Source organism: Gobio gobio (assembly GCF_949357685.1).
Source record: "Gobio gobio genome assembly, chromosome: 6".
NCBI classification, from domain to species: domain Eukaryota; kingdom Metazoa; phylum Chordata; class Actinopteri; order Cypriniformes; family Gobionidae; genus Gobio; species Gobio gobio.
The window spans coordinates 42248599-42392226 of NC_137102.1; the positions used below are offsets into that span (position 1 = coordinate 42248599).

The window sequence follows — 143628 nt, forward strand, 5'->3', positions numbered from 1 at the left end:
CTTAGATCTATGTTACACACTACATGAAAGGTACATTTAAAAATTCCATGATAGGTGCTCTTTAACACTTTCCACACATGATGACGAAAATTAGTGTATTTACTATTTGCCATTTCAACATTAGGCCTATTTAGAGAAAAAAATATGTGGAATATATCACTGAACATTCATTTAAACATAGCAAAAGTAAATTTCTTACTTAAGTTAATTTTTCACCTCGGTTTTTTGTGTTTATTTAAAATAAGACAAATCTGATATAATTTTAATTAATTTAACAGTTGAGATCGTTTTTTTAATGTTGATCTAACCAGCAGAAGACACGAGCAGCGGTTTACATCCCAGTTGAGCAGATAGGGCATGTATGGTGTGGGAGTGGCGTGGGAGTGACGTGGGAGGTAAGTTGTCACAAGGAGCGCAAAAGATTTACATGGAGCACGACATCTAGAAGAACCTAGTGGAATCACCCATTTTGAGAAAACGCTGAACAGGTGGCGTTTTGTTTAGCCTACTCAACAGGTGAGTAAGGTTGGCTATTATATTGAACAGATAAATAGCGATTGGATCAGAGTTCATTGTAAAGCATTATCTGTTGCAAAGGGTCATTTAATTATGGTTGTGGGCTGGAATTTATTTTCAAGGGAGCACCGTCCGTTAAACTTTAGTTTACAGTAATGTCTTCAGTCAGCTTGAGATCCTATACATTTAAAGTCGTGAATGTTTTATGAGCAGGAGGATAAACTTCGGCACAGGAGCCAAAGCACAACCAAAACAGTGTTCTTCCACAAAAAACAAACAAACACAAAAACACAATTTGGTTTTTTTAACCGCTAGAGGGCCAAAAGTTAGACATTTTAATAGGCTTATGAATCAAACAAAACATGTTTTTATCTAAATCTGAGTGTTAGAAAATATTATTAACCTGATATAAAATCAATGGAAGTCTATAGCTGCTGTCCGTAACTTTTTTTGTGTTCAAGATTTACAATAATTATATAATGAGAATGTACAACATGAATCCATTTTCCAAACCGTGTTTTTGTCTTACGGTACACTTATAATAAGGGTTTATATTGGGACTGTTTCAGACCAGTCTGGTAGGAACCGCTGCGGAGGAGCACAGTCCCTGCGTGACTCGCCATAGAGAGAAGTAGCTCCGGCTGCAATTTTCTTCCGCAAGACGCATGCAGTTCTGTTTATTAACCGCTAGAGCGCAAAAAGTTACGGAATGCAGCTTTAAACTTTAATAATGACTCAGGAACAAACAGAAAGGCAGGGATATACACTCCAACATAACTTAACGTGCAACTTAAGTAGTGAACAGAAACAAGATGATTAACTAGACACAGCCATAGATATACATAATAATTATTATGTATATCTATGGACACAGCTGGGACAAATTAACTTACAAGGGTAACCATGGGAACAAAGGAATGGGGGGAACTACATTTAGTCATTTAGCAGACGCTTTTATCCAAAGCGACTTACAAATGAGAGCAATAGAAGCAACTAGAACAGTCAAGGGCAACAATATGCAAGTGCTGTAACAAGTCTCAGTTAATACTGAGACTAAACAAGGAACAAGTCAAAATATAAACTGAAAGTCCCAAAACTCGGGGGTGGCAGGCACCCTGGAGTCCTTGAGGACAAAGCAGTCACGGGACTAAGGACGGGGACTGAACACATCACAGGTGCCAACCAAAAGTCTAATAACCAGTTTTCCTCTGCTGGTTTCACATCTGGTGACGTTGCCACAGGCATGGCAGCGGCAATCTTGGCTGGAGTGGAGTGAGGCAACTGAGGCTGAGTGGTCGTCTCAATGGACGGTTATGTGGAGGGTGCAAGTTTAGGCTGAGTTGGAGCAAGCACCTTTGAGGTGGGACTGGAGGAGGGATGTTATGTTCTTAAATTTCTTCAACAACAAAATCGGAACCATTAAGCCAGAGGATGAAATTAATTGACTCGACCAAGGACAAACAATGCTCAGGAGATATACTTCCTCATCCAGTCCCATCTGAATTTAAGCATTGAGCGTAGAATCGCTCCAACTCACCAGATGTGAAAACTTTACAAACTCCTCCACATACTGCTCCAGAGGATGACCCTGCTGGAGGGAGAGGAGAAATTATTCAGCCAGTTTTTGTGTTGGTCTAGTCATCTCTAATGGTTCGGTGCACCAGGAAACTGAACAGAGGAACAAATCACAATACAAACTGAAAGTCCCAAAACACTAACAGAACCTATGCACTAAGATTTGTACAAAGATTCTCAACTATGGTATGAAAGATATTAGAGAATTATTTGATATACTATTTTACTTTACGCAATATGTGTGTAAACATGGCCAGAAATGGATTTTCTTGTATTGCAAAATTAAGAAAATCCAATTTTCTTATGGTCACTCATGATTTCTTTGACTAATAAGCAGGTAAATTGACTAAAATAGCACCAATCTGCTTAATTAAAACGTAATAATAATGTAATAATAGACATGAGACATATAGGAGATCTGACAGTCACAGTCTTAAAAAAAATTCACACACCCCGATTTATCCTTGTATATGGAAAATATACCAATACATTTTGTGATTTGCAGACTAGTTCTGCAGCAAGCATATCAATATATATGTGGAATATAAATGACCTTTGAATAAGAGCTCTCTGTGCATATCAGCATTCTTGTCTTTAATCTGTATCATATTATTTTTACCACTAGATGGTGCCATAATTGAAAAATATTATAGTTTTACTCAATCGCTTTGGCTCAATTCTCGCATGAGACTTTTTTTTCTCTCAAAACAATACGTTCAGATCTCTGAACAATTCGTTTCTTGTTCACATCAGATTATAATTTCTTATTGATTTATGCAAATTGCATTTGTTTTTGCACATGTGACTAAATGCACATGGCTTGTTGATCAAAACTGAGTTGATTCTCAGTGAAACTGTCAAACTCTTCACAACTTTTAAACATTCTTTCATTGTGTGAGCCATCACATGCAAAATGATCCATTCAGTGATCAAAATCAGACATGTTATATTCTATAAATATTTATGTTTGTTAAATTGCAACACACACACATACTATACACCAATCAGGCATAACATTATGAATATCCTAATATTGTGTTGGGCCCCCTTTTGCTGCCAAAACAGCCCTGACCCGTCGAGGCATGGACTCCACTAAACCCATGAAGGTGTGCTCTGTGGTATCTGGCACCAAGATCCTTTAATAATAATAATAATAATAATAATAATTGATTTGTTACATTTATATAGCGCTTTTCTAGGCACTCAAAGCGCTTTACATATAGAAGGGGGGAATCTCCTCAACCACCACCAATGTGCAGCATCCACCTGGATGATGCGACGGCAGCCAAATTGTGCCAGAACGCTCACCACACACCAGCTTATTGGTGGAGAGGAGACAGAGTGATGAAACCATGTATATGGGGATGAATAGGAGGCCATGATGGACAGGGACCAAAGGGCAAATTTGGCCAGGATGCCGGGGTTACACCCCTACTCTTTATCGAAGGACATCCTGGGATTTTTAATGACCACAGAGACTCATCCGAAGGATGGTGCTTGTTACAGTATAGTGTCCCCATCACTATACTGGGGCGTTAGGACCCACACAGACCACAGGGTGAGCACCCCCTGCTGGCCTCACACCTCTCCCAGCAGCAACCTAGTTTTCCCAGTTGGTCTCCCATCCAGGTCCTAAACAGGCACAGCCCTGCTTAGCTTCAGTGGGAAACCAGTCTTGGGCTGCTGTACTGTAATTTGCAAGGTGGGGCCTCCATGGATTGGACTTGTTTGTTCATCACATCCCACAGATGCTCGATTGGATTGAGATAAATGCTGTGATGTTATTTCCATCAAGAGGTGCATACATTTTTAGTCCAGATCTTGTATTACCAATGCGATTAAGGAGTTTACATATGCATTTGAATATTCATAGTTATTATACAAACTAGAGTATTTATGAATTGTTATGGCAATAACTGTTACATTTGTATATTATATTTTATGAATATGTAAACAAATTAAAAGTGTTGAGAAGCACCTGAGGGCTGTCATGTTTTATATTTTACTTTATTTACCTCAGGAATGTTTACTGTGCAGCTGCACTTGGGAAAGAAAGCGCACGAGATGAGACCGCTAAAGCCCATTAAGAATAGCCTACAAACATAGTTAACCAAATCAAAGTATTTTCATATTGAATGACAGGTGGAGCTTCAAATCTGTTCATAGTCAATACAGGTTATAAGTAAACTAATAAAACTAATGGACAATGTTTTGATTAGCCTATATGTTTTAGCCTACTGTGTGTTTTGTAAATGTATGCTTATTATATGGTTTTCAATTTGAAAGTAAAGTAAATTACAATATTAATTTATGTCATAATCTGCACCCGTCGTTGCCTTTCTTTGATGACGTTGCAGGGCGTTCCAAATGAGCGATTATTGTCTGCGAAGTCCACTTCAACTGATATACCGTGCTCAGGGAGTAGGGAGCAGTGCAGTGCGTAGGGACCCTGTCGAATGGAATGCACCCTTGGTGTTTCCACAGTCCAGTGCTTGATCGTTGTCTTTTGTCGTCGGTATGTTTTCCTGTTCTCTGGCTCCCTGTTCCCGCAGAGGGGAAGATATTTGCAAAATTATGGAGCAAGATATGGAGCATTGCAAAATTATGGAGGTTAGGATTGTTTAATTTGTGCTGAATTAGTGAGGACATGATTTGAGTAAAGATATCGAATATTCTAAATGTTGTTTGGATCTCTAAGATTTGTTTCCAACTATAGCGATACACTGACACGTTTTTTTTTTTTGTTCCTCCCAGGTTAAAAGCCAGGGAGGAGATAATGAAGAAGAGGGTGAGCATGTGGAAGGGGAAGATGATGGTGACAGCGTTAATGGCGATGACTCATAGGCTGTTTTAAACACCATGGATACACTCAAAATTCAGCCCTTTCAGTTCTTTTGAAAGGTTGAAGCCAGTCTTTAAAAGATTTGTCTATAGATGCCTGCACTCTTATAATAACTGACACTACAATTACATCAGTTTCACTGATGTCAGTTTATTTTTTTAATGTAAGCATGACAGCTTTTCAGGCTTTTGAGTTCCCTTAACCTTGAAGACAAACATTTGTTTTCAAACAACAGAAACCATGACATTCTCCAGTTATTCTTAAGTCTGTTTTTATTTTTCACTGTCAGAATATGTCCATTATGTGTTCTCCGAGTGAAACTGTTCCCTGTTTGCCCTGTGTCTTTCATGGGAATTTTCTTTCTGTGATCAAAGGTAAAATTTGTATTTTTAAGGGCAGAAACTTGAGTGGCTCCTGTACAGAGCGCCAACAAGCTTCCATGAAACATCTATGTTTGTATTTACCTGTCTTTTTTTATTACCCTGTTTCAGAATAATTCTACAGGAAATTTTCAATAAAATATTAAATTAAATGGTGTGTTTTGGCAACCCAGTTTGGCAACCATGATACTCATGCAGGCTTTTTAAAACAATGTTAACCTTGGCAAATATTTTGATCATATGACAATGCTGTCAGTGATTTTAAGGATCAGTAGTTATGATTGTCTTTAATTTTTTTTTAAATATTATATATACATTTTACATTACATTTCATATCACTTTTTGATGTGAAGTATGATTCATATTTTACTGTTTAACTGCACACAATGAGCTTTAAAAGTCTAAATTTGACTGTTTATCATTGATTTTTCAGTTTCTTTTGACCATATGTGGGTAAGAATGCAAGTGGATCGTAATTCAGTGAAATTTGGTTTATTTAATGAAATGTTCAGCATTTGACATGGGAAGTGGCCTACTATCATTCTTAGACGGATCATATGAGCTTAACTCATTTACACTTCAGACTTGAGAAAGACATAGGAAGAAGTCCAGACATAAACATATCGTAACTAAGAAGCATACACAATGTTCTCCCTTTCCTTGTCCCTATTTGCTTTAATTTACTCGGATATAGTTCACTTGCACAGGAACAATTAAGTTTAATAAAATTGCAAAAAAAATTTGCATCACATACTGCACTGGATTTCTACAAATGCAGGTGTTCACAAGGGGAAAATCAGAAAGCCACTGAAACTAGTGTAACTTGCTGTATCATCATAAACCCAGGTTTGCTTCCAAAGTTGTGTGGAAATCTGATCACCGATCTCCAGCGTGAGAACAACACCATTGCTGCCATTACCATTGCTAACTGGCTTCCAGGAAAACACAGAGCACTGGGTTACACCGTTCTTCAAGAGACTGACTGCCATTGTGGCTCCACCATGACAATGAGCATAAAATCTGAAGTAATAGGCTCCTTTTATTGGTGCTGTGAAAATACCTGCAAGACACGTGTACAAAGTAGCCATAGAAAATGTCATGTGAACTGGTTTAAGAGCTGCTGCATGCCATTACAGTACTGGTAATGGTATTCTCTTTACAGTACTTACCAGTATTTGAGTCATAGGCACTTCCAACATTACTAAATACTTTTTTGTATTCCAGAATTTTCAGAGCATCAAATGGCCCAGTTGATCCGTCTCCAGATCCCAAAAGTCCAGCTGAGAAAGCAACCTTTTTGGCTGAAATAAGTGAATAGACTAATGTAAAATGTGTAATCAAATATAATGTGTAATTTAAAACAGGTTTATGGGAATAAAATGTGCCTTATACTTGCCTTCATTTTCTTTTTGGACAGTTTCAAGCTTATGTTTCAAAACTGTATATACGGAATACACATTGATATGATAATGTTACAATACTACTAAACAATGCATTTAAAAAGATGTGTAAGTTGTAATTTCCTTAAAAGAGTTCATAAATTGTTTTTTCCTCAATGACATGTTCAGTACAAATCTACCTTCATTCTCGCTCAATACGTTGGTCAGTGCTTCTTCTAATTTTTGTATCCTTACATCCATGTTTTTTAGCTTCTCGATCTCAGCAATAATGTCTACACTTGGTGAGAATACATCTTGTGCAATTGAGCTCTCAGCACAGAGCAGCAGTACCAGCAGCAGTACTGCCATTGTCTCGCTTTTCATTTATTCGCTTTTCTCCTGCGATTATTCCAGAATTCAGCTTTGAATGGCAAATGCTGTTCTTCAATACTTTGTTTTATGGTTGTGAAAGTTTGTAAACATTTGTACTTTAGACTGATGCTGGGAGGGTTTTATTTATTTTAGTAGTCCATTAGGGCGAATTACATGTAGAATTGGGTACACTGAAAGTACATTTTCAGCATAATATTTGCATTAATGGATTATGTATGTGTGGTTATGTGGTATACAGTCTATGTCCAATGTCCCCACAAAGATGGCAATATCCGAAATCTTTGTCCTTGTCCATGAGAAGTGATGCTTAAAACAAAAAAAAATCTCAAAGTTTTCTGTGATTGGTAGGTTTATGAGATAGAATATACAGTTTGCACAATATGAAAATCATTTGTCGGAAAAAACATGAAAACCCAACATGAGTGTGATTGTGTAGTGCACGTTTGGCTATAGGTCTACTTGTGAGGGCCAAATGTGCTCACTTATATAGTCAAATATTATGACAATATGTAACATATGTAACTTGGTAAAATTGGTATAGTCTGTGCAGATATTTTTGGAAACGGAACGCCCATCAAAGTCTTAGAGGCTGCGTCCCAATTCGCATACTATCCGTACTAAATAGTATTCGAAAAAAGAATTAGTATGTCCCAAATCTTAGTATGTTGAAAAAAGTATTCCAAAGATTCCCGGATGGTTTACTATTTCCGGTCAGAATCCGAAGTGCAGATTGATGCGCACTCTAACGGCTGATATTGCCCACAACCCATTGCGAGATGGACGAGCATTCGATTAGAACTACAAACGCGGATAAAAAGTGTTAAAAAACTAACATGACGGTTACGTGAGTCTGACGGTTAAGTGGAGAGGATTAGATAAAGTGGTTTGAGTGAGCAATTATCAGTATTTAACCTGACGAAAAGATATTTATTCAATATTATCCACATTATATTTCTCCTTCAGCAGCATTGAGAACTTTTGTAATGATACGTTTGGCCATTAACTTTCCAAACACATGAGAGGAGTCTCTGCATTAAAGACCCACGAAAGGCAGATCATCGAGCGACTACATTTCTCTCCGATACGGTAGGAAATTAAATTGAAAGTGGGGGATTTGAACTGTCACGATGATTGACAGGGCAGTTTAAACGGTGACAGGACGCACGTAACAGAGTCCGTTAAAGATGACGAAGTAGTATGTCCCAAAGCTTGCATACTCTTCTGCTACATACTTTTAGGACGTAGTATAAGTAGGCGAATTGGGACGCAGCCATAGTGACAGTAATCTGTTAATATGTGTCAGGAGTTATGAATATGAAAACCGCGTCGGTACCGTTTGATTGTAATATGAGCCTCAGCTGATCTCATTCATTAAAAAAACTCCTCTATTCTCCTCACGAAGACTCGCGACAAATCAACATCCCTCAGGGCTTTTAGTTCAAAAGTGTGCAGATGAGGAGACATATTGATAGATTCTCATATCTGTGTCAAATTTCTAAACAGAGGAGTATTTTTTTATTCAATACTTCCTCAAAATGCGCAGATATAGCCTAATCATGAGCGATTGAGTCTCTTATGTGTTGTTTTCAATTCATACTGGCAGCCGGAGGGCGCTCTGTGCACATGTAGTCCATGTACAGACAGACGAAGAAGATACCATGTGCCATAATAGAAGTCCATAATAAAAGCTTCCTGAGATCGCGAAACATACATTTGACGACTAATAAACACTCAATCGCGACGATGTTTGTCTTCAAGCCACTTAGTCTTCAAATGCTCATCCTTGGGCAGATGAAAAAAGTTTGCTTTTGAGTCGCACTTCAGAACACAGCGTCTCGTCGCCATGATGTTTTCTAGTTTTCACTGGCGTCTTGGAGTGCAATAAGTGGGCGTATCGTATTCAAATAACTTGACAAGTTGACGTCATCTAGTCAGAGAAAAAGCTTCGGTCTTCTAACGATTCTTAAAAATGACTCAGAGTCGACTCTTACTTTTGAAAGAAAATAACTATATATACGGTGCACTGTCATATTTCAAACTATGCAGGATGTTTTTGTTCATTTAGATCTATGTTACACACTACATGAAAGGTACATTTAAAAATTCCATGATAGGTGCTCTTTAACACTTTCCACACATGATGACGAAAATTAGTGTATTTACTATTTGCCATATCAACATTAGGCCTATTTAGAGAAAAAAATATGTGGAAGATATCACTGAACATTCATTTAAACATAGCAAAAGTAAATTTCTTACTTAAGTTAATTTTTCACCTCGGTTTTTTGTGTTTATTTAAAATAAGACAAATCTGATATAATTTTAATTAATTTAACAGTTGAGATCGTTTTTTTAATGTTGATCTAACCAGCAGAAGACACGAGCAGCGGTTTACATCCCAGTTGAGCAGATAGGGCATGTATGGTGTGGGAGTGGCGTGGGAGTGACGTGGGAGGTAAGTTGTCACAAGGAGCGCAAAAGATTTACATGGAGCACGACATCTAGAAGAACCTAGTGGAATCACCCATTTTGAGAAAACGCTGAACAGGTGGCGTTTTGTTTAGCCTACTCAACAGGTGAGTAAGGTTGGCTATTATATTGAACAGATAAATAGCGATTGGATCAGAGTTCATTGTAAAGCATTATCTGTTGCAAAGGGTCATTTAATTATGGTTGTGGGCTGGAATTTATTTTCAAGGGAGCACCGTCCGTTAAACTTTAGTTTACAGTAATGTCTTCAGTCAGCTTGAGATCCTATACATTTAAAGTCGTGAATGTTTTATGAGCAGGAGGATAAACTTCGGCACAGGAGCCAAAGCACAACCAAAACAGTGTTCTTCCGCAAAAAAACAAACAAACAAAAAAACACAATTTGGTTTTTTTAACCGCTAGAGGGCCAAAAGTTAGACATTTTAAAAGGCTTATAAATCAAACAAAACATGTTTTTATCTAAATCTGAGTGTTAGAAAATATTATTAACCCGATATAAAATCAATGGAAGTCTATAGCTGCTGTCCGTAACTTTTTTTGTGTTCAAGATTTACAATAATTATATAATGAGAATGTACAACATGAATCCATTTTCCAAACCGTGTTTTTGTCTTACGGTACACTTATAATAAGGGTTTATATTGGGACTGTTTCAGACCAGTCTGGTAGGAACCGCTGCGGAGGAGCACAGTCCCTGCGTGACTCGCCATAGAGAGAAGTAGCTCCGGCTGCAATTTTCTTCCGCAAGACGCATGCAGTTCTGTTTATTAACCGCTAGAGCGCAAAAAGTTACGGAATGCAGCTTTAAACTTTAATAATGACTCAGGAACAAACAGAAAGGCAGGGATATACACTCCAACATAACTTAACGTGCAACTTAAGTAGTGAACAGAAACAAGATGATTAACTAGACACAGCCATAGATATACATAATAATTATTATGTATATCTATGGACACAGCTGGGACAAATTAACTTACAAGGGTAACCATGGGAACAAAGGAATGGGGGGAACTACATTTAGTCATTTAGCAGACGCTTTTATCCAAAGCGACTTACAAATGAGAGCAATAGAAGCAACTAGAACAGTCAAGGGCAACAATATGCAAGTGCTGTAACAAGTCTCAGTTAATACTGAGACTAAACAAGGAACAAATCAAAATATAAACTGAAAGTCCCAAAACTCGGGGGTGGCAGGCACCCTGGAGTCCTTGAGGACAAAGCAGTCACGGGACTAAGGACGGGGACTGAACACATCACAGGTGCCAACCAAAAGTCTAATAACCAGTTTTCCTCTGCTGGTTTCACATCTGGTGACGTTGCCACAGGCATGGCAGCGGCAATCTTGGCTGGAGTGGAGTGAGGCAACTGAGGCTGAGTGGTCGTCTCAATGGACGGTTATGTGGAGGGTGCAAGTTTAGGCTGAGTTGGAGCAAGCACCTTTGAGGTGGGACTGGAGGAGGGATGTTATGTTCTTAAATTTCTTCAACAACAAAATCGGAACCATTAAGCCAGAGGATGAAATTAATTGACTCGACCAAGGACAAACAATGCTCAGGAGATATACTTCCTCATCCAGTCCCATCTGAATTTAAGCATTGAGCGTAGAATCGCTCCAACTCACCAGATGTGAAAACTTTACAAACTCCTCCACATACTGCTCCAGAGGATGACCCTGCTGGAGGGAGAGGAGAAATTATTCAGCCAGTTTTGGTGTTGGTCTAGTCATCTCTAATGGTTCGTGCACCAGGAAACTGAACAGAGGAACAAATCACAATACAAACTGAAAGTCCCAAAACACTAACAGAACCTATGCACTAAGATTTGTACAAAGATTCTCAACTATGGTATGAAAGATATTAGAGAATGATTTGATATACTATTTTACTTTACGCAATATGTGTGTAAACATGGCCAGAAATGGATTTTCTTGTATTGCAAAATTAAGAAAATCCAATTTTCTTATGGTCACTCATGATTTCTTTGACTAATAAGCAGGTAAATTGACTAAAATAGCACCAATCTGCTTAATTAAAACGTAATAATAATGTAATAATAGACATGAGACATATAGGAGATCTGACAGTCACAGTCTTAAAAAAAATTCACACACCCCGATTTATCCTTGTATATGGAAAATATACCAATACATTTTGTGATTTGCAGACTAGTTCTGCAGCCAGCATATCAATATATATGTGGAATATAAATGACCTTTGAATAAGAGCTCTCTGTGCATATCAGCATTCTTGTCTTTAATCTGTATCATATTATTTTTACCGCTAGATGGTGCCATAATTGAAAAATATTATAGTTTTACTCAATCGCTTTGGCTCAATTCTCGCATGAGACTTTTTTTTCTCTCAAAACAATACGTTCAGATCTCTGAACAATTCGTTTCTTGTTCACATCAGATTAGAATTTCTTATTGATTTATGCAAATTGCATTTGTTTTTGCACATGTGACTAAATGCACATGGCTTGTTGATCAAAACTGAGTTGATTCTCAGTGAAACTGTCAAACTCTTCACAACTTTTAAACATTCTTTCATTGTGTGAGCCATCACATGCAAAATGATCCATTCAGTGATCAAAATCAGACATGTTATATTCTATAAATATTTATGTTTGTTAAATTGCAACACACACACATACTATACACCAATCAGGCATAACATTATGAATATCCTAATATTGTGTTGGTCCCCCTTTTGCTGCCAAAACAGCCCTGACCCGTCGAGGCATGGACTCCACTAAACCCATGAAGGTGTGCTCTGTGGTATCTGGCACCAAGATCCTTTAATAATAATAATAATAATAATAATAATAATAATAATTGAATTGTTACATTTATATAGCGCTTTTCTAGGCACTCAAAGCGCTTTACATATAGAAGGGGGGAATCTCCTCAACCACCACCAATGTGCAGCATCCACCTGGATGATGCGACGGCAGCCATATTGTGCCAGAACGCTCACCACACACCAGCTTATTGGTGGAGAGGAGACAGAGTGATGAAACCATGTATATGGGGATGAATAGGAGGCCATGATGGACAGGGACCAAAGGGCAAATTTGGCCAGGATGCCGGGGTTACACCCCTACTCTTTATCGAAGGACATCCTGGGATTTTTAATGACCACAGAGACTCATCCGAAGGATGGTGCTTGTTACAGTATAGTGTCCCCATCACTATACTGGGGGCGTTAGGACCCACACAGACCACAGGGTGAGCACCCCCTGCTGGCCTCACACCTCTCCCAGCAGCAACCTAGTTTTCCCAGTTGGTCTCCCATCCAGGTCCTAAACAGGCACAGCCCTGCTTAGCTACAGTGGGAAACCAGTCTTGGGCTGCTGTACTGTAATTTGCAAGGTGGGGCCTCCATGGATTGGACTTGTTTGTTCATCACATCCCACAGATGCTCGATTGGATTGAGATAAATGCTGTGATGTTATTTCCATCAAGAGGTGCATACATTTTTAGTCCAGATCTTGTATTACCAATGCAAGAGTCAAGCACTCCGTAAAGTATCCTCTAGCACATTCCAAAGACTTTCAATGAATTTAAGGTCTGGACAATTCATGTGTGAAAATGATTCTTCATGCTCACTCCCAACCATTCTTTCACAATTTGATCCAGATGAATCTTGACATTGTCATCCTGGAATATGGCCATGATGTGTCTTCCTACATGGTTGCTTAAGAAATGAAAAGCTACACACCATCAATTAGGGTTGGAAGAACTGTTGCCAAACATGATATAACATGCTAGAAACATAAAAAATCACTGCAATAATGATCCAATCATAGACTCTTAAGCATTTGCCAATTTAAATCCAAACAACAACTTTTTTTTTTTTGTGGCAGTGTATTTCATAGTCGAATCAATTTATGATGCATAAAATTCCCATCCCACATTTTTTTCTCAGTAAATATCATTTGGAAATACATCCCATCAAAGAAGTAAAATAGATTGCGAACAGGATTTCATATCGACTCCAAGTGTTCTGATGTCATATCAAACAAACGGCATCACCATTTAATTAAGGATTATGCTAAATGTGCTGATGCTTTCGACACAGTCAACACCGGATATGCAGTGACATCCAAGCACTCGCCTTTTACTTACGCCCTCCTTTTCATCACATCATCTCTCTCTCAAACACACTGCTTTGCTTCATCATTAACCACCAGCTGATGACTAAATAGGCATTGACTCCACAGGCCACTACATAAAGAGGCTGAAGGGAAGAGAACATGCAAGATCATGTTACATGATTTTTATTAATAACTCGCCTCTCGTCTTTCAATTTGTAAAGTAATCTTGAGCTATTTAGCTACCATGCGCACACATATAATATTGCGCATACACTTACTGTAGTGTCCCTCACAGAGTTTAGGCACGTAGGCCATTAAAAAAATATTCTCAGTGCTGATAAACACACTGAGCATGAATGCAGTAGGGCCACATATCATATGCACCTTCATGGGTCAGAGAGAAGTGCAAGCCAGAATTTATAGCCCAAAAAGTAAACTGACATCTGTGAAACCCAAGGAGGTGCACCAGCCTTGTCTCTCCATCTCGTCCTGAAGTGACCTAGTGCCACATTCTAGCACCACAAATGAGCCAAGTGCGGCAAACAAGACACCCCTCACCCCCTACCCTCGCCACAAGTCTGTCTCCATGCTACATCTTGTATTTTTAGCCAAGATCTAAGCTCTGTATAGCTTAATATGGCAGAGAAAGCCTTCATTCTCCATCTCATTCTTTGTGTCACGCTTCAGTTTTTGTTGTCCCGTGTAGACAAACTCTGTTTCCTTAACATTTTATGGTTATACTAAAGAGGTCGTATGGTAACTAACTCTACTTTGCCTTGCTGTGATCTCCAGTCTGGCTAACTGCATGAAGAAATGTGTCTCTCTCTTTTTTAGCAGCCCCCTCTCTCTCATATCAATCTCTCTCTCTCTCTCTCTCTCTCTCTCTCTCTCTCTCTCTCTCTCTCTCTCTCTCTCTCTCTCTCGCTCATGCACTCACCTCATCCCACCCCCTAAAATGCTCTCGACCCTGTTACTCGTCTCTTTTACTCGTGTGTAGGGGTTTCATACAGGGGGCCTCAGGACTTGGTCTTGTCTGTTCTGGGTGGCGGGGATCACAGGTCCTTTCTAATTTAATTTTATGAAGTTTTAAGTCGATTTGTTTTCAATTCAGTGGAACTACAGTTTTCCCTACTTAAGTATTGAATCATGAAGTGGAACCTAGTGTTCCTTGGGCTCCTTCTGACCTTCGGGCAGCTGTCATGGGGCCAGAAAGGTATGGACATCCCTGAGTACGATGGAAAGGACCGCGTTCACGAGCTTAGTGCCAAGAATTACAAGTCTGTGATGAAGAAATATGACGTGATGGTGGTGTACTACCATGAGCATGTAGGATCCAACAGAGTCGCCCAGAAACAGTTTCAGATTGAGGAGCTGGCCCTTGAGGTGGGTTTGACTAAGAAATTGGCCAAAAGGGAGGGGTTGTTATTGGGAGCAGCTGGATCCAGTGTAACTTTGGGCAGTTGTGAAGCACAGATGCTAATGAAGATCCATTCATGAAGAAAATCACAGGATTTGTCTGTTAGAAAAGGATTGTCGGATTTGTTGTTGCTTACCGAAATAGGAATTTAAATGCACACTTGAAATATATTTGCTAAGTCACTAACTATCATGCATGGCTAACCGGTTCTTTTAAAGTCTGCGCTCTAGCGCACATATTATTTGTGGGTTTCACATTGTGCAGAGTTTTAATAAGAGCAGAACATATGTGCACATAACTGCTTGTGAATCAATGTCAAAATGTTATGCTAATTATAAAGCTGTTATAAGATGTGTTTATTAGATAAAAATATGACATTTAAACAACTTAAACATAGGCTAAAGTTAATACATTTAAGTTGAAGTACTAGATTTACAAAAACGAATAAATTGTAAAAGAAAATATCTAATTAAAAACTAATGTTGAAATGAAAAACTAAAAACGGATCATAAAAAATCTGTACTCATTTTAGTATACTAAAATAACACTAAAACCCTTTGTTGTATGAAGTCTTATTTTAACTCTTGTTTAGTACATTTTAAAGATATAGCCGATAGAAGAATTAATGTGCTGCTATTTATAGCATGTAGTATTTTACTTCCGGTACTTTATGGTTCTGCTTTTGGAAAGTACATTTACAGTAAACAGAGCTGCATGGCACTTTGTGTTTGCACTGATGTGTCGATTTTAATCTGTGGATGTTTGAAACAATAATTGCTCTCTCTGATGCTTCCAGCCTTTATTAGTAGCCATAGTTTTTGATTGTTCCACCATGATATGGACAATTACAAACTCAATTAATTAACGATATAGATCTTTCTGTGGCCTTGTTTGCTCAGAAGGAAAAGTACTCCACCAGAGCGTGGGGAATGTGGTGCTGCTTACACCAGCCATGAGAACAATCTTGACTATGGCATCTATGATCAGAAAAGAGCTGATGCACCACACAATAAATTTGCACCCTGAGCATGAGCTCGGATGGGTCATTTTTCAAAAGAATTTGCTTTTCTGGTTTCATAGCAGTAAATTTTCACGTTGGGCTTGTCGACAGGCCCATATGCGGACACCAAAACTAATTCTAAAAATGGATATGTAATGCAAGATAGCATTTGTAGCATGTTGAAGCATCAGTGCTGATATTTTCATTCTGTCTTGTTGGTTCAAACATCAAATGCATGCAATGAGTCACATGTTGTTACAGTGTCATGTATTGTACAGTGTATTATGCTATATATAGCACATGGTATACATCACCAAATTGTCAGCTGCTGGCCTCTGCCGATAATAATAGTACTGTATCATATGTATAGGGCCTGAATGACAGAGCATGGGTAACACTATATTAGATTACATAAGAAGTTGGAGATTAGCCAGCTATTGACAACAGTGTTGTTACTGTTAACTATAACTAGGCTATTACTAAACTGTTAAACTAATTGTTTAAATGACAAGAGATGTTGCCTTGGCATCTAACTAAAATAAAATAAGTTTAAGTAGGCCTACTAAAATTACTAAAACTGAAAAAATCATTAAATCATTCAAATTAAAAAACAACAAAATTACTAATATGGCTAAAAACTACAATTAAAAGGAAACTTTATTTTAAATATTAATAAATACTCTAATCGAATATAAATAATACTAAAATAACACTTAAAGTATAAGAAAAATTTACAAACTTCTCTTTAATTTCAAACCAATCTTTCAGATAAACACCAATTGGGATGTGGACAATACCACAACCAATCCTAATCAAGCTCACTAGAAAACATTATCATCTCCTCAGCAGGCAGAACCCACCCCATGTGGTCAAAAGGTTACACCATCATTTAGCCGTGCTGTCACCTCCTGGACTCAACAGTGGTCTGTTGTTATCAAGAACATTGTGTGCAGGTCAATCCTCAAGCGACAACAGACATTGATGTGTTGTGTTTGTTGGGATTAGTAGTTTAAATGAGCTAATGTAAGTAATTGTAAATCTAAATCTCAGTTTAAATGCTGATGGGATTTCTGTTGGACATTGTGTTTGGGAGAAGGGCAGGAACAGACTGCCCCCTGACCTTTTAATTTTCACCATAAAATGGTGTTTATACTTTTTTTGTGCCAAAACATACAGTATGTATAAAAGTAGTCTTGGTTTCTTAGTTTAACAGTTGTGTTAACATTGTTCATTATACTATCAGTGCATTATGCACTACCTTTTTCTTGATAGACCTATGATGTGAGGGTAATGTGTGCCTATTTAAAAAAAACATTGCCTATTTAGAGGCCCGATGGCTGTGGTATATCGTGTACATGAATTTGGCCACTGGTAAGGAGAGTACGGACCCAGGCTCACTACACATAATTTTTTTATTCTAACTTATAACAACTTGAGTGCTGTGTGAGCTCAGGAGTTTCGAGCATGAAATCTGCAGTGTCGGTTGAGAGTACTAAGTGTTGGGCACAATACTGTACCTGTCAGCGGATCCCAGGAACCTGAACGTCACCACCACCTTGCCAAAATAGTCCTGGTTGGTCTCTGCAGCAGCGCTAATTATAGACGCCTCTGCTGTCATAGCTGTTTGTGTGGCACAGGCCGCTGTGATGCTCCATAACCGAAGATCTGCTTTCTGCCCTTATAGAAATGCTTGTATGCTCTCATTTACACCAACCCGACCTAGGGTGTTTTTTTTGGGTATATTTCCTTAATTAAACAACATATTTATGTTGGCTAATAAATACTCATTAGGCCTATGAGAGAACTCAGTTATAGAGAGGATACAGTGTACCGATTTGTTTTATTGCATTTATGAATTGTTGATTATATATACAGAATTGAAAAGTTATGAAGATATGATTGAAAGAGATGGAGGGATGTAAAGAATAAGGAGAAGGGCATGTTTTCCATGGCTGTGTGTTGGATTAAACGTCTCCTACTCCTTCCTCTATCCTATCATAAGCAAACTCTCTCTCTGCTTCATTGCAAAAATCTTCTCTTGTTGACTCATGGCTTTTTGTGGGTCACCTTATATAGCCGTGGCCTATTTGACCTTTAGCTGAGTTTAGCCTAAGGTTAGTTTAACAGACATACTGTATATGACCCCATTTGATGCTAATATGTTGTACTGATGTATAGGAATAAACTGATAAGAAAACCTTGAGATCATTCTAAAGACTGAGAAGAAAAGATCAGTGAGACATTATCCTATTATCGAGCACATTAACAAAGAGAAGAATTATCACAGAAATGTTGCTGCTAATATTACAGAGACAAAATGGAATAACTTGCATAAAATTCTCAAACAATCTTTCAAACACTTGGATAAACCTTTAACTTAAAAAAAAAAATCCTTGGTAGAACTGTAACTTTCACAAAAACATTTCAGAATTTAGACAGAACATTTTTTTTTTTTAACTGGATTTATAGGCCTGCAACATTAGGACATATAGATAGAAATTAAAATTAAAAATTATTTTATTTACTCACCCACAAGTTGTTCCAAATCTGTGTGAATTCCCTTTTTTGTGTGGAACACAAAATGAAAGTTTTCTGTGCAGGTCTTTTTACTGTGCAATTACAAAGAATGAGGACTAAAGCATTAAAATTTATTTTAAAAAGTCCTACAAATATCATAAATGCTGTCCATAAACTTGCACTAAATTTCAAGTCTCAGATTGAAAATGTAATTTATTATTCAAAAAACGTTCTCCATGGCATGTTAATGAGAGAAATACCAATTTATGATTCATGAATCATTCTTATGAGAAATAAGAATCACCTTCAGTGATTCCGTTGGTCTGGATGGTCGGAAGGATTTGTTCTGATTAACTTACTGACTTGATTTGGTCACAGCAGTTAACTCATACACTATATTGCCAAAAGTTTTGGGATGCCTGCCTTTACACACACCTGAACTTTAATGACATCCCATTCTTAATCTGTAGGGTTTAATATGGAGTTGGCCCACCCTTTGCAGCTATAACAGCTTCAACTTTACTGGGAAGGCTTAGGTTTAGGAGTGTGTTTATGGGATTTTTTGACCATTCTTTTAGAATGCAGTGCAAATTCATCATTTGTGATGTCAGGCACTGATGTTGGACGAGAAGGCCTGGCTTGCAGTCTGTGCTCCAATTCATCCCAAAGGTTCTCTATCTCTTTGAGGTGCTGGCCAGTCAAGTTCCTCCACACCAAACTCACTCATCCATGTCTTTATGGACCTTGCTTTGTGCACTGGTGCGCAGTCATTTTGGAACAGGAAGGGGCCATCCCCAAACTGTTCCCACAAAGTTGGGAGCATGAAGCATTAAGAGTTCCTTTCACTGGAACAAGGGCCCAAGCCCAACCCCTGAAAAACAACCCCACACCATAATATACCAAACTTTACACTAGGCACAATGCAGTCAGGCAAGTACCATTCTCCTGGCAACCGCCAAAACCCTGAATCATCCATCGAATTTCCAGACAGAGAAGTGTGATTCGTCACTCCAGAGAACACGTCTCCACTGCTCTAGAGTCCAGTGGCGGCATACTTTACACCACTACATCTGACGCTTCGCATTTGGTGATGTAATGCTTGGAGGATGCAGCTGCTCGGCCATGGAAACCCATTCAATGAAGCTCTCTACGCACTGTTCTTGAGCTAATCTGAAGGCCACATGAAGTTTGGAGGTCTGTAGCTATTGACCCTGCAAATTTCATAAACTGACTTATTGCACAGGTGGCAAAATTTCATGGTACCATGTTTGAATTTACCGAGCTCCTGAAAGCAACCCATTCTTTGAAAAATGTTTTTAGAAGCGTCTGCATGCCTAGGTGCTTAATTTTATACACCATTGGCAATGGAAGTGATTGGAACACCTGAATTCAATGATTTAGAGGGGTGTCCCAATACTTTTGGCAAAATAGTTTATCTATATAGATATCGCATAAGGTGCATTGCTCTCCACCATATTGGAACGCTTTGACTTTCCATCTTCAATCTAGGTATTCACACATAAGAATATCTGCAACAGTAGTCTTTAGCAGATGATTTTCACAGGATTTAGTTTATCATTAATGTTAGATAACTTTGCATTTGGTAAATAAAAAGAATAGTGGTTATATTGTTTGTGTGAGTGTTGAGCATCTGAAATATTGACTTTTTGGTAAAAATGGCGGATGTGTTGACATATCTGAAGTAGTTGAAGGAGTTATCTATGTTTAGATATCTACCCAGCTAACAGGTTCTCTCAAAGTCATGAGCAAAAATTCTCCCAGTAACATTAATAAAACGTTAGGTAAGTGTTATCTGGTTTTTAAAAATGTTCTCAAAATGTTAGCACAAAAAACGTTATTTATACATTCCTCATAAAGCACTTTTTTTTGTCTAATGTTTTTTAAATGTTTCAGAATTTTCAGAGAACATTAAAAAGTAGCATTCCCATAATGTTTGCAAAATGATAAATGATGTTCCCTTAACGCTTGCACAAAATTAAAAAAAAATAAAATAAACATTTGAACATTTGAAAAACTAGACGTTTTGAATGTGCAGAGAACTTTTAGAAATAATAATTTCATAACCTAATTGGAACGTTAACAAAATGTTATTAGAACATATATTTGTTAGCTAGGTATGCGTTTTTTTTTTAAAGTTCATGCAGAGCTATGAAAAAGCAATGCATTCAAAAAACCTTATACAGTGTGCATATCACATGTTTATGCCACTTTTGCATCCTTTTTTAAGTTTAAAAGCTTCGGTCCCAGTGTGTAATTGCACAGAGAAGAGCTACCAACACAGAGAAATAAAGAAATAAATTTGAGAAATAAAGTCAAACAAGTTTGGAAGTTACTGATATCCTATTCTACATACACTGCTGAATTATTTAAATATATTTAGAGTGACGTATGGATAAAAAATACTGGTAAAATGAAGATTGTGTGTCTGTATGTATAGGAATGCAAGGGCATTTGTTTCAGTTTGGTTCCTCATAATGTTTGGAGAAATGGTTTTGGTGCACCTGTCACCACCCCAGCACCCTGTTACTCCGGCTCAGCAGGCACATGTAGCACTGCTATTGGTGGAGACAGCTGTCCATCATACGGGTCAAGTTTCACACCGATTTAGAAAGTGCAAGAGCAGCGCTCCTGATGATGGCTTTTATGGATGTAAGACTGTGGAAGAAACTAACTACAGTTCTTACAGCAGAGCCTGAAATATCTGGGCAGGCAGAAAACAAATGTGCCCTCCTTGTCCCACACAGTTTGTTTGTACACAGTGTGTTAGCTACCAAAACCAGTTATCATGTTGTTAATAAATACATAATATTTGTGCTGATAGGATGCAAACCCTACTAATATTAAGACATGAAGTATCCTTACCTTAGTGTTTCCTTCTAAGAATGCCCTCTCAACACAGTTATTTTGTGTGAACAGCTTACTTTTTAGGGCACCACTAACATGTTTTTAACCATCTCGACCAAATCACACATGCTGTTCGAAGAAGCTGAAGGACATTAAACATTTTATTTTTTGTTACACAGCTTGCTGCACAAGTCCTGGAGGATCTTGACGACGAGGACATCGGGATTGGCCTACTCGATGAGAAGACAGACAGAGCTGTTGCCAAGAAACTAGGTAAGTATATTCCAAAAACACTCAAATATGACCATACTGGTGTGCGACATGCTGTACTATATAATACATAATATTTGTACTAGTGCTGTCAAATCGATTAATTGCAATGAATTCCATCTAATATAAAATATAATATATAAATATAATAATTTATACACATATTATATAAACACAATTTTTATGTTACACTCACCAAAAGGATTATTAGGGACACCTGTTCAATTTCTCATTAATGCAATTATCTAATCAACCAATCACATGGCAGTTGCTTCAATGCATTTAGGGGTGTGGTCCTGGTCAAGATAATCTCCTGAACTCCATACTGAATGTCAGAATGAGAAAGAAAGGTGATTTAAGCAATTTTGAGCGTGGCATGGTTGTTGGTGCCAGACGGGCCGGTCTGAGTATTTCACAATCTGCTCAGTTACTGGGATTTTCACGCACAACCATTTCTAGGGTTTACAAATAATGGTGTGAAAAGGGAAAAACTTCCAGTATGCGGCAGTTCTGTGGGCGAAAATGCCTTGTTGATGCTAGAGGTCAGAGGAGAATGGGCCGACTGATTCAAGCTGATAGAAGAGCAACTTTGACTGAAATAACCACTCGTTACAACCGAGGTATGCAGCAAAGCATTTGTGAAGCCACAACACGCACAACCTTGAGGCGGATGGGCTACAACAGCAGAAGACCCCACCGGGTACCACTCATCTCCACTACAAATAGGTAAAAGAGGCTACAATTTGCACAAGCTCACCAAAATTGGACAATTGAAGACTGGAAAAATGTTACCTGGTCTGCTGAGTCTCGATTTCTGTTGAGACATTCAGATGGTAGAGTCAGAATTTGGCGTAAACAGAATGAGAACATGGATCCATCATGCCTTGTTACCACTGTGCAGGCTGCTGCTGGTGGTGTAATGGTGTGGGGGATGTTTTATTGGCACACTTTAGGCCCCTTAGTGCCAATTGGGCATCGTTTAAATGCCACGGCCTACCTGAGCATTGTTTCTGACCATGTCCATCCCTTTATGACCACCATGTACCCATCCTCTGATGGCTACTTCCAGCAGGATAATGCACCATGTCACAAAGCTCGAATCATTTCAAATTGGTTTCTTGAACATGACAATGAGTTCACTGTACTAAAATGGCCCCCACAGTCACCAGATCTCAACCCAATAGAGCATCTTTGGGATGTGGTGGAACGGGAGCTTCGTGCCCTGGATGTGCATCCCACAAATCTTCATCAACTGCAAGATGTTATCCTGTCAATATGGGCCAACATTTCTAAAAAATGCTTTCAGCACCTTGTTGAATCAATGCCACTTAGAATTAAGGCAGTTCTGAAGGCATATGAAGGTCAAACACAGTATTAGTGTATGGTGTTCCTAATAATCCTTTAGGTGAGTGTATATGCGATTAATCACAATTATGTTAGATGCGATTAATCACAATCAATAGATTTGACAGCACTAATTTGTAGATTTTTCTTTTATAAAAAAATTTTTTCACACAACAAAAGAGACATGGTGATCAGTCACAGCACCTAGAACAAGGGTGTCCAATCCTGATCCTGGAGGGCCACTGTCCAGCAAAGTTTAGCTCCAACCCCAATTAAACACACCTGAACTAGCTAATCAAGGTCTTACTAAGAATACTAGAAACGTATAGGCAGGTGTGTTGAAGCAAGTTGGAGCTAAACTCTGCAGGGCAGTGGCTCTCCAGGACCGAGTTTGGACACCCCTGACCTAGAATATACTTTTTATACAGTGCATCCGGAAAGTATTCACAGCGCTTCACTTTTTCCACATTTTGTTATGTTACAGCCTTATTCCTTATTGTAGAATTTTCCTCAATTCTACAAGCAATACCCCATAATGACAACGTGAAAGAAGTTTGTTTGAAATCTTTGCAAATGTATTAAAAATAAAAAACAAAAAAAATCACGTATATAAGTATTCACAGCCTTTGCCATGACACTCAAAATTGAGCTCAGGTGCATCCACTGATCATCCTTGAGGTGTTTCTACAACTTGATTGGAGCCCACCTGTGGTAAATTCAGTTGATTGGACATGATTTGGAAAGGCACACACCTGTCTATATAAGGTCCCACAGTTAACAATGCATGTCAGAGCACAAATCAAGCCATGAAGTCCAAGGAATTGCCTGTAGACCTCCGAGACAGGATTTTATCGAGGCACAGATCGAGGGTACAGAAAAATTTCAGCATTGCAGCATTGAAGGTCCCAATGAGCACAGTGGTCTCCATCATCTGTAAATGGAAGAAGTTTGGAACCACCAGGACTTTTCCTAGAGCTGGCCGCCCGGCCAAACTGAGCATTCGGGGGAGAAGGGCCTTAGTCAGGGAGGTGACCAAGAACCCGATGGTCACTCTGACAGAGCTCCAGAGTTTCTCTGTGGAGAGAGGAGAACCTTCCAGAAGAACAACCATCTCTGCAGCACTCCACCAGTCAGGCCTTTATGGTAGAATGGCCAGACGAAAGCCACTCCTCAGAAAAAGGTACATGAACTCTTGGCCTGAATGGCAAGCGTCATGTCTGGAGGTAACCAGGCACTACTCATCACCTGGCTAATACCATCCCTACAGTGAAGCATGGTGGTGGCAGCATCATGCTGTGGGGATGTTTTTCAGTGGCAGGAACTGGGTGACTAGTCAGGATCGAGGGTAAGATGAATGCAGCAATGTACAGAGACATCCTTGATGAAAACCTGCTCCAGAGTGCTCTGGACCTCAGACTGGGGCGAAGGTTCATCTTCCAAAAGGACAACAACCCCTACAGACAAAATAACAAAGGAGTGGCTATGGGACAACTCTGTGAATGTCCTTGAGTGGCCCAGCCAGAGCCGAGACTTGAACCCGATTGAACATCTCTGGAGAGATCTAAGAATGGCTGTGCACACCGACGCTCCCCATCCAACCTGATGGAGCTAAAAAAGACTTGTAATTGGTGCCAAAGATGCTTCAACAAAGTATCGAGCAAAGGCTGTAAATACTTATGTACATTTCATTTTTAATAAATTTGCAAAGATTTTAAACAAACTTCTTTCACATTGTCATTATGGGGTATTGTTTGTAGAAGTGAGGAAAAAAATAATGAATTAATCCATTTTGGAATAAGGCTGTAACATAACAAAATGTGGAAAAAGTGAAGTGCTGTGAATACTTTCTGGATGCACTGTATATAAATGTTAACCTATATAAATTAGTCATCAGTCACTCAGTAGGAGAGGATACTGTTTGTGTGTTTTAGTGCACATTTATATTTATTGAAAAAATAAGTCCATGCATGTTATAGGGTTGTTTGGATGATATATGTCATCAAATAGGACGTTAAAGTAATTTTTTGACCTGTCATGAAAGTGTAATTGGATCTGATTGTGTGTTTTCTGGTGGAAATCCTCAAAATTAGTTCTGCTGTTTAAAGGGGCTATATGCGTTTTTCTGAAATTTAAACTCGCGACTGACACCTGTGGCCAAAAAACAGAACTGCTCTTATTTTCTGCTCGCTCTCGCAGCGGTGGTGACGTCACATCCGCAGACAGCGCGGGGAAAAATCCGACCCGACAGAAAATAGGAAAAATAGGATACAGGCTTATAGGTGCACCCACTGTGAGTGGACAAGGTGTCAGTATGCTCATCAGGAGATGTTTGAGTCATTAATGGTAAAATAAAAAGGCTATTGTTACGTTTATTTTAAGGAAAAAGTTGCATATAGCCCCTTTAAGGCTTTATTTTGTGTTTTATTGATGCCTTTTGTATAGATTTCTTGTCAGACTTTAGGACTTATGCAGAAGAACAACTATGACCTCTGGTGGACATTTCTCAAACCCCGGTTCTCGCAGGTTCATTTCCTTCTTTGTGCTCCTCAGGTCTGGAAGAGGTTGACAGTATCTATATCTTCTTTGAGGATGAGGTCATTGAGTACGATGGAGAGCTTGCTGCGGACACTCTGGTGGAGTTCCTCTATGATGTGCGTGAATAATAATTTAGTCTTCTCTCACATTTTTAATTTACTTCTTGCTCTTCCATTTTCCCATTGCTCTCCTTCTTGAACAATGCACACTTGGCCCTCAGTTTCAGCAGTCTGTCATACTGTCATCACTTCCTTTTCTGATTTAATCTTTTCTCAGGTCATTGAGGATCCAGTTGAGATCATTAGCAATGTGCGTGAGTTGAAAGGTTTCCATAATATTGAGGAGGATATCAAGTTGGTGGGCTTCTTCAAGAGTGAAAAATCTGACCGTATGTATCCAAATGGGAATTGTTTTACAATTTTCCACAAAATTTAAGCCAGTCAATGTTTTGAGAAGTTCACCAGTGATCTTATGATTTTAGACTACGATGAATATGAGGACGCAGCAGAGGAGTTCCATCCACACATCAAGTTCTTTGCCACCTTTAGTCCAAAGGTAACTAATGTAATCATAATTTACACAACCCTGTACTTACAGAAATCTAGTTTGAACAACTGGACTGGACTTTCTGCTGATATTTAGTTTTTATATATTTTTACGAAATAAGTGAAAATGTCAAATAATTTTAACTGGCAAAAAGAGTTTTCTAGCATTTAGATCTTTATTTATGCTAAAAGGACTTTATGAATGTTTAAAATGATGGTAACACTTTACAATAAGGTTCATTAGTTAACATTAGTTAATGTATTATTAACTAACATGAACAAACAATGAACTAAACATTTGTTACTGTATTTGTTCATCTTTGTTAACGTGAGTTAATAAAATACAGTCGTTCATTGTTTGTTCATGTTAGTTCACAGTGAATTAACTAATGTTAACAAACACAACTTTTGATTTTTATGATGTATTAGTAAATGCTGACTAATGAAACCTTATTGTAAGGTGTTACCAATAGTTTTAATAAACAAAATCACTTTTTGCTTTCTACTTTTCTAAAACTTTATTGACCTGAATAGTAATATTTTATGGCCGTCCACAGTGCTTTAAGATGATTGTAGCTCCACAATCAGCTGTAGTGTATAACAATATTTATATAAATCTGCATGATTCATTTTAAAAGCAGCACCTTTAATTTACCTTGGAGTTTAATAACCCTGAAATTGACAGTCGATCAAAGCCATTGCGATGCCTGTTTTTTAGGTTGCTACAAAACTAGGCTTGAAGTTGAATGAGGTGGACTTCTATGAGCCCTTCATGGATGAACCCGTCGTCATCCCTGGTAAACCCTACAGTGAGAAAGAACTTGTTGAATTCATTGAGGACAATGACAGGTGTGTCGATTGATGTGAAAAATGTTTCGAATTGGGAGAAATGAAATCAACAGTGAACATTAATGGAAATGTCTCCGCAGGCCAACACTGAGGAAAATGCAGCCACACAACATGTATGAGATCTGGGTAAGCTGATGCTGTGTCAGTGAAACAATCGTTTTTTACGGTGCTTGCAAGGCAACACTGCATTGATATTGCTGAAACATTCTATTTTTCTTCTTTTTTGACAGTTTGCTACAATAAATTCAGCTCGAACCACTTCACATACAGACTCTTTTCAAAGTTCATCTTGTAGATAATTTCACTCTGCCATTGAGATGAATGGGAATGCTAATGGATAGCTCTCTCCAGGTATTACAGACCTCCTTGATTTAGGCATCTAAAGTATATAATGAAAAGTATAGTGCTATAAATGTACACGAACATGTACACAAATGTAAATCTAACTCTTTAAAGCTAGACTGTGTACCTTTTTTATTTAAATTACAAAATTGTATTAATGCAAGAGTGCAAAAAATAATTCTTCCTAACCATTTCTTTAACCAAATTGACCATGGATCATTCTAAACTGCACACCTCATAGGAATCACCAGTTGTAAAAACAACAACAAAAAAGTTGTATTTATTTGTCCATCCGTTCTGATAAGATGCTCTTTATCCACTGGTGAACACCAGTGCTTTGAACAGCAACAAAACAAAATCTTCCGCGAGACAAATTCTGCAAAAAAAACTAAAAAACATTAACTGCTAGAGGGCCAAGTTACACTGTGTAGCTTAAAAAAAAAAAAAAAGATACACATATATAAAAAATAGGTAATTAATGCAGAAATGCATCATTTCAAAAAGGGTCCATATCATTCAGCAAAGCCTAAACCTTAAAATGCTTTTTTTTTTTGCTGCCTTGCAAGCACTGCTATTTAATATAATCACAGGATTATCTTTTAGAAAATGTTTCTAGACATGATGAAACTAATGTACAGTAAATCATATTATAAATCAAATTATATTGTGTTAATAAAATAACAAGGAAATTGATAAGGTATTCCAAGATGTGACCTTATGATTTGTAGTAGTTTGTACACTATTGTGATACTAACAGAAAAGCACAAGATCTTTCCCTTCATGTACTGTAACCATCATTTTCTGACAGGCGGATGCTCTTGATGGCGAGCATATAATTGCCTTTGCTGAAGAGGGTGACCCAGGTATTAGATATATTTATTATGCTGCTTAAATTGGTCGTTTTAAAATGTAATACAACTTTATTCCTCTCTTGAATGGGTCTGACATTTCCTTGGGCTTCTTTCAGATGGCTTTGAATTCCTTGAAATTGTGAAGGAAGTGGCAGAGGATAACACAGACAATCCTGACCTGAGCATCATCTGGATCGACCCTGATGACTTCCCACTGGTAACCCTATGGCTGTTATTGCACTATGAAATGCACAGTCATTGGATATTCCAAATATAATCCTTGTTGTGAAAGTAGATACCAGAGCTTAAGCATTTCTCTGTGGCTTGCAGCTCGTCCCCTATTGGGAGAAGACCTTCGACATTGACCTGTCCTCACCTCAGATTGGTGTAGTGGAGGTTGATGATGTAAGTTTCTCACCGTAGGATTTCAGTGCTGTTTGTTGTGTCTTTTGAGACCCAAACTGAGTTGTTGTGTCTTCTGCAGGCTGAAAGTATCTGGTTTGATATGGATGATGATGATGACATGCCAACAGTTGATGAGCTGGAGGATTGGCTGGAGGATGTGCTAGAGAACAAAATTGATCCAGACGATGATGACGATGATGATGATGACAACGACGATGATGATGATGACGATGACGATGATGACGACGACGATGATGATGACGACGATGATGACGACGACGATGATGACGACGATGATGACGACGACGATGATGACGACGACGATGATGACGACGACGACGATGACGACGATGATGACGACGATGATGATGACGACGATGATGACGACGATGATGACGACGATGATGATGATGACGACGACGATGATGACGACGACGATGATGACGATGATGATGACGACGATGATGATGACGACGACGACGACGACGATGATGACGATGATGACGACGATGACGACGATGATGATGACGACGATGATGACGACGATGATGATGACGATTAAACTTTTACCATTTTACATGCTATGTATTGTCCAACTAAAGTCTGTTTAATTGCAACTGTCTGAATCATCAACGTTAAAAAAATTCCTTTAATATTTTTTGTCGGAAATCACAAGGTTAAAAATGTTATCATTTAACTGTCACCATGTTCCACACATATCTAGGATTGTATTCATCATTCGATCTCCCATTGACCCAATGTTTAATTCAAAGACCATGCCCTCTCTTCAGATATTCACTTCCAAATGTTGAACTCATTAGCAATAGATGCGTATTGCTTTCAGTTCATTGCCATCAATTTCTTTCGTTCATATGACATACTGTAATTAATTGGTAGGTAAATACACCAATGCGTAATACATTTGGAAAAGGACCTGACTTTCAAGCATTAAAAATGTAACCTAAAATATGTAAGATCATCAGAGGGAGCAGCAACATTATTTTAAGTGTACATCCATCTGTTGAATTTGTTGTTACTGTCTCAATGTTTATTTGTACTAATATGTGGATGGATTGTTTGTTCCTCTGTGATAGGACCTAAAGGTGCTAAGCAGGATTTTCCTCAAGGTCGTTAGTCATACCTTCTTTCTTTGTTAAGACAGGATGTGACCTTAAGTGACATTAGCTGGAGAAGGGATTGTCCAGCCTTCCTTCTGTGTCTAAAAAGTGTAGTAAATCACAAACATTTTCTACTGAAAAAGAAACATTGATATTTTATTTTTTTTAATGAAGACATCTTTGTTTTACTCTTAAGTCTTAAAATAAAAACAAATTGGAATAAAGTGATGTACATTTTTAGATGATTTTAAGAAGCATTTGAGAATTTTGATCTGGAGGTAGTTTATAGTTTTATGGCATTTACATATTCAGCAGGGCACTGCATTTGTCTTCTCTGTACCATAGTGTCATGTGACATGATGTGAGGATACAGATGTTTATGCCAAATTATACTTTTGGTACAAAAGATGTTTTGCCTGCAAGGTTTTTCTCTTGCGGTCACAAGGGTTTACTATCTCACATAGAAATCGCAAATGTGATGTGCTTGAGTGTTTTGGGTTTTTTCCCCTTTATATTCTGTGGCACTTTCCACAAATAGATTTTTTTCCCTTTTTAACAAAAGGTCAGTAAAACAAGTCATCTTTTGGAGGTAATTTTTATATTAGCCGTCTTATTTTGGATTCATTTTCTATGGGTTGAATTCGATTTTCTCTTTGATTTTTACTTGGTTTAAGTCAACATGGAATGAAAATTCACTCTATTTTCTAAATGCATGTCATAGATTTTACTGTGAATTTTGACCTCGTAATGTTTAATCAAAATGTCACAACTGGATATTTGGGTGCAAACTTTACTCTGGTGACACATGCAGGACTTCCCCAATCATTTAGTCCGCTTAAACTCCACCTCTGCAAACTTGCCTCCATTTTTAGGTGCAATGCCCACATCACAAGTTCCAAAGAACCAAGTCCCTAACCTGCATTTTTTCCTTTTTCAATAATCCATTACAGTTTTATTTACATCACAATACGGAAGAAAATATGTGCTATATATTTGCTATAGAAAATACATTTGCTACTTCTGTTTCATCACGACTTCAAGTCCCTGATTTGTGTAATTATGTCATTTTTATATAAACATTATAAAAAACAATATACAGTGCATCCGGAAAGTATTCACAGCACTTCACTTTTTCCACATTTTGTTGTTACAGCCTTAATCAGAAATGGATTAAATTCATTAGTTTTTCCCTCAATTCTACAAACAATACCCAATAAAAAACAATACCATTGTTTGAAATCTTTGCAAATTTATTAAAAACAAAACACACAAAAAAATCACATGTATGTAAATATTCACAACCTTTGCCAGGACACTCAAAATTGAGCTCAAGTGTATCCTGTTTCAGGAAAAGGCACCTGAAAACTCTCAGACCATGAGAAACAAAATGTACTGGTCTGATGAAACAAAGATTTAACTCTTTGGCCTGAGTGGCAAGCGTCATGTCTGGAAGAAACCAGGCACCGCTCATCACCTGGCCAATACCATCTCTACAGTGAAGCAAGGTGGTGGCAGCATCATGCTGTGGGGATGTTTTTCAGCGGCAGGAACTTGGAGACTAGTCAGGATCGAGGTAAAGATGAATGCAGCAATGTACAGAGACATCCTTGATGAAAACCTGCTTCAGAGTGCTCTGGATCTCAGACTGAGGTGAAGGTTCCTCTTCCAAAAGGACAACGGCCCTAAGCACACAGCCAAGATAACAAAGGAGTGGCTACGGGACAACTCTGTGAATGTCATATTGTCATTATGGGGTATTGTTTGTAGAATTGAGGAAAACAATGAATTTAACCCATTTTTAAATAAGTTTGTAACATAACAAAATGTCGAAAAAGTGAAGTGCTTCTGGATGCACTGTATGCGTTTTAAAATGTACATTTTTGTAATTAAGTTAATTATTTAGCCTAGTTATTTTACTAAAATGCACTGAATATCAAATCAACAGATTAGTACGATGCATATTTATTATTAGGCTATTATTAATTATGTGTTTTATATATAAAATAATTATGTTGCCAGATGACTTTAATTGATGGATACAGTCTGGAAGAACCACAGCTCCGACATGGGGTACAGGTACACACATTATTTATTAAATTAAATATACATGTATTTGTTTATCATCAATATCAAATAGGTCTTACAACAAAAACATATGTGGCTCGACTTCTTTTTAAATCATAGGACTTCAAAAGGTTCGTGAAATGTCCCATTTATTAAAAACCATCTACAATTAACCTAAACTAATTATAGAGGCTTAATTAATTGGCTTTAGTTTATTGTCCCTGGTCACATACTATTCAGTGGAGCAAAATGCGGGTTCAACGTGTATTTCAACAAAATACAAACTTTTAACAATGGATATTGTAGAATAAATAACCAAATAACCCATACCATATACGACAACATTTTTGCATTCAATATTCCCTTAAAAACGACGTCTGGATTTGGCGCCACCCGTGTTAATACGTGCATACGTCATTGTGGAATGTCAGCAGACACGCCTATTACTTCCATCTTAGCCATGTGGCTATGACCACAAACGACTGCACGACCGATCCGTTTGTTTATGCCTCGTAACTAATATTGTGCATGTTCAGACCGAGCGCAAAATGTCCCAGTCCGTGTCCAGGTTTCAAGCAGAGGTGGCGGCCGTTATGGAGGTGTTACTGAAGGTGGCCGTCGTGGAGATAACGAAAGTTTTCGAAGGACGCGCATTGGAATCCCATGGCTGCACGGTCGACAGAGAAGCTCAGATCAAAGAAGATCTGGTGCGTGTCCCTGACATCAGGGCTCATATGGAAAGTGCATTGACTAATCTATCGGACAAGATGGTTTGTAGCGTCGGTGTGCAAGTGGGAGAGACACTGCTGTCCAACCATCAGGGTATGTTTTTGCGTAAACAACAGCCACTTCTCTAGCTGTGCATGTAGCCTGGCTTTACTTCCACATTTGTTGAATTCAACAGGAGTAAACCGGAAGAAGGCTACCGTATATGGCAAGCCGTTTTAATATACGTTGCTTAAAACGAACTGTTATCTGTTTTATGTTACCGGTATTAAAATACAAAAAACGTATTGTTTTCTGTTCATTCGATTTTAGTATACTTTCATCTTCCTTTGTTATTAGACTAGTCCAGTAGTTTTGTATAGTTAAATTTTACTGTATTGTACTGACCAAATAATAAATGACTACTAGTTTACACCAAACATATGACCTACTGAACGTTATAGTGTTATGTTAATATTGGTAACATACAGCAATGACAATAGAAAAATGCATATTGATTTGTCATTGTGTTAATTCAAGCGTATATCTCTTGCAGTTTTTCTGTGTATCTTTTTTAAGTGAGTGAAGTCTGTTTATGAAGTCTGTTTTATGATCTGATGGTGCACTATAAAACGGAAAGACATGACTCATGAGTAAATAGAGACTAAATCAATAGATACAAGTCACTGTTGGAATAAGTACTACTATCTAATTAATAGTTACTTAATTATTGAAACTGAAAAGGTAAAATGTATTATTGGATTGTTTAAAAATACCAAGTAAGAAAGGGAGCTAATTATAATTTTTAACCACTAATAATAATAATGTGGTTGAGCACCCTCATTGAACTCTTTTGCCCATTAGTTGTGCACACTTTGTGTTGAGTTTTTGTAAAAGAAAAGCAAGTAACATAAAAATAAATACTAAGTAAATGTTCAAATGGTTTGCCACACTTTGAGAAGTATCAGTCAGCACTACTGCTGCATTTGTCAGGGTTGAAAGTCCGATTTGCAGTAGTTTGTTTTAGCAGACCATTGCTTAGTTTTCATGCAAACATTGCAGTTTGTTGTGCCTGTGACTTATACAATTTTTATGAATGTTGTTTATTCACCTGCACATGCAAATTTGAGCTGGTTCTCAGACTTCTACATTTTTCTAACTTAAAAGTTCAAAGGACAACAATGTGCTCATAAGATCCCAAATAATGTGCGTTAAGAGAACTATCAGCACTGTAAAAGACACAGACCAGGTTTCTCATGTTTCTAAATTGTAATATATTGTGTTCTCTCCCACCCTGAAATCCCCATTCAGATCTGTGTGTGTCCACTGAGAACGACAGGATTTATCTGCAGGAATCCAAAGGAGTGGAGGGACTTTCTCCCTCTGAAAGTCTCTGCAAGGAGTCTTCAGAAGCAGTGGATTTGCAATGCATGGTTGACCTTCCATGCACAATCTTCAAAGAAACTGTAGGTGGTGCTGATTTTTAACTTTCTCTAGTTAACAATAACTAGAATAGATAGTTTGATGAAATAATGTTCATTACGCATTTTAAAGATATTAGATTTCTTTTTAGTAAGTGTTTTATTTAACTTGACACAAACCTATTTGTCAGTTGTGATAGTCTCAGTCCACATTCACACTAGTGTTTTGGGGAACCCAATCAAATTTAATATTATTGTTATTTTAATTATAGTTATAAAAATGAAGACCGAAATGTATTACTGCTGAAAATTGCAATTGTACTGTGAAATAAATTTTTTTTTTCTAATTATAATTTATTTTACACTGTTATCATAGTAATATTGATGTCTTATCATAAATCAAAATGATAAATACATAAATTAAAAAAAGTGATATTTATGTCTTGTCTTATAATATTTTTATAAATAAAAAAGTTATATATGTATTCTCTTTCGAAGTTCAAACCCTCAAGCCATTTAACATTTAGAATCCTCAAACTTTTATTTTGGTGGTATACTGGTGAAATGCTGTGTAGACGTCTGTCCACAAAAATGCTGGAAATTATGCAACTCTGTATGAGCTGCCCGTGTTTCAATCTGAAGTACGCAGCACATGAGACCTATCGTTATTTAATTAAATCACAGCTATATTGCAATTATTTTGCAACCCCATTTATTTATTTTACTTTTATATTGGGTATTATTAACTATTAGCTTTTCATCAACTCACAAACCCCCTGCAGTTCCCTTACTAACCTAGCCTGGTCCTACCAGACTCTCGTACATTTCATTTGAACAGAGAGTCTGGCCACTCTCCATTGACAAGCATTAAGTCCCTCGAAGGCGGGTACTCTGTTGAAGTTTAAAACTATTGGATCTGCCCAGAGCCACTCTGGATCTTCCATAACCAATCGCTAATGTTTGGTCGTGACGTATGTCATCTCAAACTAGCGCACGACATCAACGTCATCGTTCTCAGCCACTCCCTCTATTTGCTGATTGGAGCGGTTAAAATTTGACTGGAGAACACCAGAGAATATCCCAGATGGAGTACTGAAGGAAAATGAAAATTGAGCGGAAGTACGTAGGAGGGCAGAGCCAGGCTATTACTAACCCCCATTTGGGAAACTCTGACCGAGAGAACAAATAGTTATTAATAATTTATTTAATTAATTAATTAATTAATAATACCAAAAATTCTACAATTCTTTTCTTTTCCCTTAATGACCAAATCATTGACCAAGTTGTTTTTCTGTTTTTTTAGGAGATTGGAGTGGGGAGAGGAGACAGCATAATTCATGAACCCCCATGGACAGGTGACATGAAGAAACCAGAGACAATTCAGGAAAATGGTATAAAGAAACTTAATTCTTAATCCTTTATATTTTACTGTACAGATTTGACCAACTATACGGAAATGCATAAGCTGAATATAAAAAATGCAATTTTTCTTCCTAATCCATCCAGAAATAAACTCTGATTCTCAAAAAAAGTAAATGTTTTATTTACACAATTTGTTTTACAAAAAAATCTGAAATTACTAAAGAACAGTGTTGGGCACGTTATTTAAAAAAAGTTATGAATTATAGTTACTAGTTACTTATTACAAATAGTAACTGAGTTACATCATTATAAAAGTAAGTAATTTTAAGCCAATATTAAATATGTTAAATGAATGAATTGGACACTAAATAGAATAAATTATTATTATTAAACATTGTACATTAATGTACACTATTGTAATGTTGCTGTGGGACAATGTGAGAGACGCCTATCAAATTCAGTAGAAGACCTGCTTAGTGTAGGGATGGGCAACAGTGGTCGAGTAATCGAGTACTCGAATGTGACAGCGACCATCGATCATGAGAACGATGATCGCCCTGACTTTTAAAAAAAAAATTCTCTTTTTTTATTGGTTATTGCGTCGTTTTGCGCAGTATCGGAGGTCTGATTGGTTAGCGTTATACAGCCTCCAGACCGCGGCGAAATAAAGTGAAACTGAGGCGTGCACTGCAGCGATGTCTGGAATCACTGATCATTAAATGGTTAGTGCAAGATGTGCAGCGCCAATCTGTCACAGCCTACATAGCATTATAATGAGAACACGGTGGAAATTAGAATGCTGTAAATGATCTGTGCTTAGTTCCCCGTGTATCAGCTGATCCACAGAGAAACTAGCGAGAACACTCAGACTAGCGCGTGAAGTTCACGTGCGCATTCGCGTCCTTTTCTGCAGATGCACATTGTAAGATTACTTTTATGTTTTCTATATCTGATTAATCTAATATAAGACGCGTTTGGTTGAGCTTAATAAGCTAGCAAAGCGCTGCCGTTATACCGGCTGTTGTTCATTCTCTTCAGTTTCAGCTCAAATGCATTAATGCTCTTATGGTTTAGAGACCGTCATATTCTTTTCAGATATTTCTTTCTCAGAATCATTGATATTAGTAATGCAGCAGTGCTATACTGTTCTCGTATTTTTTAACAGTAGGCTAGACCTAGTTTATTTAAAGCTGTTTTTCGTTATGAGTTCGAAAACGCGCAGTGATGTCTGTAAACACTGCGATCATGAATAATAAAATTAAGTGCATGATGTGCAGAGTCAATCTGTCATAGCATTATAATGAGAACACGTTTTTAATAAAATGTTGTTTCTGTGTGAATTCGTTGTCCGTCTATCAGCGTTGTTAAGGGAAGAGCGCATTCAAAATGTTCAGTTTCAAACCAGCTTGTAAAATCTAGCACGCTGAAGTTCACGTGCGCATTCACGTCCGTTTGTGTTGATTTAAGTTGTAATAGGTTAATATTAATCTGATATAGGGTGCGTTTGGTTGAGTTTATTAACCAGCTAGCAAGCTCTGCAGGGTGGTGTTATTTCACAGTTTCAGCTCAAAGGCAATGCTCGATATTACTGACTTGGTTATTTGAGACGGTCATTTTATAAAGATGTTTCTTTTTCAAAGACATTTATGCATCATAATCTAGCAGTTATTTTTTGTTTTATATGTTCATATTTTCATATACCTGTTTTCATGTCACGTTTGTATGTCAACAACCATTTTCATAACAGTATTTTCATTATCTCAATGACGGACATGCCCCGCCCCCTGCACATGCCCCGCCCCGAGTACTCGTTTTTGAGACCTATAGATGATCGAAATGAGAAATTGACAAAAATGCCCATCCCTACTTAGTAGACCTACTATAGTGTAAATATTGTGTAAATATTATCAGTACTAAACCACTCCTTTGGTAGTGGAGCTCACGTAATCACCTGGGTTTTTAGCCACTAATTTTGTGGCGGCATGTGATGTGAGGTGCTTCATTATATTAGAATTACTTGCCACCGACGTGGAGAGACTCTTTCTTCCTGGGCATAAGTTGCACGTTACATAAACATTCTTACCTTTCACCTCAACTAGGGAAAAGTAGTGCTTATACTTCCAGTTTGCGAAAGCTACCTTTGAAGTCGTTGGACTTGCCATCGCTCTGACTCCTCCTGGTCGTTGGTGTGTGTGACTGTGCATATGCGTGTGCGTCATAGGTGTGTGTGTGACTTGTCTCCCACCCACCAATCATCATCAGTTATGTGTACCATACACGCATGGCATGCATGCACGCCCGCACACACACACACACCAACCAACCAGAGAAAAAAAAAAACATTGCAGGTCCGACTGACAGAGAGTCGGTTCGGATGAAAACCGCTTTTATAGTAACGCGCATTTTATTTTCAGTAGCGCTTACGGCGTTGTAATGGGAGAAACAGTAATTCGTTTGATTACTCGTTACTGAAAAAAATTATTCCCTTAGTAACGCCGTTTCTCTATAACGCCGTTATTCCCATCACTGCTAAAGAATGAAAACAAATTTCTCCTTTTTTGTGGTCTTTTAGGTCTTCAAGGACTTGATGCTCTTGAGGAACCTTCTTCGCACTCTATAATAGATCCAGAGTCTCATCCATTCAGCTCTGTTCTAGGTAACATTCCCAGTGCTGACCTTTCCACTGACAGTATGAACCAGTGGGACCTCGGCCTTATGGAAGTAAATTCTTCGCTGTCTGTTGAAAACTCACCTCACATAGAACCTCCTCAATCCAGCAAAACCCCAGCGGAGGCCACTGAACTCAGCCAGGCATCAGGTACTAGTGCTGAGAATGCGAAGAAGGTGCGTTTCCAGATGAGCAAAACGCCTTTCGATTGCAAACTATTGCGGCCTTGTTCTGTGCAACTTGTGAACCTACTGATGCTGTCGAGTGCGCCATGGGTGAATGGATCCAGCAAAAAATGCTATTCTACACCAAAAGATCTGCGAGCCCATCAGCGTGTCCATACGGGACGTCGGCTGTGCTGCTTTAAAGAGTGCGGGAACGGCATTTGGCGCTTGCAGGGAGTCCTCTCACAAGGGCATGCTCATGCCTGCAAGATCTGTGGCAAAAAGTTCAAACGCAAGAAGATCCTAAAGCGTCACGAGCGCTTTCATACAGGCGAAAAGCCCTATTCGTGCAGAAAGTGTAAAAAGACATTCGCCCTGCGGAAAAGCTTGCGAAGGCACGAGCGCTTCCACACTGGAGAGAGACCTCACGTCTGCCCACACTGCAGGAAAAGCTTCCGTCTCAAAAACAATCTCAAGGCTCACCTGCGCTTTCACACTGGTGAAAAGCCCTTCATTTGCAACCTGTGCTCGAAAGGTTTTAGGATCCTCAAGAACCTTGAGAAACACAGACTTGCTCACTCTGCGCCAGTTAGCTTCCGAACTCTTCAGTAACGGAACAAACGTTTTGTGTGACCTAAACCAAACGCCATATTTCTACCTCGCATCAGAACCACTGGATCCAGCCGGTAAATATAGCACCCGATGTTGACGCACAATAGCAAGCAGGATATAAGAACATTTGGGGTGACTCATTTTGCGTGTTCAAGTTTCAGTTCATGTTGTAAATTTTTTTTTTTTCATGTTGATTAGGATTGTTTGTGGACAGATTTCTTCTGTTGTTTACCTTTGACTGCATCTGTACTAATCATATACACGTTTGGAAAAACAAGATTTTTTCCCCCCAGTAGTTTCATGCCACTAAATGTAAAATGGGCATTAGAAGGTTCATTCATGCAGTCCAACACTAACAGACTTGACTAATTATTGCTTGCTGTAAATACTGAAGTCACTGATGCTTTTAAACTCTTATATTTGTAAAAATGACTTTTAACAATCTGGACAATTGAACACTGGAGATTATTGGATGCTGCAGGATTTACAGGGCTTTATATATCCTTGTAATAATTTTAAAAAACGACATGCTTTACAGAGTCTCGTTGTTCACTACTTGTTTAGCACGCTTTGTTCACTTTAAGCTTCTTTTTAAAAAGCTAAAAAAAAATGCTGTTAGTAACACACTTGCTCCCTTTTTCACATTGTTTTTACATGTACTTTCTAACATTTTCATGTGATCTCTTTGTATGGACCAAGCAAACATTTCTCAGAAGGATTGTTTCTTTTATTTTATTTTTTAAGATAAAACAAATGTATGCTGTCAATTTCAGTTTGAAAAAACATGTAGAAACATTTGTAGTAAGATTTGTGAGTTTATAGCAAACAAAAGAAATGGTTTCAGCTTCAGTTTTTGTACTGTGATGAAAACTTTTTATAACCGTTCCTCATAGCTGTTATGACAAACCTATATAGTTTGTTTTTGAATAAACAATAATCTCATATCTTTGTTATTGGGCTCTGTTTTTATTAAAAGGGTTAAGCATGTATAAATTTCTTGCTGTTGGAGAATCTTAACTCAATAGAAATATTAGTATGAACAAAATGACCTAGAGCTGCAGTCAATTGAGATTAGTAAAGTATTTCATACGTCAAATAATAAAAGTTTGAGCAATTCAATTTAAAAACATGCCAGTGAATTTGAAAAGGATTCCAACCAAACCTTGTTTTTCTTATGGACAAAACCACTAGTAGGCAGATGCCCATTTCTCCTGGGATGTTGCAGTAATCTTTGAGAGTATTTTATAGAAATTACAAAATGGGGTCTTTGAAGGGATTTCTGAAAATTGCCATATTTTTTTCCCAATCGGGCTTCATTCAGTCACCTTGAACTAGAAGAACTGATCTAGACTTCCCAAACTGGGGTTGCTGGGGGGACATGAGGGGTTGGGAGTTTTAATTTAAAATATTCAAAATAATACTTACTAAAAAATAAATATTTGTTTACTTGCAAATCATGTGACCATTAACTAACATCAGAGAACCATGAACGTGTGAATGTGTTGAAATCTCAGGTGGTACTTTAAGTCAAGGGGACAAAAAGTTTGTAAATCTTATTTAATGCGTGCTTAGAAATGCCATATTTTGTGACTGCATTTTTTTTTAAAGCTGAAAAGAGGGCACGTTATTCAGATTCAAAATACTTGGCTACACACTGGGGGGTATTTCAGAAAGCAAGGTTAACTTACCGTCACATATACCTTGAACTCTCGGTTGATTAACCCAAACCTTGCTTACTCGAGGTATGCTGGTTCCAACAACGGAACGACATCGGGAGTAAGTTCAGACAACTCAGAGTATGTTCCCGGTTAACACACAAGACATTCTCAACAGAGCAACGAATCGATCAGTCACCTTGGACACAGACGCTAAAAAAAGAAGAGCGCGCCATTCTACTTCCTCCTCCTCTTTTGTTTAATGGTGATTATTTTACATACCCTACTTAGTGCACATCGCCACCTATTTGGTAGTTGAGCAATCATTTTTTCAATATTTTAGTTTGAAAAGTAATCTTTATTCACAGATTCTGAGAATAAGGATTATATTGTTTGTTTGATGCTAATTAACTAAATGCAGATCCATCTGTGAGATATATTTTAATTTAATTAACATTTAAGCATAACCTTGTTATAATAGTGTGTTAGAATTAACTAATAAAACTATATTAACTAACTATATAACTAATTGAGTTATATTAATATAATTATGTTAATTAAAGGCCTATAAAACGCACCAGACCCTTACAAAAATAACCTACAGGAATCCTGCAGGATTTTCATTTTTTTTTTTTTTTTTTTGCAGGTATCCAGCAGGAATTATAAAATCCTGCAGGGTTTTTCACTTGTACTGCACAGCAGTCCTGCAGGAATTTTACAATCCTGCAGGATTTTTCACTTGTGTTGAATGTTCCTGCATGTTTCTGTTGTACTGAAGGGTTCATTCTAAAACATGTAGGAATGTCCTTCACATAGTGCTGCACATACTGCGCTGTACAGTTTAAAAAAAAAAAAAAAATCCTGCAGGACTGCCATGCACCTCAGACAGAAACAATGTTTGCTTACAGGAGTTTTCCCTGTAAATGAAAAATAAATATAAAAATACCTACAGGTTTTGGATTCAGGATAGACTATATAATGTCTAGACTGAAGAAAAAAACTGATATAGTTGCTGTAGTTTTATTCATACAATTTTTTATTTAATTAGATTCAAGTACATTTCATGAAACCATTGTTGATAATATCATGTTGGCAGCAATGAGAAAAAACAATGAGTCTTAACAAGTAAATGAATAAAATTAAGCGTTAAAATAGATAGGAAATTATAATATTAATTTCTCTAAATAATTTCTAAATATCCAAGACATGTCAACATTCAAGAGATATGAGTCTGTATAATGTACACTTTTACCTTTTATAACATGAAGATGCAAATCCAGCTATTTTGTTTTTCATCCAACTCCCATCTATTTGGTTGGATGCAAAAAAAGATTATTTGCAAGACCTGGTAGGTCCTTGAGGTAGACACAGGTTGAATGTATATCTGTGCATTTGATAAGTTCAACTGAGTCAATCCCTCTTTCTTTTAAAATGCCTGTTGCTGTTATCCCTGATTCTCTGTCTTTGCTGGTGTCATTACCTGTTGTTTTCATAACATCAATATAATTCGAATACCTCTAATACCAAAGAAAACCAAACTAACCCAGGAACATAATCTGCTCTGGTTTTTGGAACAGAAAGTTATCCGCTTACCTTAAACATACCCAGGTATGTCACATAACCTGCTTTCTGGAATACCCCCCTGCTCAGACATCTATAATAAAATATATGTTGCTGAAAAAAAAGAAATGGGAGTTTAGGGTAAGAGTAGCCTCCAAGATTTGACATCATACATTGCACTCATACTGCCAAGGAAATTGTAACCATTATCATTCACACACATAAAGTAACTTCCATACATCAGAGTAAAAAGAAAATGTATACAGCATAATATACTGTAATATAACACAAACAAAAAAAAACAATGAAAATTACCGTCCTCACCCTCCTGGCCATCCACACGCTACTGTAAACACTTGTAAAATTTCTACTTTTCTAATGATATAATCTGGGTTTGATTTTTTTCAGAGATATTGTTAGAGTAAAGAATATTAATATATATTGACCAAACAGCACACACAAGACCAGTACTGCATATTGATGAAAATATTTATTTCTCTCCACATTTGTAAAATCATTTGATTAATTCATGCATTTTCAAAGGTTTGTTTTTTATATCTGCTGAGGTTGGGCTGAAGTCTCTGTCCAGCCTCTCTCAATGTCAACCCATGGGTACTCAGTAGAATCGCATCTGATAAATTTGGTCCCTGTCTTCTTTGGCCACATCCTATTCCAGGTCTACCTCTTCCTACCCCCCTCTTCCCCTTCCCCTTCCCCTTCCCCCTCCCCCTCCCCCTCCCCTCTCCCTCGCTTCCCCTCTCTACCCCTCTTCCTCCAAGGGCTCACCCTCTCATCCTCATTCTTCCTCTTCCTCAAGCAGGCAGATGCCCTTGTTCATTTACTTGGCCAGGTGCCTCCATGTTCAGAAATTGTACTGGTCCTGCATGGTCAAGCTCTTTACATATATACGTTTGGCAGCATTCACAGTCATGGACATCACCTGTCAGGTAACTAAACATACTGAGACTGTTTGATTGGTCATCTGAGATGTGTGAAAGTCCTCCTTCATTAGTCAATTGCTGTAATAAATTATTCAAATGTTCCAAGGGATTCATATATGGTATTCATGGTATTATGTTCTTGACTAATTTTGACAATTGAACAGACTATTGTGCATGTGATGACTTATACAATGAAATGACGCTGATACGTTTTGGAGCGAACGACCATTAGACTGAGAATCAAACAATCCGTTTAGATCAACAAGATCTATTCACTTGGAAATTGTGCTAAATGTAGGCTACCTGTACTTAATCATTTGCAAAGATTTACTGAGACATTGAGACATGTACTTAGACATTTGCAATTTGATGAAATTAATGAGAAATGCTATTCTGTTGTGACCAATTGCCAAGTGGTTAGCAGATTTGTCCATGATGAGCCAAACCAATGGAGAAAAACTGTAATATAATTATGTTAATTATAAGCCTATAAGACGCATCAGAATACCTCTTAAGCAAACGAACCCAGGAACATAACCTGCTCTGGTTTTTGGAATAGAAAGTTATCCGCTTACCCTTAAACATTCCCAGGTATGTCACATAACCTGCTTTCTGGAATACCCCCCTGCTCAGACATCTATAATAAAATATATGTTGCTGGCAGTTTCTAACTGCAGGGCAAAGCAGGGACTGTTGTGGAGAAATGCCATCTCTTTCTTGCAAATGAAGCTCAAGAGGCGGAGTTCCAGAAGTCAAAATAAGACTTTATTGAACAAAGCAACAAAGCCGAGATGCCTACTGGACATCTGAATCTTTCTTTGGCCAAGGCATAATTCTTATACCTTTTTCATGTGTCATTTCGCAATAACCAAGAGTCAAAAATCTCTGGTAATATTCACCTCTCCTGTTTTCCCACAATTAAGTTCTACATCTTTTGCCTTTCTAATTGTGGCATTCTGCCAATTGATGGTCCTTTCTTTTAGGCAAACATTCTCCAAAGACAATCAACACTTCCCAGAGGCAAGAAACCTCCATGTGACACCTCTTAGCAATGGTCTTATCCTTTCACCTTCAGCAAAATCTGTGCAGTGGCCACACAAACTTCTCAGATACCCTTGACCTTTGTAATCACAGGTCACGAGGCCTCCAAAACACATCTGGCTTTCAAACTATTTCTACAATTGTTTTCTATAGGATAAATCAAATATTTCATCAGGACCTCTGCAGTTTTTGTAGTGCACTGACACCCATTTGAGTGTCGCATTAAAATGGGTATGTTTGCAATGAATTCTGAAACTTAGTCCATTTTGGCTGCCTTTTATTAATACTTGAGTAATTTCTGTAACACAATCTAAAAAAAAGTCGGCCAAACCCTATAACTAAGGCAAAAAGATTTTACACAAGAGCACTTGTGAACACTGATCTAAGACACTGTCAGTACAACATAAGAAAACTGAAAATATAATAGAATTGTAGACTGATTGCATTACTGTTTGAGGTTCACGAATACTCTTAAATTTGTCATCATAATCAAAACTACTGCATTTGAAAATAACACAAGGGTTCAGATTGGTCTCATTTTAACACAATAACAAGAAACATATATATATAAAAAATTATAAGATAAACCACTGGCCAAAAACTGGAAATAATGTGGAAACAATACAAGGTCCAACAAATAACACACTATTCACTGTAGGTCCTTTTCAATTGGGAAAACATGTCAAAATGTGATGTCGCAGTATTTTCATCAACAGTTGTAACAAAGTCATCCTTTGTCCTTTAATATCAAAGAGATTTTTCCACTGATTTTTTTCATGCCTTAGATGTTCACAACAAATACACAAAACCTTCACTAGTAATTCCAGTAAAATTCTGTTGTGCTATTATAAAAAGACACATCCAGCCATGCCAAAACCCAGAATCAGGAGGATTTTGTTTCATTTATTTGACAGCGGCTGAGTTCTGGCTCTTGATTGAACACCAGGCCATGAAAATATCCCTGGTAGGAAAGTGAAAATAGGGATGGTTAGTAAATGGAATCTGACTGTACAAAAAATTACACATGCACATTAACAAAAACACACCTGCAGTGTGTGGCCACACATTCATTGCTGCAATACTCCTTATCCCAGTCTCGACTCTCCACAGCCAGGTTTGTGCATCCAGCACGGACACAGAGAGTCGCAGAAGGAGCGGAAGAGGAGACCGCAGAAGCAACACTTACCTCCATCTCCATCTGTAAAAGCAGGAAAAAACATCTCTGAATAACTCTTTGCTGTATGCTTAACTTGTGTTTGATCTCTTAAGGCCCAGATATAATCAGAGCATTGTCTCTATTCCTTTCTTTTTACCATTAAGCAAAGAACGGAAAAGAACTGAGCGACAAGCCTCATAATCTGAAGACCGGGGGAAAAACAATCCAACTGTCTCCGTTGATTTTGAATTGCGTGAAGCGGCCTCCTTGTCACTTTTTACTTATAACAAAAAACAGAACAATGTATATAAGCTGATATGTGACAAGGTGTACAGCAAACAAGCTAAAAAACAGAAATAAGTTTTTATAAGCTGTCGACCCAAAAAAACAAACTAACATCAGCTTTTAGTCATTGTTCTGTTTTTTGTTATAAGTCTGACATGACAAGGAGGCAGCCTCACGCAATGCAAAGTCAATGGAGATCGTTGTACTGTGGATATGTTTGCAAAAGCTCTGCAATTCCACACTCTAGTCAAGTAAAGTGTTAAATTATATAGCACTTAGTTCATACAAAAGATTGCTTTAAAGCCAGCAGATTTACAGTAAAAAAAAACAAAAAAAAACAGACTTCATTTAGAAGATAACTTAATTTCTACCAGGGCTACACAATATATCAAAATTATCGCAAATGTACATATCGCGATATGCATATTGCAACAGCTCGCAATATCTGAATGATTTTAATAGGCTACTTCAACATTGTGAAAAGTGTACGTTTTAGGTCGACGCATATAGCAGAGAATAGACTGGGCACACGACTGTTACTTATGTGACTTGCTTGACGGTAAACAGAGTTATTAAACACAATAACTTTGAAAAACAACTCCTTGCAGTCTAGTTTGATTATTCAGTTTTCGAATTGTTTCTTACTTGAATAGATCTAATGTAGACATACCTGCAAAACTTAAAGCACTGTTTATTTCATTTATACATTTGTTTTATTGTATTTGTCCTACTGTTTTTAGTTCTTATTTTTTAAACAAAGAAATAAAAATAACAGTTCAGGTGTCTTTGTTTACCTGGATGTTCTTGATGATCAGTGTTGGGGGTAACGCATTACAAGTAACTTGAGTTACGTATTCAGATTACTTTTTCAAGTAGCTAGTAAAGTAACAAATTACTTTTCAAATTTACAACAAAATATAAATTATATATTTTGACTGAATGCAAGACATTGGTTAATAAAGGTAGATTAAATGCCTAAAAATATTTGTTTTATTTAACATTTAAATAATAATAAATTAATTAAATGTTAAATAAAACAAATATTTTAGGCATTTTTTGTTATAAAACTTTTTTGTTATAAAAAAACCAACAACAAAAAACAAGCCCAAACCAGGTGAGAAAAAGTAACGCAAAAGTAACATAACGCATTACTTTTCTTAAAAATAACTAAGCAACTAGATTAGTTACTTTTTAAGGGAGTAACGCAATATTGTAATGCATTATTTTTCAAAGTAACTTTCCCCAACACTGCTGATGATAAGTTTTACGTTGATGTAACTATATATTACCAAGTCAAGCAAAGAGTTTTTGGTATTTAAATATTGGCATTAAATTTTTTGTTTGTTTACATTGATGTGAAAATTATATTGTCAGATTAATTTTTGCTAAAACACTGCTGGTCACTTTCAGAAGTTGTAGCGATGCTTTCTTTTCCCAGAAAGAATGTGAAACCCAAATGGTTTCAGTCTCCATTTTTATTTATTTATTTCAATATAATTTAAATAGATTTTACACACTTAAAGCAATAGCGTATCGCATATCGAATATCGCATTATTTAACAAGATATTGCATATCGCATTTTTCTTCAATATCACACAGCCCTAACTATAAAGCAGCTCTCCAGTATGTTATGTTTTTACTTGTGTTTTGACCTCAACAGACTGAACAGAAGAAATGAACTGGAGAAGATTTCCACATCAAAGCAGCGGAGCCTTAGAGACACACCTACCTATTACGCAATTGCCAGACTAAATCTGAAGTGTTTACAAGCGCAAGCAAAATTTTAAAGAAAGTTCACTTTGTTTCAGGAGTTTGAAACAGCTTGCCAAACTTAATTTTGGCTGAATGACATCACAGCAGTTCAATTTTTCCAGTTCAAAAGTTTGATTTCTTCCTGTATGACTGTTACTAACAAAATCAGAATCATTAGAAAAGAGTAGCGGTAAAGCTTTATTTTACAGTTTCCTTGTTACATGGCTTATCATGTACTTACTATTGCAATAGCTACATTTTGTAAAGCCCTAGCAACAAACCCTACTAAACCCTAATCCTATTCCTATTCCTAACTAGTATGTACATGTTGTTAATATTACTCGGTACTTAAATTGTATAATTACACTGTATCAGGGACACCTTAAAATAAAGTGTAACCACAGTAACTCTGTTGATGTTAATTATGGGGGGAAAAAAACAAACCTCCTCGGGTTCCTCTGTCAGAGCCTCATCCGTCCCAGAGGCCAACTCCTCTTTGGGCTCTTCCACTTTCACCTCGACAGGGGCGGGATGTGCTAAGGCTGAGATGGTGGATGCGGAAATAACAGGATTGGCACCTGTTGCTGTAGTAACAATAATGGGTGTGGACAGGTCAGAGTGTATTGAAGCGGGCACAATCTTTATCTGAAGAGGCGGTGGAGGTGTAGCCGTGACGGCCACAGAAATTCCTACCCCTCCACGGGGCTTGGCCTGAAGAGGAGGCGGAGCTTGGGTTTGCACCATCTGCTGTAGTCGCGGCGGAGGTGGAGTGCCCTGCATCTGCTGCAGCGGTGGAGGCTGTCGTCCAGCAGAAGCCGGGTGCAAGGCTCGTACTCCGGCCGGAATCACCGTCACCATAGACGTGGGGATCTGGTGGAGCTGAGAACCTCCCTGGAGCATCTGCTTTGAGATGATGATTTTTGTGACAGTGGGTGTCGGGCTGGGGTTAGGGGTAGGGGGCTGGCCGATGGCCAAGGGTAGAGAACCCGTGCGGGAACGGGTGGTGACTTGAGGCAGGTCCAGGATAATATTGGATGCACAGATGTTGGTGATGGTGTTCTGCTCAGGGATGGGAGTCAAGCGTGGACGGACAGGGGCCGCAGGTGCAGTGGTGACGGGTACAGGACATGGGACAGAGGGAGGAGTGGGAGGAGCGTTATCCTCAACCTCAGTAGATGGCTGGACGAGGAACAGAAAGTTGGGATTAGACAGTAAATAAAAATAATAAATTGAACTAATAAAGAAAGAACTAGAAACAATTCACTCACTTTTGTGAGTTGATTTGCTCTGTAGGCTGCTAAAGCTTTCAGATACTCTTTCTTAGCTGCCTCCGTTTTCCTCTTGTAAACCTGCAAAAGTTCATAATTCAAAATTACACAAAATGCATGCGAGTGTGTGCAATATTTACGGATGGAAATAGTAAAGGTACCATTTCCGGATCCAAATCCTTAACAGTTCAATTCATTCTTTTAAATACTTTTAAAGAATATTTGAAAAAATAAAATGCAATTCCATTATCAAATTATGAAATAATAAATTCCTGCACAAGGTGTGTTTGCAATTCCAAAAATTGGCCTTAACTATATATAAGCCAGTGGTGTGATTTGGAGTGGGACAATCTTGTTTATCCAACCAGTGGAACGTTGAAAACAGTTGTACTGCTAAATATGTTTGTAGAAACTGCAACACCTTTTTAATTCGTTAATGAATAGAAAGTTCAAAAGAACAGCAAATATATGCTGTATATATAAATAGCCAAAAATATGCTGTATATATAAATAGCCAAAAAAATGTATAATGTTACAAAAGTTCTGTCAAGTTTGATGAAAGTACTGCATATTAGTTGGGGGAAAAAAGACCCCATATCTTTGAATAGTTGAACACTTTTTGTATATTTTGCAAACACTGTCAGTCTTTAAAGAACTATACTCCACCTGTTTTTGCTCTTCTCCAAGGCTGTCCCACATGGATGCCACTATCTTAGACACCTCTCCGAATGTGGCATTGGGGTTTTGGCCTTTAATAGCTGCCTGGGTGTCTCTGAAGAACAGAGCATAAGCTGACACTGGCTTCTGTGGTTCATTGGGATCTTTTTTCTTCTTTCCTTTTTTGCCTCCGAACGTTGCTCCCATGTCCATTGTGGTCACAGGCACCATGGCCGGCTTGCCACCCACCCGTCTCACCACAGCTGGAGGAGCAGAAGTGAGCAGGGTGGAACCTGTCAAGTTGGAGATGTGCGGTATGATCGTCGCAGAGGCTGAGAAGGAGTCGACCAGCATGGTTTTCTGTAATGGAAAAAGGGGATAGGTTGTAAGATGTAAAAAGAAAGAAAATGTGCAACAAATCAAACCCATCACTGAAAGACTCACTTGTCTGAAGTCTTCCATGTCTTCATCCTGCAATGAGCCAGAAGGAGATGGTGTGGTTGACAGTGGGTGGTCAGGTGACTTGGCTCCACCACCAAGGCTGAGCCCTAACTGAGCACTTAGATCTGAATGGTCTATGGTGGTGAGCTGATTGTGTCCCAAGAGACTGTGGTTCATGTCATTTATTGGAACATCAATAGTCATGGAGGAGGAACTATTAAAATGGGAGCCAACAGAATGGCCAAGATCCTATTAAAAAAAAAGAAAACAGGTCAAGAAGAAAACAAATCATTATCTGATATGCCAATCTACACTTTACTCAAGATCTTATTCCATTAACAGCAATTCAAGTGCCCATTCTTACAAGCTGAAAGCATGAAAATAAATTATCACTGACACAAAAAAAAACAAAGCTTACCACACCCAGAGTTGAGCTCAATAGTGCACTTCCCCCCGGCTGGTTAATCACACCCAAACTCAGGTGATCTAAGCCCTGAGAAGATGGATTCATGAAAGCAGAGGCAAACGAGGGATCATTCCCCCCTACTACAGTATTATTGGCAAGATTATTTCCAACTCCAGGACCCCTTGAGCTCTCAGCCTGTTCGGCCAACTCTCCGAAATGGGCCTCCACATCCTCAATGGTGAGCGCAGAATCTGGATCCAAGGAGATTGGGATTTCAAACTCTTCATCACCCAGACAGGGAGTATGGAATGTTTTCTACAATCAAAAGTAAATGCATAAATAAAAATGACAATAAAAAATATTAATACAAATACAAACATACATGCATATATACAATTTAGTTAACTATTAACCAAGTTAATTGTGACCAAAAGTATAACCACCTCAAGAAAATGATGACCGGGTCCACTGATGGTGAGGTACGACTCATTGGCACCTGCAAACTAATAAACAGAGGTTTAAAGGTGTGTTATTTACCAGACATCAAAAGGAACACTACATGACATGCTGCAATTTCAAATATACATACACGTTTTATATTAAACTAAAGATGTTTACTACACAAAGCAGTCTGATTTACCTTGTTCACGGAATCATATCCATTGTAAGACGAGTTTTCCATAAACTCAGAATCAACATGTTGACCAGTCCCGTCAGAGAGATCCGAGTAAAAATTTAGATCCATGAGGATAATTTTAAGACTAAATAAATAGATAAATTAAGTCTTTTGGGTTTCTTGATATCAGAGAAGCGGTTGACCTTGTAAGCCAAGCGCAACAAATAAAGAAAAAAATCAAAGGGCAAAGTCATCTAAGAAAAACAAAAATTATATTCACTAAAAGAAAAGAAGCAAGAAACACAACATCTTGTTCTCGGTATTGTCCAGCATATGGTACGTGTTGCCCAGCTGAATAATGCCAATACACCTCATTACACGATCCCACACGCAGCGCGAGAATTACCAGATTTGTTCAAATCTTACCAATTCAGCCAGCTAGCAGCAGCTAACGTTAACTGGCTAAGTGCTGCTAGTTCACAAAGATGTTGCTGTTAAACCCAACGTGAGGTTTCATTCATATCACAGGCCTCGCGGAGAGAGACTCCGGGTATTTGATATATGTTATATCCAAAGTCTCATTAAATATTACTATAAACGGTATATTCTTAATATATATTCAAATTTAATTAACAAAGTTTGTATTAGAGCACTAGCAAAGACAGTTGCTGCCAGTGCTAAAAATGGAACGATTCGATCGGTGCTCTGTTACGTTTGTCTGTTTGCTTTCACATCACAAGTCACATTAATCGCACTCCGATCATAGATATTCGTAGCCCATAAAATGAAACCCTTTTCCTGAAAATACTTAACGCAACTCACTTCGTTTCTGGTTAATACACCTTAATTTTAAATAACAGTTCTTCTGTTTTGACCATTCACTCTCTATTACTATTTCGATAACCACCACAAAATTATTTTTCCATATCGCTGCTGATTGTCACATGGCAGCCGTTATGTTTTTTCAGCGACGGACAAGGTGGACCAATCACAGTCATGATTTTTAACAGGGGACGGAATCTTATAGAGACTAAAGCAATGGAATTCAGTTTTTAGATCAATTATCAAGAGTCAATTCTCTCAAGCGTACTAATGTTTTCGAAATGACAAAATGGCCTTGTTATTTGAAGGCATCTCAAGACAAGAGAATGTCACATGTGCCCCCTAGAGGAAAATCACTTTTGCTTAACCCCGTCATGAATTACATTTTCAGGTCCCTTTCATATAAAAAAAGTGGGTCCTAATATTTAAATAGTTACTTTTCGGTTGGTAAAGATAACATATGAACGGATTTCCACATTATTTTACTACTCTGGTTTAAACCGAGGTTTCCATTTTGCCATTTCCCTTGGTTGCAATGCGTTTATTTTCTCTATCTTTATCTCTTTTTTTAAAAAAATATCCCACTGGAAGTGACATTTTCTAGACAGTAAACGTGGCTCAAACATAACCAAATATTAGCAATGGATTTGATTTATTTAATCCTCCTCCTCATCTCTTTAATAGATATTTCCTAAAATATCAACAGGCATATTTACTTTTTAAGTTACAGAGCTCAAAAGGCACCACATAACAGCAATCTATTTGTCTCATACTACAGTAATACTGATCACCCAATGGTTAAACCACATGCTAGACAGAGAAGGCAGTTTGCACAAGTTCAGTGGTTCTAAATTGTAAAAAGCTACATTACATATGCAGTTTTTAGGAAGATGTCTGTGAGCTGTACCAAGAAAAACATTAAATGTGTTGAACCTTTATAAAACATGACTTACCTCCAGCAGGTGTCAAAAATGTTAACTCTGCCGTATTCTCAATTTCTGTGATTTTTATTATTTTTTAATGTGTTCGTTTGGTTTCAATCTTAGTTGAATCGTTCAAACTAAATGTGTCTAAATTTGTTATTTAAATGATACTGATGTCAATTAAAGCTACATAAAAATTTTAACTACTTATTCATTCAAACACAAGAGTTAATGACTGATATTTTTCCACATCAAAGTATGAAGTATGAGAGAGAGAACTTGCTTTTCTACTCAGCATGTATTTCAGCCAGTCAATAAAAAGAGCCTTGAGTGGTCATTATTCAAATAAATACCAACACTTGATGAAATGAATTCGACAGACATCAGTTTCCACTGTAGACTGCTATTCATATTTATATCACAGAGACAGTTGGAGTCAGTTATTGAAACGGGAATAAACGCATAATTTTTGCATCATTGCAGGCATAGGACCAACTCTACTTTGTACAATACAGCCATCATCTGTCTAACATAGTTTCAGTAACTAACCCTAAACCCCAAATCCTACCCCACCCCCCAACACGCACAAAAAAAATGATATACATCCAACAAAAACTCCATGTTCTTCACCAGACCGAGGCGCCACGATGGCTCAGCTCAGTGCACGACTACGGATCCTCCAGCACACTGTTTAACAGTTCAGCCTGAGGGTGAGAGACAAACAGCTCCTTTCCCAGCCAATAAAGGATGAAAGGGGCTTACTGTGGGTATGTGAGACAAATTCATATTTCATCTGGAATTAAGCACAACGTGCTGATGAGGTGTAAAGAAAAAAAAACTGAACAAAAAAACGGCACCTGTATCATTCCTCAATCTACGCAAAACAGTCAAGTACAAATCCAACCCAAGAAAAAAATCTGTTACTCCATATTTTAAGCAATAACATCAACAATAATTATAAAAATAATGAAGGCAGAATATAATAAAATAAAAGACTGTCATGATCTCGGTCTACTACATCTAACATGAGATTTGGTCAATCCTCTGAGCTTGAGGAAGAGTCTGAATTTTTCGGCGCCATGATGACATCATCCAAAATGGCCTCTCTGTCTGAACTATCATATCCACCTTGTGACAAACTGTCACCTCCGTCCATATCAAGAGCGCTTGGCTCCATCTTCACATCGTAGGCTGGAGTAAGGAAGTGGTGAGATGAAGTGAGGTGACCACCGTCGTCCAGGTCCTCATCGTCCATCATGTATGCACCATCGGAAACTAACGTCTCGCCTTCGCCGCCTCCGAGGAGAGGGTCATCAGTCTGGATCGAAGGGGTGGAGAGGTAATGACGATTCTTTTTGGGGATTGAAGCGTGGGGACTCAACAGTCTGTGGAATAAACTCTCAGGCAAGAAGCCCTGAGATTGAATAGAAGGATCATATTAGTTTCCATAAAATTGACCACTGACTATGATTGGCCTAAAATACACGATACAACCAGGGTAGATGAGGATGTTAACCAGACACACTGAGCTAATATAGGAGACACCAACCGAATTGCGAACAGTCTCAGACCATTCCGATGCTACAGCGTGGTCAGGATTCTCCTCCAGGTGCTCTCTCAGGTCCTGTAGTGCAGGCCCATATATTCCACCAAACTGAAAAGCAGGGGAGAATAAATCATTAAGACCAACTGAACTGCACCAAATACATCAAAAACAATAACTGTCCCAGAGAAACCACACTGTGGATTGGTGTATTTGTAGATTTTAAATGAATACATAAACTATGTACACTACAGCTCTAAAGTTTGGGATGGATTCGATTTTTAAATGTTTTTGAAAGAAGAGTCTTATGCTCACCAAGGGTGCATTTATTTGTTAAAAAATACAGTAAGAACATGAATATTGTGAAATATTACAAATCAAAATAACCGTTTTCTATTTTAGTATTTCTATTTTCTGCTTTTCTGATAAAACCCAAGAAATCCAATTGTGTTATTTGTCAACTAGGGCAGAACCGCCAAATGTCTTTCCTTACCTTCTTGCCCGTCCTTATGTCTATGACCTTAACTCTCTCACTGCCAGTAAGTGCTGCTCCTTTCTCTACCCTCTTCCTCCTCCTCTTTCTTTTGGTCCGGTTCACCAGTAACTGCACCAACGAGAGGAAAATTATCAGGTGTGTCAGTCAAAAAAGAAGAGCTCAACCTGAGTTTTGCACTTACCTCTAGCATATCTCCCTCCACTTCATAATCTGGGTTTTCTTTGAGCCAGTTGGGAAGGTCCCTCCTGCGGGGAGCATGGAGAACCCCTTCGGAATCTACCAGCTAAAGGCCAAAAAAAAAAGCACATTATACATAATGCATTTCATGCAAATTTAAATGTTACTTATTCCCCAAACTTAGGTAAGTTTAATGAGGCTGCATTTCCATACCTCGTGGTCCTTTCGCTTTTTGCGTGCACTTCCTTCACCGTTTGGCATCAGAGCCTGCTTAGAGAATGTCAGCTTCAGCCCCTCCTCCTGAAGAAAATAAAACAACCGTTAAAGCAGAAGAAAAAGACACCACTGAGGTTCATAACGCTTCCTAAATGTCTGAACACAACCTCACCTTCAGGAGTTTTACTGTGAACTCTGATTCTTGGCCTTCAAGAACTTCTGCAGAAAGGCCACTGTTGCTTTTGCGTGGCATCCGAGGGTAACCCAGTTCATCGTTGAGGTCACGCTCCTCAGATGCAGCGCTGAGCTGAATGTCAGAGACGTAGCGGCGACCTGACGGCCAGTGCCCCATTACAACCAGCGAACAGAGGTTGTCTATTCGGTTTATCAACACACGGTCTTTGGGCCAATCAACTCTTAGAGGGTCAGTGAGGGACTCGGGTGCGGTGCCTTCTTGAGATGGTGTGAGTGAGAGGAGGCTGTTTTCTTCATCACCATCACACATCTTAAGAGCTGTTGCTGAGAGATCAGTCATTATAGTTACAAATCTCATACAAAATTAACTCATTAACCATTACAACTGGGCAAAGAAGAAAAGTAAATCTAACATTTAGCAAACATATACATTTTTTCTAAATTTCAAATAGTCTCTTTTTTATGTTCCATTGAAGACAAAAAGTAAATTTGAGGGATTTATTTTTGAAAATGCAGATTTTGGTGAACTATTCCTTTAAGCTTAAATAACAAACAATGTGTGAGGCTCTGTCAAGTTTGATTCATTTCAATGAATCGGTTAAAAGTCAAGGAATCCTGTAATGGAATGGATTAAAAAATTATTAATCAATTTGAGTCAATCAGAAAGCCCACAAAATGGCTTTTTTCATGAATCAGTAAGATTTCCTTAAGATTTTTTAGATATGTTGAAAGAAATCACTTGTACTCACAAAGGCTGCATTAATTTGATCAAATACAGTAAAAACAGTAATATTGTGAAATATTGTTACAATGTAAATAACAGGTATCTATTTTAATATTTCTTGTGTTGGCAAATCTGAATGCTAAATATTTTTGTGGAAATTGTGCTTTTTTTTCAGGGTTATTTGAGGAATAAAGAGATCCAACGAACATTATTTTAAATAAAAATCTTTTCTAACAATATGTGTCACTTTTGATCAACTTAATGCATCCTTGCTTAATAAAAGTATTAATTTATTTCAGAATAACAATACTATGTATTGTAATTTTAGTACCAATAAACAAAAATCATAATTCTTTCTGGTATTCATACAATGAAAAAAGTGGAAAAATCACCTTGACTGAACTGATTTGACTGTATTTTTACTTCTTGTATAGAACATTTTGACTAATTTTGCCTACAATTTTTTAATTGATAATGATTCCGCTGGATTACAGAAAAGGGCACTTCAGAACAAATAGTGAATTTCGAGATGCATAATGAACATTGTCAAAAGGCTAAAACACTAAGAAATAATATTTTAAGCTATACTGCTGCAGGTTACCACAAACCTGATTTAAATGCAGTAGTGTCCCCTCACCTTGTTCTCTCTCTGCATCACTTTCTCCGCTATCATCCGAGCTGCCCGAATGACGGGAGGAGGAAGACGAGCCCGAGTCTGAATCGGAATCAGAGTCTGAAGGCCCTTCACCTCTCTCTCCTCCACCTTTTCTCTCACCCGGCCCATTGTTTTTGCTCTTCTTCCAGCCCCATCCAGCCTGAACTCCAACTTTCCCCTCAGGATGGGAGAGCAGCATGGCTGGGGAGTCTGACGGACAGAGGGTCTCCACCCCTAGCAGCCGAGAATCATCATCTAGGCTTTCCTCTTTGATACTGGTCGAATCCTGTGACTGACTTAACACGTGAATCTGTGAAGCTGCTTGGGCTTGCTGGTTCTGGAGGTAGTCGAGACGGGCCTGACTGAATGAGTACTGTGGGTCAGAGAAGATCGAGAGTTCAGTGCGGCTGACGCCATGTCTAGCGGCAGCTAAGAGCAGCTCATGGTCGTGCTGAGGGATGTTCCACCAGTTGGGCAGGTCAGAGCTAGGGGGTGCCAGACTGAGACGTTCCTCTAACGAGGGGTGGGGAAGAACACGTTCACGTAGCCGACACAGCAAGCTGACCCTGTAGAGTGTGCGCGAGGCTCGTTCTTCTGTGATGGGGGCCAGGGATTGGGAAAGATCTTGAGATTCTTATAGAGGAAGAGATTGCAGTAGAAAATGTGTTATTTAAATAAAAAAAAACTTGTTGTAAACCACACACAAAAAAAATTGTTTTGGGAGCCTCACAATTATATTAATGTTATGGTCGATACACAATCAATAGCCAAAATTAAAATGCTATACTATTTTGTCTAAATAAATGTAAACGATCATTTTAATCATTTTCAAAATCATCTTAAATTATACAAGAGAATTTAAGCATCATAATGTATTTAATGTTATTTTAGTATTATTTGTATATTATTTTATTATTTATCATCAATAATTTAATAGCTTTTATATTTTCATTTCATTTCAATTTTAAGTTTTAGAACTTATGAGCCTTATTTTTTATTTCAGTTTTAGTATTTTTTTGTACTTAAACTTCTTTCAGCCAATTGCCAAGGCAACATTCCTAAATTTAATCTAAGTTTTTCATCTGATATTTACATTTCTTTTTAGCTTTGATTCAGCTACCAAAAATGATTTTTAAAAGTTTTAGTTTACAATAACAACACTAATGTATAGTATTAAAAATAGGACTTGCTAAAGATGTATGGTGGTGGTGGTGTTAAGTGTTTTTAAAGATTAACTTTAAGTGATTGTTAGATGATGGAAAAAAATATTTAAATGTTAAAATAGGAGAAATTAGTATTCACAATTAAATTTACAACAAATAAATATTGTTAAGATTAAAATATGCATAATATTGGCTGATATGGTACAAATATATTCTGCAGCCCTAATCCAAACAAATTCCCCATTGAATTAAATCAACTTAAAGCCAAACAGGTTCTCATTCAATACCTTCTCCACGTGCAGGCCGAAGGTGACACACTTTCCGACACATGGACATGAAGCACTTGAAGTAACGTGTCAAGCTTTCATCTGTTTTTTTATCAAGCCGAGCAAATGAACGAAAACGATTCCAGTCCATATAATGCTCATCCCCTTCTAGAGCCTCAACTTCTTTCTTTATCCTTTCGACGCCAAAGGTCGATACCACCCTGTAAAAATCACACTCCTCCCTACGAGTCCACCTGAAACAGAGAAGCTTATGAGAATGCTGGATAGCAAGAGTGAAGAGGAAGCTTCAGTAACGGGTTTCTTGAGGAACATACCTTTGTTGTCGTTCTTGTCGGGCTATCTCTTTGAGTTTAGTAGCTTGTTCACACCGCCTACGTCTACGATCGCCCTTCTCTGCTGCCTCCATCTTCAGCTGTTCTCGCCTATAGCTGCGTTGGTAGGCTGTGATAAGACGCCGTAGTCTGGCTGTAAGCGATGAGCTAGTCGGCCAATAACACAAATCTGATGATCCTGAAGATGGCCCCTCGACCTGCATAGGAGCAGAGCGATCCTCCACACAAATCTCACCATCTGCATTCACCGAATCAGCCTGTGGAGCACAGTATCCACATTTAAAATCCTAATAATAACACCACAAGATAAATGTGCCAGAATGACACAAAAAAAATTAAGTGATTCAAAATGCATACCTCCTCATAAACCTCCTTAGCATGTCTTGTTGCAGGTTTAAATTCTGGATCTTCAGAGTACTTGTCATAGTCTCCTCTAAGACACAAACACAAAATGGCAAGAAAATAAACAATCCTCATCTAGAAGCTTAAATATACCAGTCAAACATACAAGCTGTAATATAATGCACGTGTAGAAATCAGCTCTATTTGAAACTGACCCCTCCCCAAGCTCTGGGTCTGCTGCTTGCTGCTCCGCATTAATGTCCTGCTCATTTGGACGGCCACATCGCTCAACAAAACACAGGCAGGGGTCAGCACGCATGGTGGTGTACATTTCATATCCTGAAATGGCAATATACAGTGAGAAAAACACATCAGGGATCTGCAAAAACTAAAGAAAATTTGTCTTTGGTGGGTATCAGAATGACTTGTCTGCCTTAAATCTAAATAAAATATCCAATATACCTCACTAAGACAAAACGATTTGTTAGCTGTTAGATGACTAAAAACATCAGTTTTAAAATAGCAACATGGGAGCAAAACTATTAAGAAGTTCTTATATAACTAGACACCCTTGAAGAGCACAAGGTTAATAAAGCCTACACATACCATGCTTATAGACTCCAATAAGCAAACAACGGTCAGCTTCTGCATCCCACCAGCCAGACGGAACATCTTGCTGCTCCATTTCAGGCAACCAGATATCAATATCCCTGCAAGGAAACACACTTTCTAATTTAAAGTTGAAAAACTATGATCAATGCATCAAAGAAAACCTAACATTTAAGCTGGATAGGCATTCAAAAACATCTAAGAATGAATGATTTAGAGTTTGGTGACAAGACCAGTTCATGAAATTTACTTCTATCCAAAGCAATGATCATTTTTGCATTCAGATGAACATTAATGCATTTAGCAGAGACTTTTAAACAAAGTGACAGTTTTTATCAAAGCAATGAAGTCAGATGATGACTATACCTTGCATCAGCTCCTCTTAATACAGAATCAGCATGCTCTCCAATGACCTCCTGCTTCAGGTAATACAGCATACGTACTCTCAGCAACACTCTGAAAAAGAAGGAGAGTGAAATTAAGACACTTAAGGTAATAATTAGTTCAGCATAATCAAACAGTGTCCCTGATAGGTCTAACATACTTGTTGCACTGGTGTTTGAGGTGTTTTCTGTAACTGTCATCAAGCAGGAGACTGTCAGGATTGTACTTGCGGATCCACTCAACTTTCTGCACATCAAAAGAGCTCTGAGCCTTTACCCTTTTTCCCTTCCTGCCACGAGGGACAGGGATGGACAGACCTGAAGGAAAGAAAAGTCATTATGCACCTCTATAAAAGTGTATAGCCTGCTTAGCATGAAACTATTATCTAATAATAAAAGAAAACTATTATCTGTGTTTCAAAACCTGCATAAGCTGTTGCATTCTAAAGTTCCTTTTCATTATCTGAGCGATCCTTTATTTTCAATAGAGAATAGTACGGTAGAATAGTCAATTTGAGCTTTGGATGCTTTGAAATATTTTAACTTTTGCAGCTAGATTATGCCTGACTGACTGGACGTGATGCATGTTATTCAAAACTGAGTGTGAGGAGAAAAAATATATATTTTTGCACCAAGACAATTTTTAAATCACAACAATTTCTGTAAAATGAGCGGTTAGGAATAATCTGATAATTTTGGATATTTTCACAAATTCATTGTTTATTCATTTTACCATGGTAAATTAATGGAGGGTAATAGCTGCTTCACCACCAATTTGAAAGTGAGAAATGCAACAAAAGGCAAATGTCGGTGATAGTGGAAAGGCAGCTTAAGGGAAAATGTTGACTCAGGAAAATCGGAAGACCGCTACTGCTACCTGAGGGTCTTTGCTGGTAGTATCAAAAAATGTTCATTAAAGATTATAATGAGAGAAGTCACACCAGAGTGATTAAGCAGAGCCTGTGGTTCTCGTCCATTCTCTGGAGGGGTAATTAGCTCCCAGATGAAGCTCTTGATGTTCTCATCTCCACGGTAATGTATCAGACAGAAAACCAGGATGACGCGGCAAATGGTTTCCACATCGCGTTCACTGAGACGCCGTTTACAGCGAGCATGAGACAGGATATCCCGCCAGCGGCCCCATCTGTAAAGAGAAATACATGTTAAAATGTATGAAATAAAAATTCCATGAAGTTTCAAACATGAACAATTTCTTAACAACAACTACGTTTGATAATGAAGAACAAGTTCACAAACCCATAAACAAGTAGGTGTTTCTCCACTCGGAAGCAATCTGTACGCCCGTAACCTCCACTAGAATGCCGGTCTGAGCGTCGAGAGGCCCGAGATTGACGGGAATTATGGGGTGGGTAGTCGTCATCGCTGTCCATGTCAGACAGATCCCCACCCTCTCCACGCAGGGTGGAATATTGACGCGTTTGCTTTCTTACTCTTGGTGTGTCAATCACGAGAGTGTTCTGCACAGAGTTTACAAAAAACAAATCGAGAAATTATGAAAGGGAAACCTGGCTGAGAATAAAGGATACATTAAACACATTTTAAAAGCACTACACTGTACCTTCCTGTTGAGAGTGTCCATGTCTATGTCGGCTTTCTTGGCCCACTTCTGCCAGAACTCGGGATCATCCAAAGCAATATCTGTGCGGTTCTCAGATGCCACGAAGCTGGCCTTGGAGAAGGTGGATCCTTTGCCTTCACTCTCTATAGTGATGGTAGTTGCTCGTCTCTGAAGTATCTGATCAATGTCCTCCTCACAGAAACGACTGCCCTCATCATTCTCATCCATTATGGCTGCATAAGCACCTTTACGAAGCAAATCCTCTATCTCCTTTTTAGAGAACTGCTGGATCTGAGGAAAGTTTACAGCACCATTGAGTAATAATCCACCACAAATTAACTTTTTCTGCCTCGAACTTGCATGTTTTGGTCAACAATTTAAAGTAATAACTCAAGTTTTGAACAACGATTTCGATCATTGGGCAAACTATCCTCTAATACAGCAATATAAAACACTGATTTCTTGTAGTCTTACCCCGTTAACACTGTTGTCCTTGTTTCCACTCATGCTTTGCAGAACGGCTCGATCAAGCCCCAGTTTAAGACTTGCTTTGTCCAACATCTCCCTCTCATAGGAGTTTCTGGTAATGAGACGATACACTTTTACCGCTTTAGACTGACCAATGCGGTGACAACGTGCCTGAGCCTGTATCGAAAAGACAAACAATTATGAAATCGAAGACCTGGGACAGAAAACAAGAACAGAAGTCTTCTTTAATGCATTTAAATCACTATGAAGAAAAAGATGGTATGCGATCCTCACTTGAAGATCATTCTGTGGGTTCCAGTCAGAGTCGAAAATGACACAGGTGTCAGCAGCAGTCAAATTAATGCCCAAACCTCCAGCCCGGGTACAAAGCAGGAAGACAAATCGGTCTGAATCAGGTTTACTGAACCGATCGATGGCTGCCTGTCGCAGGTTTCCTCTTACCCGTCCGTCAATGCGCTCATACAGGTATCTGATCAGATAGAAAAACATGATGGTAGAGTGAAAACTGGCTACAGTAGCTTCTCAAATAACATTTTACATTTCTAAAGCAGTACCTCTTGTGTATGAGGTAGTCCTCAAGGATGTCGAGGCACCGCACCATCTGGGAGAAGATGAGTACTTTGTGCCCGCCAGCCTTGAGTCGAGGAAGCAGCTTATCCAGCAAGACCAGTTTCCCTGCAGAGCGCACCAGAGCCTGGAGATGAAAGTCTGAAGCCATAGGATCATATACCTCCCTCAGCTCAGCCACTATCTTCTCCTCAGCACCTGCACAGAGGGGAGACAAAATGTGGACAACAAAAAGATAATGAGAATAATAAATGTATGGTAAACCAATAAGCAGGAGTTTTTTTTAACGTGCTACAAGACCAAAGTAAAACCTGTAACATGTAAACAAAGACAGTAAGGCTAAGATTACATAAACAGGAACAAGCAATAAATTCTGTACCTGTAATGAGGTAAGGGTGGTTGCAGCACTTTCGAAGTTCCATCATCGTATTGAGGAGATTGGGTACATTGCTGTTATGTGTGGCTCCCATGCTAAGGAAGCTGAAGTTACGCTCTAAAATAGCACGGTAATACTTCTTCTGTACATCAGTCAACTCCACCTAGGTACCACAAAAATGGATGCATTCAGAGCTTACAAAAAGCAGAGAGAATGAATCATCTTGCAACAGTCTTGTTGCTCAATCATACCTCAATAATGGTTTCCTGTTTTGGGGCGAGGTTCTTTTCTACATCTTCCTTCAGTCTACGCAGCATCATGGGCTTCAGAATTGACTGCAGTTTCTGGACCTGATAAACACAGACAGTGATAGAATGTTGAGAAATGCATGATGCTCTTAAAAGAGGAAATGTTTTCTGCAACAACAAAAAAAGTTTCTCTACCTGCTCCTCCGTTTTAAGATCTCCAAACTCGCGCAAAAACTCTATCTCAGAGGGGAACTGGGCTGGTTCCAGAAAGTGCAGCAGACTGAAAAGCTCCTCTACTGTGTTTTGAAGTGGAGTACCTGTCAACAACACTTTGTGCTCCTGAAAAGGGAAAGAAGAGAGAGCTGTCAATGAATTAACCACGACTAATCTCTTTTTTTTGTAACGAACACATGAATATATTCAGTTTCTAGAGAAAGCAAAAAAATAAAAGTTGTTAAACTCTTACAAGGTCAAGCATCTTGAGGCTGTCAAGGAGTTTGCAGTTTCTGTTCTTCAAACGATGAGCTTCATCAATAACAACGCAGCGCCAGGAAATCTCCCTCAGCTCTGGGCAGTCTGATAAAATCATCTCAAAGGTTGTGATCAGAGCGTCAAACTTATAGGCCCCTGGTATGAAGTGTCCCTAGAGAAGACGTAAAATAAAATAAAAAAAAAGAGCATGAAAGAGCGGATGGGGAGATCAAAACGCCCTACAAGTATAAACAACCTAGCTTTCAACATCCAACAAATCTTTCTGTCCAGCAGTTTTATTTTAGTATAATTTATATAGTACTATAGTATTTATTTATTAATGTTTTGAATTATCTTTCATAATTTTTGGATTTTTTGTTAGTTTTATACTATATTGTGCTTATAATTTTAAGGGCTGTAGCCCCTATTGGATCTGCTAGTTTTCTTATTATTATTCTTCCCGAATGCGAGTTAATGGCAGCCATATGAACCAAAAGAATTATGATATTTGGCTCACTTATGTGATGGTAAAGAAAAATTATTAGACCAAATTTGGTATGTCCAGGACAAACTCTATATTGAAATAGTTATAACTTTTGAACCATTTGATCTCGAAAAATAAAATGCTGATCACATTAAACACATTACATTAAGACTGGCATTCTAGTAGCAGCCATTTTGAAAAGTACAGTATACAGTTTTGTCGCTACTCCTACTTCGAAATTTGTCCAATTCTTACGAAACTTGACAGAGAAGATATTTGGACTGAGCCGCACAGAAATGACTGAACAGAATTTTTTGACCTACTGGTAAAAAAAAAAAGTTATTATGTCACAAACTTAACAAGGTCGACCGAAAATTGGTTCAAAAGGCTGTATCTCGGCCAAACTTTGATCAATTGAAACGAAAATTGGTACGCTTCATTGGAACCGTGATCTAAGGGTCTATGCCAAATTTGGGAACAGTGCCACTTACAGGTCATGAGATCTAAAAAATGGCTATTTCTGCTAATAGCTTTTGAACAGTTTGTCAGAAAATATTGGTGTCAATGGATTCCTCATGTCATGCCGAATACCGGTTTTGCCAGGATCGGACACATTTTGAATTGTCATACATTGATTGCAATATCTTTTAAAATATTTGACATATCTTCACAAAATTAAATGGGGATGAAGGTACCTGAGAAGTTTGAACACAGCGCCACCTAGTGTTCCAGAGATATGTTTTGTTTTTCTCGGAAAAACGCTTAACTTTTGAAAACAAAGTTCACAATTGAATTTAATGATGTCATTATGTTCCTTGGTTTATGCCGATTCCGATGAGGTCTCATTTCCAAACATGTGACTGTCCGTCATATTGAAGCAAATGAAAAAAAAGAAAGAAACGTTTTTTCGCTACTCCTTTGTCCAAAATTGGCTCAGATGATCTTTGGACTGAGCCGCACAGAAATGACTGAACAGATTTTTGATATTCACTTCCATTCTTGAGAAAAATGTTTTCAAAGTTGACCCTGCCTGTGTATGTGTCTTTATGCTAGTTAGCATCTCTGTCTGCCCAGTGACGCAACGAGATAAACTGCAGACACCAGACCCAGAGATTGTGGGTTCAAGTCCAATGTGGAACTACTTTATAAAATTGTGTGTAATGTTGTCAATTTCTGCTGTTTTTGCTCTTCTGGCTCTGCATTGCGCTACAGCCCTTCTGGGGCTTGGCCCCGTAAAACTACTTGCCGTTCTTCTGATTGTTTTAGTTAACATTTCTATTTTGTTTTCATTTATTTTATTTCAGTTTTAGCTATTTTATTACTTAAACTAGTTTTGGTTCAAATTAAGACCAAACCTGCTCAGTAATGATCAGTAAAATGTTCACAAAAAAAAACACAGAATGCATCTATACCAACCTTGTCATCTTTGCTGTACATTTCATACTGCTGGATCATCTGTCTACTGGCCAGACTGCCGTGGTAAACTATAGCATTCATATCAGTCCAATTGGTAAACTCTCTTTCCCAGTTTGTGATAGTGGACAGAGGGGCAATGATGAGGAACGGCCCCTGGACCCCTGTAGCAAACTCCTCTGACAGCAGGGCTATGGACTGGATAGTCTTCCCCAGACCCATCTCATCTGCCAGGATGCAGTTCTGCCTGTGTGGAAAGTGATGAATACAGAATAGAGGGTGTTAAAATTGAAGAAACAGGAACAACATTTTCTCCAGAAAAACCCCCCAAAATAAAAAAAATTATAAAAACATCCAGCCAACCGTTTTGCCAATCCATTCAATCTCAGCACTAAAATATTGTTTGATGAATACAATTTTGTTGACAACAATAGATTGTACCATGGACAAAATCAATTAAGAGACTTTATAATCATTTGTGGTGCATTTCTCAGCACTATCTTCACCTACGCCTGTTGTCCTGCCAGAATCAGATGGTAATGAAGAAGAAATGAGCCTGCAATTATCATTCGAGTAAGGCCATTATTCAAACAAGGACCCCAGGGTGACCATTCTGATAAGGACGCCCACAACCATTATCAGGAGGCTGTTGATGTGTCCAAATAGTATGCGGTAAAATTATTTACTTATGGTTTTGTATCTCCGAGCCACTGTCTGCTCACTGCTGTAGCGTTTGATCAGTAACAGGTGGTATTTATAATTGAGGGGGAGGGAAAAATCTAATTCTAGAAAGCATTTTTATGCACCCCTGAATGAATCATCAATATTTTTGGTTTGAAATAGCTTAATTTCCTGGAAGCTTGCAAATTTAAAAAGCCATATATGTGTATTTTTGTCAACTAGGATTACATAAGCCTAAAGGTTAATCAGAGCTAAAAGACATGGGCTAAAAAGGGACAAAATAAAAAAATTGAAGGGATCTTTAAACATTCACCAGTGCGGAAGGCTCTTTAAAATGTGTGGTCATTACTTCTTAGTGTATCAGCAGGGTATTTACCTGTTGTACCAGTTAAAGAGCAGCCAGTTAACTCCCTCCAGCTGGTACTCTCTGAGCTGGTTTCCATTCTTATACTCTCTGGACTCATCGAGCTTCTTCCAGGCACTTGCAGCAGGTCGAGGCTGATGGAAGAGGAAGTCTTGTTAATAATTCACCACTGTCGTGTCTGTTTCTTAATGAAAACTAAAGAATACAGACAGCGTGAAAATGCTCTGGTGACCAGGCACTGAGAGGAGAGAGATAAAAGCAAGACAGTATCTCACAGTTCTCTTGAGTCTGGGCAGGCGACTTTCAATCTTCCTGAATTCTTCCACTTTGCCTTCATCTACATCCTCCTTCAGCTCCCAAGTAGCATCTTCATAGGGCAGAGAGCACCACTTCACCAGGTAGTACACAACCGGCTGGGAGAGGGAAAACAGTGTTTTTGACAGTTGAATATGTACAGTTTTAATTAAATGTGATTAGATAAGAGGTGGAACCAAGAAACAATGCCGTAAACCAGTGTTTTTTCAACTTTTTTTTAAGAGCGACCCTCTTTTTAAAAATTTTTATCGCGAGCCATATATTAGGCCTACAACCATTCAAACAAGTCATGTCAAGCATAAGAATACTTGTTTACAATCAATTTGACTGTATTCTCCATTAAACCGCTAGATAGCGCAAAAATTCAGCTCAGCACTTTTCCACACAACCGCTTTTGATCCTTAAAGCATTCGCAACGCAAAGTTGATTCTACACTAATTTGATCTAGCTATATATGGGATGCTAATTAACTGGTTAACCGACAATAATTTTTTACCAATTAATCGTTTGCTGCATGCTTAAATACACTACAAATATTTATTTATTTATGGTTTTGAGAGAGAAAAAAAACAGGTAAGTCACATATAAATAATGGTCGTATTTGATTGCATACAGAAATAATACCGGTAAATAAAGCGAAATGTTATAATGTAGCCTACTACAAACAATTATAAACACTAACACAGCTATAGGCTACTTTTGTTCCCCTAACTCCACAAAAAATCCTTTAAATTTAACAGTATTCAGAACAGATCAAGAATTAAAAAATATAAGTAGGCTATAACTATAAAGCCAAAACGAAATCCTTTAATGAAAAACTGAAAGTAACCAGCGAGCTCACGTAGCCTAACTAACCCTCTCATTCAAATCCAAATGTTTCCATATTCGCAATGTATTTGGATGCTAAATCATTATTTATTATAGGCTTTGTACTTCACTTGCGTCCCAATATTGATGGAAAAAAAATAATCCTTGTCACATGTGTATTCTGTCGTTTTGGTCATACAGATAATAAGAGTAAGAAATCGTTGAAAATTGCAAAGTGTTTACTTACATTGTGCTATTGTAAAATAAAGAAAACAAGATGTGCTTTGTCATCTGGTTTCCTTTCCGTGAGCACGGCGCCTCACAAAAATGAATCAAACTCAGCAGCACACGGTCACAGTATTTTCTTTCTTTTTGTTAATCTGTTAATTATTTAATTCAAATATATTTCACGTATTTATTCCTTTTATTTAGGCCTATAGACTATGATTTTCTGAAAACAAAAGTTGTTTTTTATTTTTAAAATGTAACCAGTTTCCTTAAATCATCCTGGCGACCCATTTTTTAAGTCACTGCCGTAAACAAACAAAATATATTTTTAAATTACACTGAACTGCAATCCTTTCTGGCTGTGCACAGTAAACCAGTGTAGTCTGATTCAAGATCAAATGACTAATGAATGAGTCAAACACAGACTCACACACACATGCATTATCGGTTTGAAGCAAGCTTCTCACTTGACATTTGAAAATTGGGTCTGTGGTCGATAAATCCTTACCTCCCCATTGTCTTTATCAACACTATGTGATTCATCCAAAATACGATCAACCTCCACATAGTCTGGATTGAAAGATTCCTCATCCTAAAACACAGGAAAGTTGCAGATATACTTATAAAATATACTCAAAATTTGTGAGATTTTCTAAAGCCATATGACTTGTACAGCAACAACAACAAAAGAAATTGCCCAATTTCAACTTTATAGGGCCTCACCTCTTGGAATAGGTTCCTCATTTGTGCCTGTTTTGTCTTGAATCTTTTCATCTTCTGATGGATTCTTTTGTCTCTCTCCAGCTGCTCAAGACTGGCCCATTCACAGTGCATGTACGAGCTTGAAAAACATTACAATATTTTCAAGGGATAAACATTACATTTCCACAAATAAGGGTTGAGAAAACAAATGACGACTTACTAGTTTTTATATTTGACAAAAAATTCCTCCACATTAGTATACTGTCCTGGAGACACCTGCATAAGGACAAAAGAAATACCATGAAGGTTCAGTCAGAATAGACTAGTACAAGATTTCAGAACAATTTTGTGAATGACAGCGAGTGGCATGAACAGATACTTGCCTCCTTTTTGGTCACCCGCATGGACAATATCTTATCCACAATAGCAGCATCCTCCTCACTTGGGTTCTCCTGAAACAAAAATCAGAAGCATGAAGATAAAGAGGATAATCCTACCAAGGTTACATACACATAAGCATTATTTTTGGCATTGTGCCAAACTGTAAACAGCCGAAAAATTCTGACAAAACCAGTTATGAAAAGGAAACAAATGGCAATAACCACAAACGCTCAACCCGCTATGACTAGTGTGTTGACGCACCACAAAAAACTGCATGCTTGGAAGACCATCCCCATCCAGCTCCTGCTGGAGTTCCGCTCCCATGGACTGGACATGCCCTGCAGCGGACACAGGAGTTGTGGTCACATCAACGTCTGCATCCATTTCATCTTCATCATCCGTTATTTTAATGTCCAAATCCTCTGTGTACTTCTTCCGCTTCACCTGGCGGTTAGAACGTCGCTTCTGTTGGGAGAACAATCACAACGAATCTGGTTTATGGCATTGTTCTAATGCGCCATATTCAAAATTCATGTCACATGTACAACACTTCAGTGCCTTAATATGGCTCCTATGAGACAGTAATGAGTAAATGTGCAAGTCATACCTGTGACATTTCTTCCTCCAGTGTGCGGGGCGAAACAGGAGGGCTTAGATCTACATCTGAGTGGTCAGAGGATGGATTTCTTTTCCTTTTCTTACCACCCACTAGAGTGATGGTGCTATGGAGAGGGAATAAAGTGTAAGAACAAAAACAGGCAGAGGCAAATACATCAATGAGTCAAGCTCTTCTAGGGAGGATAAGAAATCATAACTTACTTGAGCTTAGTTTTGGATTTACTTTTACTGCCTCCACCTCCAGCAATCACTCCTGGAGTCTTCGCCTTGGATTTCTTGTCTCCTCCCACCACCACTCTCCCTCCTCCCACACTTGGGCTTTTCTTCTTGCTCCCTCCACTACCACCACCACCACCTCCTTTCTTTTTTGCTCCAGCAGCACCTGCAACGCCCTCTAGGTCTGCTGAGGTCTGTCCGGCAGGCAGTTCGTCCTGGTTGAGCACACGGGGGATGTTCCTTTCGCCCCTGGCTTTGGCCCGTGCGATGGCCTCAGCAACTATGCGATTTGCTTTCTCCTGCTTGCACAGGGTTTCTACTCTCCGCACAGGCTCCTGGGCCTTTGCCAAACGTACACCGGAAGACGCAGCTGTAGTGGTGGTGACGGACGCAGAGCCGGCAGCCGAGGTACTGATCACTTTAACCACAGAAACAGCTCCACCAGCACTGGAAACAGTGTTTGACTGCAGGGAAAAAGGGATTTTACTTCAAGCACTGTATTTTGTCAGCATCTCAACAAAATGGTCGGAAACAAGAGAATCCGTTCTTATTCAGAACCGGTTCTATTTAAAAAAAAATTGAAATGTTGTATAAAAAAAACTAAATCAGAATCATTATGAGGAAATGAACAAAACAGCCATAAAACAGACGTGAGAAAATGTCCTACCTGTGGCTGCAGCAGTAGTTTAAGAGGCACTGCTAGTCTTTGTCCTCCTTGGCCTTGAGAAATCTGCACCACCTGAGGGCTGCCACCAACATTAGCTGCCCCAGAAACCAATTGAAACTGTTGCAAACACAAAAAAATTCTCGTCACCACCAAGTTAGAAGGAAAAGCACATCTTCCAACACACACGACTTGTCCTTCCACTCACCTTGGCTCCCTGTTGGTTGGGCTGCTGTTGAACTTGCAGCTGAATTGTGAGCACTTTCGGCTGTGCACCCGTTTGACCCGCCTTAGCTTGGGCGAGAGCTGCCAGCTGGCCTCCCTGCAGGACCAACTTCCCTGGCAGAGACCCCAACACCAGCCTGTGCTGCTGGCCCTGCTGACCCAACCCTGCAGCTGAGGTTCCCCCTAATGTCAACGTCCCAGCCTGGCCACCTCCACCATGCGAGGGCTGCTGTAGCACCAGAGTGATCCTCTTTGCTTCGCCCTAAATAGAGAAAGAGGGGCAATTAGGATTCTGAAAGCAAAGTAAAATACAAACTACAAAGAGTGCAGAGACCAGTGTTATTATAGTATCCATATTATAATATTCATTGATTAATATTTTGAATCATTTTATTTTTAGTTTAGTGTTTTATATCTACATGCTTTTTATTAAGTTTTATTGCAGGTTTAGTTATTTTAGTTCTTCAAATTAAACAAAAATTTGAAATGTTAAATAGAAATTAAAATAATTCAATAAAAATATTTTAAGTTAAGCGGTCATTTTATTTCAAGTAACCAAAGTGTTATTTTTCTGGTTTTAGTGTTAGTTCAATGAGAATAACCCTGGCGGAGACTGACCTGCTGTGGGACTGCTGAAAGGGTGACACCTTGAGGTCGGACAGCCGTTGCTGTCGTTCCAGAGGACGTAACAGTCGATGCTTGGGCCTGTGTTTGTAATGCCATCTGCGTCTGAGGCTGCACCTGCGCCTGAACCTGTGCTGGCTGTGATGGTGACTGCAGTTGCGTCTGTGCAGGCATCTGCACCTGTGATTGGGTCTGGGGCATCGAGGTCAGTAATACCTGCTTCATTGGGCCATTTGAAGTCTGAACCAGCCTTTGGACTCCAGTGCCCATTTTGACCTGCCCCTGCCCAGGAGACGTCGCATTTAATACTGTCCCCCCGGAAACAACCGCCATCCCTGGCCTAAGAGGGGTCCCTGTCAGAACTCTAGTGAGGGTGACTTTGCCTGGAGAGCCTGTAGCTCCTGTGACACCCTGCAGTACTTGAGTCTGACCCTGAGGGCCTTTCAGAATTACAATTTTTGGACCCGACGTCCCTGCTGCCTGTTGCGTAACAGCAGTGATTTGCTGAGTCTGCAGTTGCTGGGTGGTGACTTGAGCCCCTGACACAGGTACTCCAAGGGGGGAGCTCAGCAGGACTGTTGCCGCCCCACTGCTGTTACTGGCCACTGAGAGAGAAGGCTGAACGGAAATCTGAGCTGGGTTAACAGAGACTTCATGCGACATCTGGGTAGCCTGCTGTGTTGGAAGGGTCTGCAGTGGGACGGAGACAGGAGTTGCAACGGGCGTTGGGATTAGAGCTGATTCTGTGACAACATCACTGAGCACAGGAACACCAGGATCCGGTGTGGGATCCATAGGTGGGTCCACTTGGCCCAGTGCCAACTTCAGTGCCTCCTCAACTGGGTCTGAGGAGCCCTGGGAGAATGCATCCTCCGGCAGGGAATCCAAATTGAACAGTGGTGTGTCATCAAAGAGGTCCATAATAGGGTCTGCCATATTGTTAAAGAGTTTGAGAAAAAAAGCAAAGAATGTGTGATATCCAGTGTCGGTACAAAAACATCCAACAAGTCCGAAGAGATTCTGTAGGTATGCTGTTAATGAAAGGAAGAGAAACAGAGATAAACTGTAAGCACCCTTATCAAGTTTTTTTTTTTATATATTTTAATTAATTTACAAAAATAAGCCTGCATGGATCAAATATATGCAGCAAGGATGTAAAGAAATCATTTACCTTAATTATCACACACACACATATATACACATGCATGCATATATAAAGCATTTATTAATTGTACACTGTGCACTTAATTACTCGTTTTGACACATTAATGATTATGACTTACATTTACATACATTATTTAGCATGATTAAAATCACAAACAGCAGGCTTTATGGACAGACATTATATATACACACACATCACGATCACTAGTGTCAAGTTCACATTTATAGATTTATAGATAACACTTATAGCTTGTCTTCTAGCACTAGTATTAGTAATGCAAACATCCATTATACCCAATATGTAAATTCCAATGTATTGCATTCCACTGGATGACAGGTAAACTTACCTGAAATTAATGATCAGGGAGTGAGGAACAGGAAAAGAGAGTCCACCGGTTTACCCTCCTTCACTCTCTCTTCCTCCCCTCTATCCTCTCCTACTCTCTGAAGTTACTTTTTGCTTCTATGGTTGGAGTGAACACTAAGAGATCCATCAATAAATGTGTGTATTGATGCTCTGGAGAAAACACAGGACAAGAAAACACATTAATTAAATAAATGTATACAAAATAGTTACTGCATCTTGTTGAATGGCAGTGCCCTCACTTCACATGGCACCATGTCTGACTGATCTGGATGTCACTTAACAGATATCATAACGTTGTTTTTAAAAGTCAAAGAGTGCAAATGTGTATTGTCTCGTGGTCTTTAAAGTCAATCGCAAATCATATAATTGATGTTTAGATAAACGAAATGAATACTGTCTTCCTTGCCTTGACATCAATGTGGAACAACAGTCCTAAACCAGACACTCGACAAACCCCATCAATGTTCACAATGGCGATTCCTATTGCTATAAATGCTAAATATGTGCTTGATCATTTTGTTTTTCTCTGACGGTCGATTTAAGCTGTATCAGTCAGACTCCATCATTCATAATACATCTCACAGTCTCTCTATCGGACTCTCTTTCAATCTCTCTCATCAACAAACCGGACCAAACCAAAGGCAACGTGCTACAAAAACCATAGCCCGACTACGAACAGACATGGACAAGGCCGCGAAGCTGTTTCGACTTGGCTAGGGCGTATTTTCTACTAAAATATGCCCTAATAACGCTGCCATCCACTGCCCCAACTTTCCCCGCAATAATTTCGGGGTGCTAAATTTACCTTTGCATCGACACACATGGCTTTCTCCGTCTCACAACACTGTACGATTACAGGAAACGGCCAGCGTAGAGCAGGAACTAACTTCTTGCCAGAGCTAGGTCGAACGCGCAGCCCCCGATCTCATCTGCTGTTCGCTGATTGGCCCATCCTGAGAAGGGCTGTCAAAAGATAAACATTCCATTGGTGGAACAAGTTGTCTGTCATTCCAGTGTGCGGAATTACAGGGCGGGAGACATTAATGGGTATCGGTCGTACGGGTAGTTTGGTTGAGGCTGCACTAAATGCGGCCTACTTGTTATCACCGGGTATGAGATGCTCGCTCGCTTGTTAGAATTTAAACGGCAATGGATTTAATTATTAATACCTATTATTTAGGGAAAACAATGTCGTATAATTTTACGTCAAGAAATCCTTTTTTTCCACAGCTTTTTAATTTGTTTCCCCAAATGTATCCAAATAAAGCTTGTGATGCTGAATGAAACATTGATACTCGCCTTTTATAGTAGCTACAGTATAATGAATTTATCTTAAATGGATGCAAAAATATTCATACATTTAGTTGATGGATTTATCTGTTTTATAAGAGAGATACCTATTTTAACATGAAAAACACATTGCAAATAAAGATATGTTTATATGTGATGACCGTGGATGATGTGAAAATACTTTCAATAATATTTGCATTATTCATTATTTTGATTAAATCAAAAATGTATATAAAAACAATACATATAAGCATTTATTAATCTTACACTAATTGTGCACTAAATTACACGGGTTTGGACAAATTAATGAAAAAAAAAAACCGTAGGCTACATCTACATAAATGATTTAGCATGATTAAAGCACAAACAGCTAGGCTTTATGGATGACGTTAAAAATACTTTCAATAGCCTATTTAAAATGTTTGATTCTAGTGATTAGAGCTAAAATTCATTTTTAAAACACATGTGGACAAATTAATCATAAATAATTACATCCACATCATTTTTTTAACATGATTTTTTTCATAATTTCTTGTCTCAACGTGGCCTGAATGAATGCTCACGACAGGTTAGAAAAATAGCTAAATTAGCTACTATAGAATTAACATCAGTTGTTCTTTCTTTTGTTTAATTTTCTTTTCTCCCTCTCCTTATCACTTGTCAGCTCTCTTTCTTTCCTTATTCCGTAAGTGTGAATAAGTGTGTCTTTAAACCAATGCAGCGTAACATATTGACTGTGACAGCCCACCCTGCATAGTCCATAGGAGTCCAGCGTACACTCGTACTTCTGCTTGCCAAAAACTCCATCTGCCTTGCTCGACCAGCGCCACCGTAGTTCGTATCCGTTATCCATTATGCCTATGCTGCTATCTGTGATGATTCCTGCAAACCATGCCAGCTGGTGCTGAGAGCTATATTTACAAACAGCTGTTGTTACAGGTAAAACACCTTATTCAGAGAGGGAACACGGGTTGAGGACAAGTCATTTCAAACAGAAAAAGGAGGATTTTTAGTTAAGGGATTTCATTTAATGAGATTTATCTTTCAAAGCTTTATAATATACACACACAGCTCCATAAGCAGGCAAACATAGACATGAGAAACAGAAACCTCACAAAGATAAGCAATATTTAAATTTTTTCGTTTCATTAAAAGTGATTTCAGAAATTGAATTTTGGTCAAAAATATTCAAAAATATTATTAGGACAGTCCCATTGTATTTTCCACTAATGCCAGTTTTCAGTTTAACCACATGAGCATATTATCTGAAATAGCCTACATAATAAAATACACTAAAACTCATTTTAGAAACTTTTTTTCAAATCTTATTCTCAATAATATTTAATTGTATTATTTATTTTATAATAATATCTAACAATATTTCTAAATAATATACCTGATAAATAAAAAATATTTAATTATAATATTTAGCTTCCCATTTTCACCTGTTAAAAAGAGAGGAAGAACAAACATGACCTTTTGGCATTCATTTTCCTAACATAAATCCTCAGAGAGCACGTCACCCTCTCACCTCTTCTCTTCCCCTACATGGTCATCTATTATAAGGGGAAGACCAGGAAGCCTGAAAAAGTAGAGTACTTCCAGCCTCCCATTAAGTTGCCCCTTTCTAGCTTGAGGTAAGCCTTGTCCCCTCGCTCCATGATCACAAGGCCTGCATTCGTGGCTGCCTCCCGTGTCACATCCTGGTCTCCAGCAAAGGCTGAGATCATCGGCCATCCATTCAACATCAAACTCACCTGTGAATGGGAAACAATGTCACTTCTTTCTATTAATTACTCATTATTTACAGTTGAGTCTATGCCTACACTATAAAGGTTCCAAAAGGGGGTTTTCACAGTGTTGCCATTGAAGAACATTTTTGTTTCTCAGTGTGTAGAACAGTTAAAAAAATCTAAAGAACCTTTTCAGAGCTTTTAAAGAGTGAAAGTATGTACCTGTATGGTTTGTCTGTTGTATGCCTTCACCACATGGAAATTGAAGCTGTACACCCCTCGTCTCGGGGCAAGGAAGATACTGCTTTCTTGGTCAAAATGGCTGCCAACGTTCACCAAGATCTGACAAAAACTGACTGATTAAACAGAGCAAAACTACACAAGTGTATTTTTGTGTGTGGAAAAATTCCTTACCTGGTCAAAATAGATGATCATGGTGCGGTTGCTCATATCTGTGGGCTCATGGTTGGTTTGGCGTGTGGCAGAAAAGGCCACACGGCCGGTACCTGAACGCACAGACATCCCCAGTGCGTTACCTGCTGGTTCTGAGGAGGGTGTTGAGTCACAGACCACCAGGCATTTACCCTCCAGTACTATGGGCTCCGTGTCGTTTTGCCCTCTGACCACTAGAGGGCCGATTAGCAGAAGTACAGCTATTGGTAGCCCAGAGCTGGGCAGCATTGTCTTATTATTATTTATGGCAAATTTTTTTATGAAATTAGGTGCAAATCCTCCCTGCGATTTGGTCAAGTATGACGTCTTCAGGAAAATTGGGAGAAATAAGTGAAGGATCGTGAAAAACTGAGATGTTATGAGCTTTTTTAAAAGTTATCTTTAAATCCTTGGCTCTGTCTTTCACCCTCACTCTTTCTCTCTATTTTGCAGTCACCCTCCTGACTGTCACAGTTTCCTGACGAAGATATACTTCTGTGCTATCTTGTTAAATTGCCTGCAGGGGACCAAAGGCAAGGACACTTAGAGGTTTCTCATCATCCCAAAAAAAATCCATCATCATAGCCAACCTGTGAGAAGACACAGAGAGAGAGAGAGAGAGAGAGAGAGAGAGAGAGAGAGGGAGTCAGAGGAGCTCTGCTAGCCAACAGGTATGCTTGTGTGTATGGGGGAGGAGGAAGAGGAGCAGTGAAGGATGAAGATCATGAGGTAACACTTTGGATCTCTTTCAGCTGAGGGGAGTATAGCGTCCAGGAGAGAGTGAGAACAAGAGAGAGAAAAAAGAACAACTCCACTGAGAGACCATCTGTCTTTAACACGCTCTCACTTCCCTCCTGACGTTCCACAACATGCAGGACCTCTCTCCTCCCTACACAGATCCTCTATCCCTCTCTCCTTTGCTCATGCGTATTGGCTGAACCCTCTCTCTCCTCTGTGCTTTGGCACGCTACAACGGCAACAATATGCAAGTCTTGAAACCAAAGAATGTACATCTCGGAATATTAATATATAGTACATCTATATCAGGTCTTAATTGGCACCACTCACCAGTTAACTTACTATTCAAGTCATGTTTATAGTCTTTATGAAGCAGTGACATTTACAAAGGTCAACTTTCTTTGCGTCTGGTCTTGAGTGAAACCTCAGTGTTTGTGCACTTTCAATAAGAACTAATTCTGCTCAGTGCAGTGCTGTCTTCTTCTTTCACAAGCCAGCAGCTTTATTTTCGTCACAAAACTTCACTCACCCCAAATTAATACATTATCTATCATTTTCAATATTCCAAACTCTGAATCACCTTACACTTTCTTAAGCAATTTTTTTGCCTTGTTTTCATGTAAAATATCCATATCTCTAAAAAAAAGAATAATGTACTTGAGAAGCAAAAGATTATAAGAATTATAATGTGTAAGATTATAAGACTTTTCAGAAAATGTCTTTCCTTGGCAAACAGTTTGTTTTTATTAAAGCACAAATCTAATAAAATATACTGAGGTTTCAAGGATGTTTAGATATTTGTCAGGAAAACAAGTCAAAATATATAAGAAAAGGATTGTGTGTGCTAAACAATCTTTTACTAAAGCCTCTTTCCTATAGGGATAAACACAAGATGAAATTAAGTTTTTGTAATAAGAAAAAATAGCAAAATCACCTGATTTAGTGGGCTGTTCCTCGGTTTCCCAGGTGTAATGATGCGAGGTATCAAAGCTTCTGTAGAGAAACACTGAATCTGACAGATCTTCCTACTCATCCTGTCTCCCAAGACCCTCCCCTTCCCACCCACTCCACCAGCTTCACCTCTCCCTCCCTCGCTCCCTCTCTCACTTTCTATAATAATCTTATCCATGTAAGTATTCTTTGATGTAAAATCTGGAATTAACAAGTAAGTCATTTTTTTTTTTTTTGAAAATGTATCACAACAAATGAGAGGTTTGCATTCCCTTTTCATCTCAATGGCAGATTATCAGCTGGTGCAGGACAACTTGGAAGTACATTACTTAAAACCTGTAATCTTTGCTGAGGGGTGAACTTTTTAATCATATGAACTGTAAATTACATCTGACAGTTCTAATTGGCTGATGGCACCACAAAAATGGACACAATCCTTAAACAATCACAAACCCTAGAGACTGTAACATAAAATTATGCCTACGGGGAAAGATATACATCTATTTTATGCATTTAAAGCACAAAGTATACTCTACACGTATGTTGCACGTACAACAGCGCCAGTGCTGGGCAGTAACTGATTACATATAATCTGGATTACGTAATCAGATTCCAAATGTAGGACTTATAATTAGATTTTTATAATTATATATATATTTTAAATGTTTTAAAATGATCTTAATCAGATTACAGTTACTTTATGGATTACATTACTACATATTATTCACACAATAGTATTCATAATGTATCGATTCTACCTAATTCTTTGTTTTTAGTTGAAAGCGGTGTTGAGTAAACGGCCCTAAAAGTAATACAATTAGTAATATAGATTACATTATTGTCACGCTTCCAAGCATGGTTTAGGTAGAAGGCAGAACAAAGAAGATTTATTCAAATAGACTTTATTAACAGAACGCAAACCTTAACCAAACCAAAACAAACCTTAAACATGAAAAAAAACCGTACTAAAAAAGGGAACAGAAACACAGGCATAAATACCAAATGAAAAGATGATTGTGGTATTGTAATGAGTAACCAAGGAGACAAATTAGCGTTAGAACAAAGGAGACAGAAAACTGATGAGTGCAAACTAAAAGTCCATGAAAATGAAATTAACTGAACATAACTGTGACAGCAACCCCCCCCCCCCCCCCCCCCCCTCGCTCCATTAAAATGGCTAAGGAGGCGGTTCAGGGGGGCAGACGAAGGGCTGGTGAAGGAGTTAGTCCTGGTGGAAGGAATCAGGGCGTGATGATGGTGGAAGAAGCCAGGGTGGCGAGGATGTGGGGAGGGGCCAGGTGGTATTCCAGAGCACAGCCAGGATGGAAGCCCACAGACTTCGCAGGAGAGAGTAATGGCAGGGATTTCCTTGACATGTCAACGACTGATGCTGGTGGAGCCACAGGTGCAGACTGAGAGCCGATGGAACCGGGCAACTCCGAAGACTTCGGAGGCCACGACAGAGCTGCAATGACGACCCCACCAGGGGCGACCGGGGTACTGGAGGGCTGAGGCACAGCCAGAGGGGGGCGGAGCCATAGGGGTGAAAAGCCGGAGTGCAGCAGATTGCTCATACTTACATGGCACAGGACAGATGACCTCAGACTGAGGTAGAGCTGGTGGTCCAAGGGAGCCCGGTGCAGCTGTAGAGCCGATGGTCCCTGGTGGAGCCGAAAAAGGGAGGAGCAAAACGGAGGAGTCAGGGTGACAGACCGAGGTGGAGTGACAGGATCAGTGGCCGGGGGATCCACATGCTCGGGTGAAGCTGGTGGCCGTAAGAACCGAGGCTTATCCATACTGCAAAGCGTCAGGGTAGAAGATGAGGGACTGCAGGGAACCAGCGAAGATGGAGGGTGTAGGACTGGCTGGATCTTGATGAGACGGGAGAGAGAGGTGGAGTAGGAGCGGTGACGATAACACAATATCAATACGGGTGATGGCACAGGTTGTGTGATGGGCAGGACCAGCGGCAATGAAAGCACAGACGATTCAGGGCTGGATAAGACCAGCGATAATGAAAAGACATTCATACTGGTATGGACTGGTGGTGAAAAGAGTTTGTGGGTGGGCAGGGTGGGAAGTGCTACCTCCGTCTCCCAGTCGATAAGCCTCTCATCCGTGTGCAGCTCCACCAGCATTCCCTCTGGCACAGATGTTGCCCGGCTGACACATCTGTACAGACTCACTGTGAGGCTTCGGCTCCGGGACGATGGTTAGCACTGTCCTCATCACAGGCACATACAACGCGGCAGGTGTTAGCTCCATGTCTGCAATGGGCTCTGGCTTCTTATCTGTGGTGTTGGGTGAAGGCTGGCTGGGCTCTGGGCTTGGCGCGGTGCCTCCCCTACATGAATTCCGCACACCGGTGAATTGCCTTTCTTCAGTTACCTTCCTTCAAATCAGGTAAGTTCAAATGGAAAATAATAGTTAGCTTCAATTCAGTTAAGGGATTTGAGAGCATAATTTTTCAAAGAAGTTTGCTGGGCAAGCAGGCAAAAACGACAGGTGTATTCCACAAAAGGAAGCCTATCATGAGCGAGGGCAGAAAATGCTGTAGCAATCTCCATCGCCTTTTCTTTTCTTTTCTTTCATTTCTTGGTGTAGGTAGAAGGCAGGACAAAGAAGATTAATTCAAATCAATTTTATTAACAGACCGCAAACCTTAACCTAACAGTAACGAGAACCGACAAAGGGAACAGAAACACAGGCGTATAAATACCAAACGGAAAAATTATTGCCAAAAAAAAAGATGATTTGTTCAACAAGTGATACAAAAGAGGGAACTGATGAGTAAACATAGAGATTAACTAGAACTTAATGAGTAACCAAGGAGACAAACTAGTGGCGGGAAACTGAAAACAGAAAAGACAGGAAACTGATGAGTGCAAACCAAAAGTCCATCAAACTGAACATAACTGTGACAGTTACTAACTACAATTTTCGCCATGTAATACTAATTTGTAATCAGTAACAAACTATTTGCAAGTAATCTACCCAGCATTGAACAACACATGTGCGAGTGACTTGAGCGCTTGAAGACAAAGTCCACTAGATAGAATTCATATAGGCCTATTCATCAAAAAACATATAACACCTTAGGAAATTAAAGTTTTAACAGCAATGACAGTTCCCATCTTTACCCAAATCCAAGAGGTAAATGCAGTCATATTTTCTTGAGGATGGTGACCCTGCTGTTCAGCTCTGGTTTGTAGAGGCCAAAGCCCAGGCAGAGGGGCTGGGTGAAGCTGGTGCTGAAATTGTGCAGGGGGAGCATGGTGGAAGACGTTCCTACTTCTGAAAAGGTGATGGAGCCAGAATTATAGTCCAGAGCAACTGCCAAATGGTTGCCAGACATTTTTACGGAGAGGTGGGTTTTCTTTCGGTTATGCCAGGCAGCAAGTTTTCTGTCATGCTGCTGTGTCAGGCTCCAGGATATCTGAGCAAGATAAAAAAAAATCAAATACTGAAATGCACAAGAAATAATGGATTATACATATTAAATGGGCTAGGCCTCTGACATTAGATGCTTAGAATAATAAGTTAGTATTTTTTTAAAGATACATCTTCAGATGATAACGATGAATACAAAATTTAAATGTTACATTGTAAAAAAATATTAAATAATAATGCTTTATGTATTCATTTCTATACACTGGTCATAAATAATGAGATTGCATACCAATTGCACACAATTATTATTAATGAAAATATATTAATTTATATTTTAGGGAGGGGGTCCCTTGGAGGTCATCATATTTGGGGGTCTGTGGCATCCAAAAGTTAGAAAACCCTTGTAATAGGGTTCTAATACACAATCTACCTTATTGCAACCAAAGGCCGTGCCCTCTTTTGCTTTTCTTCCAATGCTGTGGTAGGTCACTGCTATATCCCAGAAGCCCTCCACCTCCAGCTCCCAATAATGGGTTCCTGAAGAAAATATCTGACAGGAGACCACCTGAGACCAGTGGTCAAAGCGGTCAGGATGCTCAGGAACAGGCAACCGGTTTTTTATCCTCATCACTGAGCGTAGGTCTTCAGAGATATTCAGGAGTGGATGGGCAGAGTTTTTGTCCAGGGTTAATGGACTGCTTACTAAATAACAAAGAGAAACTGGCATTAGAAATGTAACCACTAGATGGCACTATTAAACAAGGCAAATGAAGCAATAATGCTGTTTACAGTAAAAACAACATGCTGAAAATATGTATTAGGATCATGCTTAGGTTAGCTGGAAATCAATAGTAAGAATTAAATTACTTTAAAAAAGAAAAGAAAATGTCCCTCGAATCAGCACCCATCATTGACTTTTATGAATAATAATACGCACAGAGATCTCTCTTGAGCTCAATTAGGCAGCGCAGGGTCTCAGCAATGAATTCTCTGTATTTATTTTCCACATTCTCCAAGACACGTTTCTTATCCATGCTGGGCTGAGGTGGTGTGAACAGAGGAGAGTTGAGAGCTGTCATCATCCTGCAAGAAAGAAGAAAACTACTAGTAGTACATTAAAACATTTACCCCTGCCCCAAGGCTTAAAGGTCCCATGGCATGGCATTTTTCTATTATTTTATAGTGTTTCCTGAGGTGTACTTATATTGTTAGTATGATTTTTACATCATAAAATGTCATAATTTAGAAATAAAAGGCATTTTTTCTATACTGCTGTTTGCCCTGTGGCTGACTGCCCTGCTTCAAGAGGCGTGTCTGCTGTGAGACTTCAGGAAAAACGCCCACTGTTGTGATTGGCTGACATCTTTGCATTTTAAATGAGCGGAGGGGGCGTGGTTTAACGAGGCACGAGCAGGCACGAGTCTGCCAGAGACAGATGGACCTGTGTTCACTTCACATCAGTTCTCTCAGCATGTCTCAGTTCAGGGTGAACTGTTGTAGTTACTAGAATATACTTCAGGTTATTAGTTTATTTCTAGTCAGAGGGGCTGTCACTCATGTCAGAAAGTTAGTAAATTATGGATCAGCGCTGACTCGAGACGCGAACCGTTTAGAACGATTCAGTCCGATTTGGTGAACTGGTTCGGTTCACTAAAAAGAACCGATTCAAAAGAATGATTCGTTCGCGAACAGGACATCACGGAGACGGAGCGATTGCTAACAAAGTTATTTATAGTAACTACTGAGTTGTGAGAGCGCTGTCTGTCAGCGCGAGTTTGTTGTGTTTGTATCTGAGAGTTCTGAATAAACACGAGTCCCAGTCACACCGAGTCCTCTTCATCATTATTCTACCAACTTTGTAACACATGCAATGTACCATTACAGCGAGATGAACGAGTTAGTAAGTTTGATTAAAGCATTATTTCTAGATATGTTCCAATCATATGAATAGCGTCAGTGATGCGCATTGAGTAACTTACACAGCGCAAACAAAGACACAACAGCAGTAATCGAATGTAATCCAGTTTATTGTGGGGAAAGCTGGCTAGCCTAGCCCAGATACCCTCACGCTTACCCCCCTTCTGCTTAATCTCACGCCGCGTTTGGTGCCTCCGCTGTGGGCCAGATGCAGTACTGGGGGTCGGGGATGTTGAAGGCCGAGCTTCGGCGTGTGTGAGGTTTATCTCTAAAGATGTTACTGCTGATGTTAAACAGAAAAGACTGTATGCACATTTTAGAACAGATAGACGCGACGAGGACGTACAAAACACTGACTCACAAGATAGAAAACATGAAAACACCGTTCTGTCGGGAGAGAGAGAAGCCGCAGCGTGTGCACGAATAATAAATAATTAGCTACACATCAGAAATCAATGATCACAGATCAGAAGGAACTGAAGAAAGACTTCTGTTTTCATTTGTACATCCAAACACTGAGAAACTGCCAGTTCACTCGTTCACAAGTAACGTTAATGATCTCTCGAGCGTTTGCATGGGCGTGCCAGATTCTCTGGGCGGAGGAAAGGGAGGAAACCGTTCCTGCTTGGACGTCAAACCAGGAGGCTTCAGGATTGGCTCGTCTGGCCTGTCATTTTCTCAAAGGCAGAGAGAGACAGCCAGAACTCGGGTTTACACCGATCAACATTTCTATCCACTTGGGGACAATATTCAGGCTAGGGGAACTCATATTAATGTTGAAATACCTCATAAAATGAAAATTTCATGCCATGGGACCTTTAAGCATAGTCCCAGATTAAAATGCATATTCCAGCTGTTTTAACTGAAAGTTGCACTGACATATGTAACTTAAATATCCTAATTCACTAAGGTTTAAGCTCTGTTTGTGAAACCAGGCCATAGGCTACATACACTTGCTCTATTTTATTCAAATGCAAAACATATACAACTGCACTCACAAATCACGAGATATTTCTATGTCACTCTAAAACAATCACAGTTTATCTAAATACTTACTGTGAATCCTCTGTCTGATATGCCTGTGAAAAAGTAAGACTACAATGAACAGTTGCAAAAAAATTCTCTCATTTTAGTCTCTTTTATTCTGAATGAAATCTGTAAAGACCCTTTGTAGAGCAACTTTGTTATTACTAAGCCTGTGGATGCATTCAAAAGGTTAATAACGCCATAAACTAATTAACTTGTATCTGTAACTATAGTTTTATGAACAGCCCCTGTCGCTCATGACATTCTGTCATTTATTTTTTGGTGGCTATGTAATGCCATCTACAAAAAAAAGTGATTAACAGTAGCTCTATTATGAAATAAAATCTACGCCAAATAAGCTTTTACTGTATTATTGTTTTCATTATTTTAATGTAAAGTTTAAAACGCATACATTGGATTAGACTTGATAATAAAACATAAAAAATATTATAGTATTGTTCTCAGCGTGTGGTAAATGAGGTTTTATGCACATTTAACCTAGAACCATGTAAACATCAAATTGGTTAAAACGGAGAGGGTACTTTGGCTCCTCATTTTAGTAGTCCTCTACACATCACTGCATCACCTTCATGTCCTCATACCCAGATTAACAGGAAGGGGTCGCTCTCGTCCAGCAGGGAACCGAGGAAGCGGTGGATGCTCTCAGTTTGGTTCAGATCTTCTCTCATCTTGCTGCAGTCTTCCTGCACCCTCTCCATAGCCTGCTGTCTCTCCTGCTCAGTGATGTTTATTACAGCCGACACTAGTCGGCCCACCCGAGTCTGCAAGGTTGAGCCCATCTGTAATGCCTGTGAGACATCACTTACAGAGGAGTCCTCCTAAAACAAACACACATAATGCACACATTCAGTTATGCATGAAATTCTGACCTGTAATCATCATACTTCAGGTTAGGAATCATTTGCTAATTTGATATGAGACACCAAAGACGCTTGAACTTACTATGATGACGCGACAAGCATTCTGATGCTCTTGAAGCATCATTTCACCTTGCTTTACTTTCTCTTCTGCTTTCTCGAACAGGCTCTGTAATTTGACCTATTAAATATTACAAAAGGGCTTTTTAAATTTGAACCCTGGGTTAACAGACTCCTTCATTGTCTTTTATCATGTTTCACAATTTTCAATATTTGGGTTATACCTTGGGTTATAAAATTATATACCTATTGGGTTATGTTTCACCAGTGGTGGAACTAGATTTTTTAACATTATACAAATTGCATAACCCCAACCTGTCAATCTATGTCTAAAAATGCTGCTGATTACTTCACATTACCCCAGATTAGCTATAGATTCCTATACTGAAATTTAAGACACTGTCACTGCACAAACATAACATAGTGTGGTCTGAGTGGGCCATCTGTCTGACTAGTATTCTTAGAATCAATAGGTGGCGCTTGCAACCACTCTTCTGAAACCTAAAATGACAAATGGTCTTGTGGACTTCAATCATACAATCACATGACGGCCACTGTAGGTCCATAAGACTGTATGTTTTGAAGCATGGCAGCTGGTTTATGCTGGTCCTTAGTTGGTTATGAGCTGGTTTGAGCTGGTCCTGAGCTGAAGCTAGTTAGGACCAGCTTAAACAAGCTCAAACCAGCTGGCATGCTTCAAAACTAACCAGCATATGGTTTTTTTTCAACCAGGAATTTGAATGGCGCAACTCCTCCTGGAAATTCGTTTGAAAACATGTGTGATTTTACAAAGACAATAAAATGGTGAAAAGTGCAGTGTAAACAGTCCTAGGGCATTATTAAAAATCCTACAACAGGACTTTCTTCTAAATAGCAAAATAATAGAGCTAATAACTTACTTTGTATTCCTCCTCCACTTTTCTCACCCCCTTGACCTGGTGTTGAGCATGGCGTCCTTCCAGAATACAGTCTTGGCAGACATACTCCCTATCATCCATGCAGTAATACCGGAATACCTCCTGATGGGTGAGACACCTGCGGCGGGATACGTCCCCCAATGGCTCCACCAACAGGTGAGTGCTGTAAGCTGGGCGTTGCAGATGTGGCTGCAGATGCTGCTCACACAGAGAGATCTCACATCGCAGGCAGGTCTTCACTGCTGCTTGGACCTTGTCACCCTCGTCTTCCGGACAACAGTCACATACAACAAGCCCCTGCTCCTCCAGGCATTGTGGGCATACAAATCTTTGCTTGCCACTGCCAGCACTCTGGCTCCAGGCCTCTTGTGCACAGGCCGGGCAAAAGCTGTGGCCGCACGGAAAGGGTTGAGCTCGTCCAAACACGTCACGACACATGGGACATGTGTGCTCTTCCTCCATGGAGCCCATAGCAGTTGTAAATTTGAAAACAATTAATTGAATAATAATTTAAATGTCCACTTAAGCTAAGCAAGGAGATGATTGGTGACTCTGAAGAAGTCAAATCACGGCACACAGATTAATACAGACCCATTTGGATCAAACTAATTAGCTTACTATTTAGTTAATCTGTCTCCTAATCAACTATTTTTAGAAAGCTGTTCTCTTTAACTACCAGATAAATTAGGTAATCTCTCATTAATTTCTATTATAAAGGGTGTTTTTTTTTTGTCTATGTAAGTTAATATGCTGAGACAACTTTAAGTTACTCTTTAGGTTTATTTCTCCAAAAAGTGTAAACACTAGCAAACTGGCACTATCAGAACAATGCAGTTTGTTGAGTATCCCAACGATTGGGATGAGATCTGTTTGAAAAGCAATGGAAGAGTGTTCGGAAACTGTTTGAAATCAGTTATTAAGGCACAGAAATGCAGAAATGACACTTGATTTATAACAAATCTGACCTAATTAACCCTAAAGTTTTCTTTGCAGACAATTCCAGACCCAACTGGGGAATCAAGAGTTCGACTTCTCAGTGGCCTCTTGACCTGAATTAGTTGGTTACAATTACATGGTTGGCATTATTATGTATAACCTATAAAACTGGGGGGCAAAAAATTAGACTTACCCTTTGTGTTCTGCAGCCTTTGGTGAAAGCAGGATGTCTCCACACAGAAGCACAGCTCAAATGTACATGTAAGAGTGTGCGTGTGGGGCAGCTGGCTTATCCTGCAATGACTTCTTAACCAGACTGACTGACCTCTCAACACAGAGAACTGTTAAGCCATCACGTGACCTGTTCTTCACAGAAGCAATATGAGGGATACATGTGGGAAAGAAATGAAAGTAAATCAATTTCACCTGTTGACTGTTTAACCAACACTGAAAGCTATATCAAGATATAGTGTAATAAAGTATTCTGTTATATATTAGCTGTAATGCTACACAGACGTTACTGAAGACAAAAACAAGCAATACATTCAAGTGCTAACAGTGAATTTAAACCATGGAAACTGAAGATTGGAAGCACTGCATGATGTCAGAATGTATTTTTTAAATCTAATATTCTCTTTATTTTCACTTTTTACATACCACATTGCCCTAAGAACAGCATGTACATTTGGTGACCTACTCATCAAAAGTTATTACATAAAACAATGGTAAATGTACACATAGCTCTTAAAGAAATAGTTCACCCTTAAAATGAAAATACAGCTAAATAGTTCTATTACATTTGTCACATAATATTTTTGTAACAGACCTTTAAAAATTTGTTTAAGTTTTTGTTTGTTTGTTTGACAACACAAATATACACACAAACACAACAAAGACAAAAACTGTCATTTGGTCTTTTTGTTCTTTTTTCAAATGTTTTTTAAGTTTTTTATTCATGCAGGCAGTTCAATTTAGACACATAATAAAAAATAAAGGTCAAAGAAGGCTTGTTGTGACTCTAAGATCCTTAGGGGGATGGGGGGTGGAGCTATTTCATCAGGAAGCTAGGTTTATCAAGTGCAGAAACGCATTTAGTACAGTCACAGAAAATGCTTGAAGATTCGTTATTTTATAATTTATAAAAAAGGAAAGACTGAGAACTAAGAAAAAAGGAGAGACATAAAAGAAGACTGAAGCAAGCTTCAAAAAAACTTCAAACTGATAGTGTATGACGCACAATGGAGGCAAGAGAGGATCGTCATGACAGTGAGTTTTCCTCATTTTCTACATACATTATTAAAAGTTCGACAACAACCCTATATAATATATTTTTAGTAAGTGGATGATCCGACACGAAAGTCGTCAAAAATATTGAATATATAAAGTTTATATATAAAGTCATTATGTATTGTTGTTCAAAGGCTAAAAAAATTATAAGGATGATACACAGATTTTACTCCCAAGAAGTAAAACAATAATGCAAGGCAAAAATGTTTTACTTTCTACAAATGCGAGAGAACTCATTGTAGTTAGTGAAAGTAAAACCTATAGGCAGAGCCGGCCCAAGGCTTAAGCAAGGCAAGTTTATTTGTATAGCCCATTTCATACACAATGGCAATTCAAAGTGCTTTACATAAGAAATAAGAATACCATGTGTAAGAATTAAAAATAAAAACAAGGATAATTAAAACAGTTGTAAAGAAAATTTAAAAGATAAAAATAAAATGGTGACAGATGCATAAGAAATAGAAATATAGCCTACAGTTGTAAAGATAACTAAAAAGAATAAAATGATGAACAATGAACAATGGAAACTAAAACAGTTAATAAAAGAATAAAAAGATGATGCATAGATAAGATAAGGTGCAATCAGTCGGACATACAGTGGCACAGTGCTCATTCAGTAAATGCACAGCTAAACAGATGTGTTTTGAGTCTGGATTTGAAAGTGGCTACTGTTGGAGCACATCTGACCTAAAAGCAGACTCTCCTTGCTTTGAGTGAACCCTAGGTATTTCTAACTGACTTGATCCTGATGATCTGATCCTGATGATCTAGGGCCCCCCAAGAGCACATTAAATGACTTGCTGCATGTAGGCTAATTTAATAATTGATTGAAATCGCGAAATAGCCTTAAACAATTACAAAATAAACTGCAAAATGTTACGTTTTCTAGTACACGGATTGATTCTGACAGCGCTGCACAAGCTGAAAAATCATCTGAAACTGTGCTACTTGTTAGTTGCTCGGTAACCTTTTTATGAATGGATGGATTTGAGAATGTGACATGGTTTAGTGCGAATATCTTAATCTGACTGCATGTTTTGGACGGAGTAGGCTCCAGCAGCTTTCAGTTTCTCCGCAAGTTAAATGTTTTTCTGCATGTGCTATATCGTCCCTTTGGAATCGGTCTTTGTCAGGTGATGTTATACTCGTGAGAACTGAAGTGCATTATGTTGGGCCACAGTCCATTGCGTAATGCAATGGACTGTGGCCTACATTAAACCTTAAATAAAAGGTTTACTGAGCTGTTTACACAGTCATATACAATAAAAGAGCCTGCACAGCGACAGGAAATAAAAATTAGAGGGGTCACGAACTGGCTTTTTTTATTTTTTTATACTGTTGTCTGAGGTCAACTTATGACGTTCACGTGGTTTTTACATTCAAAAACATCATTATGAAAAAGTAATAGGCTATTTTCTGCCTTGGTTTTGAGGCTCTCTGAAAAATGCTCGGTTTTGATGGGCGTGCTGCACTGAAGACTTGGAAGTAAACCCCCACGGCTAGGATTGGATATGATTTGCATATTTAATGAGCTTCATCTCCCCTCATTACATGTGGGGATTGTTTTGAAAGCTGGAGTAATGCTCACAGGGCTCGAAAAATATCTTTATCAAACAAACACAGTGATTCATCTCTCATCCACCCGCGATTGATTGGAATGTTATTTTTGTATTACTTGGCCGGCCCGATCAGTGAATATAACCGCAAACCGTATACACACACACGCACACACACGCACAAGAAAGGAATGTTATTTCACTATTTAAGATAGCCCGTCAACAGGCCAGTGATACGTCTTGGTAGCCCGTCTGAATAACACATATCCCCGGGACGTTGGGCTTTGCGAGCACTGCCGTTACAAGTCCGAGTCTGATCACGAATTAACCAATAACACCTTCTCCAGCCTGTGACAGCGTGCTAAGGTATGTAATCAATAGCAAATATCAAATGATCTGTAACAATGCAATACTAACACATATAAGAAAAAAACATGTTTTACACACATAAGTGTGTTGCACCGTTCCTGTCGGATCTAATATAGAAGGCACAGCATTGTGTTTTAATCTCAATATGTCTGCAAATCCAGTCTCGACCTGTGTCTTGTTTACAATCGATTCTGCTGTGAAATGAAGCGAACAAACGCGCAATGCCTTACGCACGTAAGCTGGAACCGGCATGCTCGGTAGCGCAACCCGTTTAGCTCTACGAGTTGGTGGGCGGGCTAGAGGCGGTGCTTCTGCATTCTATGACGTCAGTGGTCAACATATTCTGAGATCTCTCATTTTCTGGGCCTGGTTTCAATAAAAGCTTTTTTTTGACTAACAAGGACGTTTTCAGCTCTGAAACTTACAGGATGTTCTTATTTCACAATGAACTTTTATATATCAAAGGCTCAAAGGAAAGTTGATTTCTCAATTCATTACCCCTTTAATGCAAAAAAAAAAAAAACCACTGCCTACCTTACCAGAGCATGTGAGCAAAGCAAAGCTTAGCTTCACTCATGAACAGCTCACTGGTAAAATGACGTGCACTCAAATCCCGCTCCGACATGATATTTCTCTGTACTGTAGCGAGTCAGTCAGTAGCAATACCTCAAAGATGGCACCACGGTGACGTCACACACAACAAACCCACGTGTCTGACAAAGACCGAATAAAAGGTTATATCGGACATTTGTCAAAATTGAGTTATTCACATTCTTACTCTGTGACAACTTCTTTATATTATGTGTTTTTTGTTAAGTTGTGAACATTTTGGAACTTTTTATTTAGAAAATAAAATGGTTCTTTCTACACAGTCGAATGCAAAACAACTTTAAAGCAGATATGCTTTATATGTCAGAATGCAGATATAATCTTATAATTCCAAGGTGGCGATATGTTTGAGTCGCTTACAATTAACATTTGGGAACGCAACATGCGTCAAACATCTTTCCAAATTCATAATGAGAATAATTTATAAATCTGTTGTTGTTAAAGCAGCACTAGGTAGGTTTTGCTCTCGGGGTCCCCCTACAGTTGGGAAACAGTATTGTCCTCTACTACTGTCTTAAACTCTTGTCATCTTACATCAGTGGATGCATCGCACATGCATTTGTTGACATGACAACTATGATAGCCCTGAACACTGCAGTTCACATGCAGGTGTTCTGCTTGTGTCGCGTGTGAAATGTCTTCATCCCAGGTACAGTGGCATATGTTTCAGCATGTCATAGTTGGGCTCGGGCTCGCACGTCCGAATTTAAGGAAGTGGGGGTGGTGGTGGAAGTGACGTATATGCCGTAAAGCAGTCGAATTTTGTAGTTCTTTTTGTTCTCGGGTTACTACCCGAAACCCGAAGTTTAAAAGTACGATTAAAAACGATGCAGACCCCGTCAGGCTATGGCAGACGTGTCATTCAACCTATTGTAAGTCGATGTATCATCACAAGAGTCTTGAAAATATATTATGAAGGTTGAAAAGTTACCTAGTGCTGCTTTAATAAAAAGAAACACTACGGTCTTCCTGCGTGTTTCTGCCAAAATAAAAGCTATGTTTAATGTTTGAAAGAAATCAAAATTTCTTGTTTTTAAAAGAAGTCTTGTAATGCTCACCAAGGCTGCATTTATTTGATAAAAAATACAGTAAAAACTGTAATATTGTGAAATATTACTCCAGCATTAGCAGCTGTTTTCTATGTGAATAGCCTATATAGTAAAGTACAATTTATTCCTGTGATTAAAACTGAATTTTCAGCATCATTACTCCAGTCTTCAGTGTCACATGATCCTTCACAAATCATTCTCATATGAGGATTTGATGCTCAAGAAACATGTATGATTATTATCAGTGTTTTTTTATTTTATTTTTTTATTTAGGATTCTTTGAAAGCTTTTATTTCAAATAAAAATTGTTCTTTTGAACATTCTGTTCATCAAAGAATCCTGGGTAAAAGTTAGCATATTCAGCATAAGAGACTACTTAAAAAAGTACATATCCCAGTCTGAACTGTACTGTAAGACTTTGAATATTAACACCTGACCACTCTAGCTCTGTAGCAATAAAAAATAAAAAAAAACGTTGAAGGATAAAAACATGACAGGCAGACATGATGCAAGCAACACAGCTACAACTAATAAAATTGATAATGGCTGTGTGAATTATTAAGAATTGACAACAGTCAATCGTATTGGTGGCACAGAGGAGCCCCCAAATAAAAATATGCTTAGGGCCCTATAAAGGCTTGGGCCGGCCCTGCCTATAGGTTTCATCAAGTTACAATGTCTTTTAAAATGTCATAAGATATTGCAGTTTAGGATAAATGTTTGTATGTACAAGTTTTCTTTTTCACACTTCTAGCTTTGTAACCTTGTCAAAACTATCCTCTGACTTGCCACCCAAGGCTTAAAATCAAAACAACAATGCAAGGCAGCATATTTGGCTATTATGTATTTACAATGGTTTTTAAAATGGAATTTCTTTAATACTACAAACCACATGCATGTGAACATGCACATGAAAAGTACACAATCTATATATTTGACTATACATCTGAAATATGATAATTAATCTGTAAACTATACATATGATAATAACAGATTCATAAATGTTCTCTTGCAGATTGTCCCGTTCTTCCAGAGATAAAGGTCATTATAATGGGTAGTAAAGCAGAATTCAAATGCAGTGCGGCTAATACCATCCTTGGTCAGGAAGACTGTAAAGTGAAAGAAGAAATAGTAAAGAATGAGATGAAACAGAGGACCGTTCAGAACAGGTCTGTAAGTTTGGTGCTGACACCAGGATGGTGGAGGAGCTTCACACTGGCAGAAAGTGCAAAGTCTTTAAAGATGGAGATTGTGCACAGTTTAAAACTGTGTCCTGCTCCACATGCCTTCCTTCTAGTCATCAATATACACACATCATTCACAAACATGCACCTAAACAGTGTGCTGGAACACATGGAGATTCTGGGTGAGCAGATCTGGAATCACACCATCGTTCTGCTCATGTATAACAACAAAGAGCAGAGAGATGCAGATAACACGCTGCTAATTGAGAGAGCAGGAAAAGAGCTGGATACCTTAATAAAGAAATGTGGGAATAGAGTTCATGTCTTCAATTATACTGCCAGAAGAGGGAAAAATGTTGAAAAACTGTTTCATAAGATAGAGAACTTGGTAGCAGAGCATGAAGGACAGTGCTTTACAATTGACAGCAAACTGTTTGAGGATATGGAGGAAAAGAGAAGAACTGTGAAGAAACGAGCAGAGGAGAGAGAGGTTGAAGTAAAAACAAAGATGCAAACCTTGAAAGAACGTCTAACAGGTATAGTGCATTTGTTTAAAAAAATGCTCATCAGCATTTTACGGTTAATAGAAGATACATAATTATGTAGGCAATACAACCGACTGACTGCTTAGCAGTGTTCATGAACTCTCTCTTTTTTCTGCAGAGAAAAGTTGTGATTTTCCAGAGTTAAGGATGGTCTTGATGGGTGGACAAATTGCAGGGAAGTCCTCAGTTATAAACATCATCCTGAAAAATAAACAAGAAGTCAGTAGGACTAAAAAGTGTGTGATGAGCAAAGGAGAAGTTGACAGGAGAAAAGTCATTTTAATTGACACACCTGGATGGTGGCCGTATGCGTCTGTAAAGGAGACTTCTGAGCCAGTTAAGAAGGAGATCATGTCGAGCGTTACTATGTGTCCACCAGGACCTCATGCAGTTTTGCTGGTTCTGCAGTCTGGTTTTGCCTTCAGTGAGGCACATAGAAGGTCTGTCATGGAGCACATGGAGCTCCTGGGTCGAAATGTCTGGAAACACTGTATAGTAGTGTTCAGCAGGGGCGACTGGATGGGGACCCCCAAAATTGAAGAGCACATTGAGAGTGAAGGAGAGGATCTGCAGTGGCTGATCAATAAATGTGGAAACAGGTATCATGTACTAAACAAAATGTATGATGGGAAACAGGTCAAAGAGTTGATGGAGAAAGTGCAGATGATGGCCAGTGGAAACACAGACTTCCTGACACCTGTAGAAAGCGACAGTGGTTTGGGATCTAACCTAGACATGTTTGAGAGGAGAAGCTTTGATCTGATTCCACCTCAACGTAAGTACATCCTGACAAACTCCCTAGAGAACAAATATTTTTGATTACTGTCAGTCAGTAAAACATGTTTATACAAAGTATTATTTATTATCGATTTTCTTCCTATAGTGGAGGAAGAAGACTACGTCACAAAATGGCTCGAAAATACACCGGACACTGCGTTTGACTACTCCTACTTACCAGACCCTTTTAATGACATTTCAGAGGATGTCGAACAAAACTAAAATCACTGATGGCTTGCAGAGGAAAATACAGACAACCGAAATAGAAAAATAAAGAAAACACTGCATGCAATGATTTTTCATACTTATGTGCAGACAAGTAAAAAGAGCAGGATGGTAAATCATTTACTTGAAAATTTAACAGTTTAACAGTTCTGAACTTGACTTTTGTAATCAGCTTATATCATCAGACTCATGTTGTTTGTAATGGTAATCACACAATTATGCATAATCATTGTTACTGATAATATGTGTATGTAATTTTGTATTTGCTCTACTAGAGTGCTGGAAATGTACATTATTTGCTCTTTCATTGTTCATATTCAAAACAGCCAGGAAACATTGCTTGATTGTATTCTGCACAATCTACATCACATCTACATGTGTTTCATCATCCATCATGGGTTACATTGTAAACTGCCATACATTTGTGAACTAAAAACTTCTTCTTTTAAAAACGTTCTAATACTTTTCTGTTTTATTCAATTGCATTCAATGTTGTTGTCGTGATGTATCTGTATTTACTTTCATTCATTAAATAACTGCTATGAATAGAAATGTGTTTATCCGTGCACGTATGTCGGGTACAATTAAGTTAAAGAGGCTAATTAACCAGAACAGCAAACCATACAAATACAGATGTATCACATAAGATCAAACAGAAAACATTCTCAAGCCTTTAAAATGTTTTATGGAATTTGTTAGTTTACACATATATCGCATGTTGAAGTGGTTTATTAAATGTAACTGTATAAAAATAAAACAATAAAAAGTTTTTTCAAGGATTTGTTACTTTGGCAAGCTTTATATCTAGTAAAAAAAAATTCTTTTTTTCTTGAGCATTTTGACATTGTCTAACCCTTTTATTATTACAAATGTATTTGCTTATGGTTTTCCTCTAACAAACTTGAAGTTTGAAAATATTTTGCAGCCTGCAGAACAGGCTAAAGAAATTATTTGGTGTCTTTTTCTTACTTCAAGAATAATTTAACACAATGTAGCAACATTTAGAAAAGGTGTTGCCACACAACTTTTACCAAAAGTATTGGGACACCCTCCAAAAAATTTATTTCAGGTGTTCCAATCATTTCCATGGACAAAGCTGTATACAATTAAGCACCTAGGCATGCTTCTACAAACTGTGAAAGAATGTGTCGCACTCAGGTGCTCAGTGAATTCAAGCATGGTACTGTGATAGGTTGCCACCTGTCCATTCGTGAAATTTCCTCACTACTAAATATCCCACGGTCAACTGTTAGTGGTATTATAACAAAGTGGAAGCAATTGGGAACAACAGCAAACGAAGTGGTAGGCCACGTAAAATCACAGAGCGGGGTCAGCGCATGCTGAGGTGTGCACAGTGCGCAAGTCGCCAACTTTTTGCAGAGTCAATAGCTACAGACCTCCAAACTTTGTGTGGCCTTAAGATTAGCTCAAGAATAGTGCGTAGAGAGTTTCATGGAATGGGTTTCCATGGCCGAGCAGCTGCATCCAAGCCTAACATCACTAAGTGCAATGGAAAGCGTGGGATGTTTAGCATCGGATTTACAGTGGTGTAAAGCACGCCGGTGGCGGTGGTTGCCAGGAGAAAGGTACTTGCCTGACTGCATTGTGTGTAAAGTGTAACGTTTGGTGGAGGGGGGCATGTAAAGGCAGATGTCCCAAAACTTTTGGCAATATAGTGTACATTGAGTAATAATAGGGTAAACAACATTAAAAGATAATATGTATTATTATCATATATAATATGTATTATATACATTACATATAGGCCTATATTCTTGGATACGAACATCTCCAGAGTGAGGTCCTTAATTCCAATTTCCAAGTAGTTTCTTTCAGCTGAGACGTATACTAAGGATACATATTATTTAAATTATCAAAGTGCACAATATTTATGTATGTAGTAAAGGTGTATGGTGACGTACCCGACTGTAAAGGAGATAGCAGAGTAAATCAATCTGGAGATTATGTCAAGTATTACTATGTGTCCACCAGGACCTCACGCAGTTTTGCTGGTTCTACGGTCTTGTGTCTCCTTCACTGAGGCACAGTGCTCCCAATAGCTGTGGTTGACGCACTGGAGAAGATGGATGACGATGATGATGATGAGGGAGCCTGTATGTGGGAGACAGAACAAGTTGAGGGTCTTGCAGGATAGAACTTACTGTAAGTAGTATTAACATACTCTGCAGAGTCCTCGAAATCAGATTGTTAGTTTTACCAGCTTGACTGTTACATATTCCAATATTGTACATTTCTTAAATAATTAGCTAATCTTAAATAATCAAACACTCTCCCCTAAACAAGCTAGTATGTTTTAATGTTTGTCCACTAAACACAACAAAGACTGAAAAATGGAAGAAAGTTGTGTATCAAACTATGGGACCATGATGGAGTTGTCAGAGATTGAGCAAATTGAAGAGGAACAAAGGCAAAAGTCAAAGACACCAGTGGCTGCCAGACATATGTAAAAACAAAGTAAACACTAACATTTCACCAAATTAACCCAAAAAAGATAGCGGCATTTTCCATTGAAGAGCATTAACATGTAATGTACTGTATAGATATTGAGTGTGTTACTTCCACCTTGTCATATTGGCTTTGATAAAACTGAATAGAAAAAAAGGTATGTTTTGTTAGTTACACACATTTCTATACATATGTAGGCCATGAACAACTAAGAAACGAAAACAGAAGGGTAAATTGGGTATTTGAATTGTCTATTTGTTTTGAATTGTAAAAAAGGTTTTGCTTTTTAAATTCTAATATGCTGATTTGCTGCTTAAGAAATATTTTGGATTATTATCAAAACAGTTAAAAAAAACAGGATTCAAAAGAACACCATTTACCTGAAATAGAAAGCTTTTATAATATTATAAATGTCTTTACTGTTACTTTTGATCAATTTAATGCAGCCTTGCTGTTAAGTATTATTTTATTTTTTTAATCGTACTCTGACCCCAAACCTTTGAACGGTATAGTGTATACACTCACCTAAAGGATTATTAGGAACACCTGTTCAATTTCTCATTAATGCAATTATCTAATCAATTAATCACATGGCAGTTGCTTCAATGCATTTAGGGGTGTGGTCCTGGTCAAGACAATCTCCTGAACTCCAAACTGAATGTCAGAATGGGAAAGTAGGGTGATTTATGCAATTTTGAGCGTGGCATGGTTGTTGGTGCCAGACGGGCTGGTCGAGTATTTCACAATCTGCTCAGTTACTGGGTTTTTCACGCACAACCATTTCTAGGGTTTACAAAGAATGGTGTGAAAAGGGAAAAACATCCAGTATGCGGCAGTCCTGTGGGCGAAAATGCATTGTTGATGCTAGAGGTCAGAGGAGAATGGGCTGACTGATTCAAGCTGATAGAAGAGCAACTTTGACTGAAATAACCACTCGTTACAAACGAGTAGGGCTGGGTAAAAAATATAGATTTCTCGATTTTAATTAATTCTCACTTTTACAAAACAATATCGATTCTTAAATCCCAAGAATCGATTAGTCATCCTGTTTTCAGTTAAAGGGCCCTATTTTAACGATCTGAAACGCAAGTGTCAAAGCGCGAAGCGCAAGTAACTTTGTGGGCGGGTCTCGGCGCTGTTGCTATTTTCCCGGCGGGATAAATGGCTCTTGCGCCCGGCGCAAATCTAAAATGGGTTGGTCTGAAGTAGCTTCATTATTCATAGGTGTGGTTTGGGCGTAACGTGAATAAACCAATCCGAGCGTCATCCAACATTCCCTTTAAAAGCAGGTGCGCAAGTTCCATTATGGATTGCTATTATTATGGCGTATTTACCAGGCGCACGCCAGGAGCGGTTCACAGCCGAGGAGACTGATGTTCTTGTAAGAGCAGTGAAAGACAGAGAAGTGAAGTTGTAATGTTGTACATTATGGTAAAGGTGATTTCACAGTCTTTTTTTTTCGGTCTTTCAGTTTTTTCAGTTTTTCAGTCGATTTTTTTTCCTGGTTCTTGACGGACAAACCAATTTGTCAGATGTCCTTATATACATATAAGTCTTGCCACTATTGGGCAAACAGGTCTTATCCTTAATTATTACAATTAGCCTGAATCATTTGTAAGCTAGATTTATGCCTATTTTTTCACATCTTCGTGGCACACCACAATGATTTCCGTCATCTCATGTGTTAATATTTTTTTAGTGTAACAATTTATGATTTGCAAAAATAACTGTTGCATCTGTGTAGATTACATGAGCAAAGTGTATGCGCGTTGTACACGCTATACATTATGGTCAGGCATGCGCCCTTAAAATAGCATAATGAACAACGCGCAACGCGCCACTGACTTTAGACTAGGTTTTTTCTGGTCAGTGGCGCAATTGTTTAATGGAACAGCAAAATAGCACCAGGGATTGTTTGCGCCGGAACACGCCTCCTTTTTTGCGCTGAACCGCCCAGGTAGCGCAAGTTCATTCACTAGTTTAGCGACGTGCTTCTGTGGAGGGAAAAGCGCGCTTTGCGCGGGTGCAAAATAGGAATGACACATGCGTCGGTGTACAAAGTCAATTGCGCTGGGTGCAAGATAGGGCCCAAAGAATGAAATACACATTGTAGCGCACCTCCCATCCAATAAATAGCAATAATCTTTGTGCTTTATTACTACTGATATGAAACAAAGTCTCAGATTTCTAATTACGTCTATTTTTTACGAGATTCAAAAGCATAGATACCGCTCTGCCGCAGCGGCGCGAGGTCGCTCTGCCGACAGCCGCAGCTCAGCTCAAGAGAACCGGCAGCACGGAGCGCACATGAACGGATCTTCTTTTCCGTCTTAATACCAGTTACAGCGCGAAATAAACATGAATAAGCATCTGAAAGTGTGTTAAAAGATACAGGACAACTTACTGAAATCCGTATCACGTCACATAGTATAGCTCAAGTGTTTTAACCGCAGAAAGACATAAGTAAAATGCAGAGATGTATAAAGTACTAGAGACACATACTTGAGTAAAAGTACAAGTTCCGTATCAAAAAAGTGACTTGAGTAGAAGTTGAAGTGCTCTTTAAGCACCACACTTAAGTAGAAGTACTAAAGTATTCAACATTTTTTGTACTTAAGTATTGCAAGTTTATTTTAAAATGTACTACTCAAGTACTGAAAGTAAAAGTACAAGTATTGTGTTATGTAGTTATTAAAGAAAGTAGTCAAAAGTTTGAACATTATATTGTTTTTATTATTTCAAATGATTAAGCTAAAGGACAATCACAATGTTGGTAGGTAATTTTACTACCTTTGTCATATAAATAACCTGAAAATACTGTAGTTCATTAAGATTAAATCTTACTATAACCACTCTTACTAAAATAAAATGGGGTAAGCACACTTATATTCTCATTTCAAGAGGTGTTCTGAGTAAATGATTTGTTTGTAACACTTTACAATATGGTTTGATTTGTTAACATTACATTAGTTAATGTAGACTAATAACTAACATGAACTAACCATGATCAATACATTTGTTACTGTTTTTATTAATCTTTGTTAATCTTAGTTAATAAAAATACAGCTGTTCATTGTTTGTATATGTTACTTCACAGTGCACATTAACTATGTAAACAAATAGAGAGCAATTTGAGCGCAAGACGTTCGTGTTGTTTTAAAGACAGTGAATGCGCGCTCGCGGGGCTCTCTCGCGCGCTCTCTCTCTCTCGCGCTCTGTCTCTCTCTCGCACTCTCGCGCGCGCTCTCTCTCTCATGCGCGGTAATGTGGGTTTGGAATGGAATGATTCATAACATTTTTATAATTGTAACGAGTAACGATGCAGCACATAAAAAAATATCGGAGTAAAAGTATTAAACTCATCGAAAATATGTACTGAAGTAAAAGTGGAAGTAGGAGAAAAAAATTAATACTCTAGTAAAGTACAGATACTGCCTTTTAGTACTTAAGTACAGTAGTGAAGTAGTTCTACTTCGTTACTATACATCTCTGGTAAAATGGCTAGTAAACAATGGCAGACTAACTCTCGCAGGACGTCCGGGCTGGCTAGCTCGCTATTCCGCTGCAGGCTCGTCAATTCACGGTGAAGGTGGTGTAGTTCGAGTTTATCAGCGAGGACCGTAGATCGTCGCTGAAGGTGATTAATCTGACGTTTTTGACAGTTACAGCGTATTTTATATGCCCCTTTCGCGGGCTCTTGCGCTCAGCTTCGCGGGCTTTGTGCCCATTGGTTCGCTCAGATTACGCTGTTCTGCCATTGGTTCATGCAGTTCCCATTGGCCCATAGAGTAAAAAAAAAAAAAAAAAAAATTATATATATATATATATATAGTTGATCTGACACAAAAGTCTTCAAAATATCAATTACTGTATATATTTGAACAGAAATATACATATAACGTCACTAGTACATTGCTGTTCAAATGCTGAAAATGATCAGCAAAAAAAATATTTCATGTCACTTTTTATTTCATCTGGACTTAAGTAAAACAAAGGTATGAATTCCTTAGCGATTCCTTAGAATTCCTTAGCGAGATGGCGCCGCTATGTTTGGCCGGCCACTTGCTCGTCTGTTTTTCCGTGTTTGTTTTCGCTACAGTCTCGTCGCTTACTGTTTACGACCGTACCACGCTACTGGAATTGCGTTTCACAACTTACCGCCTCCTGAACTCACAGTCCTTTAATCTTCCACCACCATTGCTGTCATTAATTCCCCCTTTTCTGAGACGCCCTGTCTGTCTGCTACCAGGCAGTAAGCGCCGCAGAAGGCGCGGTCGGAGAGGCGGACAACATGTCAGGCTGAGGATTTACCTGGATTCATCGTCGCAGAGGTGTGGAAATCAGCCTGGATTTGGCGACGCTAGAAGATCGCGGGAATGCTACCGGTGGCTTCGGCCGGTAAGCCCCTTCACTGGCGTCCCTTCTCCGTGCTCCCGCCGTGTTGGAACATCCACCCGGGGTTGCATCCATGGAAACCTCCGTCCGATTCCGTGCGTTACATCGCCGCCTGTCAACAGCTTGACTACGCTCCACTTGGCACTTTGCAACACCAGATCACTCAATAACAAAACATTTGTCCTCAATGACATCATCTCTTCTCATAATCTGGATTTGTTTTTCCTCACCGAAACCTGGCTTCCCCCAGGTGACGTCAGTGCTTTCTCTGAGCTCCTCCCATCTGGCTACCTTTACCTAAACTCCCCGCGGCAAGCGGGTAGGGGCGGGGGGATAGCCACCGCACATAGACAGTCCTTGAAGTGTCGCCAGTTGTCCACTAGAGGGTATTCCAGCTTTGAGCTGCAAGTATTTGTACTAACACTACCCAGTCCTATTCTTTGTGCAGTAATTTACCGGCCGCCCAAATTAAATAAGGTTTTCTTAACTGAGTTCTCAGAGTTCCTAACTGAGTTCCTGGCAAAGTTTGATAACATTTTAATTTGTGGTGATTTTAACATTCATGTTTGCTGCCCCTCTGATAAACCAGCTAATGATTTTAAGGCACTTTTAGCTTCATTAGATCTGGTTCAGTCCATATCTGGTCCTACTCATAGGTTAGGTCACACTCTTGACCTTATCATATCTCGTGGGGTGATTGTGACAGCTTGTGAGGTTGTGGATTTTGCCATCTCCGACCATTCTCTCATTCAATTTGACATCTGTGCTGTTATACCAGAACCTACAACTACTGCCCCTCATCGTCGTCGCATTATCACCTCATCTACTGTTGAAGATTTTATTGCTTCATTTTCCGCTTCTGACTTTGCTTCTGTTGAGTTAGCATCACCTTTTTGCCCGGACCATTTCATTTCTTCCTTCAACACCGTCTGCTCCCAGATTATGGACTCTGTTGCACCCTTTAAGGTGAAGTCGACTAATGGTCCTCTGGACCCGTGGCGCAATGATACAACTAGGTCCCTTAGGCGCCGATGCAGACAGTTCGAGCGAAAATGGAAGAAGGATAGGTTGCAGGTGTCATTGGAGATGTTTAGAGCCAGTCTGGCCACATATCAGAGAGCACTGAAAGAAGCTAAAGGACAATACCTCTCTCATCTCATCAACAGCAATAGCCACCGCCCTGGAATCTTATTCAATACTATTAATTCTGTTATTAATCCGGTGTCTGTAGCCTTGATTGATGTTTCTGAAAGAACATGTAATGCATTCAAGCAATATTTTGTGGACAAGGTCTTGGCTGTTAGGCAATCCATTATTCAAGACTCTACTGTTGTCATGCCGTCTCGTGCGGCGCAATGTGTGCTAGAGAACTTTGAGGCAGTTACTCTTGGGGAGCTCAAAAAAGCTGTCCTTGAGTTGAAACCTACCACCTGCCCTTTAGACATTGTTCCTGCAAGGATTCTGAAGGAGGCTGTTGACACCGTTGGTCCCTGCCTTGTCTCCTTCATAAACAGCTGTCTTACTTTGGGTACTGTTCCTACAGCTCTCAAACATGCCATCATTAGACCGTTGCTTAAGAAACCCAACCTTGACCCCTCCATTCTATCAAACTTCCGCCCTATTTCTCACCTATCATTTCTGTCAAAGTTGATGGAGAAGCTTGTTTACTCCCAGCTACAGGCTCATCTGCAATTACACAGCATTGGGGATACATTCCAATCTGGTTTCAGGACCAGGCATAGTACTGAATCTGCGTTACTGAGGGTACATAATGACATTCTTGAAGCACTTGACAGAAAAAACTCTATGGTTCTAGTTTTACTGGACCTTACCGCTGCATTTGACACTGTGGATCATGCAATTCTCATTTCTCGTCTACAACATGTTGCTGGTCTGCAGAAAGTGGTGCTGAACTGGTTCTTCTCATACCTCACTAATAGAACCTTTTCAGTAATGCTCAATGACTTTGCCTCCTCAGTTGCCCCTATGTCATCTGGAGTACCGCAGGGTTCCATTCTCGGTCCTATTCTGTTTTCACTCTACATATTGCCACTTGGGCAACTCATCTCCAGACACAACGTTCATTTTCATTTCTATGCCGACGACCTCCAGATTTACCTCCCTGTGATTCTGAGTGATCGTTTGTCACTGGATCCTCTCTATAATTGTCTTCAGGACATCAAACAGTGGCTTTCCCAGAATTTCCTTCATTTAAACGAAGAAAAGACTGAGTACATCCTGTTCAGCCCGGATTCCTCTAATAGTGCTTGTAGCTTTGGTCCTATGACACCTCAGTTTGCTCCGTTTGTACGTAACCTGGGTGTTATTTTGGACAAAAACATGCAGTATGATAAACAGATTGGTGCAGTAGTGAAGGCGAGTTTTTACCAGCTACGACTTCTAAGTAAGGTCAAATATTTTTTGTCCAGAGCCGACCTTGAAAAAGCAATTCACGCCTTCATCAGCTCGAGGATTGACTACTGTAATGCCCTCTATACTGGACTAAATACATCACTCATCAGTCACCTTCAACTGGTACAAAACGCAGCCGCACGTCTTCTCTCTAATACATCGAAACGGTCACACATCACCCCTGTCCTCCGCTCGCTTCACTGGCTTCCAGTGCGGTTTAGGGTGGAGTATAAAATTCTGTTGTTTGTGTTTAAGGCCATCCATGGTTTGGCCCCAGTATACCTCACTGATCTAGTAAAAACATATCAGCCAGCCTGAACACTCCATTCCTCTGATCATATTTCTCTGGTTACCCCAACATACAGGTATAAAAAGTTTGGAGGCCGGTCATTTAGTGTTCAAGGACCAAAGTTGTGGAATGCACTCCCTGTGCACCTCCGAAACATCACGGTGCTGAGTGTTTTCAAAACACATCTGAAAACACACTTTTTTAATCAAGCTTTTGACTCTTAGTGCTGGGCTTGATTGGTTGGACTTGTTTTTATGTTGTCGTTTGATGCTTGTTTTGGAAAGCGCTTTGTGCACCTTTTGGCTGCTGTAAGGCGCTATATAAATAAAAATTGAAAAATTGATTGATTGAAAACATATCCAAAGGAAATTTTTAAATATTTGATGTAGTTTGGATTTCATGAGTTGTAACTCCCAGTTCACGTTGCCTGTTTAGGATATACAAAAAGGATCATCCACCGTATTGACAATGAATGGTGTTAAGGTAAACTGGGCTCCCTGTACTGGTCATTGCATTATTGTGAATTCCGGGGTGACAAGTGAGGTCCTCCAGGCCCACTGTACACAGTCCTCCCCCTTCTCAATCTATGTATTTTGAGTTAAAACATTTTGGTGCAAAACTGATATTATTACTTTTTGTTGACTACATCTTTGCATTTTTAACTACTTGCAGATAATATAGTATAGTGTATAGTGGGCCCAGAGGCCTGGAGGGCCTATAAGGGTCTTTCCTAGGGGCCCCGGTCCTGGAACGAGATTTCTACTGGCCCTCCCACCACCCACAAACGACCCCTCACTCGTCACCCCGGAATTCACAATAATGCAGTGACCAGTACAGGGAGCAGTTTACCTTGAAACACCATTCATTGTCAATACTGTGGATGATCCTTTTTTTATACCCTAAACAGGCAACGTGAACTGGGAGTTACAGACATTTCAAAATAACAGCATGAGCAACATATAACTTAATTTTCTTTTTCAACATCTTAAGACAATGTTCACAATTAATATTAGCAGTTGTTTTGCAATTTTCTCTGAAAAAAAATAAGATTATTATATGAAGAGTTCCGATGAAAAAGCCACTAAAAGCCACTTCGGTCAAAAATGAGATAACGATACTGAGTGAATGCTCTCTGCATAGTATACGTTCATAAAATACTTTCACTTCAAACCCACTAAATTCCAGCCTCAGCCTATTCAGAATTACCGGTACTTAGGTAGAAACATAGAAGCCTGACAAAAATGCTTATTTTAAAGAAAAACGTCAGACGGACTTAGAGGCTTTTGCATACCAAGTCTTCATATATTTATTTATCACAAAATCTGAATGTCCTGCACCAATGGCACCCATGTTAGGTTTAGGACAGGCTGACTAATTGATCACAGAAAACTTGAAACAAATCATGTGACCAGCATACTCAAGACAGACCAGGCTATGATAAAGGATAAAAGGATTTGATGAAAAAAAAAAACGTTCTTATGCCCAAAACAAGATACTAAAGAGTATGTAACTCGTGGTTTACGTTGCCTGTTTTAGGGTTAAGGATTGCATATCAGATTTTATTCCAAAGTACACATCAATTTTGTAAGGGCAAAGCCTTTTACTTGACATTTTGGCTCCAGTGAAAATAAAAACTTTAAAGTTTCAAGTTTTAAAGCAACTACTTTACAATGTTCTAACTGAATGCTAAGATATGTTTCTATGTACAAGTTTTGATTTTCACACTGCTATGCTGGGAAACCTTGTCAAAAATATGTAGGGATGTCATCTGATAGCAAACTCACAACAACAATGCAAGGTAAACTACAGCATTAACTCTATGCATGTCTTAAGTGAAGTTATTAAACGTAATTTCGGGAGGAGTACGCCCATCTAATCTTCCAATTAATACCAAGGTATAAAACCAGCAGCTTACCTCTTCCCATTTTTAGTTCCTGCAGCATCCCTCCTCCTCCCCTGCTCCTCCTTTTGTACAATTTTGCCTGTTATAGGGGGCAATCGGAGCTCGGGTAGAATATCCTCTTAGAGCCCCTCTATAGCAGACAGCAAGCCAAATCTTTTTACCACTTTCACTAAGATTATATGGGCACACAAACTTGTGAAATGCTTAAAAATAAATACTACAAACCGGATGCACATATGCACAATACAGACGGCACATCCGAGAACTTAACTGTCAATTTTGTCACCGCCTCTTTTCAGGGGAAAATAAACTAGACTTCCCTTAGACTTCAATACAAAATGGTGGTACAAAATAACGTCCGTACACAGGCGGCAGGCTTGAATAACTTAAAAAATCACTAAGATTAAACATGTCAAGTAATTAAATGTCCAGCCTGCCTGCCATAGAGCGTGAAAGATACATCCACACACTTAATTTGGTCAATTTAAAAAACATGTCCCTTCATTCTCCCACCGTCAAATTGGTGCAACAACCCAGCTCAGTGGCCAGAGGTGTCTTACCCAGACATTTACTCGTACCTCATCGAGTCACCAGGTAAGCCAGTGAATGATTTTACTTCGTTTTTGAATCATAAAGTACGGATGATGCTATCGGAAGCTAAGTCAGGCTTGTGTGGCTGGACAGAAAAGAGCACTCAGTACTCTAAATATAAATACATAATATAAAGATGTTTACTTTCAAAAATGAAGTTAAATCATTCACTTATTATTCACCAATTTGACGCTGGGAGAATGAAGGGACATGTTTTTAAATTGACCAAATTAAGTGTGTGGATATATCTTTCACGCTATTGGCAGGCAGGCTGGACATATAATTACTTGACATGTTTAATCTTAGTGATTTTTTAAGTTATTCACTCCTGCCTGCTGTGTACGGACATTGTTTTGTGCCGCTATTTTGTATTGAAGTCTATGGGAAGTCTAGTTTATTTTCCCCCAAAAAAGGGGTGGTGACGAAATTGACAGTTAAGTTCCCGGATGTGCCGGTAGTCCGGATACACAAATTTAACTAAACATTTGAAATATTATAATCAATCTGAATTAATTTTTGCTCTTAACTGCAAGTGATATTTAAAGATTCCTTAATTTTCTCTTGCAGATAGTCCAGCTCTTCCAGAGATAAAAGTAATCATAATGAGTAGTAAATTAGAATACAAATGCAGTGCTGCAAATACCATTCTTGGTCGGAAATACTGGGAAGTGGGCAAAGAAATAGTTGAGAGTGAGATGAAAAAGAGGACGAATCTGGATAGGTCTGTTACTTTGGTAATGACACCAGGATGGTGGAAGAGCGTCAGTCAGGCAGAAAGTACAAAGATGATAAAGATGGAGATTGTGCACAGTTTAAAACTGTGTCCTGCTCCACATGCCTTCCTTCTAGTCATCAATCTACACAAACCATTCACAAACATGCACCTAAACAGTGTGCTGGAACACATGGAGATTCTGGGTGAGCAGATCTGGAATCACACCATCGTTCTGCTCATGTATGTCAACAAAGAGCAGAGAGATGCAGATACAGAGCGGCTAATTGATAGAGCAGGAAAAGAGCTGGATATTTTAATAAAGAAATGTGGGAATAGAGTTCATGTCTTCAACTATACTGACAGCAAGGGGACAAATGTGGAAAAACTGTTTCATGAGATAGAGAACTTGGTAGCTGAGCATGAAGGACAGTGCTTCAAAATTGACAGCAAACTGTTTGAGGATATGGAGGAAAAGAGAAGAACTGTGAAGAAACGAGCAGAGGAAAGAGAGGTTGAAGTAAAAACAAAGATGCAAACCTTGAAAGAACGTCTAACAGGTATAGTGCATTTTTAGTAAAAAGTATTATATAAAGAGATGGAATTATGTAGGCAATATAATCCAAACTAAAAGCTAAGCATGTTCTTGAACTCTCTCTTTCGAGCAGAAAAAAGTTGTGATTTCCCAGAGTTAAGGATGGTCTTGATGGGTAGCAATATTGCTGGAAAGACCTCAGTGATGAACACCATCCTGAAAAATAAACCAGATGCCAGGAGGACCAAAGAGTGTGTGATGAGTGAGAAAGAGATCAACAAGCGAAAAGTCATTTTAATTGACACACCTGGATGGTGGCCGTACGCGTCTGTAAAGGAGACTTCTGAGCCAGTTAAGAAGGAGATCATGTCGAGCGTTACTATGTGTCCACCAGGACCTCATGCAGTTTTGCTGGTTCTGCGGTCTGGTGTCGCCTTCACTGAGGCACATAGAAGGTCTGTCAAGGAGCACATGGAGCTCCTGGGTCGAAATGTCTGGAGATACTGTATAGTAGTGTTCAGCAGGGGCGACTGGATGGGGACCCCCAAAATTGAAGAGCACATTGAGAGCGAAGGAGAGGATCTGCAGTGGCTGATCAATAAATGTGGAAACAGGTATCATGTATTTAACAACATGGAGCAGGACGATGGGCAACAGGTCAGAGAGTTGATGGAGAAAGTGGAGATGATGGCTAGACTGAACACGGATCTCTTGAAACCTGTGGAAGGTGCAAAAGAAGAGAGTGAAAGTGGATGGGGATCTAAGTCAGACATGTTAGAGAGAGGAAGCATTGGTCTGGATCCACCTGATAGTAAGTATAGCCTGAACAAAACAATGATTTGATTACTGTCAGTTAGTAAAACATGTTTATACAAAGTTGTATTAATTATTACATTTCTTACTATAGTGCATGAAGACTATGTTAAAAAATGGCTTGAAAACATGGAAAATGGTGTCTAACTACAGGGGCTTATCAGACTTTTCAGAAGACATTTCCGAGGATGACACACAAAATCAAGATCACTGATGGCTTGCAGTGGCAAATACAGAAAACAGAAATAAAAAAAAGAAAACAATATCACTGCATGCAATAATTTTCCATACTCATATGTACAACTAAGTAATGAGAGCAGGATGGTAACTTGTTTAGTTTTGTTAGCTCAACCTCATTACACAACATATATTCTATTTCATATTTTACACACAATTCTCTTTAACATTTCATGATGATTTGATTAATTGTATTAATTATAAATGAGCATTTTGACATTGTGTAATGCTTTTCTGTCTAACAAATGTCTTTTTTTTAATTATAATTATTTTGCCATTGTGTATTCCGTGTTTATAAAGAATGTGAAAGTACAACACAGCTCACTTGAGAGAACAGGCTAAAGAAATGATTCTTGTGTCTTTTTATTCATTGAAGTACTATCATTTAATTTCCAGTTTAATAAAAACAGTTCCAAAGTTGTAACTCTCAGTTGTAACTCTATTCGTCTTTTCTATCTCATCAATGAGATAGTAGTTTGTACTTTAAGAACAAGCGCAGGAACAGACAGAAAATATTTGAAATGTTTAAAATTTGCCACAGCAAGAGATTGGGGCTAAGAAAGAAAAGGGAGGGAAAAGGTAGAAAAGTATGGAGACAGAAAAACCACGAAGAGGACAGCAAGATCTATTTTGATTTGACGACAATAGTTTTTGTGCGCAAAAAAAAATCTAAATAACACCTTTATCCAACTTGTTATTGTCTTCCGTGTATGCCTCCACGACGCATGCGCGAGAATATGACGTAGCACCAGCGTTCGGGAATCCATGAAATACACACTTAAGCCCCATTTTGAGAACTACGCCGAGACCTAAAGCACGATCAATGTAGAATCCAACAGCTTAGACACGCACGTCTTCCTCTGCTTGTAAACAAATCGCTTCTGGGTCATGTGTCCGAACGTCGGATCTGCGTCATATTCTCGCGCATGCGTCGTGGAGGCACACACGGAAGACAATAACAAGTTGGATAAAGGTGTTATTTTGGGGGGGGGGGGGGGGGGGGGGGGGCACGAAGGCCACACCTCTGTTGCCCACTGAGCTGCCGTTGCCGCCATGGCCCGTTGAACTGTCACGGCCCGTTGAACTGCCATGGCCCGTTGAACTGCCGTTGCCGCCATGGCCCGTTGAACTGCCGTTGCCGCCATGGCCGTCCACTCCTGAGGGACCAGGCCCGCCCAAGCCACAGGGTCCAGGCCCGCCCACGCCACAGGGTCCAGGTCCGCCCACGCTCCCAGTGTACGTCATGCCTGGGTCTGTGTCCAGGTCCTGGTCCACCCTCCCTCCCCCAAGACTGTTGTTAGGTTATTGGTGTTTTGGTGTTGTTTGGGCGTCAGGGGCTGCCCATAGAGGGGGGAATCTGTCACAGGGTGTTTTGGTGTTGGTTCATGTTCATTGTTCCTTGTTCATGTTTTATGTTGATCATGTTCACGTTATGTTTGAGTGTGTCATGTTTCCTGGTTTTGTCATGTGACTCCCATGGCCTCATGTGATCTTGTGTCTTGTCCTGTCATTGGTTCATTGTTTAATCAGTGTTCACAGGTGTCACTTGTCTTGTCATTAGTCTCAGTGTATTTAGCCCTCATTTTTGCCATGTGTCCTCGTTGAGTATTGTTAGTGTAACACTGCTGTTGGTGAGTCCATGTCCATGTCCATGTCCATGTCCATGTCCATGTCCATGTCCATGTCCATGTCCATGTCCATGTCCATGTCCATGTCCATGTCCAGGCTAAGGCTATAGTGTTCCTGCTCATGTTTAAGATATAATAAACACTGCATTTGGGTTCAACTAAGACTTGCCTCCAGTGGGTCACTGAAACGTTACAATAGCCATGGGGGTGGAGCTGTTAGTCCTTCTCATCAGGAGTCTATGAGCTGATAAACCAGTTCACCAAGTTAATCAGATGTACCTTGAGTAAATGCACAGTAACAGATAAAAAATGCTTCTTAGTAAAAAAGAGAGAAATGAGAGACTGAAAACTAAGCAAAAAGGAAATTGAGTGGAAAAGACGAGTCACAGAAAGAAGATATTGAAGCAAACTTCCAGAACTTCAAACCGACAATCTATGACACACAATGGAGACAGGAGAGGACTCAGATCGTCATGAGAGTGAGTTTTCTTAATGTCGTACAATTAAGTTTGAAACAAACTTTGTATAATTAATATACTTATAACATACTTTGTTGATCTGACAAAAAAGTCTTCAAAATATCAATTACTGTACTTTGAACAGAAATATACATAACGTCACTAGTACATTGCTGTTCAAAGGCTGAAAAAACAAAACAAAAAACATCCTTTTAACCAGACACGACTGGAAAATGATCAGCAAAAAAATTTCATGTCACTTATTTCATCTGGACTTAAGTAAAACATAACCAAAGGAAATGTTTAAATATTTGATGTAGTTTGGATATGAGTTGTAACTCAGTTCACGTTGCCTGTTTATAGGGTATAAAAAAAGGATCATCCACAGTATTGACAATGAATGGTGTTAAGGTAAACTGGGCTCCCTGTACTGGTCATTGCATTATTGTGAATTCTGGGGTGACAAGTGAGGTCCTCCAGGCCTCTGGGCCCACTGTACACAGTCCCCCTTTTCAATCTATGTATTTTGAGTTAAATTTTTTTTTTGCAAAACTGATGTTATTTTTTGTTGACAACATCTTTGCATTTTTAACTACTTGCAGATCATATAGTATAGTGTATAGTGGGCCCAGAGGCCTGGAGGGCCTATAAGGGTCTTCCCTAGGGGCCCCGGTCCTGGAACGAGATTTCTACTGGCCCTCCCACCACCCACAACCGACCCCTTACTAGTCACACCGGAATTCACAATAATGCAGTGACCAGTACAGGGAGCAGTTTACCTTGAAACACCATTCATTGTCAATACTGTGGATGATCCTTTTTTTATATACCCTAAACAGACAACGTGAACTGGGAATTACAGACATTTAAAAATAAGAGCGCAACATATAACTTAATTTTCTTTTTCAACATCTTAAGACAATGTTCACAATTAATATTAGCAGTTGTTTTACAATTTTCTCTGAAAAAAAATAAGATTATTATATGAAGAGTTCCGATGCAAAAGCCTCTAAAAGCCACTTTGGTCAACAATGAAATAACGATACTGAATGAATGCTCTCCGCATGGTATACGTTCATAAAATACTTTCACTTCAAACCCACTAAATTCCAGCCTCAGCCTATTCAGAATTACCGGTACTTAGGTAGAAACATAGAAGCCTGACAAAAATGCTTATTTTAAAGAAAAACGTCAGACGGACTTGGAGGCTTTTATTTATCACAAAATCTGAATGTCCTGCACCAATGGCACCCATGTTAGGTTTAGGACAGGCTGACTAATTGATCACAGAAAACTTGAAACAAATCATGTGACCAGCATACTCAAGACAGACCAGGCTATGATAAATGATAAAAGGATTTAATGAAAAAAACTTTATGCCCAAAACAAGATACTAAAGAGTATGTAACTCGTGGTTTATGTTGCCTGTTTAGGGTTAAGGATTGCATATCAGATTTTATTCCCCAAGTACACATCAATATTGTAAGGGCAAAGCCTTTTACTTGACAGACATCTCATTTTGGCTCCAGTGAAAATAAAAACTATAAAGTTTCAAGTTTTAAAGCAACTACTTTACAATGTTCTTACTGAATGCTAAGATATGTTTCTATGTACAAGTTTTGATTTTCACACTGCAATGCTGGGAAACCTTGTCAAAAATATGTAGGGATGTCATCTGATAGCAAACTCACAACAACAATGCAAGGTAAACTACAGCATTAACTCTATGCATGTCTTAAGTGAAGTTATTAAACGTAATTTCGGGAGGAGTACGCCCATCTCCTTCCAATTAATGCCAAGGTATAAAACCAGCAGCTTACCTCTTCCCATTTTTAGTTCCTGCAGCATCCCTCCTCCTCCCCTGCTCCTCCTTTTGTACAATTTTGCCTGTTATAGGGGGGCAATCGGAGCTCGGGTATAATATCCTCTCCGAGCCCCTCTATAGCAGACAGCAAGCCAAATCTGTTTAGCACTTTCACTAAGATTATATGGGCACACAACTCGTGAAATGCTTTAAAAAGAAATACTACAAACCAGATGTACATATGCACAATACGGACTACCGGCACATCCGAGAACTTAACTGTCAATTTTGTCACCGCCTCTTTTTAGGGGAAAATAAACTAGACTTCCCATAGACTTCAATACTAAATGGTGGTACAAAACAACGTCCGTACATAGGCGACAGGCTTGAATAACTTAAAAAATCACTAAGATTAAACATGTCAAGTAATTATATGTCCAGCCTGCCTGCCATAGAGTGTGAAAAATACATCCACACACTTAATTTGGTCAATTTAAAAAACATGTCCCTTCATTCTCCCACCGTCAAATTGGTGCAACAACCCAACTCAGTGGCCAGAGGTGTCTTACCCAGACATTTACTCGTACCTCATCGAGTCACCAGTTAAGCCAGTGAATGATTTTACTTCGTTTTTGAATCATGAAGTACGGATGATGCTATCGGAAGCTAAGTCAGGCTTGTGTGGCTGGACAGAAAAGTGCACTCAGTACTCTAAATATAAATACATAATATAAAGATGTTTACTTTCAAAAACGAAGTAAAATCATTCACTTATTATTCACCAATTTGACGCTGGGAGAATGAAGGGACATGTTTTTAAATTGACCAAATTAAGTGTGTGGATATATCTTTCACGCTATTGGCAGGCAGGCTGGACATATAATTACTTGAAATGTTTAATCTTAGTGATTTTTTAAGACCAAGAACAGTTCACAAACCCTTATGACCACAACCACACCAAGGACCGTGACGTCGCCCGGCATGGCGCAGCCGGGGCCCCACCCTGGAGCCAGGCCCGGGGTTGGGACTCGTATGCGAGCGCCTGGTGGCCGGGCCTCCCCCCATGGGGTCCGGCCGGGCTCAGCCCGAAGGAGTGACGTGGGGCCGCCCTCCTGTGGGCTCACCACCTGCAGGAGGCAGCATAAGGGGCCGGTGCATTGTGAATCGGGCAGCAGTCGAGGGCAAGGCCCCCGACGACCCGATCTCTGGACACGGAATCTGGCTTTAGGGACGTGGAATGTCACCTCGTTGGCGGGGAAGGAGCCTGAGCTTGTGCGGGAGGTCGAGAGGTACCGACTAGAGATAGTCGGGCTCACCTCCACGCACAGCTTGGGCTCTGGAACCACACTTCTCGAGAGAGGCTGGGCTCTCTACCACTCTGGAGTTGCCCATGGTGAGAGGCGGAGGGCTGGAGTGGGTTTGCTTATAGCCCCCCAGCTCAGCCGCCATGTGTTGGAGTTCACCCCGGTGAACGAGAGGGTCGCTTCCCTGCGCCTTCGGGTCGGGGATAGGTCTCTCACTGTCGTTTGTGCCTACGGCCCAAATGGCAGTGCGGAGTACCCGGCCCTCTTGGAGTCTCTGGGAGGGGTGCTGGAAAGTGCTCCGACTGGAGACTCCGTCGTTCTACTGGGGGACTTCAACACCCACGTGGGCAGTGACAGTGACACCTGGAGGGGCGTGATTGAGAGGAACGGCCCCCCAGATCTGAACCCGAGCGGTGTTCTGTTATTGGATTTCTGTGCTAGCCACGGTTTGTCCATAACGAACACCATGTTCAAGCATAAGGGTGTCCATCAGTGCACGTGGCACCAGGACACCCTAGGCCGGAGGTCGATGATCGACTTTGTGGTCGTGTCATCAGACCTTCAGCCATATGTCTTGGACACTCGGGTGAAGAGAGGGGCGGAGCTGTCAACTGATCACCACCTGATGGTGAGTTGGATCCGATGGCGGGGGAGGAAGCTGGACAGACCCGGCAGACCCAAACGTACTGTGAGGGTCTGTTGGGAACGTTTGGCCGAGCCCCCTGTCAGAGAGATCTTCAACTCCCACCTCCGGCAGAACTTCGACCGGATCCCGAGGGAGTCTGGAGATATTGAGTCCGAGTGGACCATGTTCTCCACCTCCATTGTCGCTGCGGCTGCTCGGAGCTGTGGCCGTAAGGTCTCCGGTGCCTGTCGAGGCGGCAATCCCCGAACCCGGTGGTGGACACCGGAAGTAAGGGATGCCGTCAAGCTGAAGAAGGAGTCCTATCGGGCCTGGATGGCTTGTGGGACTCCGGAGGCAGCTGACCGGTACCGGCAGGCCAAGTGGACTGCAGCCCGGGTAGTCGTGGAGGCAAAAAATCGGGCCTGGGAGGAGTTTGGTGAGGCCATGGAGAAAGACTATCGGTCGGCCTCGAAGAGATTCTGGCAAACCGTTCGACGCCTCAGGAGGGGGAAGCAGTGCCCTACCAACACTGTTTACAGTGGAGATGGGCACCTGTTGAACTCAACTGGGGATATCGTCGGGCGGTGGAAGGAATACTTTGAGGATCTCCTCAATCCCACCGACATGTCTTCCATTGAGGAAGCAGTGGCTGGGGACTCAGAGGTGGACTCGTCCATCACCCGGGCTGAAGTAATCGAGGTGGTTAAGGCACCGGGGTTGGATGAGATCCGTCCTGAGTACCTCAAGTCTCTGGATGTTGTGGGGCTGTCTTGGCTGACACGCCTCTGCAACATCGCATGGCGGTCGGGAACAGTACCTCTGGACTGGCAGACCGGGGTGGTGGTCCCTCTTTTCAAGAAGGGGGACCGGAGAGTGTGTTCCAACTATAGGGGGATCACACTTCTCAGCCTCCCCGGGAAAGTCTATGCCAGGGTACTGGAGAGGAGAATTCGGCCGATAGTGGAACCTCGGATTCAGGAGGAACAGTGTGGTTTTCGTACCGGTCGTGGAACACTGGACCAGCTCTATACCCTTTCCGGGGTGCTGGGGGGTTCATGGGAGTTTGCCCAACCAGTCCACATGTGTTTTGTGGATTTGGAGAAGGCATTCGACTGTGTTCCCCGTGGCATTCTGTGGGGGGTGCTCTGGGAGTATGGGGTCGGCGGCCCCCTGCTTAGGGCTGTTCAGTCCATGTACAACCAGAGCAGGAGCTTGGTCCGCATTGCCGGCAGTAAGTCAGACTTGTTCCCGGTGCATGTTGGACTCCGGCAGGGCTGCCCTTTGTCACCGGTTCTGTTCATAATTTTTATGGACAGAATTTCTAGGCTCAGCCAAGGGCCGGAGAGTGTCCGGTTTGGGAACCACACGATTTCGTCACTGCTTTTTGCGGATGATGTTGTCATGTTGGCTTCCTCGAGCCAGGACCTTCAGCGTGCACTGGGACGGTTTGCAGCCGAGTGTGAAGCGGCTGGGATGAGAATCAGCACCTCCAAGTCCGAGGCCATGGTTCTCAGTCGGAAAAGGGTGGCTTGCCCGCTTCAGGTGGGTGGAGAGTTCCTGCCTCAAGTGGAGGAGTTCAGGTATCTTGGGGTCTTGTTCACGAGTGAGGGAAGAATGGAACGGGAGATTGACAGACGGATCGGTGCAGCTTCTGCAGTAATGCGGTCGATGTACCGGTCTGTCGTGGGAAAGAAGGAGCTGAGCTGCAAGGCAAAGCTCTCGATTTACCGGTCAATCTACGTTCCTACCCTCACCTATGGTCATGAGCTGTGGGTCATGACCGAAAGGACAAGATCCCGGATACAGGCGGCCGAAATGAGCTTTCTCCGTAGGGTGGCTGGGCGCTCCCTTAGAGATAGGGTGAGGAGCTCTGTCACTCGGGAGGAACTCGGAGTAGAGCCGCTCCTCCTCTACATCGAGAGGAGCCAGCTGATGTGGCTCGGGCATCTATTTCGGATGCCTCCTGGACGCCTTCCCAGGGAGGTGTTCCAGGCACGTCCCACCGGGAGGAGGCCCCGGGGAAGACCTAGGACACGCTGGAGGGACTATGTCTCCAGGCTGGCCTGGGAACGCCTCGGGGTTCCCCCGGAAGAGCTGGAGGAAGTGGCTAGAGAGAGGGAAGTCTGGGCGTCTCTGCTTAGACTGTTGCCCCCGCGACCCGGCCCCGGATAAGCGGAAGATGATGGATGGATGGATGGATGGATTTTTTAAGTTATTCACTCCTGCCTGCTGTGTACGGACATTGTTTTGTACCGCTATTTTGTATTCAAGTCTATGGGAAGTCTAGTTTATTTTCCCCCAAAAAAGGGGCGGTGACGAAATTGACAGTTAAGTTCCCGGATGTGCCGGTAGTCCGTATAAACAAATTTAACTAAACATTTGAAATATTATAATCAATCTGAATTAATTTTTGCTCTTAACTGCAAGTGATATTTAAAGATTCCTTAATTTTCTCTTGCAGATAGTCCAGCTCTTCCAGAGATAAAAGTAATCATAATGAGTAGTAAATTAGAATACAAATGCAGTGCTGCAAATACCATCCTTGGTCGGAAATACTGGGAAGTGGGCAAAGAAATAGTTGAGAGTGAGATGAAAAAGAGGACGAATCTGGACAGGTCTGTTACTTTGGTAATGACACCAGGATGGTGGAAGAGCATCAGTCAGGCAGAAAGTACAAAGATGATAAAGATGGAGATTGTGCACAGTTTAAAACTGTGTCCTGCTCCACATGCCTTCCTTCTAGTCATCAATCTACACAAACCATTCACAAACATGCACCTAAACAGTGTGCTGGAACACATGGAGATTCTGGGTGAGCAGATCTGGAATCACACCATCGTTCTGCTCATGTATAACAACAAAGAGCAGAGAGATGCAGATACAGAGCTGCTAATTGAGAGAGCAGGAAAAGAGCTGGATATTTTAATAAAGAAATGTGGGAATAGAGTTCAAGTCTTCAACTATACTGACAGCAAGGGGATAAATGTGGAAAAACTGTTTCATGAGATAGAGAACTTGGTAGCTGAGCATGAAGGACAGTGCTTTAAAATTGACAGCAAACTGTTTGAGCATATGGAGGAAAAGAGAAGAACTGTGAAGAAACGAGCAGAGGAGAGAGAGGTTGAAGTAAAAACAAAGATGCAAACTTTAAAAGAACGTCTAACAGGTATAGTGCATTTTTAGTAAAAAGTATTATATAAAGAGATGGAATTATGTAGGCAATATAATCCAAACTAAAAGCTAAGCTTGTTCATGAACTCTCTCTTTCGAGCAGAAAAAAGTTGTGATTTCCCAGAGTTAAGGATGGTCTTGATGGGTAGCAATATTGCTGGAAAGACCTCAGTGATGAACACCATCCTGAAAAATAAACCAGATGTCAGGAGGACTAAAGAGTGTGTGATGAGTGAGAAAGAGATCAACAAACGAAAAGTCATTTTAATTGACACACCTGGATGGTGGCCGTACGTGTCTGTAAAGGAGACTTCTGAGCCAGTTAAGAAGGAGATCATGTCGAGTGTCCAGTTTTGCTGGTTCTGCGGTCTGGTGTCGCCTTCACTGAGGCACATAGAAGGTCTGTCAAGGAGCACATGGAGCTCCTGGGTCGAAATGTCTGGAAATACTGTATAGTAGTGTTCAGCAGGGGCGACTGCATGGGGACCCCCAAAATTGAAGAGCACATTGAGAGTGAAGGAGAGGATCTGCAGTGGCTGATCAACAAATGTGGAAACAGGTATCATGTATTTAACAACATGGAGCAGGACGATGAGAACCAGGTCAGAGAGCTGATGGAGAAAGTGGAGATAATGGCTAGACTGAACACAGTGCTCCCAGTAGCTGTGGGTGAAGCACCGGAGAGGATAGATGACACTGAAGATGAGGCAGCTGGTATGTGGGAGACAGAACAAGTTGAGTGTAGAAGCTCCTCGTTGAATCGACCTTACAGTAAGTAGTATTAACATACTCTCCAAGTCAGATTATGTTATCATTGATTTGACAATGCATTATTGTATTGTATTTATTAAATAATTAGCTAAATAATCAAACATAAACCAGCTAGTAATTTCTACACATTTTTATGTTTAACCTAATTGTATAATTTCTCCTCATAGTGAACGAAGCAAATATTGAAAAGTGGATGAAAGATTTGAGTTGTGTATCAAATTACGGGACTATGATGGAGTTGTCAGAGATTGAGCAAATTGAACAGGAACAAAGGCAAAAGTCAAAGACACCAGTGGCTGCCAGACATAGTAAACAGTAAAAGTGCACCACATTAGCCCAAAAGAGATAAAGCGGCATTTTACATACATACATGTATATAGACATAATGTTACTTCCACCCTGTCATTTGGGCTTTGATAAAACTGTATTATCTATTGTTTTGTTAGTTACACACAGTTCTATACACATGTAAGCCAACAATAAATGAAAACAGAATATACTGAAAAATCTAAATAACAACAAACCAATATTGTATTTATTAAACAATTTCTTCACCTTAAGAATGTGTGATTTTACTGTGTAAAATGTCACTGAATTACTGTTTGGAGAAAAAAAATAAGCTTTTTTTTCACTCTTGAGGGTCCACACATTTTACAATGTTTATTACATTACAGTGTGATATTCAACACAAACTCAATTACACAAAATCCTCTTTTAATATTGCATAGAAATTTTAGTTAATTTAAATTGAATCAGTCAATAGTGAAAACATGATCTTTATTATGATTATGATCTATATCTTAATAAAAGCATGGCATTCCAGGGGCCCGTTTCAGTAAGGAGGTTCAACCAACTCTGAGTTTAAACCTGAACTCTGAGTTGACTTACTCTGAGATGGGAAACTTTGAGTTTTGGGTTTCAGAACAGCTGAATTGAGGTAGTTCAATCAACTCTGAGTAGACTGACTCGGAGTTGAGCACATGCACTCCAACTATGAAAAGCCACGATCAATGGAGCTCCGAAATTACGATTCACCATGGCAACAGCACCCAACAAAAAGATGTTTGCATACTTCCGGGTCAATTCACAAGTTTAATTCTTAATTATTTGAATTAAGTTTCATTTTCATGGTATCCAAAAGACAAACAAAGAATGTGGCAGCAGCTAAAAATTAAAGAAAAAAAAAAACAATTAAATCAGGAAAAGCTTTAAGCATAAAATGTTCATGGGTGTATGTTTAATGACTTTACAAACATTTGACATATTAAATACATATCATTCAGTGTCCAATGTGCAGCAGCTTTTCCCACATAGACCCTTTTCTCAGACTGTGATGACGTGTTTTAATGGTCATCAATATCGTAAATCCTGCAACGTTTTTTTGTATTTTTTTTTAATGTATGTACATTTATAACACTAATACTTTGTATTATATTACTTTTGCATCAAATTACAAAAATCAAGTTACCGCTGCTGTGAGAGTGTTTCTAATACAGCGTCTATGGGAGTGATAGTTAAAATTAACATCTTTCTCTCTTTTCACTTCCGTTATCAATCTCACTCTAATTTTTCCATCTTTTTGAAAGTTGTGAAATCACTATTGTGGAGTTTTTCTTTTGCTATTTGAGCAAATGGAGACACAAAAAAATATATTTAATGTATTCTCTCATTCACCGCTATAAGAGTTAACCCAACTATGACGACTTCAGCTTCGGAAACCCAGAAATGTGAAAAGGGTCTATGCTCTTTTCACATAATGAAATGTTCTCTGATCCCACCTGTTACATTTATTAATTATGGTAATGCCATTAAACATTTTACTTCTACTCAGGCCAGCCAAACACCAGCACCACTGACAGATGAAGAGGAGATGGAGGAAGAATATTAACACCCAACAGGAAAAATATTAAAGTATTTGTAGGAAATAAAGATGACTATAAAAATGTAAATAAATGTATTTAACAGCTGTGGTGGTGGTTATGCCATATATCTCGTACTACCATCTGGCAGCATCCTTCCATTCCATACAATAATCTGTTTTCAAAAAGTGTGATGATGGGAATATGAGTGTCATCAATGAGTCCAACCACTGGAAATCCTAAAGGAAATTCAAATTATTAGGATACTTCTAGAGGATTATCAAGTGAACGTCAGGATCCTGTATAAAAGGACATGCCATTTTTGTCATTTTGACAGTGTCCTCATGATGAAAATATGAGCAATGAATGTTCCTGCAAAGAATGCTTTTCTTACTTTGCATTTTTGTCAAGTGGCAGATAATTTAATTTGTTTTAAGTAAACGTTGCTTACTTTAGATTTAGATAAAATTTATAATTTTTTGATATTTATACTTGAAATACGACCAAAATACTCAGTAAGAAAAGAATTTGTGCAGTTTGAATGAATGAATAAAGTATTTAAACACTGCTGGTGCTTTAAAAAGGGGGAGGAGAACGAAAGAAACTCTGGGTTTATCAAAGAAAACCTGCTCCAGACCAGGTTAGGTTCACAGAGTAAGTTACCCTGGTAACTGACTCTGAGTATAAGTTGCCTCTCTTTTAGAAACGGGCTTGACTTACCCTGCTTTCTCGGGTTTGACATACCTCCCATTCTGAAACAGAAAACCCAGAGTTTCCCTTATTTCAGGGTTAACCTACTCAGAGTTTTCACTTAACCTCCTTTCTGAAACGGGCCCCTGGTGTTTGTCAGTCAGTCAGTCACATTTGGAAAAATTGATTTGTATAGACATAAGAATCAAGAATGCAAGGTCAACATTGTACACATCTTATAGGACATTAAATAAATAAATAAATAAATGGGTCCGAAAAAATTATCCTGATATTTGGTGCTGTAGATTTTTTTTTTTTTTTTTTTTGCTGGAAAAACAACAGCTTTGTTTTTCAGGGAATTGAGTTGACAACAGTGGATCCAAAGACTTTCAAGTGTGTACGAGGTTTCCCTGTGTTCATTTGAAGTTTCTGTGTCCATCCACATAGTGTATTCGAATTTTAATTGTCTATTTGTTTTGAATTGTAAAACAGGCTTGCTTTTTAAATTGTAATATGCTGATTTGCTGCTCAAGAAATCTTTCTGATTATTATCAGGGTTAAATTAAATTAATCTGATTATTATCAGGATAATTTTTTGATAAATAGAAAGTCCAAAAGAACAATTTATCTGAAATAGAAATCTTTTGTAACATTATAAATGTCTTTACTGTCACTTTTCATCAATTTAATGCATCCTTACTGAATAAAAGTATTAGGTTTTTTTTTCAACAACAACAAAAAAATCTTACTGACCCCAAACTTTTGAACGGTAGCATATAATGTTAAAAAAGCTTTCTATTTCAGATAAAAGCTGTTCTGAAAATAAATTTTACACAACTGTTTTCAACATAATAAATGATTCTTCAGCAGCAACTCAGCATTTTAGAATGATTTGGGAAGGATCATGTGACACTGAAGACTGGAGTAATGACTGCTGAAAATAGGCTGCACAAATGTTCAGAAATTCATTATTATTATTATTATGTTTTAAATTATGCTTTAGCCTATAGCTGTGTGTTTGTGGTATGTTCATTGCCAAACTCCAAAATTACTTTATTTTTAATTATTTGAAAATTGCCATTATTTTATATATTAAAAAGTTAATAATTGTGTTTTATTGACAAAATATTTCAATTTGCCCTATACTTCTTTGATTAGACCAGATAACATTTTAAGAATGTACCACTCACATTGTTGTTACAATGCGAAAACAAAACAAAACAAAACAAAACAAAACGTACACACCGTATTAATGAAGCAAGACCACATAATTGTAGCCTACTATGCAAGCAAAATTATTGTGGGGAAAATACTCAAACCCCAAGAGGATTTACACAAACTGAGAAAGACAAAAAGTGTTGACTCTGCCCGGGTTTAATGTTATTCATGGACTACAACTGTTGTCCAACTCATCAAGCACATAAATGCACAGCCTTGTGGTAGTTGTAGTCCTATTTTAGCAACTTGTTAGCAACGTAGCTACTCAGTGTTACTGTAGTGTAAACTGAACAGATGCACTCTCTCATAGTAACTCTAAAGCAATAGTAACAACTCCAACATTGTTGCTAACACATGTGAAATGCAAAGGGAACAACACGGGGACATATTTACACCATTTTCATTTAAATTACTTTTTTTTCTTGTAGCCTAAGAATTATTAGATATAAGATGATTTTCTAAAAAAAAAAAAAATCGAAGTAGCCAATATTAAAAAGAAAACTGTGTGTCACAGACTTGAAGCAAATGTAAAGGCCTCGCACTTTAGGCAGTTTAAACAAAGATGATTCGTAATGGCTCGTTAATTACTCTGCAGAGACAGTGTCCGGATTGGACCGACAGACTCACAGACAGACATCCGTCGATGCTGCAGCGCTAGTGTGCTCAACAAAGGCTCAGGCCAGGGAGAGGGCCATTTTACCAAATACAAAGGAAGCAGAGCAGCGAGGGAGGGGAGGACTATGGGAATGACAGAAATAGCGAAATATCACTTTACGAAATCGCAATGTGCCATCAAACCAAACACTGAACAATGGGTGAGAAGTGACCAGACACGACTACAACAGAATATACAGTGTATTAACGACAGTAGAGCAAATAAATAATTTAGATGTCGAACTGCCTGCTGTCAAAGCCGACTGCGCATCACGGTGGCAAAATGCCGGAACAGCAATGATGATCTTACGACCCAGACACTGTACGACGTAATCTATCCTAATTTTACAAACAGCTGAGAAAGATTATCGTCTGCTGGTAAGTGTTTATACCATTTACAATCCGTACACTCCAAATGGCAGTTACGTCAAAGTATTTCATGTAGTCATAAGAAATATGAATCATAATTGGTTATGATCATAGAGCGCGCGCCGGAGGATGCAACAGGTCGCGCGTACAGTAGAGCTGTAGTTCGCGCGTGCATTTGGCTGACGTAATTATGACATTTGTACAATAATTTTACGAGGTGTATTGTAGCATAAATTGAAATGCTAGCTAAACACTTTATTGTGTTTTGGCATTAACATCATTTTAAAAATAAAGTCTTGAGTTTTGATGCAATTATATAAATGTCACATGTAAGGAATTTGAGCTTAAACAAATGCTGCGAAAGCCAAATGATAAAAAAAAAAGAAGGGGAAAAAAAACATGCACATGAATCATAGTGTTTAGTAGGAGTACAAGGATGTATTACAGTTTTCTAAAATAAAATATTTATGATTTATGCTACTGAAATGAACGCACCTAAAAACATGACACATTATATGGTATATTATAGACAATCAAAATTAAGATATGTTTTCAAAATCTGTTATTTGGCCTAATACAGTGATGCTGTTGACGTGCCATTGCAGGTCTTTTTAGTTCTAATGAACTTAATGCAGGCCTGTTGAATGCATTACTCTAAGGAGCTAAAGTTTAGTCGTGTTTGAGATTAATTTAAAAAGGCAATCACATAACTGAGAATATGACATTATAAAACAATATAACACTATATTATAACTATGAATACATTGGTCCCCTGCCAGATTTTTGCCAACAAGCTACAAGATATTAAAAATGTCATTCAGTGTTTACATTATACTGTATCTCGGCCTTACATGCTCCTACCTGGTGTCTAATTATTAAATACTCAATACTGAGACTTAAAAAAAGGTTTAGGGGAACGCCTTAAAACTTGGGGGTGTAAGGAAAGGAGGGGTATATGCATGAGTAGGTGGTGTTCTGCGTTATTTGAATGCAAATGCAGAGAGAACAAGCCGAGACTGTGTTTGAGAGAGAAACAGGGAAAAGGAGGTGGAGAGTTGTCTTTGGATTTTAGTTAGACACTGAATAGATTTAGTTTGCCAAGTGCTTAGTTCACTTTTGAGACGTTGCTTGCTCATGTATGCACTTGGCATTTGGCCTTGTAGCTCTCTATATAAATGAAACATGGATTTTTGATTGTTTCTCAGAACTGATGCCGTGAGATTTACTGTAATTTAGTTTAAAGAGAAAGATTTTCAGTCTGATTCAACCCATGGGCCATTTAGCCATTGACTTTCCCCTGCATCATGTCACGCCGGAAACAGAAAAGACCTCAGCACTTTTTCAGCCCCATCCACAACACTTCGTGGCTACTTCAACATGGTGAGAAATGTTTTACTGTTTAGTAAGAGAGCTCCATTGTTTCTGCCAGCGAGCCATCTTGAAAATGCCTTTCGAGATATTTGCTGTGACATTAACGGATTCATTCGCTTACAATAGCTGGTCTAGTTTGAAGAAAAAACTAAAATGAAGCAAAGTAAAAAATAAAAGGAAATTCAGAAAGATTCACATATAAATACATCCCAGCAGCTTCTGTTGAATATCCAATTAGTACTTTTCATTTTTTTTTCTGACCCAAGCTAAGAATTTAGACCACCCACGATATTGTATGCATAGCTAGTGAGAATGATTTAAAGAAAAAGAAGACCAAATAGCAAAGCGAACCTAAAGGGAACAGAGATGAGTAATATGCTGAACCGAATTTTGAAAAGGGGATTAGAAAAAGGCTGTGGAAAAAGGTGAACAACATTTGAAAAAGAAGGAGCCACTTGAGCGGGAATGGCATGAGACTTAATTGTCTCTGTGAGGCTTTGTGGTCGTGCAGTCAGGCATTAACTGCCAGGAAGTACGTGCATAAGAGTGTGTTGATCTGTGACTTAAATTTTTAGAGTTCTTTAAGTATAGGAAACTCTTTATGCATGAGTGTATATGTATTGCTAATTAATTTTGTATTATCTTGTCCTCTGTGAATTCACATTGGTTTCTGGATATTGCTCTAATGCTAAAGGTCACTTATTTTAAGCAGTCTAGCTGTTTTTAGTGGTTGACAATTGCACCAAGGCTCACTGACCTTTCAGGCTTTGCTGGGTTAGGAGAGAAGATGTGTTTAAATATATGGGATGTAATGGCATATATTTACTTACACAATCTTAGAGGCTGGGTAGGTGGGTCAGTAAAGTGTTTTGGGAATTTTGTGGCGAGGTTCATTGTCCATGTTCATTGTTGCTGTGGAAACAAAGTTGGCTGTTAGCGGTGCTAAAAGCATTGTAAGCTGGTCAAGGGATGGGATTTCAGATCAGAGGGAGTGAGGGGATAGAGAGAGAAGACAGCCATGTACAACAGACTTAAAAAAAGAGGTACAAATAAAAAGTACAAATAATGTTCTTCGTGCTTTATGAGATATGATACATTATTACAAGTTAAATGTAAAAAAAAACAAAAGATTTATGATAACGCGAGTTCAAGTGGCACAGTAGGTGGTATTCATGGTTAGAACAGCAATACTACACTTTGGTTGGCATTTAGTAGAAATACAGTGTAACGGGTCAGCCAGAGGTATCCTCTACATGTGTAAGCCTCCCCATATGCTATGTTTCCTTGGTGATGCTTGTGTAAGCAGTGAGTAAAACAATCAGAAAGCAATTAAGGCGACAACAACCTAAATAAAAAGAAAGTACTAAAGGTTTCTAATTGGGTTAAGAGGTTTGTAAGGCTAAAAGCATTTGGGTTTGTCAGTTCACAAGTGCAATAACAACAATAATGTGGCAAACAACAAACAATGAACAAACTTTATTAAACTACAAAATTAATTCTGCAGTTTAATATATGCAATCTATTTTCTCTTTACTCAATTACCGAATGACTGATTTAAAATAATGTAATTAAATAATTGTATTAAATGAATTAAAATAATACATTTAGAATGATTAATCAAACTGTACATTCTACTGACAACTATACTCATTAGGTATTGTAGTGGCTACCTTTCACAGTTTTTATGATTTGAAATTAAAATAGTCAATCGGTGGCTTTTCAACTATATAACTTAAAGTTTCCCGACCTGATACCGTTTTTAATTCTTGCATATTGGACTTGGATTTTAAACATTAGACTAGACCAGTGTCTGTATGGCATGACTTGTTGCATAAATAGTTTCTCTCTGATTTCTTAGAGGAGCAGTTGGCACTGAAGTCCCTCACCTCTACTCTTGCAAAGAACTCTTCCTGCTCTTCTTCATACTCTACGACTCAAAGCTGCCAATCTACCTTAATCCCAAGTCCACCTGTTGAGAGGCTCACAACATCTTCTCTGACCAGACCAAGCCATCCAATCTTTCACATCCCAAGCCAGCCCATACAATTTCCCTTAAACTTAACAGAGTCTCACCTTTCCCAAATTCCTGACATCCCATCCCATTCTACTAATCAGCCTATCACTACCACTGCACCAACTGTGCTCTCAACCCACAACAACACTCACTCACCCATGGCTTCTCCAAAGTTAGGCGTGTCGGCAACCACAACCTCTTCATCCTCCTCCACTGCTGCTTCTCTCTGTGTGCCTCCACATCCTGGAAGCCCTAATTCTGTGCCTCAGGGTCCCCCAAGTCCAGTTACACCATCTTCTAGCCCAAGCACAGTCCCTTCAGCCCCAGCATGTGCACCTGTCAGTATTGCTTTCATCTTGGAGGAGCTACGTGTGCTGCAGCAGAGGCAAATCCATCAGATGCAGATGACTGAGGAAATCTGTAGGCAAGTGTTGAGACTGGGAGGAGGATCTTGTGAAGTGGATTCAAAGCCATTCATACTACCATCTCTGCCACAGCTCTGTTTAAAAGGTTCTGATAACAACCCCAGACCCTCCCGACCAAAGTCATCACCTCCCCCTACCTCTGTGGCTCCTCTTTTGGCCTGTTTCTCATCCTTGCTACCCCCTCAGACCACCTCTAAGTCCCCTAAACATGCCCACCCTCTCTTGAATGTCTTACGTCCCCATAAGGCACAGTATGACGGTGGAGTAGTTACTTCAGCAAACTTCACCAATCATACAAGTGCTGCCACATCCTCATCAATGTCCACACCTGCTGCCTCAAACTATCCACTCGCACTTTCCCTTGGCCTATCATCACAAAAATCATCTCACACCACAGGAGCCAGTGGAAACAGTAGTCTTGCCTTCCCAAACCAATCTCTACCAGCAGCTGCTGTCCCTACTGCCTCCTCACAGGATCCAAAACTCTCTGCTCAAGGAGGTACGTCTGTCTTATCATCGGGGCGTATGCATCATGCATGCCGATTTTGTCGGAAACTCTTCAGCAGTGATTCCTCCCTGCAAATACACTTGCGTTCACACACAGGGGAGCGTCCTTACCAGTGCCCTGTATGTTTCAGTCGATTCACCACACGAGGGAACCTCAAGGTTCACTTCTTGCGCCATCGTGAGCAAAACCCTGAACTTTCTTTTTCGTTGTTTCCCTGTTCGCTTTTTGCATCTGTAACTGGGGGATCAATGGGAGGATCAGCACAAACTCAAACTAGCACCTCCACCAATGCAAATGCTATTCAGAAGCATCAGAAACAGCAAGAGGATGATCTGTGTGGTGACAATCTTGAGGGCACTACTGCCTCAACACGTGGCACAACCTCATCTCTGCCTCCTAGTATTGATTTGGCTCTGCTGACCACTGCACACTCTCTCCTTCAGCTCAACCGGGCTGCTGCTGCGGCTGCTGCAGCCTCTACATCTACTACCTCCTCAATAACATCCTCATCATCATCCTCTCTGGCCTCCACCCTTCTTTCAGCTCCTGCCTCATCCACCTCCTCCATTGCTGGGCTATATAAAGGAGTGAAACAGCAGCGCTTTGATGAGAACACCCCACCTATACCTACTCTGCTGCCCCAATCTGCCTACTCGCAGCTTGCCAACTTACCCAAAATCTTCTTCCCAACATCTTCAACTCACCATCTTCCAGGCCATGGGTTTCTCAGGCAGACAACTCCAGCCGGATCATTCCTGCCATCCCCGCAACAACATATCACGTTCCCATTCTCAGCTTCCTCCACTGCCCCTTCTATCTCGACCCCAACCTCTGACACATCAAAGCTGCAGAGACTGGTGGAAAAGTTAGAGAAAGAACCACATAGTCAGTCACACTGGGTTTCATCCATTGGGGAGACCTCTACCAGCAGCCATAGTGTAGCAGGTGCATTAAGCTATAGCAGCAGTGGTTTAATGAGCACAAGCACATTCAGTACAAATGTGGTTACCTCACTTCCATCATCTACAATGCAAATACCATCATCCCTCTTCAGCAAGGAGTCACCTTACCTGGGACTTATGAACTCTGCTGGGACACTTGCCCCAAATCAGTGTAGTGTGTGCCTGCGGGTGTTAAGCTGCCCAAGAGCGTTGCGTTTGCATCAGGCTACTCATTTAGGTGAGCGACCCTTCCCCTGCAAGCTATGTGGTCGTTCCTTCTCAACTAAAGGAAGCCTTCGAGCACACCTTGCCACCCATCGAGCCCGCCCACCAAACAGTCGTGCCCAGAATTCTTGCCCCTTATGCCAACGGAAATTTACCAATGCCCTTGTGCTGCAACATCATATCCGCATGCATTTAGGAGGACAGCTACCACCAGAGGACATGCCTGATACTTCAACAGAATGTGATACTTTGTCCCATTCCCAGTCTATTGAGCACTCTGCTTCAGAGATAAGCCCTAGCACTATGGATGTTCAGTTACTACATGCTGATCTACAAACCGTTTCAGATTCTAGACATACTGAATCCCTTGCTGTCAGCACTGCTCCCACGGTATGCCCCGTAACCTCCAGCCTACCTGCTTCACTTAGCTCAGGTCGTATTCCACCCTTCGACCTAAGCCCGGATCCCTCCATGAATCCAACCCCCCTTTCACCACCAACATTCCGACCTGACCCCCCTGAGCTCTCTCTCAGTGTACCTTCTCCAGTAGAATCTGAAGCCTTGCTCATCCCTCCTGCCACCCAGTCAGCATCAGCAACAACTGGTCCTTCTGCCACTAATGAACTATCTTTTGAACTTTCCAGCAATACTGCCTCCTTGGAAGACCAAAAGATTTCAGATGCTCTAATGAAAGCCAGTCCACAAAGAGATGACTGTGAACTCAGTGAAAATACATCTCTCTCACCTATTTCTTGCTCTGGATCCAGATCAAATCTGGAGGATCTTCTTGGTATGCAAGCTCATAATGCATCCAGGGTTCCTCGGCCACATCAAACATCAACACCACCTTCTCTTCTTGGGCTGAGATCTGGGAGTGTGTCTTCTCATACAGTATGCCTAGAGGAGCCTGACCAAAGCCTTGTCCAAACATCCAAATCAATCCCCCAAGAATTCCGTAAGGAAGAAAAGACGGAAGATAAAATGCATAAAACACCAAAGAATGGTCAAAGGGCAACTCCAGATTTGAGTATTAATGCAGATATGGTGTCAGACACTGTAGAGAAGAGAAGTGAGGATGCAGGTGAGACAGAGGAGCCTGACATACATGTGCAGAAGATCATAAAGGAAACTCACTCTAGTTCAACTGCGAAGGATAAAGTGGACCATAAAGATACAGGAACTGAAATGGACAAAACAGAATCAACTGTATGTATATCACTGACTCCCAGTCTTCCACCTCCCATGCCAGAGAAAAAAATCTACCACTGTTCTGAATGTGGAAAAGAGTATGCAAGTCGCAGTGGACTCAAGGTGAGTGGCCTTTTGAATTCATTAAGCTAATCAATTATTGTCATCCAATGTGAATATACAGTTGAACATGGTACAATGTCTTTTTGCACTTTGAGAGATGCAAGAAAATAAAATAACATCTCTTACTATAACTTCCAGGGACATATGAAGCACCATGGAGGAGTTGTCAAGGCACCTCGAACCCCTGCAAGGACCAAGGGCCCAGAGAAAGCGTCGCATCATGAGCGGTCACAAACTCACCACCTTGCAACCTTCCTGCCACCAGGGCATCAATGAGTTTCTTAAAGCAAGCCCTCCGAAAACATCAGCAAGCATCAGAGCGCTCTCCACCAAACACTGGTAAAGAAACCAGAGACAAAGTGTTGAGATCAATCTAATAGCTGACAAGAAAAACTTATAAAGGATAATTATGGACCATGATTCTAGACCGTTCACCAAAAGAAAAACACACACACACACACACACACACACACACACACACACACACACACACACACACACACACACACACACACACACACACACACACACACACACACACACACACACACACACACACACACACACACACACACACACACACACACACACACACACACACACACACACACACACACACACTGTACACACAGTAATCACATAGAGGGTCTTGTCTTGGTTTAAAAAATGTTTCTTTTATATTAAAATACATACATTGTGTATTTTAATATATGTAATAATGTCTAAATATATCTTATAGTACTTCCTTCAATATTATGTGATGTTCTTTTTGATGAATGTAAATTATTTTGTCTGTGCAAGGTTGTCATGATGGTTTTGTTTACTCTTCCAAAGTTAAGATTGCAAAATTTAAAAAGACAATTGACTGTTCCCTCAATAAAAGTTACTGTATTGATGTACTATTTCTTTATTAAAGGATGGTAAAATTTGGAGGGAGTCAATTGATAAAATTATAAATTGATAATTTAAAATGCACTAAATACAGATTCTAAGAACGTTTTTATTTGGTCAAAGATCTCGTTATTTGTCAATACCTTGTTCCATTATGTTTTGAGGGCAGTCATGCACAAAGTGGACAATATTATCAACATTTGGCCAACAATTCAAACTCTTATCAATTTTCTTAATAAGCTCAAATGTTAGAAGAGATATCCATCTCAAAATGCTTAGCACAGACAGTACAGCTGGAGCCCAGAGGAAATGCATGTAAAAATGTTTTCCTAGATCCAACCAAGTGTGAACCAGTTCAAGCTGATATGTAAAACACCTCATAGAATTTACATTAGATAAATTCACATGACATATTCTTTACTTGTACTAAATCACCAGGCTTTTACTTTTAAAAGTTGAAAAGCACCAAAACCCCAAACTGTAAATATGACCTGTCAACCTATGTCCATTGTGTCCATGTTTGTCCTGTCCAGCTGTACAGTACTAGACAAAATACTGCTCTTAACACCAACTAGACTAAAGAGTCGGGAGAGATTGTTTAAAATGCCTGTATGTTAGTCAGTGTAAACTCTTGTTACTTTAATATTGTCAGTGTAGCTATTGAAAAAGGTAGAATTTGACTGATTCTGAGATGAACCACTATCTAGCTTAAAGATAACCCTTCCTATATTTCTTGGTGAAAATGTTTGTTTCTATGGTGATGTTTGTTCTTTGTCTGGATACTTTTACATGTATCTTCCATAGAAATGAATTGGGTGTATGAGTCTGACTGTGAGTTGTAATTTCATGGTAAAGATAAAAAATAAAAATGGAAATAAAAATCAGTGTATACATGACAAGAACCAGAATATGCCATTCTTTTAATTGCGCACACTTTTTTTTTTTGTATAAATCTCATTGACAGTGATGTTACTCTTCCCTGGTGGTCTGAGGGAAACTGTTTTCTTCACATACAGGCATCCCTAATCCGCTCACTCCCTAACACAATCAAACTCCTCTGCACTGCTTCTGTGTGTGCCACATCAAGCGCAGTGAGGGAGAAACTGGAGGAAGCGTTGACAATCTGTCTGAGCACTGGCCTCTAATCTCTTGCACCATGACAACCATGCAGAGGCACATAAGGAAGACAGGGGGGAAAGTGTATAGTCTATGTGTTTGTGTGCAGGGGTATGTGTATATTGCTGTGATGTATGGGTTTTAAAAGTGAGTACTAAAACTGAATGAAAGAAAGAAAAGAAAAAGGCTACAGAATTACAGTTACAATCGCAAAGTGGGTCATGTGTCTAAGCTCACTATTCGTAAACTTCACAAAGCTGGACTTTATGGCCGTAGTGGCATTTGAAAAAAATGTGCCTGTCTCCAAGGCCAACGCACCGAGTCACAAAATATGGCATACTAAGCAAACTTGAGCAATGGAAAAACTTATATGGCTTAATAAACCATATTTTACTTTGTGAATGGATTTACTATAAGATAAAGTCAAGGGCGACTTCACCATGTATGTATGTGTAGAACACAAGATAATTGATAATGATACACTGATAATTGCACATACATATTCGTAAAACAACTTAAAGTTTCAGAAACACCAGGATGGGTTCAAAACGCACCTCATGTCTTCTGAATTCAACATACCATGGCAATTTAACTTTTTTTTATAGAAGTACATTTTCACCTCTATCTTTACACAAATTGTTCAGGGCAGACCAGCAATAATGACTGAAGCTATTCTAAAAGTAAAAGGTAGGCTCCTGAGTCTTGATATGAAATATATTTATATTTTCTCTTTATCAATATACGCAACATGTAATGTCAGAATCCCACCAGTGGGTGGCAGTGTTAAACCTTAGCTGTATAAATGGAAAGGTTTATAATGTGCATCAGTTGACAACGGAAAGGCTGTTAAATCATAAAATAACGGACTGTGTACATTTGTCAAGTTAAAGAGCCTGTATAAAATACACCATTGCTAACCTAATTAAAATGCTCCCGATCCAAAAAATGTAATAGAAAAATAATAATACTCTAATCACATTTCTGTAAACCTGAGTCAAAAGAAATAGACAGGGAATTTCCAATGACTTCCACACACACACTCATATTTAATTCTATGACTGTCACAATAACACAAACAATGACATAAAAAGATAAATTAGATTAAAGCAATGCCCTGGCATTATGCACATATTTTTCCATTCAATCAGGTGAAATGAATCATTTTGCCATGCTTGTTTGCTTTAAAAAAAGTTTTGACCAGTCATTCAAATACCACAAAACACCAAACGAATGTAAGCAAACCATGAATTAAAATTGCAAACGCTAAACAATAGGCTAGTAATGTGGCAGATGAAGTATTTTCTCTGTCCACAAGGTCGAGCCAACCAAAGCGGTTGAAGATCATCAGCAAGGCCATTAAGTTCGAGCAGTGGAAGGGAGCGGGATGGGCTAATGTTAAGGAGGCAGGGCTTTGGCTTTTCAGGATCAGTTTTTTGGCAACACCTATCGAGCGACCACGTCTACAGCCCCGAGAAGGGGGCTGCTGTGCATATGAAACCGAGGATTTGAACCAACTACGCAATGAAAGAGAAATAAGACAAGATATATTTACCAAGGATACATTTACACTGCGTTCTCTCCATGCAATATTTCGGCGCGTAGTGCATAAAACAATATGAATTTAGGACTATAGAGTTGCAGTCAATGCGATGCAATAGTAATCTACAGCAGTAATTGTTTACATTTCATAAACTTCAGTATTCTCCCGTTCCCCTGGAGAAATTCACGAGTTCTCGTCGTTTTCGTAGCCTACCACAAAAGTGGTAGTTGTTATTTTTTATTTTATTTTTTAAAGCGTGGTTATGTTTTGACAGTTACAAAGAGCAGCCAAACTTTATTAAGAGTAATAAACGTGTTTTCAACAAAAGGACTCATCGACTGAAGAATGATTTGGAGCGGGTTAACGGAGCTCCTGCTCCTAATATTTGTGTGCGCGCAGAGATCGTCTTCAAAACAAGATATGAAACCTGAGGTGAGTATCCTGCATTATTAATAGAGAAAATTAACACTGATAACATCCAGATCAATTGTGGGGTGGCAGATGTTTTACCTTGTCTAATACTAGACTATTGTTGAAATCCATATAGATAAAATAGTCTACTAAAAGTCAAAAGGCAACACGGTAACACTTTACAAGAAGGTTCGTTAGTTAACAGCATTAGTTAACATGAACTAATAATGAACTGAACTTATAAATCATTGATTTATTTTTGTTAATGTTCATAGAAACATTTACTAATGCATTATTAAAATCTTGTTAACATTTGTTAATGCACTGTTAACTAACATGAACTAACCATGAACAGCTGTATTTTTATTAAATAAAGTTCACAAAGATTAACTAATGCTGAACAAAGGTGTTGTTCATGGTTAACTAATGCATTAACTAATGTTAACTAATACAACTAATACCGGCAACACTTTTTAAACAAACATACCACTAAAGACAATAGCTACAATACAACACTATTGCCTAATACATTAAAGCACACGTGTGACCTTATTGAAGTATGTCAATGCTTGGCATGAAAACAGATTGTATGATATGAGACTCGTTAATTTAATTGAGATTCAAATTTAATACTCAATAATATGAGATTTAAAGTCTTAATTGTGTGAATTTCACAATAGCTGTCAAGAACATATGGGGGTCATATTTCACCACAAAATCAGGAAATACAAAATTATATTTGGCACAAAGAAAATGAAACTTTTTTTTTGCATTGTGGCATTAACCATTTTTATCTCCGATTTTAATTTCAGAAGCACAAAAAATCTCATTCTCATTAAAGATTTGTATATATTCATGTGTGTGTGTATGCATTATGCCGAGGTCTTATTTCTCTTCTTATCTTTAATTTACGCTGCTTCTTAAAATTAATAATAAAAAGATTTCATTGCCATCATTTTGAGAATCTTATGAGAATCATCCTTTCAAAATACACATCCAGACATTTAAGAGGGAACATGCTCAAGTGTCATCAAAATAATGTCATGATGCAAAACAACTCGATAGTCCTAAAATAGGCTTCATAAAATATGTGACATGTTTTCAAGAGATTTACCCAATTAAACATTTGAAATGGAAAAGTTTTATAGACCCCTTTAAAACACTATAATTTCCTTTTTGACTGAATGAAAACCAGAAAGGATTATATTATGGATGTTATTAACTGAAATCAAATCTTTATATGGGAAAGCCTTTATCAGCTGACAGTCAGTAGCATTATTCAGTCACAGATGTTAAACATCAAAGCAAACACTTCGAAAATAGAGTGGAGGATTCTGAATTAAGGTAAAAAAAGAGACCACAGAAATTGAAAGATGCTGAGGATGCAAAACAGAATGACCAATTACCACAAGAAAACAGGAAGAAAAGTCCTGACTGCAATGTTGTGGTCAGAGGGTGGATGGATATGCTGAGGATGAGTTTGCAGGGGAAGTTTTTTTCTGCTCCTATAAGCTGCGGCATATAATGGATGACATCTGTCCTTAGTTATGGTCAAAAATGAGAGGAGGGGTTTAGACATGGCAGAAAACTGCATATGGACTCTTTTCTTCCTCTCTTTCGCCACTTTGGCTAACAGGAAGTTATCCCAATCCTGCAGGAAGTTTTCCTGATTCCTTAAGGATATCCTTATGCTATAGACTCATCCACATCTGTGGTTTTAAACAATATTAGTGTCTATATCCACCTCCCTTTGTTGTGAAAGTCAGACTATGGTTATATATTCCCACACTAACCATGACATGCTATTTTTGTGATGCACTTCTCGTCATTGACAGCAATGGACAGGTCATGGATAAGTCACCTGATGAGTGCTACTACATTTATTAAGAACTTCCAAGGAGATTTGCATCTACTTTATTGGGATGTGTATTCGGCCACAAATGGCTAGTCACATCCTTTATAGGACAGAACCAGAGGAAATAGCCTGGGGATTTTCCGTACAGCCTTGACCACATGGCTTTGGAACAGATGTGAGATGATGCCAACAGTTAGTGATGTTGTGTCAAAGTGTAAGGAAGGAAGTGGGATGTGGAAGGGGGTGGCATGTTACAGAAAAGAGACACAAAGAGATCGGGAAAAAAACCGGGATTGATCTTTTCAGGCAGGAAATGTGGAGGGGTGTGAATGATGCAAGTCTGCATAAAGAATAGAAGTTATTGTAGGATGAAAAGTGATGTCATTTCAGAAACGATAGAATAACAGAGAATTCAAAGGCTGAATTGGACTACAAATTGTCCAGTTCCTGTGTCGCTTCAGGCCAAACAACCCACAGACTATTGCAGTAAGAAAAAGTCTTGGAAAGATAATTCCCAACTGCCTTTACTATATATCCAAGATACTCTAATGTTCCTATTATGATTTCCATTTAAAAATATTATTTTTCCTGTCATCAAACAGCCAAGTGCCCCAGGTGTAAAAATTTGACCATTTGATATTTAAAATACATTGTCTGGAAAGATGATTATAAGAGCATCCAATCACCAGATTCATGAAAAAATTTAATAATTGAAAATAAAATTAGGATGCATTCTTCCTCACAGAACCACCGAGGAATAGAATTCATTGAAATACAGGGATTAAGGAGCATCACAGTGCATCGTGATAGATAAACTTCTCTGTAAAACTTGTGTTAGTGTAAACTCCAATGATATTAGCCATTTCTTTTTTTAGGATCTCTCTGTTGATGTTACATCGTTGATACATTTAGCCAGCTGTTGAGGTTCATTAGCGTAACCTGAGCAGCTGAACTGCATTTTTATGATTTGGCTTCATTGGATTTGGATTCACCACACGCTCACCCAGATTCTGTGTTATTCCATTGGCCCAGAGTAAATGGAAGTTGTGACTCATTTTCCCTTAAAATTGCATGTCTTTCTCTCAAGTCTCCCTGATTTTACAGTGCATCTGTGCGCAAACACAAAATGGTGCCTATTGCTCATTTTAGAAAACGTAGCGCATGCTGTCAGTGTCGTACCTCATAAAACGTTTCTGAATTTTCAGGCATTTTCAGGTACGTGCCAAGCAAAAATGAAGGTTGACTGAAATTATTTAATACAATTTGCAAGCTATGACTACAAGCAGGGCTGTTTCTGTGTTTTCCATTGCATTTGGAAGTGATTTATTACACCCACCTGAAACCACCCTTACTCTTTATAATAAAAATATAGGAATTAGTCATTGAAATAAGTCTGGATGGCTATGACAAGATCACCTCATTGAAGATTAGAACAGAATTCTAAATTTGAATGAGACACAAGGGACGTCACAGTTATTTCAAATGATAAAACATTCGCTATTTTGGATACTTACAGGTACAAACCCAACATAGATCTTTGCAAATGTAAGTATTCCCCAGTGCTTGGTCTTGATTCTTAGTATGATGACATAATCATAGACCGGTCATCTTGTGAAGCTGGCACCACCACTTTAGCATACCACAGAAGGCAAGGATGGCACAGCCAGTAATTCATGCGGATCTTATGAGTCCAAATTGTATTTATAACTTTAGGGAAGAATGAGTTAACTTTCCTGTGAAAATTTAAAGATTCCTCTGTGAGGAAGACAGCAGGGACTTGCCGGAATGGGTTTGAGTTCCAATTTCGAACTTGTTTTTGAGAGATGCTTGTAAGAAATGTTGTGCAACCGCAAAGACATCACACACGACGTTTGTCTTGTTTCAGTTCATTACGCGCAACTTTCATCCATCACAATCGCAGCCATCCCCCCACCAATCCATATCCCATTAACAGTCTTCTTTCCCTCATATGGATATAACACACTGAAGCTTTGTTTGTGCTGTGGAGGACTGAGAGTGACTCACAGACAGCCAAAGAAACTGAACTATTCACTGTCTAATGATAGAAAGAAATGGAGAAGCATTGCGAGGAAGTTATATACGGGAAAAGACACTGAGACAAAAAATTAGACTGCAGGAAGGAAGTAAATAGATTATTCACTGTCTAATGATAGAAAAAAATGGAGAAGCATTGCGAGGAAGTTATATACGAGAAAAGATACTGAGACAAAAAATAAGAAGGAAGTAAATAGATTAATAAGAATAGAGGAATAAAGTATGAGAAAACAGCAAGAAAATTTCCAGGATTACATCAACTTGGAATACATGCTCTGAAGCATCTGACTGTGGACGTAATCACATCTGCAGCCAAAACACACACTCAAAAACACATTCAGCCAGAGAGAACCATAATAGACATAAAACATGCTGATCATGCTGAGGAACCTCTTTCTGTTGACACTTTACTCACAAAGACCACACAAGCTACGACAGCCAAATCATGTGATCCACATGTTTTTCTCTATATGAGCTACAGCTGAACAAGGGTGTAGTGAGGCCCCATAGGGTGTGTCTACATTGTTGCCCTTCATTCCTGCAGTAGTGTGTGAGAGAGAGAGAGAGAGAGAGAGAGAGAGAGAGAGAGAGAGAGAGAGAGTGAGTGAGTGAGTGGTAGAGGAGGTAGGGAAAGGGGGATTACGGGATAAGGGCTCTGTCTCTGAGGTTTCAATGGTATTAACCAGAAATTCCCATGGAAATTACTGGCTGACAGTTTGGTTTAACTGGAGACAGTATCTCGTCTCCCTGAGGGAGTCACAGACAGATAACATTTCAGCTTTCATTATCTCATCTATCATCCTATATTGCTACAAACAGAAATGCATTTGTGTCGTCGCTGACTCAGTTTCAAGACAGAGATAATGCAGCTTCTTTCTTGTGCCTCAAAGGAAAGCAAGTTCATAAATCAGCCTAGACACACACTTGGATATATAGATTTGTTTAGAAGTATTTCTTTGAATAGAGGTCCTGTTACAGAGCTTTTGTTACATGAATTGTGGTAAGGAACCTTGCCCAATCCCTTGGGTTGGAGGAGTTACACTCCTACCAACTCCAAGTTCTTGTTCTGTCAACTCAATTTCCAGTTCACACTCACCAACGCTATTTATTCAAGGCATAGTAAATATCAACTGCTAAATATGCTGTATATACCATATATTCTCTATGCAAAAAGAAAATAATTTTCTTAATCAGTATTTTGTCTGGTTGTCCAGTAAATAAACATCCTTAAAATATTTAATTGAGAATCAAAATTGCATAAAGTAATAGTATAGAATAATAATTAGAATATATCTTGAATTTAGTTTAAGCTATTACAAATAGTTTTTTTTCTTGTTTTATAATGAATCTAGCAAAATTTTGTTGAATGGGGTAAGAGATGGGGTAAGAGGAATAAAATCAAGATAAACACTGCTGTTCAAAAGTTTGGGGTCGCAATCCTTTTTTTTATATATGGTCTCTTATGCACACCACGACTGCATTTGTTTGATCAAAAACTATTACAACTTAAAAGAACGTTTTTCTGTTTTAATATATTTTAAATTATATGATGGCAAAGCTACATTTTCAGCAGCATTATTCCAGTCTTCAGTGTCACATGATCCTTCAGAAATCATTTTAATATTCTGATTTGAAGCTCAAGAACCATGTATCTACCATATATATAATCAATATTGAAAAAGTTGTGCTGCTTTATATTTTTGTCTAAACAGTGATACACTTTTTTAGTATTCTTAGATGAAAAAGTTCAAAATAACAGCATTTATCGTAAAAGTCTTTACCATCACTTTTGATCAACTTCCTGACCCCCAAAATTAACTTTTGAATGGTAGTGTGTTCATTAAAAACAAGACAAAATAAGAATCAAGAAATCAGGACACTTTAGCAAGCAACTGAATTGAATGATGTAGTCTTACAACAGATCTGCATGTCAGTATGTCCTCATGCATCTCAACATCACTTAAGGAAAACCTCACTTAAATATCTATTCATAAAGTTGTAAAATAAAGTTCGGTAATTAATATTTTTGTCTCTCTTTCTGTCCCGTTTTAGGTATGGCTACAGCAATATGGTTATTTGCCACCCGGGGATCTCCGCACACATACGGCCCGCTCTCCTCACTCCGTCTCCTCTGCCATTGCAGCCATGCAGAGATTCTATGGCCTGAAAATCACTGGCAACATGGATCCCACTACTCTAGAGTAAGTGAGCTGCCCACATGTTGGACGAGACAGCAACAATATATTGTAGTGTAATTAGTGCTGCGATGTCCAGGGTTGAATTTCTTTTAAATATATATATATATATATATATATATATATATATATATTTTGTTCCTGACAAAGAATGGGTCTAGATGATACATTATTTCCTCCATGGGACCCGTCTCGCATTTTCTGAACACCTGTGGCTAGTTCAGGAGATTCAAGAGCTTATTGATATCTCTGTGGAATTATTTTGGCCCATCAGTTATGAGGTTGTTAGTCATGGAAGCAGAGAATGGAAAACTAGAGCATTGTGTCAGCAATCCTCCACTGGTGTGCAATGAGGCATGGAAGATGTAGAATATATGAGGACAGAAATTAACGACCCCAAAATCACTGAAATTAAATATGTTGTGCGGTGGATGATCTAATGTATTGGACTGTGATCGCCAGGGCAATGAAGAGGCCCCGCTGTGGCGTCCCAGACAAATTTGGAGCTGAACTGAAAAGCAACCTGAGAAAGAAGCGCTACGCAATCCAGGGACTGAAATGGGATAAAAATGAGCTCACATTTTGGTAAGAGACAACCTTAACTCTATTCTGCTGGATCAATAAAGGAGAAATGCATTTTAGGTGCAAAACTCTCGTCCAAACCATTACCAATTAATTGAGGTTTGCTGTCATAAACGTTTAGATATGGCTGTGGCTATGCTTTAGTAAATACGCACCACACTTATGGAAAAGTCATCTTTGGCCTTACTATACGATTCTGCTCCACTGCAGCCAGGGCCAAAATTCCTGTGTGACTTGTCTGTAATGTAAATCATTTTCTCTCCCTCTTTCTTTTCTATATTCCTCTTTTTTCCTATGGCCTACTTTTCTCTGATTGCCTCTCCAATCCACCCTTTCTTATCTATTTCTCAGCATACAGAACTATACACCAAAAGTTGGGGAATACGAGACATTTGAGGCCATCAGAAAAGCCTTCAAAGTGTGGGAAAGCATTACCCCTTTGCGATTCCGAGAGATCTCTTACAGTGACATCAGAGACAAGGTTGAAGACTTTGCCGACATCATGCTCTTCTTCGCTGATGGTTTTCATGGAGACGCCAGTCCGTTTGACGGTGAAGGAGGCTTCTTGGCCCATGCTTACTTCCCAGGCAATGGCATAGGTGGAGACACGCACTTCGATGCAGCAGAACCTTGGACCATCGGCAACCGTGACCTGTTGGGTAAGGAGCACCACCGCCAGAAGTTAGGGAATACTCTAGACTTCCCAGGGTTCTCACTTGTTTGTGTCAGTATTGATGGTGGTTCTTGTTTAGACATGCACAAATTAGTTCATATAATCTTAAACCAGCTGGGTTTGGATATTTGTGTAAGAAAGAGTAAGGCAAGTCCAAGCAAGTGTTGTGTTTGTGCACACTTTAATTGAATTGAGTTGAATCAACCTCACCTTTTCATGAGAATGTTTGGAACGTCTCTATTTGAAAAGCTTTATTAATTCTTTGATGTTTCCCTGCGGTGGAATGAATGTCTAAAAACAAGTTCTGAAAGAAAAAGAATACCACCTCTCAGCAGTCATTCTGTGCTATCTATTCTTAGCATCTCAAAATTGTTGTTTTTAATGTGCACTACGCAATTATACAGAACACTACTTAAGGTTATTCAAATTTATCCTGTGCTGACATGGTTATTGCTTACTTTCATTCAGGTAATGATGTGTTCCTGGTGGCTGTTCATGAACTGGGTCACGCCCTGGGAATGGAACATTCAAATGACCCCTCCGCCATCATGGCTCCTTTCTACCAGTGGATGGACACTGACAACTTTAAGCTTCCTGACGATGACCGTAAAGGGATTCAGCAGCTTTACGGTAAAACAGTCAATATCATCATAACTTTAAAGGGTTAGTTCACCCAAAAATGAAAATTCTATCATTAATTACTAGGGTTGGGCATCGTTTTGATTTGAACGATTCTGATTCCGATTCCGATTCTTAGTTTCGATTACGGTTCTTTTCGATTCTCGATTCCGATTCTTTGAGGGGTGGAGTCACAACATGTCACAGGCTCATTTCACAGAGGAAAATTGTATTTTGATTCAATAATGAGTTTTAGTTTTGGGACTTTCTCCGCTGGCATTTTCACTTGCTTTGCTGCAAAGGTGAATGGAGTTCCACACCGAGTCCCGGTTTAACAATAGCATTAACAGCAGTCATTAAGGACTGCTACTAGCGTGGGCAATTTGCGTATAGCTACATTTATCTACGAGGGGGAAAAATAATTTCAGTAACGTTGTTGTTCACCACAATTCGCATTTTGGTCAAGGGGTTTACACTACAATCACTTACCTGATTATGATGAGGTGGGATAATGTTAGTTCACCCTGAAATGAAAATAAAGCCATCTTTTACTCACCCAGCTGTTGTTCAAATGCGCGTGTTCCAGTGTGTGCGCACTCCAAGCCGCAGTAGCCTCGTGCAATATTGTCATGACAACCGGTACACAATATTCACTTAAGGAGGTTATATTATTAGTATTATTTCTTATCATATACGTTATAGAAAAGACGAGAATCGCGTTTTTTTCTATTGAGCTTGATTTCTCAAAATGGTGCGCGCGCGCGCGTGTGTGTGTGTGTGTGTGTGTGTGTGTGTGTGCTTATCGTGGGTGCAATGACAACAGTGCGAGTTATTATAGTAGGCATGAGCGCCGGCGGCTGCTGACGGCTCATAGTGTAACGTTACACAGAGGAGCGCGCTCAGAATAACGGCCGAGCTCAGTGTTTTGACTGAATAATACGGTTTCTTTCTCGCAAAACCTAGTGTGCCCACTGAACACTTTCCATATGGCGCGCGTCTCCCTGTATCGTTGCGTGATACATTTGTTTACTTTTTGTAATGTTTTAGCTGATCGCCATTCACTGCCATAATAGGAAGGAGCGCGTGCAGGAACAGTATTATAAATGTCATAGGACATAGGGCAATGGGACAACATCAGGGTAAGTAAAAGAAGGCTTTATTTTCATTTCAGGGTGAACTATCCCGTTAATAACGTTGGTTAGCGCAGGGTTGCCCGAGGGACAGACCTGCGCAGCAAACACGCTACACTCGTTAATTTATAGCTACACCACATATGTGTAGTGCATCCTCCCGTGCAAGAAATAAGTTTGTCATGTGTTGCACTGTGCCGACCCAGGTTTTTTTTTTTTTAGTGAAATAAAGCCACACTTTTGAGCGCCGCTTACCGTGCTCCATGGCTGCAACAGAACAAACGGGCGCGGCAAGCACTTCCGAAAACTTGCGCGTTTGGAACCGATGATCGGAATCGAAAACAAAATTTCTAAACGATTCCAATGGCATCGTTATTTTTTAAACGGTTCCAAGTTGGAACCGGTTCTCGATGCCCAACCCTATTAATTACTTACCCTCATGTCGTTTGACACTCATAAGACCTCCGTTCATCTTCGGAACACAAATTTTAGTTGAAATCCGATGGCTCAGAAAGGCTTCCATTGGCTTAATGGTCTTTACACTCTCAAGACCCATGAAAGGTACTAAAGACGTTGTTACAAAGTCCATCTCACTACAGTGCAGGTTCTACAATAACTTTATGAAGTGACGAGGATAG

At 39.3% G+C, this 143628-nt stretch overlaps 11 protein-coding genes across 15 annotated transcripts in view; 6 read left to right on the plus strand and 5 right to left on the minus strand.

Moving 5' to 3' along the window:
- Positions 1 to 5633: 5633 nt before the first annotated feature.
- Positions 5634 to 7165, minus strand: LOC307127526 (complement C1q-like protein 4). The gene is made up of 4 exons (XM_079818793.1): positions 6893 to 7165; positions 6710 to 6751; positions 6483 to 6614; positions 5634 to 6373 (listed from the first exon to the last, which is right to left on the minus strand). Exons 1-4 carry the CDS (start codon positions 7074 to 7076, stop codon positions 6096 to 6098), a joined length of 636 nt encoding a protein of 211 aa, XP_079674919.1. The 5' UTR covers positions 7077 to 7165; the 3' UTR covers positions 5634 to 6095.
- A 7453-nt stretch (positions 7166 to 14618) lies between these two features.
- casq1a (calsequestrin 1a) lies at positions 14619 to 30632 on the plus strand. The gene is made up of 11 exons (XM_079818774.1): positions 14619 to 15056; positions 21652 to 21745; positions 25637 to 25737; positions 25898 to 26009; positions 26103 to 26176; positions 26885 to 27015; positions 27096 to 27141; positions 28166 to 28220; positions 28325 to 28425; positions 28539 to 28613; positions 28693 to 30632. The coding sequence occupies exons 1-11, from the start codon at positions 14820 to 14822 to the stop codon at positions 29173 to 29175; spliced, it is 1509 nt and encodes a 502-aa protein (XP_079674900.1). The 5' UTR covers positions 14619 to 14819; the 3' UTR covers positions 29176 to 30632.
- Positions 30633 to 32204: 1572 nt separating this feature from the next.
- On the plus strand, positions 32205 to 39673 carry LOC307127517 (uncharacterized protein). Its single transcript, XM_079818781.1, has 4 exons — positions 32205 to 32617; positions 33812 to 33966; positions 35225 to 35312; positions 37856 to 39673. The coding sequence occupies exons 1-4, from the start codon at positions 32344 to 32346 to the stop codon at positions 38725 to 38727; spliced, it is 1389 nt and encodes a 462-aa protein (XP_079674907.1). The 5' UTR covers positions 32205 to 32343; the 3' UTR covers positions 38728 to 39673.
- A 3955-nt stretch (positions 39674 to 43628) lies between these two features.
- tox4a (TOX high mobility group box family member 4 a) lies at positions 43629 to 51461 on the minus strand. Of its 3 annotated transcripts, none has more exons than XM_079818765.1 (9): positions 50531 to 51461; positions 50334 to 50393; positions 49903 to 50205; positions 49488 to 49733; positions 49053 to 49403; positions 48387 to 48467; positions 47563 to 48297; positions 44971 to 45122; positions 43629 to 44885 (listed from the first exon to the last, which is right to left on the minus strand). In XM_079818765.1, exons 1-9 carry the CDS (start codon positions 50633 to 50635, stop codon positions 44828 to 44830), a joined length of 2091 nt encoding a protein of 696 aa, XP_079674891.1. In that variant the 5' UTR covers positions 50636 to 51461; the 3' UTR covers positions 43629 to 44827. The 3 variants fall into 3 exon arrangements, 2 of the variants coding, with proteins under 2 accessions (XP_079674891.1, XP_079674890.1); XR_013816650.1 differs by lacking the exon at positions 43629 to 44885 and having other exon boundaries at positions 44983 to 45122; positions 47563 to 47702; positions 47812 to 48297; positions 50531 to 51243; XM_079818764.1 differs by having other exon boundaries at positions 49053 to 49733; positions 50531 to 51243.
- A 504-nt stretch (positions 51462 to 51965) lies between these two features.
- chd8 (chromodomain helicase DNA binding protein 8) lies at positions 51966 to 73274 on the minus strand. 2 transcript variants are annotated; one of them, XM_079818758.1, is made up of 39 exons: positions 73162 to 73274; positions 72337 to 72506; positions 70820 to 71856; positions 70185 to 70463; positions 69980 to 70096; positions 69298 to 69776; positions 69086 to 69200; positions 68740 to 68943; positions 68481 to 68549; positions 68318 to 68373; positions 68119 to 68236; positions 67904 to 67987; positions 66321 to 66458; positions 66058 to 66179; positions 65004 to 65247; positions 63099 to 63275; positions 62828 to 62971; positions 62636 to 62734; positions 62388 to 62547; positions 61996 to 62206; positions 61715 to 61910; positions 61427 to 61597; positions 60953 to 61243; positions 60631 to 60851; positions 60315 to 60517; positions 59535 to 59691; positions 59357 to 59446; positions 58988 to 59091; positions 58597 to 58720; positions 58397 to 58472; positions 58022 to 58296; positions 57708 to 57940; positions 56240 to 56890; positions 54856 to 55196; positions 54681 to 54767; positions 54472 to 54573; positions 54288 to 54398; positions 53801 to 53905; positions 51966 to 53665 (listed from the first exon to the last, which is right to left on the minus strand). In XM_079818758.1, exons 3-39 carry the CDS (start codon positions 71759 to 71761, stop codon positions 53288 to 53290), a joined length of 7674 nt encoding a protein of 2557 aa, XP_079674884.1. In that variant the 5' UTR covers positions 71762 to 71856; positions 72337 to 72506; positions 73162 to 73274; the 3' UTR covers positions 51966 to 53287. The 2 variants fall into 2 exon arrangements, with proteins under 2 accessions (XP_079674884.1, XP_079674883.1); XM_079818757.1 differs by having other exon boundaries at positions 54856 to 55202.
- Positions 73275 to 75205: 1931 nt separating this feature from the next.
- On the minus strand, positions 75206 to 76060 carry cbln12 (cerebellin 12; the record flags this gene model as incomplete). Its single annotated transcript, XM_079820458.1, has 3 exons — positions 75206 to 75403; positions 75602 to 75721; positions 75794 to 76060. The coding sequence occupies 3 exons, from the start codon at positions 76058 to 76060 to the stop codon at positions 75206 to 75208; spliced, it is 585 nt and encodes a 194-aa protein (XP_079676584.1).
- A 4068-nt stretch (positions 76061 to 80128) lies between these two features.
- On the minus strand, positions 80129 to 86159 carry trim110 (tripartite motif containing 110; the record flags this gene model as incomplete). The annotated part of the gene is made up of 7 exons (XM_079818800.1): positions 80129 to 80936; positions 81321 to 81592; positions 81828 to 81973; positions 83864 to 83886; positions 84436 to 84672; positions 84797 to 84892; positions 85671 to 86159. The coding sequence occupies 7 exons, from the start codon at positions 86157 to 86159 to the stop codon at positions 80664 to 80666; spliced, it is 1536 nt and encodes a 511-aa protein (XP_079674926.1). The 3' UTR covers positions 80129 to 80663.
- Positions 86160 to 87691: 1532 nt separating this feature from the next.
- LOC307127515 (GTPase IMAP family member 8-like) lies at positions 87692 to 94999 on the plus strand. The gene is made up of 4 exons (XM_079818775.1): positions 87692 to 87890; positions 92510 to 93214; positions 93342 to 93998; positions 94107 to 94999. Exons 1-4 carry the CDS (start codon positions 87863 to 87865, stop codon positions 94220 to 94222), a joined length of 1506 nt encoding a protein of 501 aa, XP_079674901.1. The 5' UTR covers positions 87692 to 87862; the 3' UTR covers positions 94223 to 94999.
- Positions 95000 to 110477: 15478 nt separating this feature from the next.
- Positions 110478 to 118897, plus strand: LOC307127518 (GTPase IMAP family member 9-like). 2 transcript variants are annotated; one of them, XR_013816651.1, is made up of 4 exons: positions 110478 to 110685; positions 116859 to 117563; positions 117672 to 118339; positions 118507 to 118897. XR_013816651.1 is itself a non-coding variant. In XM_079818782.1 (3 exons), exons 1-3 carry the CDS (start codon positions 110652 to 110654, stop codon positions 118022 to 118024), a joined length of 1092 nt encoding a protein of 363 aa, XP_079674908.1. In that variant the 5' UTR covers positions 110478 to 110651; the 3' UTR covers positions 118025 to 118897. The 2 variants fall into 2 exon arrangements, 1 of the variants encoding a protein (XP_079674908.1); XM_079818782.1 differs by having other exon boundaries at positions 117672 to 118897.
- Positions 118898 to 126366: 7469 nt separating this feature from the next.
- On the plus strand, positions 126367 to 131706 carry sall2 (spalt-like transcription factor 2). The gene is made up of 2 exons (XM_079818763.1): positions 126367 to 129924; positions 130063 to 131706. The coding sequence occupies exons 1-2, from the start codon at positions 126673 to 126675 to the stop codon at positions 130198 to 130200; spliced, it is 3390 nt and encodes a 1129-aa protein (XP_079674889.1). The 5' UTR covers positions 126367 to 126672; the 3' UTR covers positions 130201 to 131706.
- A 1554-nt stretch (positions 131707 to 133260) lies between these two features.
- The window catches only part of mmp14b (matrix metallopeptidase 14b (membrane-inserted)), a 16270-nt gene continuing 5902 nt past the window's right edge, over positions 133261 to 143628 (plus strand). The window contains exons 1-5 of the mRNA XM_079818773.1: positions 133261 to 133903; positions 139845 to 139993; positions 140450 to 140572; positions 140921 to 141228; positions 141711 to 141872. Of these exons, the coding sequence (XP_079674899.1) occupies positions 133817 to 133903; positions 139845 to 139993; positions 140450 to 140572; positions 140921 to 141228; positions 141711 to 141872 (829 nt within the window). The 5' untranslated portion in view covers positions 133261 to 133816. The remainder of the gene's footprint in view (positions 133904 to 139844; positions 139994 to 140449; positions 140573 to 140920; positions 141229 to 141710; positions 141873 to 143628) is intronic.

Bases quoted from the DNA above. Each gene is read 5' to 3' on its own strand.
- LOC307127517 (XM_079818781.1), top strand. From the start codon at position 32,344: ATGTCCCAGTCCGTGTCCAGGTTTCAAGCAGAGGTGGCGGCCGTTATG. The intron at 33,967-35,224 runs GTAGGTGGTGCT...CTGTTTTTTTAG, and splicing joins GCACAATCTTCAAAGAAACT to GAGATTGGAGTGGGGAGAGG. The intron at 35,313-37,855 runs GTATAAAGAAAC...GTGGTCTTTTAG, and splicing joins AGAGACAATTCAGGAAAATG to GTCTTCAAGGACTTGATGCT.
- LOC307127518 (XM_079818782.1), top strand. From the start codon at position 110,652: ATGGAGACAGGAGAGGACTCAGATCGTCATGAGA. The intron at 110,686-116,858 runs GTGAGTTTTCTT...TTTCTCTTGCAG, and splicing joins GGACTCAGATCGTCATGAGA to ATAGTCCAGCTCTTCCAGAG. The intron at 117,564-117,671 runs GTATAGTGCATT...TCTTTCGAGCAG, and splicing joins TTTAAAAGAACGTCTAACAG to AAAAAAGTTGTGATTTCCCA.
- chd8 (XM_079818757.1), bottom strand. From the start codon at position 71,761: ATGGCAGACCCTATTATGGACCTCTTTGATGACACACCACTGTTCAAT. The intron at 70,097-70,184 runs GTGAGTGGAAGG...TGTTTGCAACAG, and splicing joins CCAACCAACAGGGAGCCAAG to TTTCAATTGGTTTCTGGGGC. The intron at 55,203-56,239 runs GTGAGGGGACAC...CTGATCTCTCAG, and splicing joins TGATGCAGAGAGAGAACAAG to CAACAGCTCTTAAGATGTGT.
- casq1a (XM_079818774.1), top strand. From the start codon at position 14,820: ATGAAGTGGAACCTAGTGTTCCTTGGGCTCCTTCTGACCTTCGGGCAG. The intron at 15,057-21,651 runs GTGGGTTTGACT...TTTGTTACACAG, and splicing joins TTGAGGAGCTGGCCCTTGAG to CTTGCTGCACAAGTCCTGGA. The intron at 27,016-27,095 runs GTGTGTCGATTG...ATGTCTCCGCAG, and splicing joins TTCATTGAGGACAATGACAG to GCCAACACTGAGGAAAATGC.
- tox4a (XM_079818764.1), bottom strand. From the start codon at position 50,635: ATGGATCTAAATTTTTACTCGGATCTCTCTGACGGGACTGGTCAACAT. The intron at 49,734-49,902 runs GTAAGCTTTGTT...TTTTTTTAATAG, and splicing joins TGAGCTCAACTCTGGGTGTG to GATCTTGGCCATTCTGTTGG. The intron at 48,298-48,386 runs GTGAGTGAATTG...TTCCTCGTCCAG, and splicing joins GAGCAAATCAACTCACAAAA to CCATCTACTGAGGTTGAGGA.
- LOC307127515 (XM_079818775.1), top strand. From the start codon at position 87,863: ATGGAGGCAAGAGAGGATCGTCATGACA. The intron at 93,215-93,341 runs GTATAGTGCATT...TTTTTTCTGCAG, and splicing joins CTTGAAAGAACGTCTAACAG to AGAAAAGTTGTGATTTTCCA. The intron at 93,999-94,106 runs GTAAGTACATCC...TTCTTCCTATAG, and splicing joins TGATCTGATTCCACCTCAAC to TGGAGGAAGAAGACTACGTC.
- sall2 (XM_079818763.1), top strand. From the start codon at position 126,673: ATGGCTTCTCCAAAGTTAGGCGTGTCGGCAACCACAACCTCTTCATCC. The intron at 129,925-130,062 runs GTGAGTGGCCTT...TATAACTTCCAG, and splicing joins CAAGTCGCAGTGGACTCAAG to GGACATATGAAGCACCATGG.
- LOC307127526 (XM_079818793.1), bottom strand. From the start codon at position 7,076: ATGAAAAGCGAGACAATGGCAGTACTGCTGCTGGTACTGCTGCTCTGT. The intron at 6,752-6,892 runs GTAGATTTGTAC...CCGTATATACAG, and splicing joins CGTATTGAGCGAGAATGAAG to TTTTGAAACATAAGCTTGAA. The intron at 6,374-6,482 runs GTAAGTACTGTA...CGTGTCTTGCAG, and splicing joins TGCCTATGACTCAAATACTG to GTATTTTCACAGCACCAATA.